General features: G+C 39.2%; 7 protein-coding genes across 10 annotated transcripts; 4 read left to right on the top strand and 3 right to left on the bottom strand.

Moving 5' to 3' along the window:
- Positions 1–19135: 19135 nt before the first annotated feature.
- LOC306764518 (L-serine dehydratase/L-threonine deaminase-like) lies at positions 19136–20663 on the top strand (the record flags this gene model as incomplete). The annotated part of the gene is made up of 7 exons (XM_079251693.1): positions 19136–19288; positions 19464–19503; positions 19591–19730; positions 20017–20108; positions 20195–20258; positions 20311–20374; positions 20470–20663. The coding sequence occupies 7 exons, from the start codon at positions 19136–19138 to the stop codon at positions 20661–20663; spliced, it is 747 nt and encodes a 248-aa protein (XP_079107819.1).
- A 2671-nt stretch (positions 20664–23334) lies between these two features.
- Positions 23335–59330, bottom strand: hectd4 (HECT domain E3 ubiquitin protein ligase 4). Of its 3 annotated transcripts, none has more exons than XM_079251906.1 (76): positions 58864–59330; positions 55508–56061; positions 53866–53955; positions 53653–53780; positions 52976–53084; positions 51781–51919; positions 51244–51414; positions 50954–51146; positions 50670–50831; positions 50111–50224; positions 49858–49998; positions 49534–49769; positions 49288–49430; positions 49083–49153; positions 48894–48999; positions 48658–48778; positions 48437–48565; positions 47951–48075; positions 47451–47604; positions 47244–47347; positions 46924–47122; positions 46694–46813; positions 46503–46607; positions 46227–46390; positions 45823–46068; positions 44527–44719; positions 44158–44262; positions 43958–44050; positions 43717–43885; positions 43383–43518; positions 43132–43276; positions 42841–43007; positions 42534–42680; positions 42255–42439; positions 41978–42131; positions 41578–41858; positions 41275–41461; positions 41104–41185; positions 40822–41024; positions 40490–40625; positions 40112–40294; positions 39787–39951; positions 39524–39693; positions 39256–39371; positions 39069–39172; positions 38563–38724; positions 38300–38448; positions 38080–38159; positions 37684–37847; positions 37256–37493; positions 37019–37155; positions 36809–36935; positions 36191–36328; positions 35856–35992; positions 35596–35756; positions 35333–35514; positions 35036–35241; positions 34815–34945; positions 34498–34703; positions 34185–34364; positions 32422–33818; positions 32117–32324; positions 31812–32035; positions 31427–31572; positions 31227–31330; positions 30783–30906; positions 30405–30595; positions 30145–30291; positions 29884–30003; positions 29612–29767; positions 28625–28728; positions 28165–28386; positions 27607–27773; positions 27283–27478; positions 25942–26164; positions 23335–25487 (listed from the first exon to the last, which is right to left on the bottom strand). In XM_079251906.1, exons 1-76 carry the CDS (start codon positions 59008–59010, stop codon positions 25351–25353), a joined length of 13356 nt encoding a protein of 4451 aa, XP_079108032.1. In that variant the 5' UTR covers positions 59011–59330; the 3' UTR covers positions 23335–25350. The 3 variants fall into 3 exon arrangements, with proteins under 3 accessions (XP_079108032.1, XP_079108031.1, XP_079108030.1); XM_079251905.1 differs by having other exon boundaries at positions 43717–43889; positions 43962–44050; positions 50948–51146; XM_079251904.1 differs by having other exon boundaries at positions 50948–51146.
- A 2876-nt stretch (positions 59331–62206) lies between these two features.
- On the bottom strand, positions 62207–68885 carry LOC306764519 (group 3 secretory phospholipase A2-like; the record flags this gene model as incomplete). Its single annotated transcript, XM_079251694.1, has 6 exons — positions 62207–62333; positions 63585–63714; positions 65708–65955; positions 66669–66803; positions 67477–67609; positions 68594–68885. The coding sequence occupies 6 exons, from the start codon at positions 68883–68885 to the stop codon at positions 62207–62209; spliced, it is 1065 nt and encodes a 354-aa protein (XP_079107820.1).
- A 3273-nt stretch (positions 68886–72158) lies between these two features.
- Positions 72159–80103, bottom strand: LOC306764049 (rabphilin-3A-like; the record flags this gene model as incomplete). The annotated part of the gene is made up of 17 exons (XM_079251068.1): positions 72159–72330; positions 72426–72522; positions 72681–72762; positions 72856–73010; positions 73128–73184; positions 73267–73393; positions 73500–73609; positions 73848–73922; positions 74060–74139; positions 76539–76709; positions 76838–77020; positions 78579–78747; positions 78833–78916; positions 79024–79153; positions 79237–79362; positions 79895–79906; positions 80030–80103. The coding sequence occupies 17 exons, from the start codon at positions 80101–80103 to the stop codon at positions 72200–72202; spliced, it is 1863 nt and encodes a 620-aa protein (XP_079107194.1). The 3' UTR covers positions 72159–72199.
- Positions 80104–92082: 11979 nt separating this feature from the next.
- On the top strand, positions 92083–97401 carry vps33a (VPS33A core subunit of CORVET and HOPS complexes; the record flags this gene model as incomplete). Its single annotated transcript, XM_079251066.1, has 13 exons — positions 92083–92184; positions 92436–92501; positions 92600–92727; positions 92848–93034; positions 93140–93256; positions 93363–93537; positions 93973–94166; positions 94750–94876; positions 95095–95162; positions 95284–95421; positions 95557–95694; positions 95800–95968; positions 97088–97401. 13 exons carry the CDS (start codon positions 92083–92085, stop codon positions 97279–97281), a joined length of 1803 nt encoding a protein of 600 aa, XP_079107192.1. The 3' UTR covers positions 97282–97401.
- A 4859-nt stretch (positions 97402–102260) lies between these two features.
- Positions 102261–113225, top strand: LOC306764050 (serine/threonine-protein phosphatase 2A 55 kDa regulatory subunit B alpha isoform-like). Its single transcript, XM_079251069.1, has 10 exons — positions 102261–102522; positions 102957–103034; positions 103883–103980; positions 104204–104369; positions 104579–104691; positions 104843–105020; positions 106884–107048; positions 108195–108364; positions 108481–108572; positions 108947–113225. Exons 1-10 carry the CDS (start codon positions 102351–102353, stop codon positions 109224–109226), a joined length of 1512 nt encoding a protein of 503 aa, XP_079107195.1. The 5' UTR covers positions 102261–102350; the 3' UTR covers positions 109227–113225.
- Positions 113226–113817: 592 nt separating this feature from the next.
- Positions 113818–117878, top strand: bnip3la (BCL2 interacting protein 3 like a). 2 transcript variants are annotated; one of them, XM_079251072.1, is made up of 6 exons: positions 113818–113893; positions 114882–115149; positions 115257–115344; positions 115421–115527; positions 115631–115780; positions 116069–117878. In XM_079251072.1, exons 1-6 carry the CDS (start codon positions 113842–113844, stop codon positions 116115–116117), a joined length of 714 nt encoding a protein of 237 aa, XP_079107198.1. In that variant the 5' UTR covers positions 113818–113841; the 3' UTR covers positions 116118–117878. The 2 variants fall into 2 exon arrangements, with proteins under 2 accessions (XP_079107198.1, XP_079107199.1); XM_079251073.1 differs by having other exon boundaries at positions 115257–115338.
- Positions 117879–118269: the final 391 nt, after the last annotated feature.

Raw genomic sequence — 118269 nt, forward strand, 5'->3', positions numbered from 1 at the left:
CTCATTCACGCCCCCCGGACAGTCCAGAGACAGACATCTGTGGGGTGAGAGGGAGGTCATCACCCACACATCAAATCGAATTACATCATCGTGAAAAGCTGCACTAAAAATCTGAAAGCCTATTCTTTAAGAACTTGCGGGGATTCAGCACATGAACCAAAAAGATATACTTAGGAGTCAATGGTATGTTGTAAAAAAGAAAAGATATGCTAATTTTCACTTTTTATGTACATTAGCCTGCTGTTTCTGGCGCCTGGGTGGCCGAGAAGAAACGCCACTTGACACTTCACAACAACGCAATAAAAGCAGGATTTGGAATGAGTCTTTGGAACTGAATAAAGCTGAAAAAAAGCTTCAAAGTTGTGGATTAAATTTCTATTAGTCAAACATAATTATTGTGAATAAAACAAATGATTTAAACTGGTGGGCAGGAATATTTGCACCTCAACATTTCTGGTTGATCAGCCTTGATTATCAGCTGAAAGGAATTTTAGCCCAACTCTCCGGATACTGCGCTATTAGCTCTGGATGTTGGTCTGTGTCCTTCCACATGTACGCTGCAATAATATCAGGACTCCACTTTGTCAATCCAAACTAAAATATTGACTTTATTATTGTTTAGACATTGTTTGGTGGAACAACTTGTGTATTCAAGTTTGCCATTGTCCCATTCTCACTTGAGATTCTGACATTTACCTTCAGGATTTCCCAAAAATATTTTGAACTTCCTGCCACCTGTACAAAAATCATAACACAGCTGTGTTTCAAATGTTTGACAGGCGAGATGGACTGCAGTGTTTTCTCTTGGCTAGAAACAATGCCTTCGACGTTAACTGAAATCAAAGGCTGTTTTTATAATATCTTTCTAAAAAGAAATATTTTTTCAACATCTTTCTAACATGTCCAAATACAATCCCTTTGAGAATTTGCAATGCTGCAATTACAACTATTAACGCAAATTCATACAAATAAATACTTCACATCCTTCCCATTTTGTACAGTCACTGCAACTTCCCATATACACTATTCACAAAAAGTTAGGGATATTCAGCTTTTGGGTGAAATTTCACAACAAGCCTAAAATGCATTCAAACCTGTACAGGTGAACTTAATGTGATCTTCTCTAAGCTTTTAAATGCACATGTCCAACTGTTAAATGTGTCAATAAATTTTGCACAAGTTGCTGTTCTCTAACAAGGAGCTTAACGGCAAAAATCACGGCAGGTGTGTGATCCTTGAATTGACCAATAAATGTCCTGGTTCAATTAGAGCTGGTGTTTAAACAGTTGTCCTCATCATGCTGTTCACATTTTGACATCATGAGACCAAGACGACACCTAACAATGGAACAACAGTCCCTTGCCATTGCGATGCTTCAAACAGGACGTTCTCAGACAGAAGTGGCCACTGAGCTTGGAGTGTCACAGAGTGTCATCAGCAGGTTGCAACAGAGATATCGAGAGACTGGAAGAGTCACAGAAAGGCCTAGAAGTGGACGTCCTTTGGCCACATCCCGTGCTGATGACCGCTAAATTGTGAACACTGCCCTGAGAAACCGGATGATGAATGCCACTCAACTCCAGGCACGTTTAAGAGAGGTGAGAGGCACCCAAGTGTCACGTCAGACCATTCGAAACCGTTTACATCAGCGTGGTCTGCGTGCTAGACGACCTGCACGGGTACCTGACCACACCACCAGGCACAGGCATCATCGTCTTGCATGGGCCAGGGAGCATTTACGCTGGACGAGGAACCAGTGGGCCTCAGTGCTGTTCTCTGATGAAAGTCGATTCACACTGAGCAGAAATGATGGCCGGCAACGATGTTGGAGAAGTCAGGGAGAGCGCTATGCATCAGCCACTGTTGTCACCAGGCGAGCTTTTGGTGGTGGCGGTGTTACAGTGTGGGCAGGGGTGTCCACTTGGTACAGAACTGCCCTACACTTTGTGAATGGTACAGTGACAAGCCCATACTACCTGAATAACATCATTAATCCAGTGATTGTGCCCCTACATGAACAGCACAGGCCTAATTTCATCTTCATGGACGACAATGCTCCTGCTCATCGAAGCCGCATCATCAGGGAACGGCTGTTGGAGACTGGTGTACCTCAAATGGGATGGCATGCACTCTCTCCAGACCTGAATCCCATTGAAAACCTGTGGGATCAGCTGAGCCGTCGTGTAGAGGCTCGAAACCCTGCACCCCAGAACCTCAATGACCTGAGGGCTGCCCTTCAAGAAGAGTGGGATGCCATGCCTCAGAAGGCAATAAGTTGCCTTGTGAACAGCATGAGACGTCGTTGTCAAGCTGTAATTGATGCTCAAGGGCACATGACGAGATATTGAGACGTTCAAATTTTTTGTTGTGGTGTAATTACCATTGTTGTTACCTTTTGTGTTGAATGAATTTTTTGAGATGAGGAAATCAGTAGTGCATCCTTCTACTTAAATGTCTTACTTTTATGATATTATATCACTGCAGCATGAACATATTGCATTTTCCATAAATTTCACCTGAAAGCCAAATATCCCTAACTTTTTGTGAGTAGTGTATGTCATGAGCCGTCACCTTATCGTGGTGGAAGAGTTTGTGCGTCCCGAAGATCCTAGCAGCTATGTTGTCGGGGGCTTTATGCCCCTGGTAGGGTCACCCATGGCAAACAGGTGTCTAGGGGAGGGACCAGACCAAGCACGGCTCATCGACCTCTACGATGACGACCAACCTGGGCATGAATGCTCCCTTGCCCGGACGCGGGTTACCGGGACCCCCCTCTGGAGCCAGGCCTGGAGGTGGGGTACGAGAGCGAGCGTCTGGTGGCCGGGCCTTCGCCCATGGGGCCCGGTCGGGCTCAGCCCGAAAGGGTTACATGGGCCCCACCTCCCGTGGGCTCACCATCTGCGGGAGGAGCCGTAGGGGTCGGGTGCAGTGTGAGCTGGGCGGCAGCAAGGGGCGGGGACCCTGGCGGTCCGATCCCCGGCTGCAGAAGCTGGCTCTAGGGACGTGGAATGTCACCTCTCTGGTGGGGAAGGAGCCTGAGCTTGTGCGCGAGGTTGAGCGGTTCCGGCTAGATATAGTTGGACTCACCTCGACGCATGGCTTGGGCTCTGGAACCAGTACCCTCGAAAGGGGCTGGACTTTCTTCCACTCTGGAGTTGCTCATGGTGGGAGGCGCCGAGCAGGTGTGGGCATTCTCATCAGCCCCCAGCTTGGTGCCTGCACGTTGGGGTTTACCCCGGTGGATGAAAGGGTAGTTTCCCTCCGCCTCCGGGTGGGGGGACGGGTCCTGACTGTTGTCTGTGCTTATGCACCGAACAGCAGTTCAGAGTACCCACCCTTTCTGGAGTCCTTGGAGGGAGTGCTGGAGGGTGCTCCTTCTGGGGACTCCATTGTTCTGCTGGGGGACTTCAATGCTCACGTGGGCAATGACAGTGAGACCTGGAGGGGAGTGATTGGGAGGCATGGTCCCCCTCCTCCGAACCCAAATGGTGTTTTGTAATTGGACTTCTGTGCTCGTCATGGATTGTCCATAACGAACACCATGTTCCAACATAAGAGTGTCCATATGTACACCTGGCATCAGGATTCCCTGGGCCGCAGTTCGATGATCGATTTTGTAGTCGTATCGTCGGACCTGCGGCCACATGCCTTGGACACTCGGGTGAAGAGGGGGGCGGAGCTGTCAACTGATCACCACCTGGTGGTGAGTTGGCTCAGGTGGTGGGGGAGGAGGCCGGTCAGATCTGACAGGCCCAAACGTGTTGTGAGGGTCTGCTGGGAACGCCTGGCTGAGTCCCCCGTCAGAGCGAGCTTCAACTCCCACCTTCAGCAGAGCTTCAACCATGTCCCGAGTGAGGCGGGGGACATTGAGTCCGAATGGGCTGTGTTCCGTGCCTCTATTGCTGAGGCGGCCGGCCGGAGCTGTGGCTGTAAGGTCGTTGGTGCCTGTCGTGGCGGTAATCCCAGGACTCATTGGTGGACACCAACAGTGAGGGATGCCGTCAAGCTGAAGAAGGAGTCCTATCGGGCCTTCTTGGCCTGTGGGACTCTGGAGGCAGCTGATGGGTACCGGCGGGCTAAGCGGCATGCGGCTTCGGCTGTTGCCGAGGCAAAAACTCGGGCATGGGAGAAGTTCGGCGAGGCCATGGAGAAAGACTTCCGGACGGCTTCGAGGAGATTCTGGTCCACCATCCGGCGGCTCAGGAGGGGGAAGCAGTGCTCCATCAATACTGTGTACAGTGGAGATGGGGAGCTGCTGACCTCAACTCGGGACGTAGTGGGTTGGTGGAAGGAATACTTCGAAGACCTCCTCAATCCTACCAACACGTCTTCCGATGAGGAAGCAGAGCTGGCGGACTCAGGGGTGGACTCTCCTATCTCTGGGGCTGAAGTCGCTGAGGTGGTCAAAAAGCTCCTTGGCGGCAAGGCCCCGGGGGTGGATGAGATCCGCCCGGAGTTCCTTAAGGCTCTGGATGCTGTGGGGCTGTCCTGGCTGACACGCCTCTGCAGCATTGCGTGGACATCAGGGGCAGTACCGCTGGATTGGCAGACTGGGGTGGTGGTCCCCCTTTTTAAGAAGGGGGACCGGAGGGTGTGTTCCAATTACAGGGGAATCACACTCCTCAGCCTCCCTGGTAAGGTCTATTCAGGGGTCCTGGAGAGGAGGGTCCGCCGGATAGTTGAATCCCGGATTGAGGAGGAGCAGTGTGGTTTTCGTCCTGGTCGCGGAACAGTGGACCAGCTCTATACCCTCTTTGGGGTCCTGGAGGGGGCATGGGAGTTTGCCCAACCAGTCTACATGTGTTTTGTGGACCTGGAGAAGGCATTCGACCGTGTCCCCCGGGGGTTCCTGTGGGGGGTACTCCGGGAGTATGGGGTACCAGACCCCCTTGTACAAGCTGTCCATCCCCTGTACGACAGGTGTCAAAGCTTGGCCCGCATTGCCGACAATAAGTCGGATTCGTGAGGGTTGGACTCCGCCAAGGCTGCCCTTTATCACCGATTCTGTTCATAACTTATATGGACAGAATTTCTAGGCGCAGCCGAGGTGTTGAGGTGATCCGACTTGGTGGCCTCAGGATTGGGTCCCTGCTTTTTGCGGATGACGTGGTCCTGTTGGCTTCATCTGGTCGTGATCTCCAGCTCTCACTTGAGCGATTCGCGGCCGAGTGTGAAGCGGCTGGGATGAGAATCAGCACCTCCAAATCTGAGACCATGGTCCTAAGCCGAAATAGGGTGGATTGCCCTCTCCGGGTCGGGAGTCAGGTCCTGCCTCAAGTGGAGGAGTTTAAATATCTCAGGGTCTTGTTCACGAGTGAGGGAAAGATGGAGCGCGAGATCGACAGACGGATCGGTGCGGCGTCTGCAGTAATGCGGGCTCTGCGCCGGTCTGTCGTGGTGAAGAAGGAGCTGAGCCAGAAGGCGAAGCTCTCGATTTACCAGTCGATCTACGTTCCTACCCTCACCTATGGTCATGAGCTGTGGGTCGTGACCGAAAGAACGAGATCTCGTATACAGGCGGCTGAAATGGGTTTCCTCCGCAGGGTGGCCGGGCTCACCCTTAGAGATAGGGTGAGGAGCTCGGTCATCCGGGAGGGGCTCAGAGTAGAGCCGCTGCTCCTCCGCATCGAGAGGAACCAGTTGAGGTGGCTCGGGCATCTGGTCAGGATGCCTCCTGGACGCCTCCCTGGTGAGGTGTTCCAGGCACGTCCCTCTGGGAGGAGACCCCGGGGAAGACCCAGGACACGCTGGAGGGATTATATCTCTCGGCTGGCCTGGGAACGCCTCGGGATCCCCCCCGCAGAGTTGGCAAATGTAGCTGGGGAGAGGGAAGTCTGGGCTTCCCTGCTTAGGCTGCTGCCCCCGCGACCCAACTCCGGATGAGCGGCAGAAGATGGATGGATGGATGGATGTATGTCATGAACTTCCATCTTTCTGACTCCATACATGCAAGAGAAATGTGTTAAAAATCACCGGAAAACAACCATGCATGACAATTTCCAGGTTCTCCATGAAAGTGAATGGAGGGAAACTGTTTTGTACTGTAATCCAACACTGCGTTGGATTACAAATTAAGAAGGTTACAAAACCCCACGAGTGAATATCTGACATGTGCAAACAAGCAAGACAAATCACCTTGACAGAGTCTATAAAACTTATATCTGTTGAGGTTTGTTGGTTTTTATTTTCCTTTCCTTTTTTCAGAAAGTTGTTTAAATAGTAATTTGTTGTTTCAAGAGCACTCTGCTGAATGGTTAAGGGATTTATCAGTGATAAGAAATATCCATCCATCTATTTCTTTTCTACACAACTTAGTCCATTTCAGGGTCATGGGGAAGCAGGAGTCTATAGCTGTAACAGCAGGCAAGGAGCAGGGTAAACCTGGACAGGTCACCAGTCTAATGCAGGGCCAACACAGAGAGAAATGCCAACCTTCACACTCACTTCTGGGGAGAATTTTGAGGGACCAGTTAACCTGACATATAAATATGAAATATAAATATAACATATAAATATTAGATAAAATGATAGGTAATATAAATATAAAATAGATAGGTACTATAAATATAAAATATATACTATAACTGGGCTGGAGGACCCAGATACTTGAATCTGGGTCCTACAGCCCACGGCTGCATTGGGAATGAATAAATTATTCAGCCCTGCAGTTCAGTACAGCAGTTCACACAATGACCGAAATACATGTGGAGGAATTCCCACTTCCTCGGGCATCTGTCACTCTGTCATTGGGCAAGACACTTGATCCTCCTTGCCTCTACTGTCAGCATCGGCAGCTGTAGCTACACTCACATAGCTTACTGTTATAACAATAAGAAGAAGAAGAAGAAAAATAATAATAATAATAATAATAATAATAATAATAATAATAATAATAATAATAATAATAATAATAATAATAATGATTATTATTGTTATTATTATTATTATTATTATTATATTATTAATAATAATAAATGGTTTCATTGGCGTAATGCACAATTCTGCACATATGAATTGGCACAGGTGTCAGACCTTGATAAATATCTTTTTTTACAAAAAGAAAACTGAAAACATCTGAGTGTAAGATGATATTCAAACTGCTTATCCTTGACATGAATATACTTTTACATCAAGTATGATAAAAAAAATAAAAAAAAAATTCTCTTCGATTAATGAATAACCTTGAAATGACTTTCTTGTAAAATGGTACTGTACATGTAAAGCTGACATAAACTGAACTGAATGCCTGTGTAAAGCCTTTTACTTAATTTACTCAATTAGGCTCGGATCTTTCATCTGCATGTAGCGACACAACAGTGTTCAGGCCAAATTTCTGGTGAAATATCTAAACAAAAGACATGCAATATTTTCAGAAGCAGATTCTTTTACAGGCTGTAAAAGAAAATGATGTGAGTGATGCGTTAAATGATGATCCTGAATTTTGAGTGATTTTAATGAAAATGGTTAAAGGTTCATAAGAATGTAATAACTCAAACTGTTCAATAAAATATGCAAATTCTTGGTATACAAAACAATAAAACAAGTCATTTCAGTAGAAATTGGAAGAACAAACACAAAACTCTGTTGTGGATATGAAAGAGCACAAGTTCAGGGTTAGTTCCATCTCATCTGTGTAAAGACTAATATAGCTGCCAAGGAAGTGGTGTTGAAATCAAAACAGAGGACCTGTGTGTGTGTGTGTGTGTGTGTGTGTGTGTGTGTGTGTGTGTGTGTGTGTGTGTGTGTGTGTGTGTGTGTGTGTGTGTGTGTGTGTGGTCATTTTTCCTCCATCATGGTCAGAGCATGTGTGCCTTACTGCTAAACCACAGAGGCCTTCGAAAGGAAAAAGTCAGAATTTAACTGCTCCCGCTCATTTCACAGATTTTCCAGACAAATAATTTCAGGTTTGTGCCCAATAGCGCCAACCCTCTGTCCATGCTGGTCTCACTGGCCTATAATTAAATGCCATTCATTTGATTTGTTCATTAGGTCAAGCCTCAGCTCGGTAGAAGTAAACGGAACCCTCTCATTAGTGGTTCATGACTCTACTCCTCCACGGTGAACACTGGAGCTGTGGTGGAAAATAACCGAGAGGCAGTGGGAGGGGTGAAACTGTCAGGAAGTGTTTTTCTATTATATACATACAGCATATGCATGAGATAGACAGACAAACAGACAGACAGACAGACAGACAGACAGACAGATAGATAGATAGATAGATAGATAGATAGATAGATAGATAGATAGATAGATAGATAGATAGATAGATAGATAGATAGATAGATAGATAGATAGATAGATAGATAACCAATAATTTGGTTTTATGTCACAAAGACAAATAAATTGTGGCAAAGAAAGATTTGAAAGGTCATTAAAAACATTTGTTGTCAATGTGGATATGTCTGGGTTTGAACATTGTTATCAGTGTGGGAGGAGCTTAATTTGTCATTACCTTCATATTTTCTGCACATAAAGGTAATTACTGTAAGTGTCTTTCATTCATACTAACCCTACTGACACAACTCTTTCATAGCAGCAGCACTACCCAGTTTCATATGCTGCAGCCTCCCTGAGAACTTCACTAACATCACTAATTACTTGTGACAATTACAATTGTTAAATGTTACCCAGTCAGCTTTGCAGGAACTTGGAACAGATGCTGGTGATGCTGCCTCTTTTTTGCCATAACTTAATCATCTTCACAAACTAGCAAAAGTCAATACACACCGTGTGAAAAGGCAACATGCTGAGAAGTCTTCTTTGCCTGCATCCTGATGAGTCCCTGCTCCCTTTTTAGTATTATCATAAGTAGCTGCAGGCATTTATATTTTATAGTTGTTCTACAGTCATTTGGCAGACGCTTTAATCCAAAGCGACTTACATGTGAGAAGTGATCATTCATAACTACGGGCATGTTTGCAGGTTGATGTCATCTGCACTCACTTCCTCCAAATCAAACCAGCTCAGCATAATCATAAATATGTAACATGGGATATCATAAATATTCACTGATACATACTGTGAGCTCAGCGTTCACTTCAGAGTTCAACATTTATGCTTCATTTTGATTGATAGATACTGCACATGGATGTTTTTCTTTCTTTAATTAATTTATGATTGCAATGTGGGCGTTTTATTATGTGTTAAATTAAACTAAAGTAAAATACATTAAGTTTATCATTTGATTCCTAAGATTGTATCTTTAAACTACAACTACACCAAAACCCTCACTGCTCCATATTCCTAACTAGCGTCCATTAAACTACTGCAGGCAGCGGGAGTGAAATACAACTAATATGAGCATTTCCACATCAGAGCAAACATCGCTCTCAAGTGTTTCCTTTAACAAGCTGCAAAGTCCTCTTAAAAAGTAGGAGGGGGTGGCGCAATTATGCACAGCGCTTTCAACCATGTAACAAGTTCAGTCACATACAACACTTCTTTATTTTGTTTTGTATTGGGTTTTTTTTGTTTTTGTACTTTGATTTCATCAAAACTACGCAGTAGTTTATTAAAGAAAAAAAACTCATGATAAGTACCCAAATACCTTCTAGGGCAGTCCCTAAGGCTAATATAGCTAATATGTGCTGTTCAGTAACAAAAACACAGTTGTACTGGATGTCCTTACTTTATATTACACATATTAAAAACACCATTACTTGTGACATTGGTGGTTCAATTTCAAGCACCTCTGTGTGCTAAAGTTTTCTTGGACATAAGGCTAAAGCCATTACAGCCCCTAACGTACTAGTAACAGTGGCCTACTGTGTATATAACTGACCATTGGATTGTGGTGCATGTGCACTTCAAGATTAGAATTTGAGCATACATTTGTGAGGGTCTTGTGATTATAGGGAACAAACCTCATGGCCAGCCATTCAGAATTCTCTGCAAACCATTTAGGCATGTGGTTGCAGCTTTAGCTTTTAGCTTTTACATTACTTTTCATCAATAAGCGTTTGAAGTGGAGGCAAATTCAAGGCCGCGTTATGCACATTGTAATAACATTTTCCCTGACCTGCTGCAGCTTCATGACTAAGCTTACATTTATTTTTCAATATTATAGCTCACCAAAAATTTGCTCACTCATCTAAAGACATGTGTCTACATTATCATAGTTGTGTAAATGTTCAGATAAATTATGCAGAAAATATTTCACATGATTTGAAGAAAGGAAACAAGTCATCAGAATTAATTAGCCATATAAAAATAATTCTCTCTTCTTTACACAAACTTAAAACAGATGAGAGCTGGTTTAACATAGCGAGCATCTCAAAATAGCAAATCTCTTCAAATCAAACAAAACATTGCTCTCCTATTTCTCATACAGCAGCAGCAGAAATCCAGTGTCATCACTGAGGGAAACAGAAGCTTTATGCCACATCAGGGTGTCAGCATTCACCCATTACACAATCACTGGATATGGTGCTGCAGTAATTAAAGTCCCATTTCAGCACACAGCATTTGTGACCTTTTCCAGCGCAAACACTCATTGTGTCGGTTAAACCCAGGGCCACTCCACTGGGATGTAAATGGATATTTTATGGTGGTGAAACAGTAAAACATTTCCAGATAATGGCTTAGCGCTGAAAAAAATGTGTTACATCGTCATCTAAAGATTGGAGGGGTTGATAATGCTTAACCATCATGATAAGTGGGTGTCATCTGAAACTTCTGCAATAAACATTTGAGGAGACAGAATACCCCTGATAAGCACCATCATAACCCATAATCAGAAGCTATGCAAATGATAGCACTGTTTCCCCTGACACTGCAGCGCCAGTTCTTGGTTCCCTGGAAACTCTCCTGTCAGTGCTCAAGCTGGAGAATGAGAGTGATAGCAGAAAGGGCTGTTTGTTTAACATGTCACTGGAACAGCAGCCTTGAGAGGGAGGGACCAGATGGAGGAGCAGAATAGACTGGAATTCAGTGCTGCCGTCTCAGTCACTCATGTGGACCTAAAAGGCACTTGAGGTACACCAAAGGATTACAAACTACTCAGTACAAATTGATGCTGCAATATTTCCCATCAAGGATAAAGGACACATACATCTCCCAGGAAGCTTAAGTACAAGAGATTGCAATAGTGCCATTATTCTTGTGCATCAAAATTAATGCAACACAGGGAGAGAATGTTGTCTATCCTCCCATTTTATCCCAGTTTGCACCCCGCACTGGGTCACAGAAAACTAAATGTGAACAGACTGAAATGCGTCCTTGTCCACAAAATGGCACTCTATTCTGTTCTCATTTAAGCTTTTTATATTCAGTAAGAGGGAGAGGCACAAAGGGCCTAAAGCTGTCTTGGGTCATTTAACCACACATTTTTTTGCTTGTTTCAGAGTGTGTTCTCTGGCAGTTAAAGCGGGGAAAACTGACAGATTAGACAGGGAGTTCCTTCGCAGGCTGGCTGTGGGCTCCAGGAGGGTGGGCTGCTCGCTGGTGCTTGGGGCAGCAACACCACGCCTGTCACTGGTTGATGGGCCAATGCAGAAGTGCAGTCATACGGAGGTATGATTGATGATATTATGTACTCACACAGGATCTGAATGCCAGCACACTCCTGTGATTTAATCCCTGTTCCTTCATCAAACATCCAGGCATGGCAGATGGACTGCGAAACACCAAGCCTCTCTTTCCCAGAGGCCAAAAAGCGAGACCACCATTACTAATTGATTCTGCAAGGAAGCTCTGACTGAATACAAGTTGTAATACACTTTGTTCTTATAAATCATATATAATGGATATGAAAACACAAAACTGCATATTGAGGAAAAATGAAAAGAGAAGTCAGATTTTTTTGTGAACTTAGACTCTTCTTCTGAAATAATGATACACATATAAGTACTTTTCGACCATAAAGATAAAAGCCAGTCACACCACTTATTTAGTTTCTTTTGGCTCCCCTAAATGTAGAGAAAAAGCATCTTGGAAATTAAATTGGTTGAATGCATTTCTCTCAGACACAAACCAAACCCTCCTGTTTGACCAGAGTGACCCCTAGTGGAGACTCTGGAAACTTAATCTGAAACATAAAAATCAGTGAAAATGTCAATACCGCAGACATTTTAATCCCTCTGCCTTATGTTGCAGAGTAAAACAGGGGGGGTTATGCTGTACATTGACACTAGGAATGATAACAACAAACTTGAGCATGAGAGTCAAAGAAGACAGGCAGTGCAACCAAGAATAAGCGGAGCTACACAGCCGAGATTAAGCCAACCATCCCCCAGTCAGACCACAAAGACTTCATTGTGCTTGGATAGCATATAAAGAAGAGAAGAATGATTTTGGCAGTGATTTCCAATTACAGTTTGGTCACACTGCCTCAGAGGGTTATGATATCACACACAAATGCAGTTCTGCATAGATGTAACCATACTGTAGAATATGTCACAGAGAAAAAACATAAACTTGAAGACATTTGTACATGTATAGCAACACGAATTTGAAGAAATAAAATGGAGAAAGGGAAAACAGAAGTATTAGATTTGTAGTGGACGATCATTCTATTTGTGAGGCAACATTATCATTGCAGGAAACTCAAAGTGACCGTAGCTCAGTTTCTGTTGTAATGACACATTTTCTCAGACGAGGAAACCTACCTGAGCATCTGTAGGTACATGACCCCAGATCAATGAAGAGGTGGCCTCTGATGCATCATTGGAAGCGACAAATTATCGTCAATAGCACTCTACCACATTATCATCAATCTCTCTCTTTAAAGACAAAAGTATCCCTCCATGCTAAATCATGAAATCAATGCATTTCTATCACTGAGAGGAATTGGTCTGCTAGTGGTCTCTGTGGCTGAGTAATGTGAAATCTATTACAGGTTAGTGCTTATGGCCTGGACAAGATCAAAGACAAGCCCCCTGAAAAGTTTGCATTGATCAGCAGCCATGAGAATGCAGCTGAGATGTGAAAATGTGACTGGAATTGGAAACGCTTTGAACGAAGATAAATGAACTCATTCTTAGGAAAAAACAAACACAAAGTCACATCTCATGCAACAAATCTAATACAACTCATATTATTTGATTATCAATTGTATTATTTGCGCATATATTGACTAAATTGTAGCTTTTAACAGCAATGCGTGCACCAAAAGCACACATGACACACCTTCAAATAAGCTCAGCCTCATTTTGATCTATCAAAATACGTTTCAATGACGTTCAGATTTTGCAGTGATATGGACATCAAAGCTTCCAAACTGGATTTAGGCCCAAAAATGATGATTCCCATCAGTAATACCTTATTAGTGAGTCAGTCACTAATTCATATTGTTTATCTTTTGCAGAACAATATTTACAAAATCAGCTCATTCAGAGTTTGAGTCTTTGAAGGCACACTTACCTTTGGCCATTTGGGATTAAGCTCGCAAGCTTTTTCAGCATCACCCAGAGCCGCCTGGTGTTGGCCCAGTTTGAGAAAAGCTGCTGAACGGTTACTAAACAGGATACAGTTCTGCGGGTCGGCTTGCAAGGCATCGCTGTACAAGCGGACAGCTGCCTGAAAGTCGCCTCGCTGGCACGCCTCGTTGCTCTGCTGCACCTTCTCCATGAACTCTGCTTTGCTGAGACCACACCTGACGCCGTCGTCCCCGGCAACACACCGGACAGGTCTGCCGGCTGCACGGGAGCCGAAGATTGAAAGCTGGAGAAACGGAGGAAGAGCTGTAAGCACTCTGAATGAATAAACTCGACAGTTTAAGGCATTCTGTAGGGCTTTCACACAGCTGCACAGGTGAAACTAATTTCATTAACAAGGGCTCTGTTCCATCAAGCTTCCATGACGGTGAGCCAACATGTGCACTGGGATGCCTGTAAAACCTGTGCTTGATAGACTTTTTTTTTTTTTTCTGTGTGTGTTTGGGTTGCTTTGACATGCCAAAATGTCTGCTGTCCATTGGCAGGACAACAGCAGTTGGAACACGCAGCGGAAGTGTGAGGGAATGTTAATGAAAGCAGGAGCAGAGTGTTTTTGGGGGAAAAAAAAAAAGCGTATGACAAAGCATGTTTGCCAAATTCACTCATCTCCCACAGACCAACCAAAAATATACAGGCATGTTATTCCTGAAATTCACTGAGAAAGCAAACTAGCTAAGTCAGTGTTTGTGCTGTTTGCTCCACCTGTGATCTTCCTTCATCACCAAATCAATGTTTTTATCTGCTGCAAAAGAAAAACAGGAAAGGGTTCGGTCCGTTGTTCTGTTTTCATGTTGCTGTACTACGAATATTTTAACATGACACAAACCCACTGACACATTTACCTTTTATTCACTTGGACATATACAAGCTCAGACAGCCTTACCACACTGATCAATGCAGTTCCTGGTTTAGACCAAGTCTTCTGCGTTGTGGCATTAAGTCTCAATGTCTCCCACTCCTTAATCAAGCAGTAAGAAGAACAGTTACATGGACTAGTCTACCAGTTCCTGCAAATAAACAGTAATTACTGACTTATGACAGTAGTTAGGTGTCCTTTGTGAACAGTAAATAGTGAAAGCTTTTTTTTGCTAAATGCTGAATTATGAAATCCATGTCAGGCTGTGTGCTTCTTAGACCAGCTTCCACCATGCCTCTTTCTCACCACACCTCCTCCAGCTGAATTCTGGGATAGGGCAGGCTTGGTAATTACTTCCAGAGGCCCACAGAGGAGAAGCAGCCAAAATGAGGGCTTTGGGTATCAAGTAGATTCAACATCAAGCTAAAATACAGTATCAACCATCAGTTTCTGTGTACTCTTTACCCTTAATCTTTACCACCTTGCCTTGCTCCTCTATCATTAACAGAAACTGAAACATATTTTCTGTTGGAAAGGGGTTACGTTTTACACGTCCAGAGGATTGGCAAAATGAAAATAATGCTGTAATCACCTGTGTTCTGTGTGTATGGAGAGGATTTAAAACAGTGCAACAGAGAAGCACCCCACCTCTTAGTAAGAGACAAACAAGGTAGCAAAGGATGACACCCACACCACAGCTGTCACCCATGCCAACAGGCAAAGGTTTGCACCCAAAGAAGTGTCAGGAGAAGCATCTATTATAGATTAGAGCTTTCAAGGCTCATGAGCATGCAGCTTTTCACCTTTTCCTTCAGGAATCTGGGGGTTGCCTCCTGTGTGTGGGTAGCACTCAGCAGGAAGGGTGGAGAGATAATGAGAGCCTGCACCAATGCACTCTTACCAACGTGATCATAAGGAGACAGAGACAGAGATTCACTCTGTTCTCCAAAGACAAATATAGCCTGGATTGTACATATTAGCAGTTTTGTTGAGGAGGGATTATGTGGATTTCCTCGTGGCAGTGCAGACCAACTTTCTGCTACATTATTAGCAGTGCAGGCTTCTTCATGCAAGACTAAATGAATGTGGCCTGGTCTGTATGATCTTCCACTGGCAAACAAAAAGAGTTGCATTTATGCTGGTTGTCGTGTGCTCCAGGAGAGCCCACATTTTCTCTTTGCAGCTCAAAATGCATGACTGGAAAATCGATAGAGGGGTTTTTTTTTGTTTTGTTTTTTTTACGAGGTTTTAGCAGGAATGGTCATTTGGTATTTCCTGCCCAGCACGCGGGGGTAAAAGAAAAAAAGAGAAACGCAGAGGAATAAAATGCCAGCAAGTACGCAAAAGGTGACAGGTCACGTCAGAAAATGTGTTCTGGAAAGCTGTTTACCTTTTCTTTCAGAGTGGCTTGTTTCTCCATCCTGTCTCACTGCGTTGGTTTGTGCGACGGTTATCGCTCTCATCCCATCACACTCTTTGCGGTCTTTGTGGCGACTTTTTGTGCATCGAGAAGTCGTCCAACTTAGCGCAAAAAAAGTTAACTTTCCAGCGCGAGAGCCGTTAAGACGCGACGAAGTCCAGAAAACTGCGCTGTGTGTCGTTCAGGAGAAACTTTCCTCAAGGAAAGTGCGCCATGTTGTCAAATCTTTTCCTTTTTTTTTCTTTTTTTTTTCTCTTCTCCTGTCTTTTTTTCCCTCTGTTGCCATAGCGGATTTTTTTTTTAGTGCTGCTGTGCACACAGAAGCAGGAAGGTCTGTGGGAGTTAAGAGTGAAGGGGGGGTAGTCATGAATAAACACTGTTCATAAATCTGACTATTGACCACGTATTAAAGCACGTTGAAAAACTGGTTAAATAAGCTTGGGATCATAAAAACAGAGGTCATCTTAATGTTTTTAGATGACATTTCTTAGCTGACCTTGTCAAGAGTCTGCATGTTTTCAAAGAGCCCCTCCATCTCCATGGATTGTGCTCTTGGTGGGCTCCTACCAGGGTCCATGGAGGGCTGATTGAAGAGTGTTTATGCATGTCTGTTTATGTCAGCCTCGTGTCAGCCTTTCATTCTGTACAAGGTGTAAACCTCCCCAACTTCTTGCACTATGGTAGAAGGAAGGCTCCAACCGCTGTTATCTTTAACAGTATAGAGCAGGAATGAAAATACACCATTTGACCCCCATATACAACTTTCTGGCAAAACAATGATTGGTACTTTCAGTAGTATGCCTCTAGTAACTTTATTTTGCAACATATGTGCCTCTGTCCCTCTTTGATTGGAACAAGGGACATTTACAATGTCGTAGCATAAACAAACCACAAAACACACTCAAAATAATTCAGAAACTGGTAATGTCACATGAATATATGCACAACTGGCTGCTCCAATATACCTAATATATACCCAAAATGAGATTATCCATACTCAGTTATGACTCATCATGTTAATCATTCTCACTTGACTGAAATACTAGTACAATGTTATTTATCCCCAATGCTCCTTGAGAAATCATTTGCATCCCTGTAGTAGCATTTTAACAACACCCTTATTGTCTTATACAAAAGAGATGCAAGTCTCAAGATTCTGGAAAAATTCTTTGCATTGTATCTTAAAGGACAAGTGGCTCCTTTGAGATCAATCTCACATTTTTTTTATTCATATAACAATAAACAAACATAATAAACTACTAATCTGTGATGATATGCTTACGTCCCAATTCAATTCGATTCTGATTTTTTGGATGCCAGTTCGATTTAAATTGCAGTTCTCACAATTGTTTGATAATGCTGATTTTTGTAGATTAAAGACAAAAAAAATGTACACAATTTTTTTTGCTGCCATTTTTCTTGATTTCAATGAGGAAAAAAACAATACAGTAGTCAGACCCTCATTCTGCTGCTGCTTTCCAAGAAGAAGTAGAAGTAAAAAAGATCAATAAAAACAATAAAAAATGACAAATATTTTACAATGGAGTGTTTTTGTTGACTGAAAAAAAATTTTTTTAACAAAAAATAAACTGATTTTAAAACTGTAAAGCAAAAAATTTTATTCAATTTTCCCACCCCTATAAACTACATACATATATCTGGCATAAGTCAACAACAATGATTTTTGTCAATGGCATTAGGAAATAAATTAAACCAATGTCAACAGTCAATGATGCTTTCAAATTCAAATTCAAATTTTTGAATATTTTCTGTGATCAGATCCTCACCAGCAGATGGTGTAATAATCCTACATAAAGCAACACTCAGCCCCCCCAAACACCTAACATAGAATTATTTGCTGACTTTGAAACAGAAAACCACCCATAACCTTATTCAAAAGAAACATTCAAGAATATTCCTGAAGGAAAAACCTAAATGAAAGCAATGTTATTATATCAGGCACCCACAATGATGCCGTTTCACCTGCAGCCAGTGGTGCAGTGTATACATGGGTACAAGAGGTATACCCACTTCTTTTTCAGTCAGCATTAAGTATCCCCCTTCTAAACCCCCTGTGATGCTGCTTTTACAATTACAAACGTCCCTACACATGTACCTACATTACCCAGCAGCTCAGCTAAGGTTAGCTATGCTACACTGGTGCAGTTCACCATCAGCTGTGTTAACTATAGCTTGAACATAGACATAATAAAGATATATGTATATATGTCCATGAGCTTGTCTCTCACTCTTTCTTTTTTACTAAGTGATATCACTTGCATCTGGACACATCGATGACAATTTACATATGATTTTTTTTTTAATTGGGCCTGAACTCTTAACACACACACACACACACACACACACACATATATATATATATATATATATATATATATATATATATATATATATATATATATATATATATATATATATATATATATATATATATATATATATATATATATATATATATGTGTGTGTGTGTGTGTGTGTGTATATATATATATTACACACGCATCCCGCCCAGTTGCCATTTTCCAGCCTTGTGTCTGGCTGCCCCTGAGCCTGAGCACCGGATCATTCAGGTTTGAGCCGTCCACTCTGAACCCGCTTTTGGAAGCTGGAGATTGGTGCTAAAATAGTCGCGACTCTTTTGGTCATGCAGCTGCGCACACAGTTCCTTTAGTGGTGGGACAACATGCAGATGAATGAGTAAAAATGTCATGGATTGTTTGAAATGACGCAATAGCAATAGAAAACTGTGATATCATAGTGCATAAAAAAAAAAGTGTTAAATGCTTTTCACTTTTAAAACCATTTTAAAATTCGCTCTTATCCGTGGAAACTGGAGTTTTTTGTGTCATTTAGTAACAATCCGTCCTGACTGTAAGTCACACCAGTAAAGGAACAAGCAACAAACTGCAAGTTTACATTAGCTCCTGACACATCCTCAAAAACAGCTCAAAGCTTGATGAAATGTGGTGAAATTAATTGAGTAATTACTCTGATCTTTGGTCTGTTCCATCCTCATGGTCACTGGGAGGGGTCTGATGTCAGAGTGGTGACAGCTGATTGGTCCGCAGTTGTGCCTCCTATGGCAAGCCCACACAAAAGCAGGTATAAATTACTTTGGCTAGCAAGAGGCTTAAGAATAAAATCACTGGGATCCAGTCAGGATTGTTTCCTTGTCTACTATCTGAGTCTGGTAAGTTAAAGCATGCTCCCAGTAATCACTGAGCAGGGAAAAAAAAAACAACATTCTGGGACATGCAATCTCTGAAGTTTTAATCATTCTTGCTGTGTATTCACATTTACAAATCTTTCTTGAATCAGTTTGTTGTTTTAAACTAAGTGACTTCAGGCTCCTAAAAAAAACAAAAACAAAACAACATATCTCATCCCTGTCCATCCAGCAAAAAGATGAAAACCCAACAACCTCTTCATGTGGCCACTCCAGTGAGACAGAGTGTTGCTCTGACCAAGGTGGCTGGGACATCTGTTTATATCAAGCTGGAGTCATCTCAGCCAACAGGATCATTTAAGATCAGAGGCATTGGTCACCTCTGTAAAACTGTAAGTAGTTGGATGTGATTTGTCTTTTCTGTGCTAGAGGATGTTACTGTTAAAAACATGACTGCAATGATGTAAAACCATTCTAAAAGTGGGTGTGCTTCGGTCTGAGCTCACCCACTTAAAACTCACTGTGAATTTGTGTTAACTGAGTTTGTGTGTCGGTGTGTGTTTTTAGTGGGCAGAGCGAGGTTGTAAGCAATTTGTCTGCTGTTCAGGTGAGAAGAAAATTAAATAGCTTCCACATTTTCTTGACGGTGTTGCTGTGTTCAGATGTGTCAGTTTGACAGCTTTGATTTCCACAGGAGGAAATGCTGGCATGGCAGCTGCTTATTCTGCTCGCCAGCTCGGGGTACCTGCGACCATTGTGGTTCCAAGTGTCACACCAAGCCCAATGGTCGAAAGACTGAAAGATGAGGGAGCTACTGTTGTCATCCATGGCAAGGTTGGAAATCTTTTGAGAGTTTTTTTTTAATTTATCATATATTAAACAACATCATTTTTACTACAAATGGATGTAAGCAAATGACAACTTATTTATATTTCAGCAAACTGATTAACCTCCTGTGTTTTCATTCACAAAAATAACAAAATGAAATCCCCAAAATTGAAAGATTAATGCTGATTGCAATAATCTAGTACTTTAAAAGATCCATGGACAAATTTAGAGATCCAACAAAAGTAAGGTGTAACTCTGCAGATTAAATGAAGCAGCATCTTGTTGTCTTCAGGCTCTAAATGAAAGCATTGAATATGGACAGCAGCTTGTGGCAAACAACCCTGGTTGGATATTCATCTCTCCCTTTGATGATCCCCTGATCTGGTGAGACAGGCTGACATTACTATGTACATGTCAGTGTGCAGAAATCTAAGTCGTCAGGAGATGACGAGTGTGTGTATGACTGATAGTAGTGCCTGTCTTATCATGGGCTGTCATCCATACAAAGAACAGTTGCAGAGGCTGAATGAGGTGGTATGTCAGATAGAAGGTACGTTATCTGAGCTTACCTTGAGGGGTTGTCAAGCACACGGTTTTCTCAGAAGTTGTCACGGACCAGGAGGCTGTAAAAGCAGTGGAGCGCTTTGTAGGTGAGTACTGCTCCTGAGCCACAGTTCTGAAGTAACAGCAGTCAGCCATGAAACTGATCTCTCCTGGTATTCCCTTTTTTTTTTTTTTTTTACAGATGATGAGAAGATCCTGGTGGAGCCTGCCTGTGGGGCTGCTCTGGCAGCTGTGTACAGTGACATTATCAAAAGGCTACAGAATGAGGGCAAGCTGGCATGGCATCTGGGCCCGGTGGTGGCTGTGGTGTGCGGTGGAAATAACATCAGCATGGAGCAGCTAAAGATGCTAAAAACACAGCTTAGCATTATCTAGTGTCTACCTCATGTCCCCCTGACCTTTTTTTTTCTCTTTCTTCATTAACTGGCCAAGTCCTTAAACCTTGTTACTGGTGTGCTCCACAGACTAAATCATTCCAGACAGAAACCTTAATGAGCTCCAAGACTGACGAGAATACGGGTGTGTGGGGAATCTTCTTTTTTAAAAAATGATTTCCAAAAGTGAAGGAGGAAAAAAAAGAAATATAGTAGAGGCCATTTTTGTATAAGCAACCCTCCATTTAAAGTGTTTTTTTTTTTTTTTTTTTAAAGTAAAAGGGAACATCAGCACACTGAGTTTGCACTTATAGTTGTGCTTAGTAAAAGGTTCTACATTGTTGTTCTGCTTTTCTATTTTCATGTTTTCAAAAGAAATAAATTATATTAGTTCTATTTCTCTGCCTTGTACTTATTTCTCTGACTTAGTATAAAAAGACACCACTTCTGCTCAACATAAACTTAAATCATCTCAGTAAAGTCTGTCTATGTGTGTGAGAGCGTCATATCTTTTAGTGTTGTCTTATATTTTGTTCAATAGCAACAGGCTGGACCATATTAATAAACATGAAGTCTTATTCAAATAATACCAGACTAATTTGTCGACACTGTAAAATACTCAGCTCAGGATGTGACCGTTTGATCTAAATAATCTTTTAAAAAAAGTTTTTAATTGGCGTAATACTGGTTATTACTGGTATGAATAAAACTCATCATTTAAACTATCATCTATGTTGTATCTGTATTAAACAAAAAAGGCTTAAATGGTACATTATAATTTAAGAATATGCTGCAGATATCACTTTGATTTCACTAGTAGCAGAAAATGGAAGGATGGAATCTGGCCTTGTGAAACACTTTGAGATTTCTTATAATAACAGGACATTTATAAAGATGAAATTCCACAATTAATTGTAAATTCTCCTAAATATTTGGTCATTCATCATTCAGAATGACAACTTTGACTTCCAAAGGCTTTAGCTGGCTCACAACCTTTATCAAAGCATAGAATAACAAAAAGCATCAGCACACCACCTGAGGTGACTGTATTTACACAACTGTCTTCTAGCCACGTTAAATTTAAGGTTGGTGAACATGTTGATGAGCTGGTCGCATGTCTTGTCACCAGAGAAGACGTCTCCACATCTTTAAAATTCTCTTCTTAATGTGTTAGTTGCGTGGGTTGTTATGGATGTGGTCCTTGTCTAAGCTGCCCATTGGACAGTCTCCAGAGAAGGGTGGGTGGAGGAGCGTTGCATCAGAAATAGAGGAGGCAGCTGTGTTTGAAGATCAGTCCATTCTTTCGAAACCAACAAGTCAACGTATCAGAGATCCTGGAGTTTGTTCTAATAATTTAGATTTTGTTTTGAAATGGATATATTACTTTAAAAGACAGGAAAATTCAGCTAAAAAAGGATCTGATATTTTAACACAATATTCTAACAATGCTGTTACTCAACAGCAGAGTGTCCAAGTGTAGTGTAGACTCTGTTCAGAGATATACAACAGCAACTTCAGACACTGAATTTAATGAGTTTCTTGTGTAATAAAGGACAAACTGCAAAGGATCTGAAGAAACTAAGTAACCTCTGAGAGGAACATGACAGCAGATCCAGCTAGAACTGGCCTGGCTCAGCACTAGCTGTTCTTTAACCCTTGTGCCCTCCTGATATTTTGTACCCTATGGTGACCTTCACGGCCAAAAGTGTCCATACATTAATATATTTTTTTGGCTTTTTTTTTTTTTTTTTTTTTACCCCCAAACAATTTAAACGTTTTTTTCTGCTCAAAAATGCCATAATATTTAGGATTTTAGTAACTAAAATGCCAGTTTGAATAATATAATTAAAAAAGGCTGCTTCATAACTAACAAAAAAAGGGAAATATTTTACAAATAATACATTTCAGAGGGATTGACATTTGACAGTGATCGCACAGTAATGATTTTATTACATTTGACTAAACTACCAAAAATTATACAATTTTAAGACCTCTAACCCTCTATATGCCGTTTTAATTCTTTAAATGTATATTTATTTATAAAACATATACTTTCTGTAAAATAAATATTAAGGGAATCAGGCTTTGGTGGTGATTAGAGTCTGCCATATGGCAAACAACAGCAAAAAACAAAAGAAAGAAAAAAAACCTAATTTCATATTAATTTTTATAGGTAGCATCTGATACATCATCTAATGACCTTGTTGGCCAAAACCACCACCACTGACTCCATTTAAACTGCATAATTTAAGCTCACTGTCATTACAGTTAATAAAGTATTCATTCTTTAGAGTCAGCGTTTAACTTTTTTTTTTTTTTAAATGGGGGATATTTAATGTTTTTGCGGATTCTGCCAGATACAAGTGGTTGCTTATTATAGGCAGATGCTCTTAGGTTTCTTACAGTTATTACAGTCGATGATGTAAACCCGCTCACTCATGGGTCCTTGCATAAAAAAATGTTCTAAGAAACAAAACATGCTTCATGGTGATCATCCACCAACCTAAACATACAGTAAGTCATCTGTACAGGCATGTGACATCTGCTCTGTTTGTGAGAACAGTAGTCTGAAAAACATCCATTACAAGTCTGGTTTTCTCAGAAGCACGAAACTAATCAGAAAAACATTGTTTTGGTCAAAATGAATAATGAGCCGCACCACTGAAACAGCGTTTGTACATGAAGACATTTCTTTATTATGACACAGATATCTCAAATGCCTTTGATTTTTTACATCTGTATAATCCATTTTAGATAGGTTACGTTTCTGATGTGCAGAGGTAAGACAGTAAAAGTTAAGTTAATGCAACCATAAATAATTATAATAAATATCAAGTAAATGTACAGCACACATTTTATCGCCACACCTCTTTTTATGGATATGTCCTTATATCCTTATGTACCCCTCCTGAATAGGAGGAGAAAGTTGGAGAGAGAGCATCCTTGTTAGCAGCGGTATCACCCTTCAAAACAACTGAATCCGAACTTGCAAGCAATTCAGCCATTTGATTTGCCAAATTTCAATTCTGTTGTTTTTTTCAGTTCTATCCAAGCAAAATGGCAATTTTACTCACACAAGAAAACATGTTTCACCATGAGTAGAAGAAATTGAATCCATCTGAGTACAAGACAATGGTGATAAGAGTATTGGTATTTCCAAAATTCATTTAAAAAAAAAAGAAAAAAAAAAGAAAAACAAACTGGACATCCAACAGACATCACCTATCTTGCTCATTTTAGAATCTTATCTTGGAAGAGTAGTGCAAACTAAAAACAAAATCATAAGGTGAAGTGAGAAGCAAGTAAAACCCGCAATCAAACATAACTTGTCTATTTACATGTTTTCTAATTCATTTTTACACAGCTAAACATTTGGTTATGGGAAATCTGTTCATCTTTCATTCAAGGAAAACTATGAAAAGGCAGAACTGAAGATTTTCCACCAACACTCCCCCAGTGTATGCATGTAGATTGTATGCGATGGGGAGATGGAGAGCCGGTGGGATGGATGCACACTCAGTAGCACACAATGCAGCAGAGCAGCTCATGAGATCTCCATCCCATTTTCACAAAGCCACACAGGTTTCACAATCCTGAAAAGCAAGTATATCTGAACTAGCAGGCCTCAGTTATCGTTCAGACCACCTATCCTACCATGCTGCCACAGCCACTCCGATATAAAAGAAAAAAAATTAAATTAATTCAGAAAACTAATAGTAATATGATTTTTACATGACTTAAATACCCTCTCTTCAGAGACTTTGATAAAATGTACTCTGTTTATATAGGCAATACGTTAGTTTGTCCATTAGCAGGTCTTTTTTTTTCCTTTTTAAACAGGCATTAAAACTACATGACATCCTGTACAGTACTCCTTTACATCTGCCTGCTTCTAGCTAATGTGGTCAAAAACCACATATTTCCTTTTTCATTTGAGTAATCGTATGTCCTACTCAAACATCGGTTTTCATATGAAAATCATTTGGGTTTTCTTATAACACACAACCAGCAAAGTCCTCTCAATAGAGGACCTTACAGCAAAGGTGTGGTTGAGAACATCACCCCTATAAAAGGGGGAAGAGAGGGAGGCAGCTGGATAAGCACTAGGAGTGGAAATGTTTGCCTCCATGGGCAAAGCCAATTCCAGGGACTTAAAAAGCAAGTTTAGCTGAAAATCACTCTCATAATACTAAAAAGTTCAGCAATTGAACATGCAACTGCAAAATGCTGATCTGAAGTGATCCCATTAAGCTGTTAAATTCATATTTATTACTGAACCTTATCAAACCCTTTATTAAAAGAAAATCAAGGGTAAAGGCAAAAAAAAAAATATCTCACAGTTGTTTAACTTAATGCCATCCTCACAACTCAGTGCAACTGGATCAGACTTGTTAGCAATGCCAGTCCTGATTCAGATTGTCCCTGAATTCCCTAAAAGTATATCTGTCAAGCATAAGCACACAGCAGGGTTTGTGTAAACTGGAAGAAAAATCGAAGGATGAACAAAACATTAATTGCCACCAGAAATTAAATTCTTCTTTAATAAATGTGGCTTATTGGTGCAGCAGAGCACATACTGGACTGTCTCTGAGGAAAGTCCAGAAGAATGGAGCGTAAAGGGAAGTACGGGTTTAACAGATGGGTAAGGTGTTGGGTACAGATTGGGAATGTTGGGTTGTCAAGTCTTCTTAGCCGCTGAGAGGGTCCTCGCGGTAGTGGATGGCATAGCGCAGTTTCTCCAGCATCACATCCAAAGAAGTGTACTGGGGAAGTTTTACCATAAACATACAAGTCTCCACTCGAATGTAGCGCAAGTCTGGCTGACCTGGAAAGGGAACAGGAAAGTGTAGAAAAATCAGTTTTGCCTTCATTGTCACAGTAAAAGAATTAGTGATGTATGTTTACATTTGGAAATATTTACAGACATGTAGTATAACACATGGAAGTCTGTTACAATTTCATCTGCACTAACTCACATCTATGTCTCATCAAGTTCAGACAGACTGAAGTTTTGTAAAACAAATCAAGTTTACATGTAGAAATGTGAATTATTTGAGGGAAAAAAAAGTGTCTTCTAAGATGGAACAATTCAGCGTCTCTCCACTTTATAAAAATCAATTTACAAAAACAACTTTAAATATGTTCGTAGTTTCCCTCAAGGTACAAGACAAGATGAGCTGTTTTTATAACTGAATGTCAGTAGTTTCTGCACCAAGTTACATTGAGATAGCTGTGCTCAAACATAATCCAAGCCCTGGTGAGAGCTTGTTAACCAATACCTGCAGCTCCATCAGGAGGGGCAATTTTCATGGGGTATGGGGGAACGTGGGCAGTGTCTGGCCCCCCATCCTTGCAGGGGCAAGTGAACGGGATGCGTTCCTGGTTGCATGCAAACTTTATAAACTTGCAGAGCTCTTCCTGAGTGAACATCTCCAGGGCAGTCCAAAAGAACTCAATGTGCTGGTCGGTCTCCATCAGGCCAACCTGATACATGGTGTGAGCCTACCAACAAAGAGAATGATAGGAATTCTGAAATCATATCTTACTGATACGAAAGAGTGTGAGGTCTAAGCATTTATCATCAAAATTATGTTAAAGTGGAATAATGTGCATTTCAGGCTAATTTACTTATATTTCTGAGCCCAGAAGGGCTGGGATTGATCGAGTTATTGTCACAAATCGCTTTATTTACTTCAGACCGGCCCTCTCCGTAGGCTGTTAGATCAGCCTTTGGGCACAATGAGTGGACTGAGACTCTTCCGCATTAAGCCCCGCCTCCCGCCACCGCGCTACATCGAGAGCGCACACCGCACCTGCTTTCGCCGTCATTGCAACATCTCATAAACAGAAGGATTAGGCTAATATGAACTCAATTAAAAAAAAAAAAAAAATACAATGTCAACACATAGCATACAGCCCTACATGTTGGAACCAGAATCAGACCCTGAAAACGAAGTGGAAAACCGCAACCCACAGCAACGAATGCAGCAGGATGTCTCTCTTTGGTAAACTCACCAGCCATCGTTCGAAATAACTTTATTCGACATTTTCCACCCGCCTGATGTATTTGTACATGCCCTTGTTAACCAGTAGAAGGTAACCAATCACCGAACCTTATCCCCCAGGACGTCACAAGGATTTCGACGTAGAAAAAAACTCTCTAAAACAACGCGTTTTTCGTCAACATGGAAACCGAACGGAGAGCGTGCTGGAACTCAAACTCAAATTCAAACATGTGTTTAGGTGATAAAAAACAGTGCTGTTCACATGTCTGATGAGGATTCAACACTGTAGAAAGCTCAGAAAACTCCAAATACCATAATAGGACCCCTTTAACTGAACGTAACACAATTAATATGATTTGTACTGATGTGAATTTATTTTAATTAGACAACATCTGACTGATGATGTGCATTGAGGGGAATTTCTTGTGGATTAGCGGAATACAAATAAAGCTTCACTGAACTGAACAGATAGAGGCATTTCATTAGAGCTTCCACTGGCAGAGCTGCTAAGAATTTGCACCAAACAGGTTTATGTGAGGGTAGGAGATATCTACAAGTTCTGCACTGTGGTTAAACAGATCTTGAGATGCAATTTTACACAAACCAGTGCTTCACCTTGAGGAATTCCAAGTTGATGTAGGGCAGACCACAGGTGCGCAGCTCAATCTCAAGAGGGCTGAGCATTGTTAGAAGCTGCAGGGGGATGATGGAACTGAGCCCTGCTCGCACTGCTGTCATACACTCCAAGTTCTGCAGCTCCCTCATACGAAGGCTCCGTACTGCCCGTGCATACACATCCTTGTTCTCCCAGCTTGACGCACGCATACAAGTTCACACATTGGAAACAAATTAGAATTGGGATGCGTTGTGGCTTTCATGTAACAGTTTTGGTAGCATCTCCAGAAAACAAAACAAACAAATCAGATTTGGTCCAAATACCTGACAGTTAAGCTTCGTCCTCCATCACAAAGCTCCACATCTTCTCCAGTCATAGTCACATAGGTAAAAGTACAGCAGGGCCTGCTGGGGGAGTCTGGGCTTTCACCTGAATGATGCTGGGAGGAAATTTCAGCACACAAGGCCTCCAGATCACTTTCATCTGTCACCTGCAGCATTGGATAGATCCTTTTAAGGTTAGTAGAACAACACTAACAATTGGGAAAGACATATGATGGACCTCAAATGGCATTCTTGCACTTGCTATTATGATTACAAATGTGTTGACACTGATTTGTATGGTAACGTAATGTGCTACAAATATCTACATGTTATGGTATGGTTGAAGTCACCAAGTATAAATATTTGTACTGTGTAAAAACCACTACTTGTACCGTGTACAAGTCATACAAATATTATTTCCACTGTACAAGCAGGAATAAAAGACAGCACTGATGGGTCAAAATAAAAATGATAGAAAATACCAACAGCACATTATATGAGGGTTATAAATATAAATGAGTTGACACAGTGATAGAATACATAACATTATTTTCTTACATTTTCGAATTTCTTGACAAAGTTGTAGGTCAGCATGTCAGCTTCCTGCAAATCCTGCTCTGGATCGAGAGGCTCACCCACCAGGCCCTTCCAGAAAGACCCAAGCAAGTCTAAAGGAAGAGGCACATCTGCACGGATGGCTATGCCTAACAGTTGACCAAAGAAGTGCAACAACTGCTCTTCTGCATAGCTGATAGGGCAGGGAGTTAGGATGTACTTCCCCTGCAAACAACAAAGGAAATAAGATAAACAGGGTTCTTGGAAAGACTCCACTACTGGTTTTTGTAATGTGTAATGGAAATTCATCTGGAAATAATTAACACAAACAATGGAAAGTTGGTTTTCAAAATTTGGGAGTGATGCTGACATCTTAGGCAATAAGAGACACGCTCAGATTATAATAAGTACGGCAAGCCTTGTTAGAAAGAACAAATGTAGCAAAGGAAAAAAAAAAAATTACCTTATTTCGATTGGCTGCTGCACTGGGACAGGGAAGCAGCAGGGAAAGCGCAGAGCTCTGCAGCTCCTTACACACCTGCCATAGGAAGTGTCTGAAAGAGCCACCTGGATAAACAACATATTCATCAAATCAAATCAAAATTTATTTGTATGGCACCTTTCATACATAAAGTAGTGTAAACAATATTAAAACAACAAGTAAAACAGTTAGACACATAATCATTCACACACACACACACATACTGAACACACCCCCAATCTCATGTTGCATGGCAAAACTCTATAAGTAATCTTCTGTCTCTTTAACCAATAATAATAATCATAATAATAAAATAATAAACATCTGACTCGGCAAACTGTGAGGGAACAATATCCCGGGGATCCTTTCACACCAGGGGCCAGCTCAGCCAAAACCAGAGAGCATGTCACCACTGGAACGGCCATGACTCAGGGCTGGCTTAGATCCGCACCACAACCAAATGGCTGCAATGCAAGGGCCAACCTGTAAATAGCCGTCCCTATGGCAACTACCTGGCAAAATGAGTCGGCATAGCCCGCAGCGTGAAGGATCCCCTTGAGGAAAACACTGAAATAACAAAACTTGAGCCTCTTTTTAAAAACATCACTAGTCTCTGCAGCCCTGAGGTTCTCCAGCAGGCTGTTCCACAGACAGGGACCATAATGATAGAAAGAGGCCTCTGCGTAGGTTTTGGTTCTTACTTTTGGAACATGTGATAGGCCGGTACCAGAGGACCTCAGAGTCCGTGAGGGCTCATATCTTAAAAGGATTTCAGATAAATAAGAAGGTCCAAGACCATTAAGACATTTAAAAATTACTAAAAGGATTTTAAAATCATTTCTCATCACAGCCACAGTTAGGTTTGAGGGTGAAGATAATCTTGGAATCAAGCAATAGATATTGAGACAGTACAGACTGGAAGCTAAATAAATAACTTAAAATATAAAGATGTGAAGGAGAAATTCTAACTTGTGCCATGGACTTCTTCTCCAGTGAAGCGAATGTTAAAGGCATAAGTTGGGTCTCCTCCACTTGCCAGTTTCACACAGAGCTGGGATGATGGTACACAAGACAGCTGACGTGCCGCCTGGCAGAAATATGTGTTCTCTGATGACCGGATCTCCCCTAAGGATTGAATGCCACATACATATTATGAAAACTTGCTGAGATGTTGTATAATTGTTGTGAAAGTGGGAAAAAAAACAAACAAAAAAAGAAATGAACAGGTGAAAAAAGCCTACCTCCAACAATCTCTAGAGGATCAAGTGTAATCTCAGGAGCAGCATGATCAGCTGTGCGCTGCACTGTGGCATTCAGCACTCTGTTCATTACAGTGACCTTTGTGTCATAGAAGATTAGACCTGTTTCCAGAGGTGACAGCAGAAATGGTGAGTCTTTTATAATAAAGATTGTTGTATAGCTGAACACACTTGCATTTAGTTACAAGTTAATGCACAAAGATAGTTTTGTCCATGCAAGGTATGTGCTGAGATCCTGCTTACCTTTGGCCTCACACAACAAGGCTGCAATACTGTTCTGATATGTGTGTGTCTGCCTCAGCTCCACCAATGGCAAGAAGAAACTCTCCAGGGTGTTGTTGAGGGACTGCAGCAAAGCAAAGCGCAAGCGCAAGCTCTCCACAGGCACATCTGTAAACATAAACACACAAACGTTTTACATGTTAACCACAACAAATACACTACATGTTACATTAGAAAGTCAGAAAAATCATGCTTTATGTGATTCCAATTACTTCACTCACTGAGCAGACAGGCCACACGTGGATCAGGAGCATCACTTGGGTCCAGGTACACTTCATGGGGATGCAGTCTGGTTGGTGTGATTGCCAGGTGACGACACAGCCTGTTGATGTACTGTACCAATGCTACATCCATTTCCAAGCTCCACTTCCTGCAGGCTTTCTGAGCATGGCGAGTATCTATACAGGTACACCTAGTACAGAGGGACAGACATTATAAGATGAAGAGCTGTGACATTTACTCAGAGTTTTATACAGTGAATGTACAGTCTTGTGATTTCCCATTAAGCATCCAAAAATATTTCTTATTGATTTTTATAGTTAGATGTAAAATGTGCACTGGCTAGTACTGCTTTTAGAGCATGACTCTCCAAGTCTCACCTTTCAAAGTGCAGGTCATAGCCACAAGCCAAAATGGCCCTCCACACGCTGCGGACATCCTGCTTAGCACGATCAACAGCAAATTTATGGAAGCCTTCGAGTGTCAGGTACTTCTCCTCTGGAACTGCGAAAAATGAGAAAATGAGTTACTTTTATTCTCATGTGGTATAAAACCATCATATCAAGCTGTGCCTGAAAAAATCCAAAAAACATCCTGGTTTTCTTAAAGTTCTTCAAAATTGAGAACTGTCTTGTAAAGTTCTGTGTTCCTGTGCAGTTTGAGTCTTGATTAATAAACTTTACCAGCATCCAACAATTTTCTATACCCTCTTATTTCATTGCAGGTTATGTGATGCTGAAGCCTATCCCAGCTGCTAGAAAATGTATTCAATGATGTGTGCCAAAGATTTTGGGATTTGCTTTTTTTTTTTTTTTTTTGCCAACCTTCAGTTTTTTTAGCAGGAGATTTCTCTACATCTTTTTCATCAGGTCGAGATTTCTCAGGAGATTTTGGCTTTAGGACTGTTTTCTTCTCACTCAGTGCAGTCCTGGCAGGAGCAGGAGATAAAAACAGAGATTCAGTAATCCTGTCAGTGTATTCATGCACTTGCCTGCTCCTGAAGTCATGTCCCAGAAATGCTCACCTTACACTGTTCAGCACAGACTTTTCCTTAGTGGGAGGTTTGGTTATTGGTCTCTTAGTACTCACTACCTTCCCTTGATGTTGCTCTTTTCCTGCCTTGGTATACTTGTTCTTGTTTGGTTTGGGAGTTCCATACTTTCTGAGAATCTGAAGGAAAATTAGCATTTACATGTTGGTATACAAACAGGTTATATAAGGTAAAACATTTGGAAAATGATTTGAAAATTGTCTGCAAAACAGGAAATAGGAGTTAGACTCCAAATTTACTAACTATAGTGTTAAAATTCCAATATTTCCACTAATGCATACAAAGCAACTTTTTAGAAGCAAATCAGATGGCAGATGTAAGAATGCTCAGCTTTCACAGTATATCACATCTCTCAAACCTGAGTAAGTTGGTCTTCAAGGACTTTCTTGGGAGGTCGAACATTAGTGAAGAAGGTGTGCAACAGGTTTCCAGGGGTCTGAGAGTTTATCTGCTCCTTGCTGAGGTAAATTTCGGACACTTTAACAGGTTTGGTCGGTGTGAGGCTGAGCATCTGCTCTGAGTGCACACAGCTCTTAAAAATATCCGTGAGGACATCTCGAGCTCCAGGTACGAGCTTGTCACCTTAAAATAAGAGATTATTTTAGACTTTGCTTTTGATGGAATAAGGACATTGTAAAAAAGTTGTAATTATCTCATAAGAACCTTTGATTGATTTTTCCATGAAGTAGTCTTCAAGTGCAGAACTTCCCTGTGTGTCAAACAAGCTTTGGTTCACACTTGAAGCAGTGAGAATCTCCTCATTGGTCAGCTCCATTAGCTCTTCTTCACCTCCCAGACTGGATAAGCCAATCAGGTCACTGCTGTTGAAAAGACTCGCACGAATCTTTTCTACCTTGGCGCGAGACCTAACCTGTTTAAGAGAGAACAAGTTTCAATGTTTTTTTGATTAACTTCCCTGAATCAATATCAAAGATTTGAAAGATTCACAGTTCTTTCAATCAACCTACCTCTATAACAGCATAGCCTTTGATGGGCCTGGCCACGATTGCATTGCTGTCCAATGAGGTGACTGTGTGAATGGAGGCTCCATCTGAAGCATATGGTGTTTCTGCACTGTCCAGAGGCTCTCCCAAGCTACCAAGGCTTCCCAAGCTTCCAGTGCTGCACAGAGAAGTATCTAGACTCTCCTGACTAGAAACCGTCTGAGGGTCTTGAGGACCCTGTTGAGGGTACATAACAGCAGATGCAGCAGCAGCAGGGGTGAGAGGTGGAACCGCTAAAAGCTCTTGATCAACAGAAAGTTCACTAGCAGTACGGGAGACCCCCTGTGAGGAACTGCAGATGGAGGTCTGGCTAGTGGAAGCTGAAGCACTCACGCTCATAGCTGGGGTAACACTGCTGGAGCTGTCAGGACTCTCAGGACCCCCAGTGTTGGGGAGGGTCCGCTCAGGTTCAGGGCCCACTTTGCCATCCTGAGGGCTTGAGACAGCAGCTCCTGTTTTCTTCTTAGGGTCCTCTTCCTGCAGTGGGATGAAGACTTCATCTTTGAAGAGCCCACCGTGCGCATTGCAAGCCCTGCGGATAGCATTTCGAACAACAGCCTCCTCCAGGTGCGTGGGAATGCCTGAGAGCACCAGCAGGCGACTATGGGCAGTGGGACCCACCAGTGCCTGGCAGGCATCTGTCACTGCATCACTGGTTACACTTAAACCCTGTGGGTCTTTATTAGCGAGATGTCGTAAGATCATGAGGAGAGTGAGGCAGCGGTGGAACCACAGCATGTCCTCGGGTTTACTACCTGCCATATTGAGCAGGGCACTGTCACTCTCTGACAGCCTTGCTCCTCCACTACCTCTTTTCCCAGAGACCACTGCTGCTACTGCTGCTGCTGCTCTCTCACGCTTCATCTTCACTTTCTTACGTTTGGATAGCAGACTTGGGCTCTGTGGGGTCTGGCCTGGGGAGGATGATGATGACGATGAAGAGTCACTAAGGTTAGGGGCACTGGTGGAGGACAGCGCTCCCACTGAAGAGCTGCCAACATTGAGAGGAAGCGTCACCTCTGCCACAGCCAGACATACCTCCATTAGGGCATGGAAGTAGGTGGAGAACCGGCTCTGCTCTGCCCCAAGTGCCAATGCAACACCCCCAGATGAAGACCCCCCTGCTCCAGTCCCTCCAGTAGTCCATCCCTGAGTTTCTCTGTCATACAACTTTCGGAGTTCTGTCTGGAGAGCCATGAGAACTGCGAGGCAGGGATTTAGTAGAAGAGCAATTGAGCTGGAAAGTCCAGCGGGGCTCTTGCGCTGCTCCAAATGATGGATCTTCCGCAAAAGTTCAGCTAACAAGTGAAAGATGAGTTCTTTGATGGAGGGGGCCAGATCTGTGGTCCAGAGCAAACCACCTAAAAACATGAAAGACATTTTAAATGAACTAGGAAAATATGGGATTATGAGAAAGTTTTCTTCGTGTATCATTCATCTTAGTAGCTATCGAATTGTTTTGACTTGTAAATCTTCTGGCTATAAACAAACATGTAGGTTCATCAAGCTCAGAAACCTTATTTTTGGTCAATAAAAAAGTTTTTATTTGTAATGCATACCAAAGTTATATAAAAAATGTTTTAGAATTTCCAGTTTAACAATAGGCACTATTGAATGTGCCAGTAAGCTTATTGTGTCATATTATACTATTTTTTAATTAAAAGTAAGGCAAACTAATGCCTAACTAGCACTTTAGAAATTGTGTAAATAAAAGAAGCACATCCTACCTAGTAGCTCAACCACCTGCAGCAGCACTGATGAGGGAACAGTGTCCAGTTCATCCTCTGATCGCTCACTGCTCTCTCCCAGTTTCCATGTCAACAACTGTTCAGCAAATGCCATGGCCAGAGGGAACTCTAGTGGCAAGGAGTGCAACACCAACACAGCACCAGGTGGAGGCGACACCCCTGCAATTAAAGACCAAGGGACACTAATAGATGTGGACTTAATGGGGTGAAAACTTTTATTTTTTTTCCCCTCTTGTAAAAATAATAAGACATAGTTGCTCCAACCAGGTTCCTTTGGGATATAGATACTCACCCAGTTTGATGTGTACTTTATCAGTGGGAATGATAACTGAGGGATACTGATTGGTGGTGGGAGGGGGAGTAAGGCCTGTGTTGGTAGGTGAGGCATCCAGAGGATAACACACAGCCTCCATCAGATTTAGCTGTCCATTTCTGCGCACTTTGTGACCGAGGCCATACACCATGACTCGAGCCCATGGAGCTTTGTACAGGCTTGAGCTAATGGAGGGTAGGACACATGATAATATTAAAATAAAATTTTAAAAAATAAATTGACATGAAAGATTTAGAATTTATAATTCCTGATCTACAACACGAGATGTAGCTTACTCTTTGCGGCAGCCTAACTGGCTTTCTTTGCAGGACACGATCACAAATGCAGCACCTGGAAAACTCACATCCATGCTGACCTTCGACTCTGTCACAGGGAACTCCTCAGATGTAAACTGTTCGGGTGCATTCTGATAAATTGACCAAAGTTTTAAGAGAAGTTTGCCAGCTTGCAACCAAAAACAAAAGTGTTATAGCAAGCTTGGATGAGCAGAACTAACCTGGAGGAAGCAGCAGATCTGCTTTGTGAGCTCCAGCAAACTCTCTTCTCCTTGATGCAAGGCACGGGTGATGGCCACTGTTAACCACTCACGGATGGGTTGAGCATTTCCCTGATAAAACAGGTCTGTGGGAGAGCAGCTTTGGCCCTCGAGGTTGTGAAGCACCGACTGAGCCAACAGAACAGAACTAGAACTAATAGTGCCATCTGCATTAAAAACAAAATGAGTAAATTTAGTACAGGACACAGAAGTTACACGACAATGAGATTTCCATTTAAAAGATTTATTTATACTCACCAGGCAAAGGTGGAGCCAGCAGCTGGTTGGAGAGAAGCTGCAGGTGTTCCAAGGTGATGTCGCGGATAGCAGGTATATGAAAGAGACGAGTGAATGTGTGGGGATTTTTGGGGGCAAAGATGTTGAGCAAGGCCATACGGCAGTACAAGCGGGCCAGCGCACTTTCACAGCGAAGAAGTTCCCTGATACAAAAGATACAAACTGATTTTGAAGCCAGGTTTAGGATTCAGATATAAAATGTTCATACCAAATGGATTCAGTACCTGTGGATCTGAATGTTGCTACTGTCCAATGAGACTAAGCCATTAGCAGCAGTGCGTCGAGATCCAGCAGGTGGCCGTTCCAGCATCTCGATAGGATACCAGTATCTGACCAGTACACCTTCACTGCGCAGGTATGTCTCCACTTGCACCAGCTCATTTACCTTAACAGATAAAAACAAACAAGTTAGTTCACAGAGAAATAAATTGTGATGTAAAAAACAAACAAAAAAAAAAAGTGAATCACAAGAGACTGTACTCACAGAGTCAACATCTAGGACCACCCCATGCAAACCAAAAGTCTTTAACATGCCTCGGATTGCAAATTTGGGCAATGCTGTACCCCCTGTGGTGCTGTTAGTATTATTGCTGTCAGGACAGCGGATGACCACAGTCAACCCTGTGTTGAAAAAGTAGGTTATAATGAAAATCAGTTAATTCACACATCACAATCATTTAGCAAATGTGATCTGCAATAATAACTAACTATCCATTTAGTAACAAGTGACAAATATTCTAAAGTACAGCATATTCTGTACAACAGAATAAATTCTTAAAAGGTTTGGTTTTTATCTTGTAACGAAATTTACTTTGGTACCTTTGCGAACTTTGTCAATGGTGAATTTATTGGCCTCATCTTTAATATCCTCAATAGTAGGGAGGTAGAGATCACGAGGAATGCCACCATTCTCTTCATACAGGAACTCCACTGTCTGCCTAGCAATGTCAACCATGCCTGTTTGCAGGGACACAAAGCATAGAAATATTGTTGCAGATAAACAGGTAACAAGCAAATCCCCTGAATGAACATGCTTGAGTTGATTTATTTAATTAACTCAGATATTAAAGAGTCATCAACATTAGCCGTTTTAATTCATTTTCACTACAATTTGAATGTTTCACAATTTTCTGGTGTTTGCCACGACAAATTGAAGGACTCAGAATTCCTTGTTAGATGAGCCTGAATGCAACTATATTATTACTGTTTCACCACATTTTATGTTGCATATATGACTTATGATTCACTGTTCCAATTAAAAAAAAAAAATTATACATATTCTGATTGATGTCACCTAAGTAGAGTCATTACTGAACCTTGTGATGCTATTTATTCCTTGGTTTAATTTAATAATGTTGAAAACATAAATGAAATGCTTTGTGATGGAAATTTGCTGTTATACCAAACCTCCTAATTATACTGCAGAGATATTTTTACCCAGCTGCAGAGCTCCCTTGATTTGGTCCAAGCCAGATTTCCTCTCTGCCTCATTACGGAAACGCCTACGAATTGTAGGGAACACTTTTGTCTCCCAGGCCTTCACCAGAAGAGCGTAGTGATCCTCCTTTGAAACCCAAAACAAAATTCATCACAAAATACAAAGAATCTTTTTTCTGGCCATACTGAAGAAGTGGTTCTTTTACTTACTCTTGGGACATCATCGTCATCCTCATCATCACTCTCATCGTCTGCAATAGGTGGGGGATGAGGGTCAGGACCAGAAGTGACAAGGTTCTCATAGCTCAGCTCCACTTTGTAGTAGCAGGATAGGTCACTGTTGTACTCTGTGTTTCAACCAGGAAGAGAAAATTAAGAATGTACTTAACTTGTAGAAGCAGCAAAAAAGGAAAAAGATTGAAATAGAGATTGATGTGAAAGACGTACGTTGCTGAGCAACTGCAACAGCGGCAATCCTACAAGGCGGTCCATGAGAACCGGAGTCTGAAGTAACACTTGCACCTGCATCATTATCGCTGTCTGAGGCCATGGCAAAGGGAAGTGCTTCAAAATTTGCACTTATTTCCTCTGCAAGGTCTACACACAAGTCAGCAGCATTCCTGTGTGCTTGGCCTTCTGCATACGCAAAAGGCCGGTTTCCAAAGTTGGCACGGATTTTTGAGTTCTACAAAGAAATGGTAATAAACAAAACAAATATGATGTACACTGCCAGTCAAAAGTTAGGACACACTTTCCTATTAGATTCAATGGAAAAGTGCATCCAATCTTTTAACTGGTTGTATAAATAACAGATGTTCCGAATGAACTTTTAGCTTCACAAGAGTTAGAAAAGTGCATTTTGAGTAGAAACTGACCTTCTTCTGAATGTGTATCAGGGGCCACATTCCACCTGCTACATCATCAAGAACAGGGCCAAGTCGCTGGCCACAGTATGTAAAGTAGACTCTGCCTTTAGGGGCCTGACCAGGTGGTGGAGGAGTACCCTCAAAACGTTCCCATCCAATTCCAGCAACGTCACCTGCATTTCCAGAATATGAATAGTTATAAATAAATCATGGCAATCATCACACAATGTAAACATTGGCTTATGGCAGTGGAACGCACCAGGAAAAGTAATTTATGAAAAAAACAACCAGCTATGTACGTATCTGGCTAAAGAGTTAAATGAAAATCCATTATAAATGTCTACTTTGTATAAATAGACCAATTTAACCATATCCACATAAACACACAAAATTCAAGTATCTCACCAGGGAGTAGAGCCACATCCAGCCTGACACTCTTCCACTGCAGCAAACTGGAGCCATTATAATGCACTGCTCTACCATTACTGACAGACAAGAAACAACCACACAATAAAAAAGATAAAAAGAAAAATATGGCCATCTACAATAGAGCCAGGAACCAACCATAAGAGGGAAAAAAAAGGAATTTTGAAGTTTCTCAGATTTCATATAGTAGTGAACATACTTGTGAAACAGACATGTGCCAACAGGGTTAGTCCATGCTCCATCTCTCTTCTCTGCCTCTGTTGCAAAACCAAATGACACAATTGGGCCACTGTCCTCCTCAGAGTCTCCATAGGAGACAATTTCAATCTCCCAGTAAAAGGATGGCGCCTAGGGGGTCAAAGAGGATCACACTGAGCAAGCTGGGTTTCTCCGAACATTTGTTAGAAAAAGCAGAAACTACCAGTATAAATGCAGGAGTTACATCCACCATAATGTGCACACCTGAATAGGTACAGGAGAGGTGGCATAGATGAAAGTTCCCCGGGGCAGTCCTCCTCCAGCGCTTGGATCAGCCAAGAAGGTGACAGAAGTGAGGTGGGATGAAAACATACAAGCACGGACTGGAGGGAAAACTCTGGATGGGCACCAGGTGATTTCTTTGGGCTGGCATGGCAGGCACATTGAAGGAACAAGAAAAAAAAAAGGAAAATTTGACTGTCGACTGTATTAAAGCATGGACTTGAAAAAGTAAAGCAAGTTCATACTGCGATTGTCTTCAGTCATCAGTGAAAACATTTAAAAACACATGTCAAGACTGTTTTCAAACATGTTTAAAATGAATATAGCTAGCTAAAATTCCTCTGGCTCTGCAACCAGACTGGCAAAATGTTTCCCCACTTTCTTCAATGATGTGGTAACTTCTCTGAATAAAAAAAACGGAGTTGGAAATACACAAGTGGGGATATTATGTGTTTGCAAGTTTGAAGTTCAAAGGTAGTCATTTTTACCTGCCGCCTGTCTGTCTGCAGTGGTGGAGGTGGTGGCCTAGCACAGTCCCTGTACAGCATCCTTACTCTTTCACACTGAGCCTCAACCATGCTGAGACGTTCTCCTGCAAAGGACAGAAAACTGTTTCATACAAACATTGAACTGTGCTGACAACTTCTGGCTGCTCATATGACCTGACATGCTCACCAGGGCTGCACTCCTGAGCAACTAGGTTGAGAACCTCCACAGCAGCTGGACATTGCTGTATGAACTCTTCACAGAAGGAGCTATCCTCCAGCAGTTGTGCCATCACCAAACAAGCCCTGAGAAAATAAAGGAACAGGACAAACCTTGTGGTTTGTAGCATAACATAACAGCATTCATAGCCACTAAGAGGATTAACTGGCTACATTTTCTAAGTTTGAAAGGGATTTCCCAAACTAAGGCAAGTTTATCTGCAGTGGTGTTTACAAACCTAGTTCTGATTTCAGCTAGCAGCCGCACTGCAGCCATGACTGGGCTGGAGCCATCTCCTGTTGCTGGCAGAGAAGTATGAATGGAGAGACTGCCCTCTTGTGGCAGAAGCATAGACTGCACTGCTTGTACCACCTTTTCTGTGATTGATAACTTGTAAAGGGGGAGAGCCTGTTGAGGGACGGGAGACAAAAGTGGGACAAATTTATTTGGGTTGCTATTTTCCAGAAAAATAAATAATTGTAATGTGGCTGTAATCCTTACCTCAGATCTTGGAGTGCAGAGACGTGATATTGGGACTGTGAGGGTGTCTGAGGCTTTGCAAGCCCTCCTATACTCACAGGAAGGAAACTTAACAGTAGCAATGCCCTCCTGCTCATTTATGGACATAACTATACCCACACTGCCCAACACTCCTTTACCTATAACCTAAAGTGTAGAGATGAAAAATCAGTAAATGTGTCAATTAACATGTTGATGATATTTTTGGAAAGTTTACTCCATTCTGATGCATTTTGATCAAAGATAAAAGTGTAGCAAAGAATGTTACTACACAAGTAAAGTATTTTCTTTGTGTTATTTTACTAACCTGGACCTCAGAACCAATTTTAATGGTTTCTTTGAAGCCTCCAAGTGCACAGAGTGCAGCAACAGCCTGTCTGCCAATAGCCTGCAGTTTAGCCAGTTTTCTGCCACTGCTGCTGCCATTCTCCAAGATACTCTCAGCGTACTTCCCTAGCTGAGGGATGAACATCAGGGCACGGGAAAGGACCTATCGTAAAGACAAATGAAGCATTAGGGACATGGCAAGCATTATGAATTGATAAATAAAATCTAACCTTATAAAAATTAATTTTGAATAATTTTTAATGATCTAAAATTATAGTATCTACAGAACGTTGTGGTGTCAATTTCCAATAAAAAGTAAGATGACTGCTGTGAAAGAAAAACTGTAATGGGACTTTACTTTTTCAACAGTGCTCGTCCAGATTTGTGCCGTGTTGGATTCTGGAGCAGTGAGAAGACTATGCAGCAATGCAATAACCTCTGCAGCCATGCTGTTGGCAACATGACCGCTGATAAATGGCCGGACTGGGTCTGATCTATTAAACACAGATTTTAGGAGGAGATTTTAGATTCACTATTAAGATCGCTGAACCCCGAATGCCACACATACATATTCACCCAAAAAAATGTATATTTTTGTTTATTGGATTAAAAAGGACTGAGGAGTGAGAACCACTTCAAACATTGAAATGTTAAGCCATGCTTCAAATCAATACATCAAACAAACAGTACCTGGCCAACTCAGCATTTCGGTCCCTACAAACAGCAGTCTGTGCAGTTTTCTTCTTGTCACCAGCAGTAATGCTCCCTGCAGTCTCTTGAGCCAGAGTTTCCACAGGTGGACCAACACTCACTATGAGCCCAGATTGAGCCCACTTGTTGGCCTTCCGTAGGGCAGCAGATGCCTCTTCTGTAATCACCTCACAGTTTCCATTCTGGTGAGAGTTTACGGTAGGACAGAGGTAAGAATGGGAGGAAAAAGAACACTAGTTTTTTATATTCAGAATACCTTACCTTTGTCATATCTCTGTCCATCTTCACCACCTTTTCCATGTTTGCTCCTGTGCCAAGTCGAAAGGGACGGCCCTCAGAGCTGCTACATTTTGAAGACAGTGTAAGAAAACTCAAGTCAAATTTAGAAAAAAAAAAATCACTTAAAATTAATACATCGGGGGGGAAATGTACCTGAGAAGTGGCTGCAGAACCTCATGAGATGATTGATCCTCCCTCTTGTGAATAAAAATTGACAGCTTGCCATCAACTGCCTCCGCCTCCTCTCCAACCTCATCTGACTTGAGAGCTCCTTTCGAACTGGCTCGAGACAGACTTGTATCTGGCTCAGAGGCACTGGGGGAGAGAAGGGTCTGACAGCCTGGAAAAGAAACAATCTTGTAAACATCAAAAGTCAACAAGAAATGCTAGCCTCAAGAGTATTCTGTTAAGCATGTTTTTGACAATTACATCTTTAGTATTGCAGGAGAAACAAACCTGGTACTACATAGTCTGCCAGCTTTGCTAGCAGCAATGCAGCAATGCGTGAGGCTGGGTCACTGGCATCTTGTTGCTCTGCTTCTAAGGTGTTAATAGAGTAGCTCCATGAAGGCAGAGCCACATTACCACAGTCCTCCACACTCATGAGAGGCAGGGCAGCTCGGCACAGCTGCAGGATGATGAGCACTAACTTTGGAGATGGTCGCTGATCAAGCAGCAGAGACAAGAGCTTAGAAACACAAGCAGGCTGGCTCAGAATTGCTTTCCCTATGTGGCTCCTAGGAAGAATGAAAAAGGGAAAATAAGTATTCAAATAGAATATAAATGTACATCCATATACCTGAAATGAATATAAAAATGACTTGAAAAAAAATAAATAAGTAAACAAAAGCTTTACCTGGAAAGATCATTAAGCAGACTGAGCACATCCTGTAAAGCATCATTACCAGCTGCCTGATTCCCACAGCACTCTGTTGCTCTAGCCAGGTGATTGGTCAGCAGACTGGACACCTGCCTTGCCAAGCCAGAATGAACTGCATCTGTAGAACCACCTTTAAAAAGAAGAATCAATGAATACTTATTATTATGACATAATGGTTGTCTAGATTAACACCGGTGCATTCCCATTTGAATGCCATTCACATATGTTCAGAGAGAGTACAAACACCTCATACCTTCCACTTTTTCCCACTCAATGCACCGATTGGCTAGCACCTGAAAGGCAGCCCAAGCCATGGTGGCCACCCTCTGCTTCTTGGTCTGCTTCTCATTTGAGCTACATTCTCTCTGGCCACTTAAACTACACAAGCTATCCAAAAGCTGAACAAGACCACTCCGAACAAGGCACTGTTCCTCACTCCTATGACAACATAGATTTAAAAGTTAGGCTAAACAAACAGTTTTAGCAGTACAGGAATATCACAGAGCAGATAACTAAAGATGGATGCACTTGCCTGGTGTAGGGGATTGTGCAAAGCAAGCCAATACTGTTGGCACAAGCAATGGGGTAGCGAGCACATAGTGACACTACAGACGTCATGGTCTCTCCAAAGGCGTCCTGAACCTGTTCTACCATTCCACCACAGGTCAGCTCCTCAATCCTGCACACAGGTATTGATAGAGAGGAACCACTATTTAAGAAGTTTACTGTACTTAAATATGACTAAATAAATTAATAAACCTCCTGAGTAACTCAGTAGAATGTGGACACATTCATAGGAAGTCTGGACTATTGCTTGGTATTGAGCCTTTTCTATTTACCTTGGACCACCTTGCAGCACCATAGTGACAGGCCCCACCAGATGTGTGACGCCACCCACTCTAACAGCAGCAGTGAGCAATTCCCTCATATGAACAAGTGCCTGCTTCCGCGTGCTGCCTCGTCTCCAACGCGTCTGTGCAGCAGAGAGAAAGCTGCTGCTCGACACCTGTTACAGATGTAAGATAGACCAAAGAAACTTAACCAACTTATTCTCATGCAGCTGTGGTACCAATTACTGCACAAGAAAAACCAAACAAATCAAAAGAGTGAGTGGTCCATTGACAACTCACAGCCTGATCAGGTGTAGTCCCAATAAAAGCAAAGAGCTGCCCCAACAGCACACTGTATGTTGGCTTGTCCCGGCTGTCCTCGATAGCCAGAGACTGCAGAAGGGTAAAGGAGCTGCTGCGATGACTGGTCGGATGGTGCCGCCTTCTAAAAATAAAGAGAAAGACAAGTAAGTAAACAACAACACAATTTTTCAACCTGTCATCTTCCCTTTTTAAACCATGCAGTTTATCAAATAAAAATAAAGAAGTACCTTTGTGAAGCATGTGTAAACTCCAAGTCTTGGTTAGCAATCATTTCCAAGTCAGAAGGTGCAGACATGCTACGCAGGAAGACTGGCTGTTTGACCAGGGGGATCACAGTTTTGGCATCTGATACAGACTTAGAAGCTGGGATAAAAATGAGGAAAATGAGTAAAAAATAAATTACTGGGTAATTAGAACCTGATAAAATATTCAATACTTAATAATTGACAAATGACATTTTGTTATGTCCATTGTAGTGACCACAGGTTTAGTCTTTTATCCTTGCCCAACTGAACAATAAGGTTTCTCGCATAACCACAACAACAAAAAAAAGGTATGTACCTGGACCTGATGTTCCAGAAGGTGTGTTTGTTAGGCTTCTGCAATGTGGAGCGATGGTAACATGGAGAAGCAACTCAGAGCGGTTCATCAGGCTTTTTACCAGTGTTTTAGTTTTGGCAAGTGGGGTGATGCTTCTGATGTGTGAGGTGTTCACTTCATGAAAGAACTTCTCCCTGTTAGTGCAGATGTATTATGTTAAGAGTACAGATGAACCTGAAATAATAAGATAACTTTCTGTTACTTGCCTCAGTGCAAGGACAACATTTTCCAAGTCACTGAAATCAAATGGGATTTCCTTCAAGGAGCAGAGTAACTCCAACTCTTTCATTTTGTTCTGGCAAAAGAAAGAAAAATAGTTCTATCAACAATCACAAATAAAACGGTATCTGAAATGGCACAGTCTCTTAAAAACCAGTTACTGGCATATATGGAGCAATGTACCTCAAAGAAGTGGTAGTCATGAAAAAAAGGTGTGTTGTTCTCCAGTTTTCCTTGCTGAGCCTCCTCCACCTCATTCTGCCACTTCTGCTCCAATTCTGCCACACTCTGAAAGAAAACCAGGTGAGTTAATCTACGGCTTGTTCTGTTTGGGTTGGTGGCCTCAACTTTTTTTTCTTCCTTGAAAAAAAATCAGGTCATCTGGTCAGCCATAACCTTATTTTATTTTAACATTTATTTTACCAAATATCTTTTAAAAAATGTACAAAAACCTATAATTACCCACAACATATATTGTGTTTTCAACAACTCAAGACAAACCCAGTTTAAGACACACTGTTTTTTCAAACATGTTGCATATAACAAGCTTACTTGCAGCTGACGCTCCATTGCATTTATCTTCTTGAATGTCTCAGCCATAATCTTACAGACCAAGTCATACTCCTCTGCATGATCTTCGCGGTACTGGTAGTTGACGAGTGACTGAAGAGAATCCAGCAGACTCAGATGTTTTATGACGCAGGATACAATAACCTCTTCCATGACATCTGGCCGTATGACCTCCCTGATAAAAACAGAGTTTAAAAGTTAAAAATGCCTTTGAAAAGAAAAACGTTTAAAAAAATGTAATATTAAGAACAACAAAGACGAATCCGTGATAGATGCTGTAAATAAAAAGGAAAGATATTCTATTTGTACTTTTATGCAGTATAAGCTGGCATCCCACATGGCTCGTGCTTGTGGCAGAACAAACATGTAGTATAAAAAAAAAAAAAAGAAAAAAAAAAGAAAGCTATTTTCACCAACTGTGTTGTAAAATTAGCTATAGCACCATAAGCTCAAATGGTTGACTATGACCAAATTCATTTGTACAAAAAAAGTCAAATAAAATATAAACCTATTGCAAAATTTACTTCTTTGTGTTATTAACAACATAGTTTTATAAACACTCAACTGTAAAAGATGGAAGCAGTGAAATGCAATTCCAGAGACATCAATTTTTTTTTATTTTTATTGCTTATCTAGATGTCCCAAATCAGAATATACTGAATAAGTTACTCTCCTTCTAAAGAATATACTAATGTGAAGTTTCATTCATAGAGATAAAAAACTTTAGTCAGTCCTTCTATTAGAATATAAAAATCAGTTCAGTTTGTTTAGTACAGACCATAGACTGTATATAAAAAGAGGTACAGACGGGAGAATTGAGTTTCTGAATAAACCAAAAATTTATAATATGAAGAAGGCCTCAAGGCATCATTCATCAGGGAGGAAATGGAACAAAAAAAACTGCATGGCAACACCTGTGTCCAACTGGACTTGCAACAGTCTGACCTGAGTCTTTTTGAAGACGTCCCCAACTGTTTGACTTCTTGTTTTGAGTTATTTTCCCTCTCAGACACAAGTTGTTTTAGAGAAAAGCATCTGATAAATGACTGTTGGATACAATAGCTCAGAACAGCAGAATCCTTTTTTTTGTTTGTAAGTATACAATGTCAACTTTATCAAAATGATCAAGACTTCAACATCATTAAGTGCATGTTATTTTAAGCTACATTTCCTCTTACAAAGTATCGGTAGTTGTGCTTAGAGTCCTTAATCAGTCCTTAACAACATGGTCATGATATATGCATAGCACCTTTTAATGTATCAGAATCAGCCTCTTACTTGATGCTAGGACGGAACTGTGGTCGAGCCCTTCCAGACACTTCTCTCAATCTACTCATGATCCCTGGTGGAAGGCGGATACGGGGCAAGTCAAAGTATGTACCAGGCATCAGACCTGGAGGTGGGATGAGCACATCTGCGGGATAGGTGAACTCCCGGTCTTCCTCAATGGTAAGCGGCAGGGGTGAAGGGCTAGGTGTGAGCGCAGGAGAAATTGCTCCATTCGCTTCCACTTGCCACTGACACCTAGAGAGAGAGAAAAACAAAATCAACTGATGTATCTTAGCAAACAAATTAAAACATTGTATTACATGTAAAACTGTATCATTTTTCAGTTTTTTTTATCACTTGAATTGTTAATATGATCGAAGAGCATTTGTGGAGCTTTTATTGAGCTACGTCACCTTTGCAGCAACTTTGAGCAGAGTAAATCCTGGCACGCTTCCTCTTCTCTTGTCACCTCTGGCCCATTATACAGGATGCGGAGCATTGAGCAAGCCAGCACTGACAGACCCAGTGCAAGGTCTGCAAGAAAGGGGAGGCCTCCAGAGACATCCTCGGAGGACTCCTGTCAACAAAAACAAATAGCGCGTGCAAAATTAGTATTCATACTGCCAGTAAGTTCTAAATTATTTGGGAATGCAGATATTAGAGACGTGAAAGGACATCAACTTTTTCACCTGTGCTCTGACAGTGCAAGAGAACCCCCACATGGCTTTGTCAGGGGTGTTGTGCTCACGTCCACTTCGCATCTCAAAAGAAAAAGTAACAGTGTCTCCTTCAACCTAAAAAACAGGACAACAGGTGTAAAAATGGCTCTGTTAAAACAGAAAAATTTGTTATACATATTTTTCAAAACAGCTTTAGCTACCTTAACAAGGTCTTTGGGCCATCCTGTGCCCAAAACACTACGACTGCCATACCCCAGAGTGTTACCTCCATACTCTGCAACTTTACGACTGTTGGTGTTTGGGCCAGCATAGATAACCAACTAAAATATCAAACAACAAATTCCACATCAGAGCTTTGTTATGCCAAAACACTTACTTATTAATTATCACTTACTGTATGGGGGGGTTGGTGCAAGAAGAGAGCCTTTACCTTATCATAGTCATACTGTGAGGAGCAGCGAGAGTCGAAGCGGAGGTATAGGCAGCGGGCTCCTGGGATGTGTACCGTCTCCTTGAACTTGTAGTTATCCCTCACAGGATGTACTGTCTCTACTGTTTTTCCAGCAGCCCACGGAGCTGGAATCTTTAGACCAGTTAGGAAACCTGGCTCCTCACGTTCATCAAGGATTCTTATTTTAAGCATACAAATGAACATGTTTTATAAAAGTGGTTTCACATTTTACTTGTACACGAGATGGATTAAAGGCCAAATATAAACTGTGAATTAATTTTTAACATTCCAAAACTCACTTGTCATCCAGAGTATACGCCTTCGCTCCTTGCCCTAAAGATCCACCCGCTGGTAGAGGCTCGTCAGTAAAAATTGGCGACTGAGTCTTTAGTAAAAGGGCGGTCTGGAATACAAACATTTAAAATAAAAACCCCAGTCTTTTTATAATCAAATATGTCTGACTTCTGTGATGCAAGAACTGTCTTTTATAATGACAAATGTCAGACCTGGCTAGTATACAGCACCAGCTGGACCAGCTGAGGCATGAGAGCATCAGCAAGAGTGAGGGTCTGCAGGTTGGGATGCATCAGAGAAGTGAGCAAGACAGGCAGCAGGTGCCCAAGCATAGTGGCCTTGGTAACCTGTTCCAGACCCTTTAACCTAGACAACAAGAGTATAAAAGGGAAAAAGGGAAATGTTTGCAATATGGTAAATAAAAAAAAATTTAAAAAAAGTCTAAAAAAGACCAAAAAAAAACAACCAACAATTAAGCAAAGGGAAACCTGATAAAGCGATTTAAAATATAGCACTAAGCATAATTCCTTGTGGAGCATTTTATTAATTAAAGCAAACAAAAAACAAATAAATAAAAAAATTGAGCTTCAACCAGGTTTAGAAAAGACAGACTGACAATGAAGTCGACACAGCAAACTGGCTTCTAAACTGCACATGCAACACTGTAATATATATGCAACTACTTGAAGAAAATTTTAAATGAAAGCCTCACCTGTTTTCCCTATCAAGTATTTCGCTGTTAATCAGAGCTGTGGTCACTTGCTGCAGGGTCTCCAGCACTTCATCACATCCCACCAGGATTTTAGTTGCTAAGGACAGGATGCTGCTTTGCAGTTCCTGAAACCAAAGCAACAAAATAGGCCCACACTTACGTAACACTGCCTCAGAGGTTTTCAGTCATTATAGTCATGCAATATGGAAAAATTATAAGTCAACACATGTTTAAAGGTTTAGCGGTTACTAAAAAGATGTGAAGGCATTATCTTCCATTAACCATAATTAGTTATATTAAGAAGCAGATTATACTTAAAATATAGAGCAATGCTAACTGCAGCACTCAACTGGTAAAGTGCACAAAATTAGTACACTTGCAGAACTTTCATTAACCAGTACTTATTTTGAATGGGTTTGTTTTTCATTGATAGAAACACAAACTGAACATGCACAAAGGTAAGGGGTAGTTAAAGGGGATGTTTACCTGTACCTTCATTGTTTCCCCTTGTAGGGAGCTGTCACTGTCCTCGTTATCATCTGGATGGATAAGAATGGTATTACTGAGGAGGTGATTTTGAACAGCCATGAGGTAGCGCAGGCTAGGTGAGACCACCTTAAAAGAGGGACAAACATTTAAATTGGAAAAGTGTGCAATCTATCAAAACTTGTGCAGCACAGGTGACGCTGCTGAACAGATAGCCATACTGGCACAGTGGAGAGCAGCTTCTGGAAGTCATCTCTGGCAACAGTCTGACATTTGGTGATGAGGAGGCAGGATTCCCGGACTACAGTCTTAAGGATACAGTGCAGCAGTTCATCATTTAGTCTGTAAAGGAGCAATAATCATATCACTTAAATAAGCTCACATCTCAAAGAAAAGGTTTTCTGTTGTTTTTGTTTTAACTAAGTTGTAATACTCATGGGGCAAGACTGTCACGTACATGTAGTGGTCATCTTCTTCACTCCCAAATCTATTCTTCTGCAGGTGATCTGCCAGGTTGGTAAGGATGACATCCCGAAGTTGAGACAAACCACTGTTTCTTTCACCTATTCAGCACAAAATTCAGCACATGAGGTATAAACAACAGAAGTGCCAGTCACATAAAATATCTAGTTTCTCCAATAGGCACCTTCAGTTAGAACCAGTTTCAGAAGTTTGTTGAGTTCAGCCTCCCCCTGATACAAAGTATTCAGGCCTGAGCTACAGAGACAGAAAAGCGGTAGAGGTTTATGAAACTGTGATTATAGACGAACACATCTCACCATTACCTGCTTCTTATACTGTGCATGATATACTGTAGTGTATGTGGATTTTATGTGGAAAATATGACATACCTAATGGCCAGGCACACTTCTTTCTGAATCTCTGTTCCTATCTGATCCACTGGAGCCATGAGTAACTGCCACAAGAGTAGGCCTGAACGACGTACACTCTCCCTATTCTGTTCCGACTGAGGATTGAAAAACCTGAAAACCACCTGGTTAGGGTAAAAATAAATAAATAAATGAATTACCTCAAAATTAGTGGAAATGATTGAGTTAATTTCCACACAACATAACCAAGCTAAAGTTAAGACTGACCTGAAACACAACCAAGATGCAGCGGATGATACACGTATCTCCATTCACCATGGCTTTCTCCATAATGTCACAGATGCTGCTGAAGTGACGAGCCTCAATGGGATGTTGTTTACCCAGCAGTGCTCCCAGGGGCAAGCTGTTGCTGCTAGCTGCTAGCAGGTTAAGCTGGTGGATACACATAGCACCTACATGATGAAGTAGCTGGTTGATCACCTCGCCAGTGGCCACTGTCTCCTCTATGAAAGGACAAGTTTTGCATATGATCAAACAACTGATTTCACTAAATAAAGAGAAACATGCCTTATAGGTACAGTTTGAGTTTACCTTTGGGTTCTTTGATGACATGGCTAACACCGAGCCTATGGCACACATGATGAAAGGCTTGATTCCCAGGATTGCACCACTGATCTATGTAATCACTGGAGCAGGTCCAGATCAAGTTGTTCAGTGCATCATAACATGCTCCTTTGAATTTAAAGATTACAGAAATGAATGTCAGTAAAGCACGTTGTTAACTTGAGACAACCTTCTGTGAATTTAAAATGCTGTAGCTAATTTAAGCCTAATTTAAGCTCACCAAGTCCAGCCACCTGGGCTCCCCTGCCAAGAGAACTGCCAGGAGCATCAATGAGGTCTGCACGGCTGCTGAACTGACCATCAGCCAAGTTAAAGACAAGGCTGGAGGCTAAAACTGGGGGAAAAAATTACCATTATACTTGGCAAACATAATCAAATCAAATCAAACTTTCTTCATAAAGAACTTTTTCTTCAGTAAAATGTGACACAAATTGCTGTACACATTATAAAAGCACAACAAATAAAAATCTATCAGCCCTACCCTTCCCACACACTTTAACGTTCAGATACACACACCCAACACCCAATTCCAACACTCATCTTTATCATCACGCATGCACCTACTTATATGTTGCTAAACACAGAGCAGCCCAAAGAGGTTAAAATAATAATATTAAGTGTTACAGATACCCCTGTTTTTTTGTTGTTGTTGTTATTGTTAAACTAAATTTTCACTGACTATTAAATGAAAAAGTCTTGCTTTATTTCCTAATCTTTAGAACAATCTAACACACATAAATAAATAAAAATAGACAAGGTTAAGAGATCTGTGTTCTTACTTTTTAGAGAAGACAAGCTGCTGGTACCTCCAAATAGGGACCGTGTGGCAGAGCTACCAGAAACACCAGGAGGTGAGACCAGCATAACAAGATATGTCCCACACACATACATTGGGGTCTTTCTCAGAGTCTTTAGAGGGAGTCCGCAACTGGTGTTGACAGCTACAAAAGAATTCAACACCACGCGTCATAAGGACATAATACATAAGCAATACTATTTAAGTATTTGAATATTTTAACATGCATGCTTTTGTATTTGACCAAAAAACGTTTTCTACCATTACCAGACTGCTCCTCTTTAACAGTGTTTGTGATTGCAGAGCCTGTGAGGGCAGCCAATGTGGCAGAATGGGAGGCCCGGAAGCGTGACATTCGACTCAGGAGAAGTTCATTCAAGCACTTGGAAGACTCGCCCTCTTTGCGAGTAAGGATAACCCTCTCCTGGAGCACGTCTGCAACACACAACCCTGTCTGAGTCTGTGTCATGGAGAAGAGAGAAAACAACAACAATTAAATACGGACAAACACAAAAACAGAACAGCTAAAGCAATCCTGCAGGATACATAGCACACACCGACAAGTGAAAGACATCCATGAAGACAGAGTGGCCTTTCTGTGTCTTCTCATTGAGACTGGCTGGGGACCAAACCCAGTACAGGTAAGTTCCATCTGAACAGAGGTGCAGTGTGGTCATGCTGCTACCCACAGGGAAGTGATGGGCTGGCATCGGCACAATCTGGCACACCTGAACATAAAACAGTGAACATATAAGATCTGACTATACTTGATAATTCCAAAGAATTTTTTAAAAGATTGGATTTTACAAGGCTACTGTTAAACTAAATATACTGCAAACATATACAGCAAATAAAAACCTCCAATATGTGAATATTACCTCTCTCTACCCTAAATTGTCAGCCACATCATTCATTTGATGAATTTGTTACGTTTTCAGTTCATAATCCTTTAAATTGCCAATTAAATTATATCAAATTGGTAAACTGTTACATTTTGTGAGCAATTTTTTTTTTAATTACACATCTCCATAATGTCAAATTTAAAGAATACTTCAAGAACCAATTCGTTAAAGTGGACAGAAAATAGACAATACCTGGAGGGTGAAAGGGTCAATGACCTGGCACAGCTGATGAGGCTTGGCATCAAAGGAGGAGGGACGGTGGAGGAGACGACCACTGCTGAACACCACCCAGCCAGGCTCCAACTCTTCATTTCGACAATACACAAAACCCCTACACAAACATGGAGCATTCATTTTACTGCTCTGTAATCTGGATCCTAATTTATCAAAATCTATCACATTTGATCATAATCTACATGACCAAATGTGATAGCATCATTGTTTTTCATAAACCAATATGCTTCTTCTTCATAAGTTTTTATGATTTAGGTCTTCTGTTTAAGCCCTCTTTTTTGTTATTACTAATAGCTGACTTGACCTTTGAGATTTACTTGCTTAAAGCTCTCTTGATCCTTTTTTAATTTGTTGGTGGTGATTAAACTAAAATATCCTGGCTCCAATATCTTCACCCGAGGCTCAGCAGTAGCTCTCTTTAAAACAGCTGTCGTTATTAACACTTAAAACAGTACAAAACTATCAGCATGGAGAATCTTTTGATGTCATGCTATAAAAACATAGTCTACAAAGGCATAGGCATTTAATACTTCTTGAATAAAATGTAAGCAAGCGAGTTGTAATGCTGAAAACACAATCAGAAAAACACAAGTGAAGTGATGAGCAAAGGTTGGTATGGTTAGTTCTGATTCAAGAGCACAGCAGTGCAGTTAGCTGCAGTTAACCACGACTGTGAGGAGAGGAATAATCCTTAATTGGGTCTAATTTCTCAACAGATTATATGTTTCAAAGGAAATATTTTGAATATGTGTAATCAACTTTATAAATGTTTTTTCAACATACAACTAGCTAGCTCATTTGCTAAGATTTGAAACTGTCTTTTCTTGCAAGCTTTTCTACAACTGACAAATAAATTTCAAATTAACATATCTCTTCTGAGCTCTAAAAACATTTAAGTAATTTGTTGCCATGACATTTAAAACACACACTGTAAGTCTGCCCCACTGAATTTATTCAAAACACTGCAGTGACTGTCTGCTGAATAGATTGGCTTAAAAATCTCCTGGAAACAAAATGACCCCATTGCTGACTTTGGATGGATAAGTGAAGAAGAGGTATTTTTAGTGTTTCCCTGCTCCTTTTATCTCCGTCTTCTGGTGTTCACTCAATGCTGCAAAAGAAGAAATGTATGTTGCAATGAGTATCACATTACCTCAGTGTCCCATGTAAACCAGAGCCAAGCTTGCTGAGCCCTCTCCCAGAGGAATTAGTGGTATATAGATACAGTCCATCTGTGGCTAGACAGCGACCTAGGTCTGTGTCTGAAAGAAGCATGCACAAAAAAAAAGAGAATCGTAGGGGGTAAATGAAAGGCACATCAAAAACAAATCAAGAGTCTAATCAATGAAATGTACAAATTAGTGATGAAAATGAATAAAGGAGATAACTAAGTGAGAAAGTCATGATCCTAAAGCCAGTGGACCATCTTTACCCTTTTGCTCCTTTTGAAAAGTAAGAATAAAATAATCTTTACAGATCTAATCAAAAGTACTGAAAAAAGGGGAAGCGTAAAGTGATATCAAAATGTAAATATGAATAAATATATGCACTGATCAGATTCCATCACACTACAAGGTCAATTGATTGATTGATGAAGAATGAAACATCACTGTTTCATTCTATGTGTCGTTTCCTGAGCCAGTCATAATCCTCTCTTTAGTTTCACCCAACATTGATAGCTTCTCATAATGTGGTAATGTGTAGTTAAAAGACACTAAAGAGGGAAAATGGCCTTCATGATGGCTTTAGTATTAGTTGAATGACAAACAAACGGGACTATAAACAAGCTGGAGGCTAAAAATCCTATAAATTGCTTTAAATGGTTTTCACCTTTACTCTCTGTTCCACCAGCAGAATTATCAGGTGTAGGCAGCATGTCCTCAAAACCCCAAGATACACTGTGCTTGCCCCCCAAGAGGCAGGATGGAGAACCTGGGCCTCCTTCGAGGAGCAAAAGTCTTAAACAGGAGAGATTCAAAGTGGTTACATGTTGTTAAAGTGATCAGCAGTTGTTAAACAGTTGAACCAAAGTTTATTCCTCACCTGTAAAGCACATCTGACACTGGGAGATGGCCTAAATCAGTTTGTTTCTGTAGCAGGTGAACTGTGTGGATGAGCGTCTTCAAGGAACCCCTGGAAAATAGTTAGGCAAAAAGTATGAATGCTCATTTTTAGGTACTTCTAAATCATGCAACAGGAATATCAATAACTTAGCCTGAATATAGGAAGGGGTTTGAAGTCTTCTTATGGGAATTGAAATGCTGATGAAAATATTTGTCTGGATTTTTTAATAGGATATAACAAATTTCCCATTAGATTGTGACACAAATCTTAAATTACAACAAGATTCCTTTAAGGCTGGAAAGAGCAACCCATTTTGAGCAGTGGAATGATCGAAAATGAAAAAACTTAACTTAAAAGATTCATGTAAATATGTATTTCATGTGAATATCTTTCCAAAGAAACTATTACTTTAGTGTTATTCTAACATCCACGGTTACTGCAGCTTTAAAAACAAAAAGGATTTGTAAAAGCATGGAAACAAATGTGGTGACATTAAGCCAATTACACTGAATATATATGAGAAAAAACCAAAAACTGCAGAATGTTTATTTCTGTGTAATATGTCAATGCTACTGGCAACGTCTACAGAGACCCTGTTATTTGCTAGACAACTACGTGTTTGTCTCAGTGTTTATATGTTCCACGCACAACACACATACATGCCTTGCTATGTAAAAGCTTGTCAACAAGAAAGAATCAAAGCACGTTGCAAACCAGCCTATTTGGTTACTTAACTCACTCACACAAAGACTAACAAGCCAGCTTTTTCTAAGGCCACTGGGAGTAAAGCTGATTGCCCTTTGATCAGCTCCCATTGTGGGTAAAAAAGGCACCATAGCTGGACAGTTCTGCACAACAAAAAGCTCTCAGCTTCAGCTGAGGATAAACAAAGAACGGAGAGTTCTGGCAATGACAAGTCAAGATCAGGTTTCACAAACAAAAGCCAACATTCAGGCACAAATATGAACATAAACAAGCACATTCTGCACTTCTCTGAAGAAGAGCAAAAATAATTCATAATTTTCAGCAACTATGTAAGTTTTGTAGAACATTTTCAAAGCACCAGAAAGGGGCAAAGTAGAGCAGCTGTCAAAGAGTGCTTGTAGCTAATGCTGACAGGACAAGGTTCATTCTACAGGAAGCTCTGGTTGTTAACACCAACAGGAGGTCAGAGTACTTTTCTGAAAAGGAGCATATCTTTTCTCTATCTACAGATTTAAGTGTACAGAATAACAGTCACCAAATGTTTTTCAAATCCATTATTGCAAACATAAAAAGTGAGATTGTTATTATGAGTTGAGATGCTTTGAAATTTGAATCAATAATAATCATATGTGTAGCATGTACACTGGAGAAAAAAACTGATTAGATAGTTTGTTTATTTTTGATGAGGCAGCCAAGAATAACGGACTTATCTCCCTAATCACATTATTTTCACTGCTTTTACCCCTTACTGATGTCTTGTAAGTTACTCAGTAACAATATGCCTCCAGGAAAGTATCACTTTACTATACTTTAGGGGGGCATTCATGGCATAATACACTGTGTACAAGAGACATCAGAAATATCAAACTGAAGAACTGTAGATTTGGGACAACAAAGACATGAGCTATGACCTCACCTGGCACATGCAAGAGCCACTAGTGCAGCAGCAGCATTTTCCCGCTGTCTCTGTGTGTGTAGAATTTGTGATTGAGCCTGCCCCTGGTGTTGGCCTGACTCCTGGGCACCATCTTCTAGCCAGGAGCACAAGAGTCCCTCAAGACCATTGAGGCAATCGGCGGGCTCTTTGCTGAGACTGAGCGGCTGGCAGTCCCTTAGGCAGGCTAGCAGTACTTCTGCAGTGACACCGCAGAGTGCTGGGTCACTGCGAGTTTGGGACTGCAAAAGGGGAAAGACCAGCAACAGACCAACACGAGAAGTGAAGGGCGCCTGTTCAGGTTGCTGGAGCAGACCTTGTCTTTTGAGCAAGGCCAAGGTCTCCTCATCAGCACCTCCAGTCCCCTCTCTGTCCTGCTGCTCCTCGAGGGCCAGCTGCCGTTGCGCCCCCCACAGGCCACGCAGAGCATTGAGGCGGTACTCCAACAGACGTGCATATGCATTGCTCTGATTCCCACAGACAGCACGCAGGCGTTCAGCAAGCTCTATAGGATTCTTCGTCTCAAATGTAAGAATCTGAAAGACAGCAATAAAAAGAAAGAAAGGAGAAGAAAGAAAATGTGTTTACAGTGGCAGCTGGGACAAATTTGCCCGTAAATTCTTGTTAAAAAAAAAAGACGAGTGAATTATCTAAATGACCGAACAGATCAAATGATCCTTATTTCATAGCAGAAACTGGCTAAATACACCTAAATCCTAACAGCAAGTGGGTATATTTGTAGCCAAGGAGCACAGAAGTAAAAACTTTAACTTCACTTGGAATTTTATGTTTTGCTGTTCAACAAATCTTTGTTCAACTCCTCCTGGGACCAAAGCTCTACCAAAAAATAATTTCAAACATCTGGTTATTTTGTGGATTAATAAGGAACTAATTCTTTTCAGTAAAAGTTAAAATATAAACAAAAAAAAACCCAACAAAAATCAAAAGGGAGATTCTATGAATCATTGTAACAGAATAAACTCATCTCAACAGAAGTGCGGACTAATAGTCAGAGAAAGCAATGCACATTAGGTATTGAATATCACAAGTAAAACAATGTGCCTCATGTGCACTTAGGAAGCATTTTCAGATATTGATTACACTCTGTAGCCCACAGATCAGGGAGTTGGGAAAAAAAATCCATTATACTATTTAGCAAGCACAATTTGTATTGATTCAATTTCAGATATGCTTCTTATGTTACAGTAACCCCCCCCCCCTTCTTTACTGCATGCTGGGCCTTCTCCACCTTGCTCTGCAAAACACTGCTAACTGTGGATAAAAATAGTCAGCATCACAACACCTACGAAAACAGCAATGAGTGACCCAGTCTGTCTCTTAAAGTTGGACAAGGATAGCCAGAAATATGGGGAATCTGAAAATAACCAGGATTAAAAGGACAAACTGAGGTTGCAGCTTTTGGGGTTTTTTTTTTGTTTTTTTTGAGGACTACGCAATGTGGCACCAAATACAAAAAGGCTTGAATTTATATTTTAGTCTAATGATTTTTACCCACATGCATTTTGTTACTCTTTCCGTTAAGGCTAAACTTTAGTATATCTAATGTGACCCTACTTTGTATTCAACAAATGTGTCTAAAGTCTCTTAATATCCAAGTCTAGAATATACTGTAGGACACGGAAAAACTACAAAACCTCTATACCTCCAACATATATTTAAAATAAATGTTTACTACATTGAAGAACATTGTGACTGATACAATAACAAAATTTGGCAAAGTGTTGTTACCAACTCTGAACAGACCAACATAAAAGCACAAAACAGTCCTCAATTCATCTCTACTGCTTAGCTGACATTACATCACTTGGAGCATTTTCCAAGTTAAAAAGATGATGCCTGAATATGAGTATTTGATCCTTCAGTTGTTGTGTTTTATTAAACAAATAAGAAATTAGCAAAAAACATAATAGAAAGGAGATTAGCAAGTGAGCTCAGATCTTTGTACAATGCTGAAACCAAAAGGAGAGAATTGGAAGAATGTCAATTAAAGTACAAGTGACGTACTTTGCTGGAGAAAATGTTATGTCATTGTATAGGCTGAATCTGAAAAGGTGTTTGTAAAGACCAAGCAGTCAGTCAATCAGTCATTTTGTGAACCACTTGGTCCAATTCAGGTTTGAGGGAAAGCTGGAGCCTCTCCCAGCAATCATAGGGCGAGAGGCAGGGTACACCCTGGACAGGTTGCCAGTCCATCGCAGGGCTGTTTGTAAAGACCAACTTAAACAAAATATTAAACTGAAAAGGGTTGTCTATTGATATGTACATATATTAGTCATCACTGTCCCTGAAATGAAAAAACACTGCTATACAACAGCAATTGGTTGTCAAGCTTGTGTGACTTTTGTTGTAGCAAAGAGTTTTAAACTGATCTTCATCTTATTTCAGATAGTTACATCCTCATGACATTAACTGATTGTATTCAGCAGATGCAAAACAATGGATGCCTACACAGGCCAGACATTATATAACAACATGTCAAGATGTGACAGGAATATGTCATTTGCAAGCGATAGATGCCACCAGTTGTAGCTCTATATAGCTAGATAGTGAGGCTGAAAATATCCATTGTTAGCTCGAATTTTCTGTCAGTGTATTGAAAAGTTTCCTCCTGAACCTTCACAATAAAAGGTTGTCTAGAGATAAACATGACCAAAAGTCAAAACATGGACCCTGAAATCCATGTTCAAAATTTTTTTTTTCATCAATATTAGTTTAGATTAGAAGAAATCTCAAATATGTCAACAGAAAATGACTGACCTTAATGTCCTGTAATGTATGCATTAAATACATATTATTCCATCCAAACCGAATCAGAATTGCTCCTAGAAGTTTACAAAAAAGATTATAGATAGATAGATAGATAGATAGATAGATAGATAGATAGATAGATAGATAGATAGTTTTCTCGACCTATTCAGAGAGTACTGCAACTGGAAATGCTTTTCAATTACATGCAACAAGAGCTATGTGACTTTGAAGGACGGAATCAAACGCACCTTTTAAACATGTCATTTAGATATAAAACAAGTACATCAGAAGATACATTTTGTACTATTTGTAATATCATTAAAGTCTAACGACTCGGAAAGCTCATATTTTGAAGTAAACTGGGCAGGAATTGGTTGGTAATAGCGGACTAATACTCAGTAAAGAGCGGACCAGAAAACTTGCAGTGTTTCTGTTATCACCGAGGTTGTGTTGGAAGGAATATGGAAAACATATTATTGCACAACAATAAACTAAGTGACACCCTGGTGGTATTTTTCAATAAAACTTCTAAGTATGGCTCCTTGTTGTGAGTTATGACTTTCACTCACCTCTTGTTCGGTGTCCCCCTGCTCTGACACTCCAATCTCACTGGGCAGCTCGGCCAGATCTGTGACCCGAATGAGTCCGTCGTGGAGAAATATTGTCTCCTCCTTTACTGAAAGCCATTGGGACGAATCCACCGACCCGGAGCCCATCGCTCTCTCCTCCGACAGTAATGCCAAAAGGGTCGAACATTAAAAATTCAGTGATAGGATGACAGAAACGCCCTAGTCAACCTGCTAGCCATTTAAGATAACAGTCTTGTCTCACGATGGGGTCTGACAGGGCAGACTGTAGTGCTAGTTTGGGAGCTAACAGACGACAGCCAGGCAGTGAAAGAGCAGCAGTGGCAGGTCCTCTTCATAATACATCACCGTCCTCTCCATAAGACATTACCGTCGGGCTAACAGCGGCGGCTAGCTGGGTTAGCCGGAGCTAACTCACCGTAAGGTATCGTTATAACGTTACCGAACAGGGTGGGCGTGACACCCGCACTAAATCCGTTATCGCGTCGCACCGTTTAAAAGCCGGTCCTCTCGGGGCGAAGAATACAACTCTAGCTGTTTTAATTATTTGTTAAAATATAAATGCGGACAGCACCAAAGCCGGCCAAGCCGCTGTGTCAATGCCTGAAGAAGAAAACGGCAGCCACCAGGCTGTCAGTGCGACGCCATGTTTCCAAGGCCAACTAACTGCTCCCAGCATGCACCGCGCGCCATGAGAATAGCTGTCAAAAATTCCGAAGTTTATTTTAGTATTAACAGTTTGGCTGTGACGATACGCTTCTGTCCCAATTTCATTCGATTTTTTTGGGTGCGATTCGATTTCAATTGTGATTCTCACAATTCTACAATATAATTTTTGTAGATTAAAAACAAAATAAATGTATAAAACTTTTTTTTTTTTGCACGTCATTTTTCTTGATTTCAATTAGGAAAAAACAACACAGGAGCCAGACCATCATTCTGCTGCCAACATGCACCAGAAGACAAGTAAAAAGATAAATAAAAACAATTAAAATGACAAAAAATATTTATAATGGATTATTTTTATTTATTTGAAAAAAAATCGATTTCTTTTAACAAAAAATCAACTTTAAATGTGTGAAGCAAAAAATACAGACTTTTTTATTTGATTTTCCCACCCCTAATTAACACTGTGACTTATTCATTCATTTTCTGAAGTGCTTATTCCAATTCAGGGTTGTGGGGAAGCTGGAGCCTATCCCAGCTGGCTTTGGGTGACAGGCAGGGTACACCCTGGACAGCTTGCCAGTCCATTGCAGGGCCACACACAGAGAGATGAACAACCACACTCACACTCATTCCTAGGGGCAATTTAGAGTGACCAATTAACCTATCATGCATGTCTTTGGATGGTGGGAGGAAGCTGGAGTACCTGGAGAGAACCCATGCATACATGGGGAGAACATGCAAACTCCACACAGAAAGGCCACTGACCAAACCAGCCAAGGATTGAACCAGCAACCTTCTTGCTGTGAGGCCACAGTGCTAACCACTGCGCCACCGTGCAGCCCCACTGTGACTTATTTAGGTAAAAATAAAACTTATTATGTGATTTAGAGCTTACATAGTACTTTTTCATGATAACAAGCATGAATTTAATTTTAAGAGACCAACTTTGCTCAAACATGCCTTCTTTTACTTGATTTATTGTACCATTGCAATGTTGACTTGCACAAACTTGCATTGCTGTGAAGTGAAATTATGTGTTAAAGACTATTAGAATGATGGTCAGGTCAAGACGGATGCTTTTTCAATGAAAAGCATAAAAACATGATATGAGTTTATCTTTTTCAGAGTCAATGGAAAAAGCTAGTTTTCACACTCTTAGATTGCTGACCTCCCACATAACTTCAACCTAAGATTGTCAGCGAGACAAATGAAAACAGTAGTCTTCTCTGTTAAAAACATTCTTGAGTTGGGTTCTATTATAGGATATGTATGAATTGGCTCAAAATGATGTGTATGTTGATTCAAGTATGTAAAGTGCCCTGTGACAACATTGTTGTGAAGTGGCGCTGTACAAATAAAGTTGAATTGAATTGAATTGAAAAGACTTTGCAGTGATATTATATTGTGCATCCACACAAACAAGACCATTTCTTCAGTCCCAAGAAGCTAAAGTGGGTATTGAAAAGGAAAGCCGTAGACATTCATTTCAGGTTAGTGATCGGTGAAGAACATAGTAAGACAACCTATCTTCACAAATACAACAAAGTAAAAAAAAAAAAAAAAAAAAAAGTCACTACCACAAAATCATTGTTTTGGTTAGTAAACACATAGAAAGACCAAAATATTTCATCAAAAAGTTTTTAATCAATGTAAAACAAAAAAAAAAACTGTGAAAGAGTGGTTCAGGTAGACATTAATTTCACACATCGATGCCTATTGAATGTCTTTGGCATGTGCTGGCAAAGATTTTATATAGACTTTACATAATTCCAAATCTGGAGAAATTAGTAAATAGAAATTAAATTAATCAAATAATACCACGGTGAATGTCTTTAGCATAACAAGCTGATGTAAGTTTAGAACAAGAATAAATACTCTGGTAGTAGGTTTGTTTAGGGCTTGGTTTCAGGATATTTTAACTACCAGAGAGCTAGGTGTTTTGGTGTATCATGTTTTATTTAGTGCTAATAAAATTGGACTTTTTAATCATCTGTGAAAATTACTGTTGCAGATAACTTTAAATCAGATGTAATCATAACTAACAGACAAAAAGGAGAAGAGATTATATTACGTTTCTTTTCATTACGTAATCAGATTTTGTTTGCAGCTTTTTCTTATAGATCTTCATTAGTTATGTATATGCTACAACACTATAAAGACATATACACAAATATCTTTTAATATTGTAAGATTTGAGTAATAAAATATAATTTTCCATTTTACAAGATATAAGAGAAAGTGACAAATTTTGCATGGAATTTGTTACTTTCAAACATTTCTAGCTGCTGCCGTACATAGCAGCTCAATCTTCCATCATTTGTGCTTTGCCATAATATCAGCTTTCTTCTCTAGCCTCAAGCATCGCTTATAAAGACGAACAGGAATCCGTCTTTTATTGTCACTTGGTGAAATTTCCATCCCAGCAGCATTTTTTTCTTCTATCTTCTTAAGTGCTCTATGTAGGTCAACGGCTTTTCTGAAGCCATGAAAACATCTAAAAAAAAAAAAAGACATAAAAATATTGTTAAGATGGCCGAACCTTATAAACTCTTGTACAGGTAAAGCATGTTGATACATCAGACAAGGAATCGGCTGTGATGCCACTAAAAGGAAAAAAAAGAAACTTGAGATTTGGTATGAATAAGCACTTCACAGATTAACACCTCTTCTTGCGGCTGCAGTTTTTCCCACTTGGCAGAGTGAAGCACTGTTGAGAGACAAACTCCACCAACAGAGAGGGGAGGATGCTGGGTTGCTTGAAGCTTTCAATCTCAACAGCCAAGCTGTAAAATAGACAAAAGAAGAAGTGATGCTATTATCACTGCATAAAAGATTACAGCTTCACAAGCATCAAACATGTGGGACATGAGTAAATATTAAACATGGCTTTGAAATGTATTCTGAATTAAATAAATCAATTAAAAATAAATAAGTGAATCATCTTCAATAAATGAATAAGTTTTTATTTGTAAACAGTTTCTAATTCCAAGAAAAATTTATTTAATAATGTCACTTTTTTTTTCAATTACAGGTTTTCTTTTGTTTTTAATATTTTTTCAATTAATCTGTTACGATTTTGATATCTACTTTTTCCTTTTCTATTTTTCAGCTATAGAAACTTCACTTATTAAATAACTTTTTTTTTTTCACTTTTTAGGAATAAGATAGTACAGACCCTGAAGGCTGCAATTTGCCAAATAGAAGACTAAGACATTAGGGGGTTGACAGTTACGCATTTACTGTCAATTAAACTAAAAATGATCTTACTGAGTCTTTGAATTTGCAAACCTACATGCAACATGTCTGTAATTAACATTAACTGCTAATTTCAATTAGGACATGTTGGATCATTAACATTAACTGCTAATGTTAATGTTATTGATGTAATTTGTCCATCCTTAACACTAGCAGATGCGCCTTCAGGACTATCACTTGAAAACATTAAGAATCCCAAAATTGCTCTTCTGATAAAAAAAAACTAAAAACAATGTCCTGTGCCTCTTCTTTTTTTAATGCCAGAATTACTCTGGATATTTAATCTACATGCCATCGGTTGCTGAAACAGAGACAGCTCAGAAATGCACAGCAGTCATTCAACATTAGTGATGTAAATGTTTGTTTTTTAAAAAAAGTTCAAAAGTTGCCTAATTGCTGCATGCAATTCCTCAGCCTGATACAATTTTATTTGAATCTGTTTCTAGGGAGTAACATTAATGCAAAATTATTGATATGGTTATGAAATACATAAGTAAAGACACAAGAAAAGACAAAGTTCTTAGTCATGAAGCAGAAAAGTAATTTTAATATTCTACCAAGAAGCATCATCTTTATTGTTTTTTATCTTTTCCTGATCTTGAAATGAACCTTAGGATTAAGTTATTGTTCTCTTTGTTTTGTTTTTTTTTTTCCTCACTTTTTTTGTAAAATAAGATTCTGATTTATTTTATTTATTTATTTTGTCATCAGTAAGACCAGTGAGTATTTATGCAACATGGAGAAAACCAAATAGATGGTAGATGATGTTGTCATGTTACCGGCTAGTGCAATCACAGTGGTAGGTGGCCTTTGACTCCGCGTTCTGTAGGTTATATTTCTTCTCTAGAGGAGGAATTTGGAATTTACAGTCATCCAGATGTTTGAGACTTTGACACTGTAACTGAATATCTGCAGAAACAAAAGTAAACATGTCATTCACAAAATATCTCAATGTACTCCCTTGGCATGACAGCAGTTTGCGTATTGATACTTTTTACTGAGAAAAGTTTAATTCTCCTTCTTTACTTCAACATACTTAGAAACTTTAACTGGTGGTGATTAGCATCCTGTTCCACCTGTAGGAATGAAAAACCTGTTAACATGACCTCAAAAAGGAAAAATGCCCACGGCTAACTTTTTAGAGGCAATATTCTGTGGAATTTTTGTGGCATTTTAAGCTGCTACTAAGCTTCCTTCATTTTTCCATGTGTCTCATCTGGGAGAACTAATAATTGTAAAAAGTAGTTTCCTTATTGTTGTTTATGTTGTCTTTTACTAAAAAAACTCACATGAGATGCAAATGGGAAACTATGTCTAATTAAGTTTATTCAATTGACAAAACTGTGTTTATGGAATATTTTTTTTAATGTTAGCACAAAATCTAAGTAGCTATGGTGACAGGTGATTAACTGCTTTTCCTACCAGTGCAGACAGGGCATGTTTTACACTCAGGAGTGAGTAGTCAGTATGCCAGGTAATAGAAATTAGCACAGCTGTGGTGTGTGGCCCTATTTTCTTCTGCAGTGCTGTGCTGAGACCCCCAGACACACCATGCTGTGAGAAGATCCTGCCTTGAAGCTGTCTGTGGTTACTTAAAAAACTTCAAAGCTGTGCTCATAAAGTTGTGTTGTGCAAATTTGTAAGAGTAACATTTGGAAATGTAAAATGTGCTTTTCTAACACTTAATACTAAATGAATGTCAGAGTTAAACTGACACAGGATTGGTCATCTTATCCAAAGCTGACACCCCAGACATACATATATATATATATATATATATATATATATATATATATATATATATATATATATATATATATATATATATATATATATATAAGTTCATTTTTTTCTTTGCTCAAAGAGACTAAACTTCAGCTCCTGTAATCCTCCTTCTAATTTATAAATTCTCTCTCAAAATAAGCATTTTAATAGCAGCTACTTCAGTATTAGCAAAAGATTACTTATCACACCAGTTTGAACACCTTTTCACAAGTCATTCTTCACACAGTGTGCCTTATTACAACCTTATTTAGTTATCCTTAATATGACAGTGTTCTGTTTTTTGGTTGTTTTTTTTTTTTTGGTTTTTTTTTTTCCTCAGCCTCTAAATATTACAGTTCAAGGTCTGGTGGCAGCGGCTGTATTCACTTACCTGTCACATTACGCAGTGCACTATTTTGTGTTGGGCTTTTCTCTGTAGGGGTGCTTTTTGCTATGGTACTACCCAACGGCTCCTGGCTTGTACTGTTCCACAGGGGATAGAAATCTACCCACTCCTGTGACTTTCCATATTTTTGATGAGAAATTGTAGTCCTCAGCTTTGTTGCGACTGGTGTAGCAGGAGTAACTGTTCTCGGGAACGTTAGTGAAGTGTCCTGTCTTGACCTTTCTGTCGCCTTTTTGAGAAGTGATGACTGTTTATTCTTTTTGATTGTTTTGGCCAGAGTAACAGTTGTTCTGTTTGGTGCCTTTTCTGGTTTCACGCCACTTTTACAGTGTGAATGAGAAGTGTCATTCCTTACTGGCAGGATGGAGCCACAGTAGTCACTATGATTTGTGGCTTCTTGGTGGCTTATGAAGGCTTCATTCCCTCCTACAACTGCGGACGTTGACTTCAGTGGAAGTTTCAGTCTCGGTGTTAATGTTGTTATGCTTGAGGATGCTGCAGATGGCATTTGTTGGTCAGTGGGTGTGAGCACTTTTGTAGGGACAAGGCCTCTCTGTTCATAGCTCGATGAGGTCTTTCTGAAACTTGTCTTTTTTTTTGCTCTTTTTTTATTTGTGATAAGTGAACTACTTTTAGAAGGACCCGTTTTCATGGGCTGTGTGGTAGTGTGTGCCCTTGATACTGTAGGTTCTTGTGAAGGTGCTACTCCGGACAATTTTTGGTGCCTTTTACATCCTTTCTCCTTTGTTCTTCTGCGATAGAAAGTGTCTCCTCTGGGGGTATCTCTCAGTCCACATTTACGTTTGGGTTTAGATGACTTCTTAAAAAGCTTGATCATGGGTTTATCTCCTGAATTCTGCTTTTCATTACTTGCAAAATTGTTACTTCCAGTGTGTACATATTGGCTTGTGTCATTGGAGTTGCTGTAAGGCAGGGGCTTTCTGAACACAGCATATGGGGCCACTTTGGCTCTTTTGCACCTACAGAGAGCAAAAGTGTTTAGTTAAACCACAGAACTGAGTAGAAAACAGCATCTGATTGGTTTTAGTCATACCACATTTCTTACAGATTAACCCATCTAAAAAGAGATTTTTTTGTTTCCATTTTGGATACGATTAGTCGTATCAAGCTGTTTTAATTGGTGGTAAAGTAACATGGCTGTCTGTAAACCACAATGTTCCTGTCTATTATTAATCTTCTCTTTTTTATGCCTCAGGTTTTATTAAATTCCCCCAAGTGCAGAGAAATAAAAAGTTCTGAAATTTGACTCACTTACTAAGGTAAGTGTCCCCGCATTTTTTACCCAGTTTACTGCTTTTGCCTAATGTGTGTTCTTATGTTTATGTACACAGTTTTAAAACCATATAAAATTAAGTTCCATTCAATAATTTTGATTAAACTGGTCTGAACACTCTACGGGGGTGAATGCAAATTTGGATTTCTAAACTTAAAAAATATCCCAGATAATTTTGAAACCAAATCTTAAAAAAGCTGAATTTTCTTCAAGGGCCTGTCATGTTAATACAAACTACATAATTACATTTGCAATTATAGCCGCACGTGTACCTAATTAAAAAAAAAAAAAAGAAAGAAAAAGAAACTTTTTTTAATGGCTTACAGCAACTTTAACAAAAACCGAACAATGTGAAAATACAGCTTCATGTGACAATGTCAGCATGTTTCTGTCACTTACATTCCCCACCAGTACAGCTCTGTGCATCGCTTCATATGTTTCAACTCAAAACAAGGAACCTGTAGGATGTTGAAGAAGCTGTAACCCACCAAATGAGAAATACTATCATTCATGTTCAGAAGGCACTGTCGAAACCTGGTAAAGGGTAAAGAGAGAGCGTGTTAAGTGCAAAAACACAGACTGTGTCACATAAATGCTGGGTAAATATTCTTGAATGCTGCCTTGATTTGTTAAGAACATTTTTTAAACTTTGTTTGTCCAAAGTTTACAACCATTAGCATTGTTTGAGTTTGTAAGTGAACTTAAATTTGTGTCAATGTGTGTTACTTGTAGATGAGCAAAAACTGGAGGGCAAATGCAATAAACATGTACCTGTTAAGCTGTAGAATAGAGGGAAATAGACATCTGAGTTAGAGTAAATAATAGTTTGTTTTGATGGAATGGGTGCCAAACAAAATAAAAAATAGCATATGACATGTTCACACTTGAAAGCAAAAGTTTTTGTAGGGCTTATTGTAGTGAAATGTTGTTTATCAGTTGTTGATTAAGAGTTTCATATCACTTTCAAACAATGATAAAAAAAAAAAAAAGAATATCGAACCAAAAGAAACTTTCTAGAGATTACAAGAGTTTACTGGAGAGACAAACAGTAACACTGTTTTGAAGCAAATATGTTCCTATTTGAGTGCCCTTGCCAGCCTGGAAAATTTGAGGAGATGTGAATTTACTGCTCACAAGAGTTTCCCTGGAGGCAATGAATACGTAGAATCCCAAATATGCATTCCATGAGGTGCATTTTGAGGCTCACCTTTTGTCACAGTCACAGAGTGAAACAGTGAAAAAGTTCGGATTGAAGACTCCATATTTCACATTGAAAGCTGGGATGTTGTGGAGACAGAAGTCGTGCTCACGGCAGCATTTATCTGCATTTTCGAACATGCCTGTGCACATTAACAAAATACAGACTCAATCAAATATTGAATTTACATCGAACCAAATTGTCTTTAAGATAAGGTAACATGTTTTTAAGTAACATAAATTAATACATTTAAATAGTCCTTTACACATATTTTGTCTTGGTCTGTGGGCTTTGCTTGATCTTTTTTGAGTAGTGTTATTTGGGGTTCCCTTTCCTGTTTTATTTTGTAGTTCCTCTCGCTTGTGTTTTCCATTCTGCTTTATTTCCTGTTTGTCTACGCACCTGGTTGTTTGCACACTCATTCCACCTGTTCCTCGTATATTCCCATCCTTCCTATACACCCCTTGGTTCCAGTGGGTGCTTGTCAAAGCATCTTATTGTGTTTCCCTGGTTTTCTTTTGTGTAACTTTAGTTGTTTTGTTTTTTTTGGGGTTTTTTTTTTTGTTATGCTGTTGATCTTATTATCATATTGTCTCAATATAATGATGTTACAACTGTAAATGAATGTTTAAAAACAACTTCAGTGAGAGAGAGAGAGAGAGAGAGAGAGAGAGAGAGAGAGAGAGAGAGAGAGAGAGAGAGAGAGAGAGAGAGAGAGAGAGAGAGAAATCGAAGTGCTTTTCCATATATGTTTATGTGAAACTTCTGCGCAAAACTAAAGTTGCAGATGCGGATTTGTGGCCCCAATGGCAAATCAAACTGTCCAATCAGAGAGCAGATTATTTTAGTTCAAATTTGGATTTGGAACAAAATCTTTTCAATATTGCACGTATGTTACTGTATTTCGTAAATGTGAAAGAATGGGACTGTGAAAGTGCAGCCGTGACAAAAGTGGTAGATTTTAACGAGAAGAAACTGGAGCATCCACAATCCCCTCAGGTCGGTAGCGGTTGTCTTCTTATCATTAAAGTGCTTTATCTCTTACTCATCGCCTATTTCTCATTACACATCACAATCTTCTTATCCCACGAACATGCCACATATCAATCAAATTCATCATCCTCACCTAACTGCTGATATCCAACCGCTTTGCTTCCACGGCCGCACCACAATGTTCCTGGCAATATCAAAGAGCGTTTCCTCCGAACTTCTCTCTCCGTCCCATCTTCATGTGTGCGCCTGGTAAACTCCGGCGCGCCAGAAGGCACAAGCGCGCACGGAGCATCCACAGTCAGCACCCTGCTGACATTAAACGTCTCGCTAACTTCCTCATCCCAGGTTTGGTTTTTATTGCACAGAGCGCGATATTCTTCCGTAGCATGTGTACTGGAAAATATGTGGCATGCTACCAGTCTCATATCGGACCACATAGTGAGGTACAAGGAGCGCTCACCAGCTGTGTCTTGGTGCAGGAAGGTAATGCGAGTCTGTCCGTCAGCAGGACTCGATCTAAAACAAGAAAGACTCGATCCGGTCACATCTGAAGATAGAAAGACCGACACTAAGACGAGAACAGCTTGAAGAAGACATCCGCTTTCCATCTCAATTTATAAGCGTGGAAACAGTCCAGTTTCAGACTATCAATGGATCTCTGAAGTGACCAAAATTTCCACATTTGTTAGCACATGTTTCTGCACCGGCCGGTTTACATGTGTCTGCCTCAGGTTGAGTCTTTGATGAAAATATGGGATTGAGAAGTGTTTTCATTGGTCTGCCTATATGCAGAAATCTGACACTCAGTTTTGCACACGTGTCTTTGTGTGCACCTATGTGAGTCTTAAGTTATTTCACTATTTTTATGAGGTCCCAATACTGGTTGTTGTGTCCACATTCCTATGGTAAGATAAAAAATAAAAAAAAATCTAGTTTATTGTGGCTATTGTATGAGGATTAAAACACCACTGGCCTGCTACAGATAAGATTTCAACGTTATAATAGAATTTACTAACATGCAGTGATGCCTTCTGTTCACTGACAATAACTATTCATCTGGAAAATAAGATTGAAATTTAGATGTTACTTAACAGTGTTCAGGGAATAAAGTAAAATTTTCTGTTTTGTCATTTGAACTGAACACATGAAATATATTATTAGTGCCTACAACTGAACTACAAATTTATATAGTTTTCTATTCAGGGACACCTTGAAAACAAAAGGTGCATAAGGTGAATAATGGAACTTATATAAGAAAATCTGTGCACATGCATACACACACACACACACATATATAAATATATATAAATACACACACACACACACACACACACACACACACACATATATATATATATATAGATATATAAATATACACTCACTTATTTATCCAACTGAACAGCTCAGTGGAATCTAAAGCAGGACTCATAAGCTTTTTATAAGATATCAGAGGCCAAACAGGTTGGAAAACTGTATTTTAGTCTAAGTTCCCATACTGTAAAAGCAAAGAGGGAGAACTGACCCATTTTAATTAACAGTATTTAGTGAGAATATTTCATTATTTTCCACCTCTGCGGATGAAGCTTCACCTTTTTTCTCATACGCCAACTTCCAATGTTTCACATTCATGCTTAGTTAGCACAATCATCAGTCACATCTGACTAAGTGGTCATAAAATTATAATGGGTGTTTTCCCATTTCTTTTTATTATTATTCTCAATAATCAATCTTGATATCAGTTTGATATCAGTTTCTAACATATTCACAAGACATGTTGCTTTTCATTCGATTTTATTGGTCTGTGTAAACTCTCTGCAAAATCTTTACATGCAAAGTTATTTGCAAACATACATATTTTAACTGCATGCACTATCTATGTACAAATACAGAGATTAAGGAACATTCCACTGTACCGGTAGAATCAAGTAGACAACAGTGAGTTTAGCTCAGAAAAGCCTATTTTTTTTCTTCTTTTTTCAAACATCAATGGATAATCATCAGGCGATGATCACAGTTGCTGATGTAGTGCAGTGTAATTCTGGTGTGTGCGTGATCTAACTGCCACAAGAGGGCACAGTGGCTTCACAGAGAAAACAAGACATTTGTAAAGATTTGAATGTGTATGTGTGTGCACAGGACCTCACAATCAAATACTGAGACTGATCTCGGTCTGCTACTGACAGAGTTGTACAAGCTCTTATGCCTAGCTGATTATAAGTAAACCCTGTGGATGCTATCAAACCAGTTTATTCAATTTACACCACAGTTATCATAGTCATGCAGAGTATGGCCGCTTGTACTGTGTATTCAGTATCAGTAGGAATGTAAACAAGTGTAAACATTAATGAAATTACGATAGATTGATTTCTTACAAAGTATATATATCTTGAACCACAAGACATTTCATGCATAGGATGTTTTGTTTTTGTCTTTCTTCTGTCAATGGAATAACTTGCAGAAAGCTGTATAAATTGAGGTCATTCCACTTTGTAAGGTGTGCTTTCCTTGGTTTGCTGTGATTAGTGAACAAACACGCACTAAAGCACTGAATGATTAGGGTGTGGCAGAGGGAAAAGCACCCTGCTTTATGAAAAGGGCATGTTGGGGTTAAAGCGGGCCATGATTGCCCCAGGCACATGAGAGTCACAAGCACAGTGCATGCAGGTAAAGCTGCACATACTTTTGACATAACCTGTTCACCCTTCTCTCATCATTGAGCGGGCCAGCCAGATTTATTCTGGGTATCTGTAAGAAAAATAACTGCTTGCAATCGGTGTAAACACTGCAGTAGAAAACCTCAGAGGTGTCAGAGTAAACCGCAAGCTTCAAAGGAGCAAAGATGGCAGAATAGGATAATTTTTTTTCCTGCCATGTAGCAACACAACAAAGAAACTAATGGAAAATCACAAGGATTAGTTCCTGTTTCTGAAAATGCACTATTTCAATAAAACTACATAAAACCTCTTGCTAAGCTAAATAGATGTGCCCTCATATTTATAAATCACAACTTAACAGCAACTGATTAAATATCCAGCTAGCTCATGGTCCACTCACTTATGAATCATCTGTCATATTAGATGTCTATCCTAACCTGAGCAATGTATCAGTATGTAAACATTTCTTTATGTAAATATACAATATGTTCATACAGCTGAAGTATTATAAAGTGCAGCTGTGTTTCGTTCCGTGTGTGTAGCTTGGCATGCTTAAACAGTTCTACATGTTGCACGAAGCATTTTGGAATCTCATGAGAAAGTTCAAATAATATCCTAACAGTCTAATTAATTTCATGACATGAGCTTCATCAAGTCTTTTGTGAGCTTGAACAATGAATCTCACCTCAGATGCCATAACATATTGCTTTACTTCTTTTGTGCTGCTGCGATTCAAACTTAATTTCCTTTAGTGAAGAATATGTCGAGTTCTGAGAAATTTGTACCATCACTGACAGGCATGAGAGCCTTTGTGCAGCTGTTCAGTGACATGTGTCTTAGTCATTTTAATGAAACTTCAAATTAATTTCCACTGTGATTTGTGCCAGAGGCAGGTCCAGTGTCAGTACAGGCAGAGAAATTGCTCATATGAAAACAGGGAGGAAATTGTTCTAAATGAAGGGAAGGGACAAACTTAAGCTTGGGCTGTGTGATGGCAAGAAATTATAAATAAAATCTACAACATGGCTAAAAGTGATATGAATAAAAACTGATTGGGAAAATATGTGTAAACCCATGCTGTAAGGTTAATCACTAGCAACGTGATTCTCATTAAACAAGGTGTGCCAGCGCTCAATCTTCTTGTCCTTGTTCTTCAAGCACTCATACCAGTGCTTCAGCCTCTCGCCTTTGGCGGTGATACCCAGTTGACAACCACCTGTCATGGAGGAAGGTAGGTTAAAGAGACATTGAGCCAACAGCTGACATTTGGATCTTACTGCATAAAAGCAGCGATGCTGATTAAATATTTACCTATGTAATCATTGGACTTCCCGATATCATAATCCCACACAGATATGTCTAACATCTTCTTGGCCAGTTCACTGTGTTTGATGTCATAGCTGAATTCCTAAAAATGTATCCAGATATACAGAATTTTAATAAAACACTTTTGGTATGGTGACAGTTGTTTGATAATTATTAAGTAATTTCATTCCTATAAGTTTAGCCATCCTTAATTTTTAAAAGTATTTAATAAAGTTATATATCTTGAGCTGTCTTGCAAACCTCATTAAACTCAGGATTTAAAGTCCTCTTCTTGATTTGTGTTTTGCACTTGCCCTTCTTCCCCATGTCAGGTTTCAGACATCTGCAAATTACACATGAATAGAATCGAATTAATACGATCCCTGGAGTCATTAAATAACAGTTTAAGAAGCTCTTTTTGATCTGCTCTACCTACATTTTGACATACGGATCAGAGTAGCCATTAGCATCCATGGCAGCCAAATGAACACAGCGCACGACACCCACAATGAGACGATTCTGCTGGGTGCTGTACATGAGGGAGATCAGAATCCGACCACGCTCTTCTACCTCGGTGCCATCTTTCCCTGGCTAAAGCAGTGCAAAAGGGGAGAAAAGTATTTCAGCAGGATTAATGACAACATTTCTGAAGATGAACTTCTGGAGGAATTTGTCACGTTTGGACATGTTTAGGAACAAAATCATTGCCTCATCTTCATAGAGTGCGATCCCTCTGGCGGCTCCAGCTGTCGCAGTTCTCTTTGTCTGCAAGCAGGAAAATGGGAGTCAATAAGTCAGCCACTCAAAGAGAATGAAACATTGTTTGGTTTCTGACTGTCTCACTCACAGGCACAACTCTCTCTAAACAGACATTGAAATTTTTTTTCTGATTCATCTTCAGTTTCTTCAGTGCCACCCTGGTTTCCCCAATAAACTCATTGTGCCCGAATTTGTCCTCATCGCAGACAGAGAGCCTGAAGAAATCAAAGAAATTAGTTCACTATGCCTTTAAATAAGTCAACAAGTTTAACACAGAAAAATAAGGCTGTTCCTGCTAAGTCTGACTGATATATTACCCACCTGAGGGTCTTGCGCTGCATGTCTTCATCTGTGAGGCCATGGTAGGTGAGCGTCTCATTCCACACAGGGTTACGGGTGTTTCTCAGAGTCTTTGTGCGTAACTTGTTAGACTGTTGGATCCCAGACAGATTAGGACATGAAAAAAATTCCCCTTTTTTCCCCCCCTTTTTTTTTTTTTAGACAATCTTCATCCAAATGTTTTTTGTTTTGTTTTTTATAAATCAATTACAAGCCACCACAAGATGTCAGGCTTCAGCTTTTACAGAGATTTCTCATCAAATCAAAGGGGTATAAAAGAACCAAAATGGGTTTCTTTCTATTAAATTACTCTTTAGGTGTGAATTTTACCTTGCTAGCTCCTGGCAGCAGATGAAGCTTCACATAGGGATCTGCCAGACCATTTGAGTCCATTGGCTTTAGTCCCTGAAGAGGAAAAAAAAGAGCATCATATCACTAACAGCACAGAGCAATTAGGCCATGGGCCATTTAAGAGCTTTTAACATAAACCACTTGGTTGAAATTGTCCCTTTGTGTGACAGAATGAGGTGGAACCGCGATACCTTTGCTTTGATGATGCTACAGTGGAGGCTGTTGCTTTCCTGCTCGTAGAAAAGACTGAACTCAAGAGAACCGAGTGTGGCTGAAAGAGACCCGACACAGTCATTTCATTAGAATACATGGAGACAGCAAGCCTGCTAAAAAATAATTACAAGTCTGGATAGATGAAAATATCTTCTTGTAATTAAGCAACTCTCATCTATTGAATTAAGGTGTGACTAAGACAAGGGTGGACAGAAAGTTTTGACTTTCGCTTATCAGTAAACAGTAAGAAAACAAAAGGGGAATCTATGAAATCTACGAGTGCATAGCATGAAAGAAATTCAATAAACATTCAAGACTCTAAGGAGTAAATTCAGAACAGAAAAAAAATAAAAATGAGATGCTGCCCACACACATTTTCTTCAGAGGAGCTTTTATTGCCTTGCATAGCTAGCTGCTTAGGGACGAAAAATCAAATGTCATCTGTTAATTTTCTAATATGGCAATACATCTCTCCATGTTTAAATCCACCCTGATTCCAAAGACACAATGTTTTTTAGAAGTTTAAAGCCATACTAGCTGACCTGCAATACTTCGCTTAACAAAATTGGTGCCTTCAGCTCAATATTAACCCTTTCATGCACAGTGGTCACTATGGTGGACACCTATTTTTAAGCTTTTTTATTGCATATTCATGAATGAGGATTCTATATTTGTAAATGCATCACTTTGGGAGAGATTAATGAGTCATCCAATACATTATTATTCACTGAAGAATAAATAAATATATGATATAACTGAACATAAATACATTCATTGTATTTATGCAAGTTTGCTTTCATGATAATAAAAGAAAATTATATAGAATTATTTAAAAAAATATTTACATTGTATAGTTCTTTTTACCACTAATAAACAAAAAGGTATCACTGCATACGTGGCACTGAATTTTATTAATCTATGCATAAAAGGATGAACATCTGAACAAGTGCTAACATGTAGCTAACATACAAAAAAAAAAAAAAAAAAAAAAAAAAAAAAATTTGGGGCAGCTGTAGCTCAGGAGGAAGGGCAGTTGTCCTTCAACTGGAAAATTGGGGGATCAATTCCAGGCTTCCCCTAACAGGCCAAAGTGTCCTAGGACACTTGAACCCCAAGTTGCCCCCTGATTTGCCTATCACAGGATGAGTGAATGGGTGAATGTGACAAGTAGTGTAAAGCACTTTGAGTGGTCTGCATGACTAGAAAAGCACTATAGAAGTACAAGTCCATTTAGCATGTAGCCTTTTCATTGTTTACCATTAAAAATAAAACCTGATTTGGAACTAAGTAAAGGAAAAATAACAAGCCTAGTTTTGTTGGTTTCAGATTGTGGTACAAATATATGCACATACATTTTCTGCTGAAAAGACCAAGAACAGCAAGTCTCTCTGTGGTGGAATTTACATATGTATCCTTCTTCTTATCATTATAGTCCTGTAATAGATGGGGACTAAAAATTCAAATAAAACTGATAAACTGTGTTTGAACACTACTAGATTACTATTAGTATTGGCACTGAAAAATGAAGTTGATTGACTTACAAACAAACAAATATTGTTGTAACAAAAAAAAACCACACACACAAGCTCACCCTGTGAGCATATACATATACATATATATATATATATATATATATATATATATATATATATATATATATATATATATATATATATATAAAGGAGGGTACTGCTACCAGTCTGATACCTGAGGACATAATTAAGATTACGTCTCCTCAGAGAACTGGCACATAAAACTATTACTATTTCTGCTATGTTCCCCTTACACCAGGGAATAGATCCAACACTACGAGAATCTATAACTTGTTAGCTCGGTTGAATATCAAATTATTTGAACAGCTCCAAAGTCCCAGACCTCAATAAAAATAAATTAAATCCAACTCCGCTGAGAAAGAATAAAGTCCATTCGGTGCTCCGGGTGAAAGAGATAGAAGGCTTGATACTACTTTCATTGTTAAAATGGGATTTATTTAAAAAAAAATGATAAAAATAAATAAATAAATAAATAAAAGTCTATCTTTATATATAATAAATTATTATTTATCACTCATGTTATTCTTATGTTCAACATTTGGTTCTATGGTTTGGATTTTCATGTTGCGATAACATATTAGGCTTTGCTTTGCTCCTTTGTTAGCCAGGAGGACCACTGGTCAATTTATAGGAGAATTGCAGAGGAATTCTTACAAGCATATCAAAATGTAAATATCGAGCATGATTTTGTATCCCTGGGGAGAACAGCAATGATGCTAGATTAAAGACAGTCACACCAAATAAGTCATGCTGCAACAAAAGATGGTACAATAAAAGAAAAAAAATCAATTTTCTCTCTTCCTTTTATAAGTGAAAAAAAAGACACAAATGTCAAACTGCTCACAAAATTAAACGAAACTGAACTTTACAAAAATGATAAAGTGAAAGCAGATGGTGAACTCACTTGCTTCATCCGAGTCATAGTCATTGGCCTCTTCCTCATCCTCAGCTGGGGCAAGCTGCTGTCGGGGAGGAGGGGCATTATAGGCAGCAGGCCTCCTGTCTTCTCTTACAGCAGGAGGTGCTTTCTGCTCTGGAGGAGCTGCACCAGAAGAATGACCACCTCCATCTCCTGCTGTAGGACCCGAAACCATGTTTAGTCATATAACACTGCACAAAATGACATCACTGTTGATGTAATATTTGGTAAAAAAAAAAAAAATCAGACTTTTTATAAGGATGTGAGCAAATGTATGCCCTCACCCTGCTGGGCAATGGCGGATGAAGCAGCAGACTGTGGTCTAGAGCTCTGCACAGGGACCATCTTCTTCATCACCACTGGACTGCCCTGACCCACCTCTTCAGGCCCAGCCCCTCCTGTGGCCATTTTTATAACTGGTTTCGGGGCTACAGGTGGGTAACTAGTTCGGCCCTTTTGCTCTGCACCTAAAATTAAGCATGAATTAGTTAAACACAGAGACTTACACTGTGTGAATGGGAAAAATGCATAATCAGCCCACTTATGGCCTTTACTGCATTGGAATCTGCAACGCTGCCGAGTTTCAGGATGCTTTTGATGTTGCAGTTTTTTCATCGCAAAGGCATTGACCTACATACACTACAGCAAGCTGTGGCAGCCGATGCCTGTACACACAGCAGCCATATAGTCGGAGTTCTAACGCAACCCCCCTCTTTTGTGAGGAAATCACAGTGCACAGGTAATCACGCTGAAAGTGTGAAATGAAGCTGTGCGACCCGTCATGCCAGCACCACCTGGAGGCTCATTCCATGTCACAGCATGCATCTTCCGACTGTTTAATAGGGGCCTCATCCCCCTCCACTGCAACAGTGAGCGGAACTGCCAAATTTGGGAGGCAGATGAAAGGTTTGATAGTTGGAAACAGAGAAATGAAAGGTGTGGTTACATGAAAGGAAAAGCTGATTCAAAGAGGCCAAAAAGGTTGTGCTTTAGAAGAATTAGAGGGGATTTTTTTCACAGAAATAGAAAAAAACATCATATTACTGTATATAAAATGTAAAACTCAGAATTACAAAAAAGAGATCATACTTCTTATATGAATGACTTGCAGGTGTCCGGCCACTTACTCGGAAGCTTACATTGTTTTATGTATTTAAAATTAAGTTTAAATTTAGCCTGTGAAATCTGTAACTGCAACAAAAGGTTAAAAAAAGGTTTGCTTTTGGTGAAGCCAATGGTACACTACATGTCTGTCAGCCAGGTCCTCAGCTCTGGCAATTTTAGCATAAATACCTTGAAAGGAAAATATGCCCATTTTCTTTGTCATAGTTTGTACCCTAACTCAAAAATAGAGGAGAACTCATATACTTTAGCATAAAAAAGGTCTGCAGAGTTACTGCTTTATTAAAATTCATTGCAAGCTCCTTGTTTTGGTAAACAGAAGCAGTGTCACTATTTCTGGCAACTGACCAGAATAAATGGGAAGCTCCTTAAGATGCTCAGATCAGCAAAAGCAAGACAAGTAAAATTCAAACTTTTTTGCACATTTTTAACAGTATATATAGCTGCTTTCCAGACCACAGTGCAAAATCAACCAACTGATAAGAAGGGACAAACTAGGTCCTAAAGAGACCAGAGCTAAAGTGAAACACTTCAGACACAAGATTATTAAAGGTGTCGCAGTAATTTAAGAATGCAATCTGTTTCTTTCTTTTTTAATCAAGTAAGTAAAACTGTTCAAGTATATAGAGATCGAAAGTTGCTTATGATTATAATAAAGATTGTTTAAATAACAGAGGTAACATTACAGACAAGCAGGTCTCGCTTTAGAGATATAAATCTGAAAACTTGCCTGAAACTTGCTGATCAGAGGTAGGAGCCTGACTCCGACTCAGACCTAAGAAAGACAGTAAAACTAGATGTAAAAAAACAAAGCAAAAACAAACAGCGGCACCTCCAAGCTGTCCAGTATAGAAATCAATAATGAACAGTCAAGATAGTATAATTTTAGGCAAAACTTTTTACCTCCTTGTTGTGTTTGGGTTACTGCCCCCTGAGGCTGAGAGGCCGCTGGCCTCTGAGGTTCTGCTGCCTCCTGGGAACCCATCTCCTTTGCTTTAGACAACGGCATAGGTGATGGTAGAAAATGCTTGGGAAAACCTTTAAAGAACCAGGCACCAGACCTCTTCCACACCTGTGCATCAGAAAATACTCAATGAGTTCCAGGCTTACCAAGTCGATCTTATTTTTTAATTTTCCCTTTAGTGTGCTGCACTTACCTCTCGCTGTTCTCTGCAGATCTTGCAAAGCCACACAGCACGTGGCCGACTGCCACACTGTGTGCCACATTTAGTACACATGCTCTACACAATAAATACAGAATTATTCTAAATTACCAATGTTTTTCCAACCTTTAGCAAGAGCGGCAGTGGAAACATGGGCAATGTGCCCTTGTGTTACATTTCCTTACTTTTTTGCAGTCCTCACACACCACTGAGCTGACCCCAGGTGAGCCCAGCTGCTCTCCACACACCAAACAGCGGGATACTCCATCTCCACATACAGTCTTCTTCATGTCATCTAGGCGGTTTATTAGGCGCCTGCATTAACACAAAATAGAAAATACAGATCCAAATAAATGCCGACAGAATAACCATCATGTACACGTTTTACAAACTCTCACCCAATTCTCTCCTGTTCCATGGCTTCCATTTTCTCAGCACGGGCAATCACACCATTTATAATCTCCTTCTCTTCATCTGTCAGGTCTGGGCCAGAACCAGTGCCTTGCTGTATGGTCCAGTTGCCCCTATCAGTCAAACACAGTCTTAAGTTGAGGATAGGCTATATAATTTCACTGCTGTACTCATACATTTGTGCACAGACATGTCATTTTCAGTGTTTCAACAAAAAGAGCAACAAAATGAATGTTTGAACATGCCTTCACAGCAGAGCCATCCCAAGTTTTATGGGAGCCTAACTCGAATTTAATTAGGGGGCCCGACTACCACAGCACCTCGGTGCTTAAATAGTGTTGCTTGATCATTCTGTACCTTGTTTTTGTAACACATGCCACTAATTTGCATTATTTGTCTGTCATCCAGTAAATTTTCATGGTTGACACACAAGCATAATGACAATACCAGATATATATCTATATAAAACAAGGAAAATAGAAAAATCAGTCTTAAATCTTGACACTGTAAGTGTATTTAGTGTTATGGGGGGGGCTTATGCCTTGGGCCAGCTCTGATTCACAGCATCAAAATAGTATGCTGCCTTCAGGAATGTCGCATTATGTAAATAGATAATACAGATACAAGTGGAGTTTATCTACTTACTGCTCTTTATCACTGTGTCATCGATCAGATTTCAGAGTTAGATGTAGATTGAAAAAAAGGGATGGCAAAGTTAATTGTTGGCATTCCTGTTAGAAAGGGATGCCAAGACAAAAATAACCTGAAAAGCACACTTACCTTGCGTGTGTGCTCCTCTGCCTGTCGTTGGACACCCAGCGACCTGAGCCACTGCTCATCACTGTATCAGTCATGCTGCACTATTGCAGCTGGCAGGTGGATGGGTACAAAAGTACTGTAAAACAGATATGAGTTCTGCAATCAGCAGAGGTTTTTGTGCAAGTTTAACTGATAAAAAAGAAAGTAAATTCTGCACTTAGAGCTGCTGGAATGTATTGCTTTGCACTGTGGCTGTCCTTAAACTTTTTTTTCATATCAATGCAGCACTGCCTTAATTATCATCTCAAAATGGTTTTGCAGCAGAATACTCCCTTGTTAATCTCAGCATCATAACACAACCCCATATGTCAGTGATTTGGTTAACTAAGATAGTTGATGGTGACTGTGATGGCCAGACCAATGGCCACACATATAAAGGCGGTAAAAGCACCACATTGTTAGTTTTCTTTATATTTAAACTTAGTTTAAATGCTTTGGTTTCTTTTTGTTAGCGCGCACATTAAGGAGCCACTGTATTTTCAATTGTTTGCGTTTTGGTTAATCTTGTTTCTTTTTACTGGTGCTGAAGGGATTAGCTTGGGCATTGGGGGGCAGGAGTGTGCACAGGTGGGAAGCCAGTGAGCAGGAAGTGCCGCGGGCCTTTGGGAAGACCTCATCTTCAGAGGGGGAGATTAAAAGTTTAGTTTAGTTTCTTCAAATGTTTGTTCATTTTCTTTCCCATTTTTGAGTAGTTTGGGTTTACCTTTTGTTAGTAGTTTTGTTAAGAATAATTAAGCTAACAGTTAGGTTCTGTTTCTTTGTCTAGTTTGTTAGTATGTTTAATGTGTTACCCCATATGTTTTGTAACTGGTCTGATCAGCCAGTATTTAAGTTCTCCTTTGTTTGTTGTTTGTCAGGTCAGTATATTTTTGTGTTATGTTGATTATGTTCCCTAATCTGTTAGTTTAGTTATTTTCAGACTTTGATTTAGGTTTTGCTTAGTTGACCTCTTTTAAATTCATTTATATTGTTTGGGCAAATAAAACCCCTTTCTTTTGAAGCCACCTGTGTTCCTCTTCCTTCGCCAGCTTGGTCCCTCACAGTGACCATGATTAACCCGATTTCTAGACTTCCCCAAAACCAAATAATCTTGCATAAAATATAACCACCCCCCTCCTTCCTCCCCCATCTGTCAATCTGTCATCTTGTTGTCCTTTAATTTGCATTTCAAGCTGAAAGATATCACAACTTTCAGTGGGAGCATAAGCACAAATTCCAGTGCCAACTTTATAGCTTAATTAGTACCTTGTTATCTTGCCAAACCTGCTAGAACAAATTCATTCTACATCGGAAAGACCAAATTCATTTGTGAGTCATAAATGTACACAGAAAACATTGCAAAGGCATTACTTAACTAGATCTGTAAATAACAAGCCCAAACTATATAATTGCTCCAGTAAGAGGGGGCACAGCTGAACAATGTGCCTACAGAAAACAAAACAATGCTTTTGACATTGTGTGTTTGTCTATGCATTAGTACCTGGAGAGGAAAAATGCTGAAGAGGATGGTCTGGGTCATTTAAATTTATATGTGCCTTCAGTGAGGGCTGTGGAGATAAAGCTGAGCAAATTGCGGTGGCATGGTCACTTAATTGGGCAGCTGTAATGAAAACCATGAGAAATACCTCCAGGTTGTGAGTATGAAAGATCCCGATACAACAGGAGCGTCTCAGTTATGGTATAATTCAGGAATGCTACAGTGTCTCCCAGCATTTCCGATAGGTCATGGTGTGATGGTTTCATGTTTCTGTATGTTAGTTATCATCTACTTTGGCTCATTTTCCAGGGAGGCTGATAAAAGTGGGTGTGAGGTTTGGTGGTAGCGGAGGAGGGTGATATTAATAGGATTGTTTTAAAGTTTTTTGCTGCTCCATGCGTTTGAAACAGAACTGAACGGTACCAAGGCAAAGAGAAAGTGTGCCTCTCATGCTGAAAAGTTGTCTAATGACAGTTCTGTCATGGGTATTTAAAGTAAATGATAAAAGATAAGATGCTAAAATTGTTTGAGTGCACAGTGTGAGAACAGGCTGAGGAGAGTGGAAATGATTACAGTGGAAAATAGTGTGTTCCTTTGTGATCTGATACACTAACAGTGTAGTTCAGTCTCAGAGTGATGCAGTGAAAATGATATAAAAACACACCATTCTGTGTTTATGTGTGTATCCCTGTTCAACCGTCTTCAGGCTGCTTCATGTCTCTGCCAGAATTTAAAAGAAGGAATGCTGCAGCCACCATATGTCCTGAGGGGAAGTACCCGTAAGACCAATACATTCAAAATGGGAGCAGCATGATAAACTAAAAGCCTCTCTTGAGCATAGAAGATCAGGAATTGTGATGGTGCAGAATGACGAGAACGTTTCAACAACAAGGTTACGAGAAGGAAAGGGATGTCTAATGACACAGAAAAGAAAAGAAATCAGTAGGAAACAGCAGGAAACTCCTGCACTATAAAACCTTGGAGGAACTGAAGAATGGAGCAAAAGGCAGGGGTATGTCCTTCCTCAAGTTCTCCATATTATGCAGTCTAATGTCAAGCAACACTCTGTTAACTGTCTAACATTTCTTCTGTTTGTCTATGAGATCAAAGGATTAAGGAAAAAGGACATGTTAAAAATATCTCTGGGTGGGGTTTCTTCCTCTGATGCTGGTTCTGCCTAAAGACAACAGTAGCAACACAGTTATCAGAGAACTAATTTTTTCCCTACTTTTTTGTCAGTGATCTGACAGATCTCACATTTCTCTGATTTTATAGTACTGTAGTGAAATGTAGCCCTCCATTTCTTGGCAAAAGTAATTATTCCACTTTTGTCCTGTAGGGAGATATGGGGAGAAACAGATGGGTGGCAGCATGCAGATTTGTACAGAAACAAACCTGAGCTCTCTGCTGGGAAAACATACTTCTGCAGCAGAAAGATGACTTTTCACTTATAGGCAAATTAGCATTCAGGAGATTATCTAAACTTTGATGCACACACCTCGTACACATATAGCTGTCAGTTTGAAGTGTAACGAGTACATCTTAGATTAATCTAAATTACTCGGAAAGGACAATTATAATGGACTGTCTTGCTCAAAATGTCATTCATGGCCTTGTTATTCTGCTGGTATGACATCACTGTGACCCTCAGACTGTACTCCTGGTATTATAAATTAAACTAAATCTGCGTCATCTGTGACTGTGACTCAATGTACCAGTCATCTTGTATGTGTTTTCCTCCTTTAAAAGATGACTCACTCAGCTGGTAGATTCTTCTCTGGGGAGCAACAGATTCTCCTGGGCTTTTTTCAAAATGTCACAAAGCTACTGTAATGACGTTTTCAGACGTGGAGGTCTGGAAAGTAATACCCAGAATCTGCACAAGTGACCCACAACCCACACTGGCATCTGCAGAGAAACAGATTATGTGTGAGATGAGGAAAGAGAACGGGAAAGACCGGAAGGACAGCATCAACACAAGACAGTCTTCTGCCTGATCATCGTAAGTCATCCACGCAGCAGGATCTCTGTGTACAGAATTTCATATGGGGGTGGAGCGGACCAATTTAGAAGCCTGTGTCTCCTCCTCTGAGTCAAAAGGGAATAGTCAATACAAATCTGAATCTGTACATCTTCAGGTTTGCATGTAGACACAATTCCCAGAGCACAATCAAAACAAATTCCATGAATTAATAGAAATACATCCATCAGAACTTCTTGGATTCATAAAATGACGGCAATTTCCAAGTCTTATCAAATAATTGTACAATGGACTTCTTAAAACTCTTTCAAAAACACATGTATAATTCATTATTATAGAATATTTAACAAGTAGAGAATAGACATGAATGAAAAAAAGCCTTCACATTTATCTAGAACTGTGGTGTTTGTGGAAATGAGAACTAAATGAAGCAGACAGAGTGACAACTAAACAGAAAGACACAGATGGATTTATCCAGCATGGATCATTATGGATAAAGTGCAAAGAGCCTAAAGGGAGAGGGAAGTCATTTCACTTGTATCTGCCAAAAACAAGAGCAAGGATTTATTCCACTGTTTCTACGTTATTATCCAACTATTTGTGCTCTCACAAATGGTCAATTAGTCAACTGAGATTTGAAGAAAAATGCCAAACTGTAGCTGTTTCCATCTTCTTCCTAAAAGGCAGACAGATCGATAATATAAAATGGGAAGGCCAGAGTGAGAGTGCTTATTTTGCCAGAACCAACGTCCTTTTTTATATCTTAAAGAATGTTCTGGAGCAACACCAAATGGTCCACCTCTTCGCTAAGTTTAACTAAATTTGGCTAAGTACTTTTTGCATAATCTTCTGAACAAATTCTAACCTTTACAAAGGGAAAAATGTTCTACACTCTGAAAACTACCTCTAAGCCTCTTCTTGATTCTAAAAGTGCATCACATAGTTACATGCAGTCTGCTTACGTGCCATGGGTAGCTATACTGGGACTAAGCATCAAAGAATGTATTGGTCTAGAGATGAGTCCTAGTGCCAACCTGACAACCCTCCCACACACACGCACACACAAACATACACACACACACACACACACATACACACTGCCGTATTCAAGAATAAATAAGGACAAACACTTAATGATAAAAATGTTTGTCAACTATATTTGTACTTGAAAAACAAATTCAACTAGCAACTGTGTCATTTGTCTTATTATTTTTACCATAATGATATGTGTCCTACTTGGTAACTGTATTGAATATAATGATACTAGATTCCAGGGCAACAATACCCTTGCTATCCCTCGGAGCGATGTTCCTTAAAGAGGTTAATGAGAATTGAGGATCAATGCATCAGTGCAATGGATATCAAATCCTGCAATTGGGTTTACTGAAATTTATCTTTCATCAGGTCCCCACTGGTGTCTTGATGCCTTTATATAAACTTTATGTAAACTTTCTGATTCATCTTCCAATGCTAGTAAATAGTAAAGTTAATATTCATGTTTGCAGTGTTTTCACCTTTCATGTGACTTAATAATCTATGCGCTGCCATACGTTTCTGCCACCATACAGCTCATTTTCCATTTGTTAAAACTCAAATAACCACACAAAGTTTTCACAATGTTTCAGGAGAATCACCCACCACAACATTTATTGTGAACTTAGATTTTACTTGGGTGACACTGTTTTGTATTCCTTTATATTTGATTATGCTACGAAACCACAACCAACTTGCATGAAGAAAAAGTATCCATTTATCAAAAAGATATTATCTATGCAATGAATGATTGTTGGCTTTAGGAATAAATTAACAACATTCTGAGCTCTATTGTTTCTATTCAAGTGTTAAGAGTGAAATAGAGCATGCGGTGATGAATACAACATTACTGAAAGCTGTAAATTACAGTCCATATTTTTAACACAAACATCAGTACTGGAATAATAATAATGATAAATATAATTATAGAACAGGATTTTAAAAGTAAATGACATCATATATTTAATTTCATCCTAAAATTGGGAGCAACTCAGTTTTTCATTTATTATTAAAAAAACAGAGCCTGAGATCCTCAAGCAAATGACTTTGGCTTAAGACTTGGCTCATCTGGAGTGTATTGTCTTTTTTTGTTTTGGAATTTTTTTCTCGTTCACTCCTATAAACACAACCTTTGCTCAAGAACCAATTCAAAACATAGATAGATAGATAGATAGATAGATAGATAGATAGATAGATAGATAGATAGATAGATAGATAGATAGATAGATAGATAGATAGATAGATAGATAGATAGATAGATAGATAGATAGATAGATAGATAGATAGATAGATAGATAGATAGATACCAGTATTTTACTACACACCGTTTAGATTTAATAAATCCAGTTGAATCTCATCCAAAGCAAAAACTACACAATCTGTTACTATGCACTGGTTCTTATAAAAGATTCAAGGCCTGTGCAGATATTGTTTTATACACAGTAAAATCTTCTGACTTCTAAGTGGTACCATCACCAAGCTGACCAGACTATAAACATACGTAATATACTGCATGACTGCAGTATAGTCCTTTGAGAGGGTTATGAGTGGTAATCAGGTTTCCATCTTTAGCTGTAATAAATTACAAACAGGAAAACTGATGTGTACAAATAGATCCGCAGAAGCAAGTCTAGAAGAGGAGATTGTGTACTTGAATCATTCCAATATAAAATCGTAGTGCTGTAGATTATAATTTGGAAGCAGCAGAGCTAAGCCAATTTAGGGGGCATGATTACCTTAATGACAATGTCTGTTTGACAATCAGGTGGTCGTCTATAACTTTTGCTTAAACTAACATATATCAAAAGCCATTAGATAAATGGCCATCAAAAAACACTTTCAATGGATTTCTACATGTTTTGTTTCAATGACTCAACCTGACTTTCCTCTGTGATGCCATGAGTTTCATTTTTGTATTTTTAGTGAAATGCCTGGACAGTTGCTGGAAGCCTTGCTACATGTTATACATTCAGCTTTGTTCCTGATAAGGCTGATGCTTCAACCTGGCTAAATAAGATAACTTGCTAAACACAGTTTGCAACATCACTGTGAGCTTACCATAAAAACTGAATTTCTATCATTATAATGTAAAAACAAATATCAGATATAGGAGTATTAGCTAAATTAAAATGTGGTGTTAATTTATGACATTAGATCAAAATAAACAAATCTTGATCAATTATTCAGTTTTAACCCATAAAGACCCAAACCCACGAAAAAATTATCAGATATGTCCAGTTCTTTTTTTGATATGAGGTCTGTGTTTGTCCTTTTACAAAAATGTGAAAGCAAAAAAAACCCCAAAAAACCCAGCATTTTTTAGGGATATTTACCATTTATCACCATATATGTCTTTCTGGTGTCCATTAAGGGGCATAAGACCAACATCAGATTGTGTTCCACAACATTTTCAGCAAAGTTTGTACCATAAAGGGATGCCAAATGTCAGTATATATCAACTATGTCAAGTGAGGTTCTTATGCATTAAATAAGTAAAGATCCTGTGCTCTCATCTAAAATTTTATTATGATTGGGGCTTATGACTAACTTCTCAGATTTACCTTCTAATGCATAACATAGTAACTCAAAGCTGGTGAGGAGAAAGAGTAGGAAGTACCAAAAAACACAAGGAAGCCACCCACTCTTATATATGGCACAATTACATCCAACTTCCAAGAGAGTGAGATGCCAACATGGTGACACACTGAGGCCTGGACCTGGGCAAACTTGTAAAACACTGCACCACACAAGCCCTCTACCGCAGGAAGAAAATACATCACTCAGCATTTTTTAATTATTTACAACTCAAGGCTACATCGCCTTTTACTCTAAGATCTCTCTTTAAGGCTTTACTGCATGCCTTATGCACCAAACAGTGGGCTTAGGGAGGTGAGAAAAAGTCACAGTGAGACAAACTGAGGAATTCTGTTTTAAGTAAAAGTATTGATTTTAGTCTTTCACGTCTGTGGCAGTGACAAATTATTGATGTTTCCTTTTAGACAATGGCATTGACGAGGACCATCTGCGAAACCATCTGTGAGGACTCTTCACCTCTCAAATGTGAGAGTGTTGTAATGGCTTGAAAACACACAACTACACCCTCTAGGCAGGCATGGCTCCAGGTCCTGCATCGCTGGAAAACAAACAGGAAAGACCATCCAGTGACCAAAAAGCTAACATGCTGTTCGGCTGCTATAAATGTTGGCTGTGCTCAGCAGGCTCATGTTGGGTGGGTGCTGTGTTTTTCATTCTTAAATCTGCACACTGTACATTGAATTACCTATCCCTATGAAGCAGGTAGAAGATAAATTCCTGATTCCCATTTTTTTTTTACATTGTCTTTTGTTCGTGCTTTCCTTCAGAACTATTATGTGTTTGTAAAACACCATAGGACACCAAAAACTTAATTAACTGTCCTGCATTAGGAGCCTGCAGCGAGTCCTAAATTTGCTTTACTGATTGTGATGCATCCCTTTATGCCCTAGAGGTTAGAGGAGGGACCTCGAGAACTGGCTTGGTCGGTCATGCTCCTTCAATTTCTTTCCATCTAATCTTGAGGAAACAAGTACCAACAGACAAAGGCATTCATTTATTGCAGTAAAGGCTGGTTGTAAAGATACTCTTCATCTGCTCCTTTCTAACCCTTAAGAAACCTGCAGCTGGTGGTCTGTGAAGATATATACTATATGGTTTATAACATGAATGAGTTATAACTCAATTTTGCATGGCCATGATTCTGTCTCTGTTCTTTTCTGGCACATTTCAGCTGCAGGATATCTGACTCTCCTTCTTGTCCCACCAATAAACTAGCAGGTACAATACCCCTGAGTGTTTTTAACACATCTCAGCTGGCAAACTGCTGTCATCCAGAAACAGTAGAAGACTTGCAACAAGCTTTGGGGGAACTTTTAGCATTAAAAGCTTGACTAGAAAGTTCAATAAAATGACTCAAAAATGCAAAGAATGGTTGTTTTGTATAATAATCAACAATAAGGGATAGATTTTAAAATTTAGTAGAAAGGCGGAAAATGTTGCTTATTGAAATGTTTGTGTTCATAGATTCAGTCCAGTTCTGTTTTGGATATTTAACTTTTGACTCTCTTGGGGGGCTTTGTTTAAAGGCCAGATTAATTACCTCTGTCTTTTCCAATATGCCACACTGCTTAGGCAGATCTAATCACCAGTTATAGAGAGGCTGGTGAATCGATTCTCATCCACCACTCTGATGAGAATTTGAAGATAAAGCCACTCCCTTCTGAAACTCAGCCATGAATGCCAGAATACTGTATCTCCAGTTTACCAACTGATAAACAAAAATCTGCAGATGTTTAGAATATAACCCATGGTTGAGGCTCGATGCACCATACATGGATGGTGGAAAGCACACAAGAACATGGAGTCATGCACCTTCACTAACTGTGGCCATGGTAACAGGCAAAATCAGAGAATGGGAAGTGATTAAGCGCTTTGTACATGTGTTTATGTGTGTGAACGTGTCCATCACTGAGCATATTCATAGTACCTGAACTGGAGCTCAAATCCCATGCAGAACATGTCCCTGTTGCAGCTGAGATAGTAGAAAAGACTGCATGGCAAGGGAGGAAGACGCTGAAGACATGGGATTATGGGCACAGTCGCCTAGCATCCTCCAGCATTAAATAATGCAGTTAGTGTGCAAACACTTACTTCACTCTTGCGTCTTTTTTTTCTATTTTACCTCAATATCCATGCTTTTCTAGTGTTCTCCATCGATCATATTCACTTGTGTTATGTGGCTAAACCTGTCTCCCTCATTTTCCTATACATAAAAAACAGCGATGGACTAGCAAAAACACAAAACAAGCAAGAGAGAGGGTTAACAGCATAAGGGTGTCGTCCAATCACTACGGTTGCTCATATAAAAGGAGGCAGCTGCAGATATCTCTTAGACTGTTCATTCAGTCTTTCCTCCCCTCCCCCATTTAATCCTTATGCTTCAGGTCTATAGGAGGAGGTTGTAAACTGGAAGGAAGATTCCCAGTTTCTCTTTTCTGTCCATCCTTTTTAGCCTTTTGTTTTTAGAATAATATGAGAGACAATTCAATTATTTGGTTTAGTCTGATCCTCCAAGTGCAACTCCATAGGTGTGGGCACTTGATATCAAAACAAGTAGGCAGGTGAATCACCTGTCTAGGGGCACAGTTGGAGTTGAAAGCTGCCCTGCCCACATCAGTATTTGCAGGCATCACTAATGCTTCTCCCCCAAGTCTACAGGCACATTAAGCTCCAACATGCACTTAAAAGAAAAAAAAAACAAAAAAACAGAAAAATCCAGCAGCAACGCCCAAAGACTGCAACCACACAATTCCCCAAATACATGACCAGGTCTGCTTTCAGATGTGCAACAAGAAAGCTCTGGTTTGGCAGTGCAGCTAGTCTCTAGTCTCTGGTCTTGTTGCAATTATCTAGAATGGAAAGAGCATGTAACTTACTACACAAGCAGTTACAATCATCAGCTACATATGATTAAACTCAGCCCTTAATCATAACACCACGGCATACAGTAATAGATTCATGCAACAATCCCAAAGAGGGAGAAGTAGGCTATCAATCATCAGCTCTGCATTACTGACAATGTTCTCAGAGATACACATTTGCCTTTAAATAGTAGGATCAATCAAATGTCCATTTACATTGTTGGTATGTCAGCAGCAGCTTCATGCATACTAAGTGCATTGTACACATTCACCAATGTTTTACTTGTTTCTTCTTTCAGTCAAATAAATCAGAAACTGTCTCATAAAGACAATGAAATGTATACCATCAAATTAATACGTGATATTAAACGTTCCATCCAAAGAGATAATTCACAATCCCTCTCTCTTCTGAATGAAGTGCTGCATTCATTCAACTTGGGATATGATACAATTATTATGCATTGAGTCACCAGTAAAACGCGCTCACCTCAAAGCAATTCAAAGGCTCAGATGCAGTTTACAAAGAAAAATAAATGAAAGAATAAATCCCTTTGAATGATATCGTAAACCCTACCTGAGAATCCAGCCCTGCCTCTCCTCTCCTAGGATGCTGTCAAGGAATGATGCAGACTGGATTTCTGTGCAGCGCTTGCATCCAACCAGTTAGTCATTGCGCATGGTGCAAGTCACCAAAACCCGTTTTCTCTCTCCACCCCCACCCCCTTTCTTTCTTTTTGCATGTAGTCTACTAGTTGTTTGTTGCTAAAGGCACAGATTAACAGCACAATGTGTGGGAACTGGTCTTCTTTCCTGCGTGGAGGATAGAAAGCCCTTGGTACCGTGGGAAGGAAACCCCTGGATCTGAAGTGATAATACTGATGCTCAAGTGGGCAGTCATCATCTGATCCAGTCTTCCCTATAAGTGTCTAAATTTATCTCACCATTCAAGCCTCCCTTTTGAGAAATCACGTTTGTTTTTACACGATTACGACGACAATTTTGGGGGGTGATTTTTTATTTTCTTGATCTCCTTTTTTGGCTAAATATCACATGGTTTTCCAAAGTTTAACTGTCATTGAACTTTTTATGGTTTTAACTAAAATGAATTTCCTGATCGTTTCATTTAAAGCGTCCCTGAATTTTAACTGTAATTGTTTTGAGTTAATTTTGATTACTGATAGCTAAGGACGCTGCCCAACCAATCGTTTCAGCGCACAAATATTCGGAGGTGTTTTGTGTGTGTGTGTGTGTCCTATTTGATTATATTTGCTGTAAGTGTGCTTCTTCTTTCCAGGATTTTTTAATGTCACTTAAGTTAAAAGATGAATACATAAAAGCTAGTCACAGAAATTCTCACATGCATATTTGGGTTATAGATCTGCTGCAACAGCGTATCATGAGCTGGCTCAAACAGTTGGGGCATTGCGCCATCTAACGGCTAAACTAGTCATTGCACAAGACGTTTTACGTCTGCTTACATCATGTTTCATTGCATTGTTGCTTTAAAACCCCAGAATTGAAGCAAAAGTAGCAGCAATTATTCTTACAATGATTGTCTAGACAACATTAGAGGCCTAATTTCCACCGGTTATGGTTTACATTTGCCACACCCTCAAGGAGTGCGGCGGGAGTCAGGCACAGCGACAGTTTATACACCGTACTTCCTTGTTTGTATGCCCACGAGGCTATAGTTCGGGGAAAATAGAAAGAAAACTATACACCTAAATGTAATAAACAAATCCGCCTATCTGGTTTTCTACATGACAACCGGGTAACGTTTCAATTGAACACTTTTAGCAACCACCTGCGCATGCGTCAAACAATTAACATGGATTGCAGATACCGTGTTTTTTTTTTGGTTTTTTTTTTTTATAACTTGTGAGATATTTTGGAAAATAGGAATTAATCTTGCACAATACTGTGGTAATCAGTTCTATGTATAAATCTCAGATATGTATCTATCTTTAGGAAGAAGCTATTATTTTGTGTGCACACTAGTGTGACTGGTGAATCACGTGAATGAGACTTCCGCTCAAGTCACCTGATCTGATGTGACTAATAAGGAAAAATGGCTGCTCATCTATCGTACGGAAGAGTGAATTTAAACGTATTAAGAGAAGCAGCTCGAAAAGAGCTTCGAGAGTTTTTGGACAAGTGTGCAGGAAGCAAGGTAATAAACACACATATATGTAATTCACGACTGAATAAACGACAGCTGAATATTATACGGTATAGTTCATCTATCTTAGATTTCCATGAGGATGTCAGCTATCTGAGTAAGATTAATAAAAATAACTAAGTAAATAAAAAAGCATACACATTTACGCAGTGCGTAATAATAACATAGCTCGTTTCTCACACAATATATAGAGTTTATTACCTAAAAGCGTCATCATTAAATCTGTGCACGTTTCTCTTTAGGCCATAGTTTGGGATGAATACCTGACAGGACCCTTTGGACTGATAGCTCAATACTCTCTGCTGAAGGTAAGTTAAATGTAAAGATAAATGTAATGTAACTTATTTTCTTTCATCAAACTGTTGTATTTGTTCCTCATCATATGGTTGTTAATCTTTTCCCCCAGGAACATGAAGTGGAAAAGATGTTTACCCTCAAGAGTGGCAGGCTCCCATCAGCAGACGTCAAAAACATCATCTTCTTTGTCCGTCCCAGGCTGGAGCTCATGGACATCATTGCTGAGAATGTATTCAGGTGCTTAAGTCTGGTGTTCATGTCCACATCATAAGTAGTATTCAAAATATTTATTTCCTTCACTTAATGTATATTTTTACATGGTATCAAACTTTTATGCTGTGGGTATTAACCTTCCAGTGAAGATAAGATGCATTCGTCTCGAGATTTCCACATTTTGTTTGTGCCTCGGCGGAGCAAGCTGTGTGAAGAACGGCTAAAGGATCAAGGTGTGCAGGGCTCTTTTAGCAACATCGATGAGTATATCCTGGACCTGATTCCTTATGACGGCGACCTGCTCTCCATGGAGTATGAAAGTGCTTTCAGAGTGAGTTGAAGCAGTACCTCTCATGTATAAACTCGGCATTTACACTTTGCCCCCATAATCATTCTGAATTCATGTAAGCTTATTTGAACTCATTTTCGTGTAAAGGAATGCTATTTGGAAAATGACCAAACCAGCCTATACCACACAGCCAAAGGCCTCATGACCTTGCAGGCACTTTATGGTACCATTCCACAAATATATGGGAAAGGAGACAGTGCACGGGTGAGAACTTTGAATTTGAACTATATTATTGAAAATGGTTGCATATGTTTTGAATGTCAGTAGAAGTTCGCTAATACAGCTTTTCTAATAATCTGCTGCTCTTCAGCATGTTGCCAACATGATGTTACGAATGAAGAGGGAGTTTGCTGGCACCCAGAATCAGATTCTGCCTGTGTTTGATACACTTCTCCTCCTGGACCGTAATGTTGATCTCCTCACCCCTCTGGCCACACAGCTCACCTACGAAGGTCTCATCGACGAGATCTATGGAATAAACAATGGTCAGATATACTAAATAATTTTTCTTTGTCTTTGTTCCTGTTCTTCCAACTTTATTTTCTATCAAAAGGGGCCTTTGCAAAGTATTCACAGATATAATCAGCACACAATGTTTTGCTTGTTTTCATTAGTGTGATGTATCTGCTGTTATGTCGTTTTAAGGTGACGGCTGATTTCTCCATGATTTATAGTGGTGATATTTGCAGTATACTTGTCTTTCTTGAATTGTTTGGCTGCTGCATTTTAATTTTATCTTTTAATATTTTTCTATGTGGCATTTTAAATAGATATTCACACTCAACCGGGGTCCATCAATGATTTTAACTTTGTAAAAAGTTGGGAAAAAACATTTTACAAGTTTATGCTGTTATTGTTTTATTAGTATTTATGTTATTTTCTTTAAATCCTCATATTAGTTTATTTTTACTTCATTGCAGGATATGTCAAACTACCTCCTGAGAAGTTTGCGCAGAAGAAGCAAGGTGAAGCAAGTAAAGATTTACCCACCGAGCCCAAGAAGTTGCAGCTCAACTCAGCAGAAGAACTGTATGCAGAAATTCGGGACAAAAATTTCAATGCTGTTGGTGCAGCACTCAGCAAAAAGGCCAAAATAATATCTGCTGCCTTTGAGGTCAGTCTTTTCCTATTTTATTGTACATTCCTACTAGCATATGATTACAGCATCATGTTACCTTGGTTTCACAAATCTTTAAAAATGCAGTTTCAGGGCTTTTTAGGTGAGGGACATTTGATTTCCTCTAGACATCCCTGATGGGATCTAATCTGTAGTCTCTTTGGCATTTTACAGCAGATGTGATCACAGGAATCCACAAAGTGAAAAGCTAAATTGATAAAATAAAGCGCTAATTATTCAAGTAGTAGACTTAACAAGGTTAATTGTTTTTTCTTTTCTCTTGTCAGATAAAACCTCTAGTATGTTTAAACTAATCATGAAAATTTATATTTCAGTCTATTATTCAGTCTTTTATGATAGAATACAGTTGGATAAAACTGAAGATGGGTTAATCTGTGTTTACTAGGTAAAGGAGTATTCAGCTCTCTATATTTTTGCATTGTACATGTTTGTAAATGATGTTCTTGTATTTTTCATATGTTTTTAAGGGGTTGCAATTTATTATTTAAATTTTGTTTTACTAAGTCAGTAAGTAAAACCACTTGACAATTAAAGTGACCCTTTTTTTTTTTTTTTTTAGGAACGCCATAACGCTAAAACAGTGGGAGAAATAAAGCAGTTTGTGTCTCAGTTGCCTCACATGCAGGCTGCACGAAGCTCACTGGCTAACCACACTTCTATCGCCGAGCTCATTAAGGACATAACCAGTATGTAAATAACTCCATGACGTCCCCTCAACTGTTTTTATGTTTTGTTTTAACTCTGCACACATGTCTCATTACATTTTGGTAAATGCAACTATTATTTTTGTTGAGCCAAACATAGTTATCGAGCAACTCAAAATGATGTCTGTAGTTGTAATTAATATTTTTTTCTTCATTGTTGAACATTTCAATATAATAAACTCCAACAACTATTGCTTCAGCATCTGAGGCCTTCTTTGATAACCTAACTGTGGAGCAGGAGTTTATGACCGGTGTGGACACTGACAAGGTATTTATAGACTTGTTTACCTATGGTTTCTCCAACTCTCGGCTGATGAATATTTTTCTTAAATTCACAAGTCTAAATTAGAGTAAATTTTACTAAAATCTTAAATAACTTTGCTCGGCAGGTGAATACATACATAGAAGACTGCATTGCCCAGAAGGACCCCTTGATCAAGATTCTGCGTTTAGTGTGTATGCAGTCAGTCTGCAACAATGGGCTCAAGCAGAAGGTTTTGGACTACTACAAGAGGGAAATACTTCAGGTGGGATAACGTAGTTGAAGCTTACTTTGTACTGTTAGCTTTTTGAGTATTTTCACTTGTGCAGAAAAAGACAAACACTGCCAATGTCTTTTTTTCTCTTCCTGTTTTAAACATTGCCTCTCTTTCTTTGTGAAGACTTATGGCTATGAACACTTACTAACGCTGAACAATCTAGAGAAGGCTGGTCTTTTAAAGCCGCAGACAAACTCAAGGAATAACTACCCCACCATTAGAAAAACCCTTAAACTGTGGATGGAGGATGCAAATGAGCAGGTGTGACATTTAACTTGCGGATTTTACACATGCCATTTTGAGGGGAGGCCTTGAATCATGCTGTTTCTTGGGGGTGTCCTCCCCTCTCTCTCTCAATTCCTACAGAACCCCAACGACATCTCGTATGTCTACAGCGGGTACGCTCCACTAAGCATCCGCTTGACTCAGGTTTTGGCGAGGCCTGGTTGGCGTAGCATTGAAGAGGTGCTGAAGATGCTTCCAGGCCCTCATTTTGAAGAGAGACAGCAGCTTCCATCTGGACTTCATAAGAAACGTAAGCATCAGTGCAAACTAAGGCCCTGTCAAATATATCTAGTCAAATCAAATCCCCAAAAAATGTAAATTCATACATCCTAAAACATGGTCATGGTGCTGATAGATTCCAATTCTGAATGTGTATGTATTCATGTATTTTCTGACCACTAGAACAGCTTATAATCTGTGACTGTATGAAGGTGTTAGATATATAAACTGAAAGAAGCAGAGTTGTTTCACTCAACCAGGAAGGAAATCTGGAAAACAAAATGAATACAAATAATCTTATAAGATAAGTTATGGAATAGCTAATCTAAAACTACCGGACAAGCATTTTTTTTAAGCTGAGATCTTTTCTGAACTTGATAGAAAAATACAAAGATTTAAACTGTCTGATTCTTGCGAGAGATGATAGAAAAGGAAAGCCACATATTCCTCGAATTGATTGATTAGGAGGCTGTGATATACTTGACTGAACTAGTGCTGATCATAGACAGGCCATGTATTTCCTGCGTAAGTTTATGTGGCAAGCTAGCTTCAGGACGCCAACAACCCAGAATTGAACCGCTCTGAGACGCCAATGCTGCCTTGTAGTTTAGGTCCAAGAATTGCTGTTTATCTTGCTGTTCGCTGCAGAATAAAAACACCCGCCTGCCTGCTGTGTGGAGATAAAACAGAGGCTTTGTTTCAGTGAGGTCAAATGTTGAACAGCGGCAGATTGATGGCCGATGACAGACAATGCCACAGAACCTCAATCAGTGTTTGCTTTTTTTCTGTGTGCCTGTGTTAAAAGAATAAAAACATGCTCTGTATGATTTGGGAGTGACACCCAGCATTTTCCACCATCAATTTATTTTGGCAGTTGTGAAGAATACCTTTAATTAAACACTTCATTTGAAATGGCTAATTAAAACTGCACGTTTTGACTTGTTGCTACATGTCTGCCTCAGATTGGTTTTGTGTGGGTGATAATGGGGAAAAACGTACAGCTAAATTGGGATTTTCACAGAAAGACTGGGAATCTTTTTACAGTCTGATGTATTTTGCTAACCTGGCTAATAGGAATTTAAAAGACCACGACACAATTTTTCATTCTCACTTCAACAGTTTGAACATGTCTACATGTATGATCTTCTAGGCCAGCAGGGGGAAAATCGGACAACGCTGGTGTTCTTCCTTGGTGGAGTGACGTATGCAGAAATAGCCGCTCTCCGTTTCCTCTCTCAAATGGAAGACAGTGGGATGGAGTATATCATTGCCACCACAAAACTCATCAACGGCACAACTTGGATCAAATCCCTCATGGACCGGCCTGAATCTCAGATGCCCTGAGACATCTGTGTACAAATGGCCTCATTAAAAACACCCATTCCTTGCAAGTCTCTCCTGCTATTGTGTTTTTTGTTTGTTTATTTTAGGTCCAGAACAGTCTACTGTAAGTGTTTCATTGATGCCTGTGCTGGTTAAGCATCAATCGGCTGTTTAAAGTTGCCACATGGAGTTATACTTCAAATATATATTAAAGGCAGCCCTTTTGACCAAGACCAGTTGTTAATCTCTTTGGACTCTTTCACATTCTCCAAGCTGTTACTCATGGCCGAGCACCTTTAATTACAATATAACATTTTAGATTAATGTTACATTATGTTTGGTTTTTTATTTGTCTTTTTTTAAAGAATCACTATTTTGTTATTATATACGACAGTTTCACTATTGGGATACTGTACATATGTAAGTATGACGAAAATCTTTGGGGTTTTTTTCTTTGAAAGCTTTAATATTCTTTTTTGTTTGTTTGTTTGTTTTCCGTATGGCATCTTTTGGGGTCAAAATGAGTAAATAAAAAACGTAAATTATTCAATTTTTTGTTTTGTTTTTCTTTTTGGGCAGTGCATCCATCAGCAGTGGTCCAGCTCTCTGAAGAAGCAATTAGCACAGTAACAGGCCTCCCGATCAGCCGATAATGGCCCTGTGTTGTCTGGAGAGCTCAGCCCACAGCAGCCTATGATTTGACAGCACAAGACACTGATTTAATTAGGAAGCCATTTGCTCCATGTTCCGGTAGAGGCTAACTGTGCTGTAGGAGGGTGTTTGATCTCTGTATCAGTCAATACTTTCTTCATCCCTGACTGTATGTACAAGGAGACCTGCTGACAGACATTTTTGGTAAACCTTACTTGGGTCAATATTTATTTCTCCCATGTTGACAGTCTGGAAATGTTTTACAGTGCTTCTTTTGGATTCCCATTTTTTATTATTATTATTATTATTATTATTATTATTATTATTATGTTCTTTGTAAATCTTGCACTTAGGTTTCTTTGAGGAGCAGGTGTGCTGGAGACTTAAATTGCCATTAGATCAATCCCAGGGGATTTAAGTCCTGGGGATCAGTTTTTGCTTTTGGCTCCTCCTCCACAATAAGGACTTGAAACGCCCAGAACTGCACAGACCAACTTGGACTTCACGGCTGGAAGCACAGGAGTCCACCCTCTAATCAGCGTCTGTCCTGCTCCAACAACATCAAGGTTTGAGTTGCTACACACTCTTTGCGCAGATATATATTTTGAACTTGTTCAGATGTTATGTATATTTGAAAGTGTTTCTTTCTCCTAAACCTATAACCCTGCAGGCGGTTATGGATTATTACAGCTGTCATTTTGAAACAAAAATGCATATGATATGTTTGCAACAGACAATAAATGAGCTTGGATGTGACTTTCGATGCACAAAAGTCTCAAGTAAATAATTACTTCAAATAAAACATTGAAGTGGTCCGTGTTATTGTAAACCCAGTCTGACAGTTATTGCATGTTTCATTTGTAATATCACAAAGGATAAAAGTACAACTGTTCACCATTTTCCTTGTTGCAGGTAACAAAGCAAATCAATACGGAACCCACTTAGTGCCGTTTCCAGATAAATTATTAACAGCAGTCTTGTGACAGTACAACTCCCTGATCTTTCTGCCGGGAGGAAGCTAAATTATTTTCCAACTCTGATGCAAACAAACTATTTTACATGAACCTCTTGCCTTTTAGTATTTGCTGCTTAAATAGGAATGGACAATTTATCCCAGTGTGCTATTTTTCTCTCTATCTTTGTATTTTCTAATTAATTCCTTGCATTTCTCTTTTGTTTTCTTTCTGAACTCCCACATTGCCCTTGTATCTTGAACTTGAAAGTAATTTTTCTGATCTCTTGTGGTGAAATCTGACAGACGTACGTTTGTACAATGGGCCGAGGCGAGAACATGGGACACCCAATTCATCTTGATCGAAGGCAGAAGACACAGCAGGTGCCTCTAGATGTGGAGCCTTTGTTTATCCGTTTTCTCCGGACATTCAAGGAAATCCTGAAATTTGTTCTCTTCAGCTACACAGTGCTGTTTGGTGCTTTGCTCCTTGCCAGGTGGACCACTTATTTTATGGTGGGAAAGTGAAATGGAAAAGACATTTGAAGAATGAGACTGAACTTGGACTTAAAACTCAAGTTGATTAAACAGACCTTGGGATTTAAGTTTATGCAGCTAATATCGAACGTCAGTAGAGGCTACAATCTCTTATCATAGATCGAGCTGAATGCTTTTGTGTGCTGTTTTTTGTCTTTTATGAGGACATTTTAAAGGAATTTTCCAAGCTCATTTTAAAAAAGCCAGTTTGCAGCTCATGAATTTGAAAGTGTAATTAAATATGCAATTAGAATCTGTACATCAACATGACCACTAAGAAGCTAATATGTTTGTGGTTCAACATAATCAAGGACTTGATGTTCCTCATAGATAAAAACATTAGATGTCTATTAAAGACTGGATATGTTGGTGAAAAACTGTTTCTCAAGCTGATATAATCTTGTGTGTCTAAGAGACCTAAATCACAAGGCATTAACTGCCACAAGGTCTCGTGTTTAGTAGAAAACCTAAATATCACTTGTCAGAGTACTGCACACATTTTTTAAGTATCTGATGAAGTGATGCACTTGATTCGACTGTCATTTGTATGCCACCATCTTAAATAGAAATTTAGGCCATTTTAACTAATTATGCAGTCCTTAAAGACCTTTTCCCAAAACACTTATTATATAATCAGCACATTTTTCATATAAATTTATTACTATTTACATTTCTGTGTCCGTTTGGTTTTAAAGTTACAATATGCTGTTGTGCTGTTGCATTGCGTGGCTCTGTTGCTTCACTTCCACATATAATAAGAGAGTGAAATAGCTATAACTTGCTTTTTTTAAATGAGAGAAATTCTGATAGCTTTCATTGAACCAGAGTATAATTTACTATTTATTTGTGTATTTATTCCTAAGAGTAGCCATTTTAGTTTAGTCATAACTCAAATAATACAAGAATAATCTTAATCTGGATTTAAAGGTGGAGTATGTAAGATTTTCAATATTTTCCGAATAAATTAACTAATAAAATAACGACAACCATAATTAGAAAGTTTTGTGAACATGTAGGTTCCAGTCTGTTAATATTTGATGCATTATTAAATTACAAGTTTAATTAATGACAAATGACAAAAAGCACATTTTTTACTGGTAGGAAAACATTTAAGAAGGGTCTTTGTCATTAATTAAACTTGTAATTTAATAACACATCAAATATGGACAGACTGGAACCTACATGTTAAAAAAAAAAAACTGTCTAATTATGATTGTAGTTATTTTTTTGTTAATTTTTTTTTTTAAATATTGAAAATCTTACATACTCCACCTTTAAAGTTTATAGGTCTAACACAAAGGGGAAAAAAAGAGCTATCCAGACATCAGTTTCAGCTTCAAATTTCCTGAGAATTCAAAATGTCTACGTGCAGAAGGCTTGTTGTGTCATGTATCTTAATGATTTACAGAAGTGTGATCATATTTTTCTCAACACCCGTGATTTGGATAAACAATGAGAAAGAAAGTCTGTATTGGCCATTTATTAACTTTTGGGCGGGGGGTGCTGGATAATCATGTGATTTTTTTGTGGCTATTTGACACAAAGTCACAGGTTGAATTTATGCATTAATGAAGCTTCAGGGGGTCAGTAAAAAACAAAACAAAAAACAGGAAAAAAAAGAAAAACGGAAACAGCTAATGTCCGTCTGGTGGTTGATATATGCAGTTGAACTTTCCTGCACTGCAACGAACACATGTTACTCTTGGCTTGTTAACAACCACCATGGCATAAATGCCTTCAAATAAATTAAAATGTCAATTCAGTTTCATCATGGTCTCTAAAGCTGCAACATTTAACTGAGATTACATGTTTATATTTACAGACAATTAACTATAATCAACTAATGCTCTACAGAAAACTGTCATTTTCATTTTGGTTCATGTCAAAGATTGTATATTTTCTATATTTTCTATATTTTACCTTTAAATGAACAGAATGTGTACAAGGTTTTAAGTACTTTATTTTGGCTGGTTTTCAATGCTGTTTATGCACAGCTGTATAGTAAAGTTTTTTTTTTTCAAGACAATTGTGACTTTTTAGTTTTACTTACTATTAGCTACGACCTTAAGAGTTTTATAGAGTTCTTTTTCTATTTATTGTGCCCTGACAAATGACCTAATTTCACCTAATTGGTCTAAGAAGCAGCTCTGTGCTAATACAAACAGGCACCAGTGAAAGATAATAAAATTCCATCTTCTTGTGTTTATCTGATTTCTATTCAAGAGGCTTTGACAAGATGTACTTTATAATAATAATAATAATAATAATGATATGGACTTTAAAAAAAAAAACAAAACAAAAAAAAAAAAAAACCATTTTGGATTGTGGTGTGCCTTGTGATTTTTCAGTGAGAAAAAGTGTGCCTTGGCTCAAAAAAAGTTTGAAAACCACTGACTTAGAGTGATCAATTAACTTAACATGCATGCCTTTGCAGGGCTAGAAGAAGTCAGGGGTACCCAGAGAGTAATAAAAAATAATAACAGCGTGACAATCAACGTTGCTAAACTTTTCTATCATGTGTAAGAGAAATCTAAATGTCAGGATTAAAGTTCAGGGTTTTCTGGTTTTATTTTTTTAATTCACGCTGAACGCGTGGGTAAGTTTGATTTCTCTCACTAAAGCATTTCACATGGGCGGGCAGAATACGCTCAGAGGATTTTATATCTAAAGTCTCAATTTATTTTCCATTTAAGCTGAAAGCACAATTAATTACTTAAATGTACGTTGTCTACAGTAAGATAATGGGATTTGTTCTGGCTCACAGTCCGGCTAAAGTTGCAAGGATCATGGTCTCTGCTCTTTGATTCCTACCGCACGCCGCCCGCGCTGCGCCATTTTGAAAGTGTAATGTTGGAAGGGGCTGAAGCGAGGGAAATCTCAAAGTAGAGTGCAAAGTCTGCAAACCAGCTGTGAAGGTTGTAGGTTGTTTCATTTTATTGTAAACTTATCCATGCGTTCTTTAACAACCGAGTTGAGGACTTGTGGAGTTACTAAACGCATATCCAGTTTCTTCATTCCTCCGGTGCTCTTCGGTCCGAACCTCCCAGCCGACTCGGATCAGCACCGCTTCCAGGGCCTGAATCAGCCACAAAGACCCCAATCTGAGTCCTCCATCATGGCAGGTAAAACCGTAGAATAAAGAATTTTTAAAGGTTTGGACTGAAAACACGTCTCCCTTTAACCTCTTTTGTACAAACAGTAGGTTTGTCTTCTTCTGTTATGGTTAACCTAATCAAGCTAGCTAGCAAGCTAAGATACTACTGATGCCAGTGTATGTATGTATGTATGTATGTATGTATGTGTATGTGTGTCCAACAAAGTGAAAGTAAGGTTATTCCTAACAAAAAATATTGTGTATAAGTTTATTTGGGCTAGTTTAAACTATCAGTTTGTATGCAGTCGTAGACTGCCTTGCTCTCGTTTACATGCTTCATGCTAAGTTAGCACATGGCTAACGCGTGAGAAGTTGTGTTGGGGCTCTTTCTGTCAAAACTTGGACTTGTGTTTTGTGTGTTTGGGTTCTTTCTGTCAATACGTGGACTTGTGTTTTGTACAGGGCCCGGTGGTGGGAGCAGCGATGTCCAGTGGTGCTTTTCCCAGGTCAAAGGAGCGATGGATGATGATGTTGCTGAAGGCAAGTCCTCAGGGCGACCACTCTCTGATTGCACTTATCCTGTGCAATGTGTGAGCGACAGTGGTGGTGCACGATTTCACAGTGACTTTAAAGCAATGGTGGTTTCAGTGTTTAAAATAATCTTTCACTTCATCATACTTTTTGATAAGAACAAGAACCATTAAATGTGTTCACACCTTATTTAGCAAGCATGTCTAAACAAGTATGTATCGACATGCTTGCTATGTAGTGTTACTTGTTATGTCACATAAGTGACATTCTGCAGGGTTTGGCTCTGAGAACAAGTAAAGGATGAAAAACTTTAATTAAATCAATACATTAGCTGTATTTACACATATATGTTGGCAATAAATGATAAAGTAATAGTTTTATATGCATTTTATGAAGATATTCTCTTTCAGCTGACCACTGTTTTCTTGATACAATAGTTTGTATGGAGTCAGGTTGTATCAGGCGCTTTGTGTACAGTGTGGGATTGGTACAGATCCACTGACCACATTAAGGATTGCTCCAGTTCTGAATGGTACAAGTCTGTAAATGGGGATTGACTGCTGAAGGATTTGTTCAGAATTATTGTCTTTGAAAAGTGCTAAGTAGTAACAGATGGTAGGTCATTGTTTCTGTTCAGTGTGCATTTAATTTCACTGCATTACAATGGAGCGATAGTGCATGTGCATCATTGCTCCATTGTGTTTGCACCATGCTTGGTGCCTCAAAGAGGCAAACTATGTCTTTAATTCTGTGTAGTTTTAAAACATCTTTTAATTTAAATTCTGCCACTGTAAAATCCATTATAATAAAGTAGCAAATAACTTATTTCTCTCCAAATTCCTCTGCATTATTGACAGCTGATATCATATCTACTGTTGAATTCAATCATACTGGGGAGCTCCTTGCCACTGGGGACAAAGGGGGTCGTGTTGTCATCTTTCAGCAGGAACCAGAGGTATGTTTAAGTAAAGCACCAAAAGAAGCATTTCAGTCTCAAACAATAAATATTTTCTTCTTTTAATAAATTTATAACTGAAGCAGGTTTAACATTTTGCCCAGTTAAGTGAGCGATGTTCAATCATTTTGCACCAAAACTGTCGTTTAATATGAGAAACAAGTATTTTATGGCAATAATGTTCCTTTATCTTAAGTCTGACTTGAGGTTTATTATTGTTCAGAGTAAGAATCAGCCACAGTGCCGAGGAGAGTACAATGTTTACAGCACCTTCCAGAGCCACGAACCTGAGTTTGACTATCTAAAAAGTCTTGAGATTGAGGAGAAGATCAACAAGATTAGATGGTTGCCTCAGAAGAATGCAGCACAGTTCCTATTGTCAACAAATGGTTAGTAAACCAGCACACTTCTCTTGATTTCTTTTTGCTTTCTTTTAAATTTGAATTAGTTTTTAACACTGTAATAGGACTGTTTTTCTAATATTTAATTTTTTAAATGTACACTTTTTAATCTGACCTTTAAAGACTCTTCAGCAATGAAATGTTAAGTTAAAGATGTGATTGAAAATGACTGACTTCTGTTTTGCTTTATCTGGTAGACAAAACCATTAAGTTGTGGAAAATTAGTGAGCGTGACAAGAGACCAGAGGGTTACAATTTGAAGGAAGAAGATGGGCGATATATAGATCCAAATACTGTCACAGCATTACGGGTGTGTGTCAGTTTCTCTGTAATTTACACTCTAAATCACTCCTTTCTTTTATGTGATTTTTTTTCCCTTGGTGTACAAAAACATGACAAGTTGAGAACCCTGTGTGGTTCTCAGTCTACCTGCTTCCTGACAGTGTCCCTGTTGTCTTTAGGTACCAGTGTTCAAGCCGATGGATTTGATGGTGGAAGCCAGTCCCAGGCGAGTGTTTGCAAATGCTCACACCTACCATATCAATTCCATCTCAGTCAACAGTGATTGTGAGACCTATCTGTCTGCGGATGACTTGCGCATTAACCTCTGGCATCAGGAAATCACTGACCACAGCTTTAGTATCCTTTTGGTGTGGAATTCCGCAAACGGACTTTTTAATAAAAAAAAAAAAATAAATAAATAAAAGCTTTATTCTTCCTACAGTTTTATTATGCCTGCTGTTAAATGTTTGATACAGCAAGAATACTAACATTCTTTGAGTGCACTGTTAAAAACTGCTTGTTTCACACTAGTCTAATTGTATCATTCAGTCTCTCTCTCAAATCCTCATGCAAAGCTCTTTCTTTTCCAAAATAATCCAGTTAGGGGGGAGTGTTTGCTTCGATGTAAACTTGTGGTTAGGGTTGGGCTGAAATCTGGAGGACTCAGGTTCAAGTCCCCTGTGTGACAACAGACATAAACCAGCAACGTCGCGAACCTCCACCTGCCTCCCAGGCAGTCTCTTTAGTGTCCACTAGAGCTCGAAGAAATAGTTTAATTTTCAAATTAGGATTAACAAAGTTGATATTGTTATTTTTTTATTATTATTATTATTATTGTTATTGTTATCATTATGATTTATAATAATAATAATAATGTTGTTATTTTTGTTGTCGTTAACCATCCATTTTCTTAAGCTCTAGTCCAATTTAGGGTTGCAGGAAGGTGGAGCCTATCCCAGCAATCATTAGGCGAGAGGCAGGATTATTATCATCGTTATTATTATTAAGAATAATAAGAAATAATGTCACCAACACAAATAATATGAACCTCCAAGATACAGTATTGCATAGTAAAACAAAAGTACAGATACATCCTAAACACGTAATAGGCAAATGTTAAGAGGTAAAAAGTAAAAGTGCAGCATATTAAATCATCTTATTTGGATTTTAAGTTTTGCTGAGTTAAAAATGTTGGTAGCATTTGGAATAAAATTCACTTTGAAGGAACCTTTAGCCAGAGGAACTCTAAATCACCTTCTTTAAATGTGAGTCTTTAGTAGTGACTAAACCAAGCAGGGAGATGAACGATGAAACCACTCTGAATATATGAAGCATACACAAGTTTTTAATTCTTGCCCTTCATCTGCACTGTAAAGTCTCGCCAGCCAGTAAAAGATAGTCCTATCTTGACGTTTTAGCTCTTGCTCTGTCTCGTCATTCAAAACGACTAGTGTCTTTATATAAACTTGCCTGCATGCGGCACGATTCATCAACCAAAACTCAGATGCAATGTCACATGGTGTCCTTAAAAAAAAAAAAAAAAAAAGAAAAGTAGTGAAATGCGGTTTTTCAACCTTGAGATGCATCAGTTCCAGAAATGGGCGTAATTTATGTCACTGTATCGTTAAACGTTTCAGGAAGGCAGAGTTTTATTATCTGAAAGTTGCATAGTGCATCATTAAGATTCTATTTGTGTGCTTTGCAATTTCTTTTACATTCCTGTCTGTGACCTGAAAATGGATCTTGGCTCAATCTTGCAGGATGTCTTAATATGTTTCATGCATTTGGAGGACAGATTAACCTTCCTGGAGGCACTATGAGTGAGCAGGTGTTTGTTTAGCTGAAATCTCTTAGGCACCACTGCCGAGATGTGGCACATTTTGCCACATCCAGTATTACTTTATTTACGTTGTACATCGATTGGGGCCTACTTCTAGGATAGCATTTTCTTTCATCACAGGTGGAAACACAAAATAAAAGTTGATGTAGACCTGTTTATTTTCGCCAGGGAGAACATTCTGGTTGTTTACTTAATTTTTTTATGTCGTATTCCTGATTAATTTGATGCCAGCAAATGCACATTTTGTTTTGAGGCTGTGCAAATACTTTTCGCTAATATGAAGTTTTTTTGTTTTGTTTTACTGTAAAGTTTCTGAAAGATTTCTCATGAAGTTGTGGAAATACCTCTGTTGGTCTTTCGCCTTAACCTCAGTTCCTTAGACATTGTTGACATAAAGCCGGCTAATATGGAGGAGTTGACCGAAGTAATCACAGCTGCTGAGTTCCACCCAAACCAGTGCAACACTCTTGTCTACAGCAGCAGCAAGGGAACTATCCGCATGTGTGACATGAGGGCATCAGCACTGTGCGATAAACATGCCAAAAGTAAGTCAACTTCACTAGTGCCACATGTGTGCAGCTGCTGGATTCTGAGTGTCCATAGCCTAGACAGACACGGAAACCAGAACAAGTTATTCTACTAGTCTAAAGATTTGATTGTGTCTCTCTTTAGTAGAGAAATTTCGGTCGTATCTGCTTGTCTTTGATACATTATGTAGTAATGATGCTGTCAATCACAAGACTATAGTGTGTCATTAAGAGGTTCATTGACATTGATCAACAATTTTAATAGGAGAGTAAGATTGTCATGACTAAATTTAACGTGAAAGAAAAAAATTTGCCACAATGTTTACCACATCCACAGTTTAATGCTTTGTCTGAAATCAGGAAATTTGCTCACTGCTTTATTACTAATGAAAAACATTGTGGATAAAAGTTCAGTTTTCACATGACAGGTTTGTCTCTGAAAGAGAGCACAACACTTCGGTGTTATTCTTTATTCACAACACCAGGTTTTAATTTTTTCTCTCCAAATGTCTAAAGAAAAGAAAGAAGAACCATCAGTTCCTCCCCAATTATGCTCCATACACGTTAGGGATGGGAAAATCAAATTGAATTGGAATATTGTGTATTTTTTTATTTTTTTGTGTATGTAGTTTTACAATTTTAAAATGGAATTTATTTTGTTAAAAAAATTTGATTATTTTTATTTGAAAAAAATACATTTTACATTTTTTGTCATGTAACTGTTTTTATTGATCTTTTTACTTGTCTTCCTGGGCATTATAGCAGCAGAATGATGGTCTGGCTACTGTGTTGTTTTTTCCTAATTGAAATCAAGAAAAATGACGAGCAAAAAAAGTTTTGTATTGATATTTTTTTGTTTTTAGTCTACAGAAATCAGCAATATCGAGTAATCATGAGAATCGCAATTTAAATCAAATCGGCACCCACAAATCTGGAATCGAATCGAATTGGGACTAAAACATATCATCACAGCCCTAATACACATTATTTTTTGTAATTGAAGCACTTCTATCTTTAGGTCTTTTACTACCACACTGATGAAAATCTACAAAATACTCCCCTCCCCAAGTTCTATTGTTCTTGTGCAGCAATTATAGTTTTCCATTTCAATTTTCTGTAAAGGATTAACTAATGAGATTTATCATTTTATTCTATTTTCTGAAGTGTTTGAGGAGCCAGAAGATCCAAACAACCGCTCATTCTTTTCTGAAATCATTTCATCCATCTCTGATGTGAAGTTCAGTCACAGTGGACGCTACATGATGACACGCGACTATCTGTCTGTCAAAATTTGGGATCTCAACATGGAAAGCCGACCAGTAGAGACATATCAGGTGACCGATGTTTTACAGATGTCATGATTGATCTTCCCACCTGTTAGCTGCATGAAAACTTTGTACTGCTGTTGATTGTACCTTTTTTTACCTTTTGCATTTTTCTCTTTCTACAGATGCATGAATATCTCAGGAGTAAGTTGTGTTCACTCTATGAGAACGACTGCATCTTTGACAAGTTTGAGTGCTGTTGGAATGGCAATGACAGGTGAGAAATTATTTATTTGCTTTTTATTAATTTGTGTATTCTTATAAAAATCTCATCTCTTAGGACTGTGGTGAAAAATTTATTGCAATCTAACGTTTATGAAAATCATCACCCCTGTGCTAATTGCATGCATGCGTAACACACAGACACATTGTAAGCAGACCCACCAGTGAATGCAGAAAACACCACCCTTATCGACTGCTGTGCTTATCAGCCCAGTGCAGGCTAGAAGGCACCACATGATTTCTTGTTGATGGGGCTGTCAGAGGGGTTTTCTCTACATGTTTCAGGATGTGTTTTCCAAGATAATGTTTGAGATCAATATCAAGACAAAGGCCTAAACTGCTGATTCTGCACTTGTATCTTCTCTACAGTGTTGTGATGACGGGTTCCTACAACAACTTCTTCAGGATGTTTGACAGAGGTTACCGGCAGGACGTAACCCTTGAGGCGTCGCGGGAGAACTGCAAGCCACGATCAGTCTTGAAGCCTCGCAAAATCAGCACAGGTGGGAAGCGCAAAAAGGATGAGATCAGTGTGGACAGTCTGGACTTTAACAAGAAGATTCTCCACACTGCCTGGCATCCTCTGGACAACATCATTGCTGTGGCCACCACCAACAACTTGTACATATTCCAGGATAAACTGAACTAGTGTTTGGCGAACCACTCAGATCCCAATTTCTGCTTGAGCCCCCATTTCTCAGATTAACAAATATAAACAATACTTGTCTTTTTTAAATGTTTTTTTGGCTGAATCATTCAAAAGAGCCATCCTAGGAATTCTTGACAAGGGTATCCGTCAACAACATACAGCGGCGTTAACACAATACATCCAGTCAGGACATCACAAGCACATCACACAGTATATTAGTAAACATGCAGGTTTTTTTTTTTTTTTTTTATACCTAAGTTTGAAGATTTCTGTCATTGGTTTCTTTCATTAGAAACACTCCATTCACCAAGCTTCCGTTTGCATCTCCTCTAAATCCCAAACCAAAAGGAAAATGTTTTTCTATATTTTGTCGTGCCATATTGTCATGATTTGTTGATCTGTTATAGCTACTCATTATCAAGTTTTTGTAGTGACCATGTTTTAGTAAGTTGAGTAGGATATTTCTTATAGTGTTTTAATATCTTTCTGTCACCAAATTCCTTTCAGTATGGGCCTGAAACCACTAATACAACACTCCATTCATGCCTAGTAACAATTAAGTTGCCAAGTTTTCTCACCTTTGCTTTCCTATTGTTGTGTGATTGTTAAAAAAAAAAAAACATTTTCAGTGTTTCAGCACATTCTCTAGAAATGATGTATAACAGACACTACTGCTAGTAATTACCCAAAATGAACAAAATCAATAATTTCACTTAAAGCAGCCACTGTTTTACGTAAATCTTTCTTAAGTATGAAAGTTGGACTGTTGAAGTTGATATGTTTTCCATCAAAGTGAATTTTTATAAAAGTAATTTGTCTGCAGATGCACAGCAGAAAACTCTGTGTTTCAGGCATATTGGCCCCTTTCAGACTTGGAATAACAGTAATGGCGTAATCAGTCTAAGAAACAGCTATTTTCCATTTACACACTGGTCATTTCTACATTAATTGTTCCTCACAATGTTTTCAGATACCCTTCTGACAGTAATACAGGTAACTATTCACTCAGGACTGAGCAGTGCGTTAATACTGCTTATAAAAAGTAAACTCACTACAGTGTCAGTATCTCCAAGACTACCGTAATAATGTGCACAGTTGCTAATTGTGCTGATGTGTAAAATTGTGCTGGTGGTTAATGGGAGCAGGGGAATATTACCTTTCTACGTGTTTCACTTTGCTGAACTGGCCTCTTACTGGCAGGGTTTCTGTTGCAATACTACTACTAGCAACTCTTTTGTAGTACAGTACAACATCCAGGATTTGTTTAACATTTATCTCAAATGCTGTCAGAAACACATAAATAAGAACTATTTTCAGGAAGGTTTGGACAAACTGTATTGTTTAATTATGCTGTCTCACTGAAATGGATAATGTGCCAAATATAAGCATGTGTGCGCCTGTGTGTTGTTTGGCAAAGTCCGAATATGTTATGAAACTACAATGGAGATCACTGAGGTGAAAAGCTGTCACGTTTAGCTGACTCTGTCTGATTAATGAAAAGCCATGCATGTCTGAAAGGGGACATAAAAGCATCTGATACCAGAGATGATTTGTCAAAATGAGCTTTTTTTAAGGAAAACTAAAGAAATTCATCATGTTCTGTTAACATCTACTTTTCTGTACCTTTGTCTCTGGGATTGGCATTTAGATGTAGATATTTTTCAGATCTTGGCTGCACCAGAATCTGATTAAATGATCACTGAAACTCCTTATCAGAAGAAAATGTACTGCGATGTATACATAGAGGGAAATGGTCACCAGTTTTGAGTAGAAATGTTCTACTTCATGGGCATGAGCTTAAAAAGGTACTAGTGTTGACTTTTAAAATGGGTACAAGACTGATGAGGAAACACGTGCCAGATGTTGTGGTGTTTGGATTTAAATGGTGGCATAGTATGCCAAAGTAACCAGTCCTGCACACTCTAAAGTTAGGAAACTTACAAACAAGATGCTTCTGGTCACCTCTACTCTTTTGAACAACCATAAAAAGCTCAGGACAAATGCTTACATATGTGACGGGGGGCATAATGATGTGAAGCGGCCAAGCTATACTCTTTGTAGTATGTGGCACAAAATGTAATGCTGCTAGCTGTCTCCCCCTACAAAAGCCTGTTATGTTATTGTAGACTCACTGATTACTTTATTCTCTGATTCTAGTTTCTGCTCCAAGACTTCTTTTTTAAATACATCTATGATGTTTTGTATTGTACCTGATGATAAAGGACGAATAATCCCAATAGCTGATTTATTTTTGTATGAATTAAGGCAATACGATTACAGTCTAATCACTGTATTTTCTTTAGCTGTCTGTCTTTGACTGACTGGAGTTTGAAGGTTGTTTGAAAGTCGGGTATACTTTTTGTAATATGTGACATTTTGTCGATCCTGGCAGGTATTTCTGTGGCATCAAGGATGTGTATTTTTTATGTGGGATGTCCAAAGAAGATTATTTTCAGTTGTCTGTACCTCCTGTAATGAAAAAGCACTGCAATGTCTTTTTTTGTTTTAACCAATGTACTTTAAGGCTTCAGGGTTTGGATCTTAACGTTCTGTTTATGTGTCAGGGTTTTGCCTAATGAACAATTCTTGCTGTGAAAGATGGCTGCTGAGGGTCTGCAAAGGAAAAAAACATTTTAAGCATGTATTGTTAATAGTCTTTCAAAGCTTGTCAGGTGGGTTGACTAGGTAGAGTTATAGTTATTCAACCATGAAATGTTTTCTTTGTCTCCCATGATGTGCAGCTCTCCTTTTTAATGATGAGCCTGCAAATGATGTGGTCTACAGAGGATTGTTGAATGAAGATTATCTCTACTGGAGGAAATGGTGGAATTACAGAAAAGTGGTCCATTTGATTAATGTTACATTCAAGCCTTTAAAATCAGGCTATGGAGCCTTTTCGTCCACCAGGTTGTGCAAGTATACCAGATTGTGCACTTGAAATATAACCACCAGTCCTAATATGTTGGTGGTAAACTACTGTCAAGTGTCATTCTCTCTGGGCTCAGGGTTTGGTTGTCATTTAGTACACTTTTGTAAAATGTGTTTTCTTTTTCAGCCTTTTTTTTAATTGCGAGATTGTGGCTCAGCCATGTTATTTGCCTCAGATATACAAAGCTTTATATTGCTTTGACCCTTTCATTGGTCTAAGCTCTGACATGTTATTCCCCTATCAAGGGGATATATGAATTGGTGATACATTAAAATTGACTTCATTTTTCGTACAAAAAAAAGTTTATTTAAAAAATTAAATAAAGAACTCTTACATTTTCCCTTCATATTATTGTCATACACAGGCTGTTGATCTAGACCAGTGTCCTCGGGAACCCCTGCCCTGCGTGTTTTTGACATGTTCCTCCTCCAAAGCACCTGGGTCAGGTTATTAAACTTCCTTATCAAGTTCCTTGCAGCTTGTTAACAAGCCCTTTATTTAATTCAGGTGTGTTAAGGTAAGGTTGCCTATAAAAAACCTCCAGAGCAGGGGGGGGCCTGAGGACAGGAATTGAGTAACACTACTCTAGACTGTTGTGTAAACCACAAAAATCTTCACAAGAGCTCTGTTGCCTTCTGTATAACAAAGAAAAAATAAGTTTATCAAGTACATTTCTTAACGTTTCTGGTGCATCAGATAAGAAACTGCTCGGGGTATAGTACAAATGCTCTTTGAGCAAACCCTTAGATCTTTAATAAAGTAGTTTTTCAGGGCTCAAAAAATTGCCTACTTGCTAGATTTTTATTTTTTTATAAATATAGTTTTGCCATAGTGGTTTAATGGCATCAGTATACAGCTCTGTCAACTAAAGCTGTCCTATTTAGAAGATAATACACCACAATATTTCAAAGAACATGGTTCAGATGCAGAAACATATACATGCCCAAGAGCTGAAAACAAAATGCACTTTTACTATTATGAATTTCTTATTTGTTCAATGGGGCACTTGACTAAAGAGTTTTGGTGATCTGTTTGGTGTAAAACTAATGGTTCATTGTACAGAAATGGAATGGAAGAAAGTACAGTTTAGATAAAAGGTAATAAAGGATTTTGAAATCAATCTCTGAATTTTACTTGTCTGTTTAGTCGTTAATGTATAAAATCTTTAAGAAGATGTTGTTGCCAGTTAATCCGGCTTGAAATGAGTAACCACTATATTACATACTTGGAAGGCTGTACAATCTTGTAAAAAACAAGACATTATTACACAAAGTATAGTTAAGACTCACACTACTAAGGGAAATGGATAAGTTTAGCTGACCACACTTAATACTTCATTTTAGCCTTGTAACTGTAAAATGATTTATGGAAACTCAACGTTGACTATTACTTTAAGGACCAACCATGCATGCACTTGGATGTTTTGTAACTTATTGAACTGTCACTGAGCCACTCAATGGCAACATATCTAATTTCACTAGATGTGGCCTTGCAAATCCATTTATAACACTGTGTGTGCGTGCTGGGGACAAACGCATACTATTCTGACTAATTCATACGTATAATAAAAAAAAAAAAAAATAGAAGCAGTTCACTAACCTACAACCCATCTTTGGTGTCTGGGCTGTGCGCCTGCGCACATCACAGTGTGTGCGTGTCATGTTCAACGTTAGAGCTGTAGTCAACATGTCCACTGCCGCAGCTCCCCAAAACAATAACGAAGAGCCTGGCCTACAAGGTACGTCACTTCGGCATCTACGCCACACTTTTTCTCACAAATATTACTCTACGTCTTCTACATGGATTGGTGCATTGTTAAGGTTACTGTAGTACGGAAGGTTTTAGTGAAAAGTTAGATTGGGGATGGAATTTCCTCTTCTTCTAGGAGGGAAGGAGGATGATATTGTTTTACGTCACCGAAAGTTGTCCAATTGCCTTGCGCTAATTTTTTGATTGACGCTTCAACAGCCAATTGTGTTTTAAATTTTGGTTGGGTGGGCTTTAGCTGAAAAATAAAAACAAGTTTCGAACAAAAGGCGAGTGAATTTAGCCATTGTATTTCATTCGCTCCATTTCACATCTCAGGGTGTACAATAATGGCGCATATGACCCGAATAAATATGTTAAAGAGTTGTCTCTTGATATAAAACGCCATCGTCATCCTAAAAAGTCAATTCTAAACGAAGTTGATCGTCGGATGTTGTCAGAAGTACCTGATTATAAACGTAAATGCAAGACTACATGAGGTGGTTAAACTTAATCAATTAGCAACGGGTCACGGTGGAAATTGGGTAAATTGGGCTTTTATGTGACAACATCACAGCTGGAACAGCGACATGTCTGGGCAAATTGTGTTTGGTGCGCGTCACAGTTATGCAAGACCCTGCGAGAGCAGTGATGTCAAACTGGTCGGAAAATGTCGATCAAGTTTATGTATTATGTTGCTCGCACTGCATTGGTTATGTTCTATTGTCAGCTTACCCAAAAGAGGAATATGAATATGTCTCATGCTATCACAACGTTTAGATTCTGTGCTCACAAGCCCCGCAGGCTTTACGTGATTACATAACTCTGTTTGTGGGGCAGTGGCACACAGAAATGCATGCATATGTGGATGTGCTGCACAGGGTTAGTGTTTGAGGGGAACAAATAAAGATTTATTTATTAAGTTAATATGTTTTGAATTTAAACACATTAACCCATTTCTATTACTTTTTAAAATCAAGGCTCCTGGGTAGAGCTTGAGCTGAATGGAAATACAGGGGCACAGGATAGCCAGACCAGTCTGCTACCAACACCTGCTGCAGACCAAATGAATGCAAATGCAAGCATGAGTCAAACTCTCCAGACCTTGGAAGTAGCTGAAAGTGATGAAAACCTGATTGGAGGACTAGAGCATGTGCCATCATCATCTTCTATCCATAACGGAGACATGGAACGGATCCTCCTGGATGCACAGCATGAGTCCAGCCCAAGTAACTCCTCATGCGATAGGTGGGGATGAAGGCAGTTGAAGCTCATTATTATTTGCTTTAAACATGTTTTAAAAGCAAACAAAGAAATAAATCTATATTTTATTTAATCTCAAAATTCTAACTTAGTCCCCACAGACCACCAAGTCCAGAGCAGGACGAGGGACAAATAACATTTGATGTGGAGATGTCCAGCCCAGCAGGTAGTCAGGTAAAGGTACATATTTTTATATTTAAAATTAAAACCTTGAAACTGATGTCTTTTATCTAAGTTTTGGGTTTCACATTTCCAGTCAGAAGAAGATGGTACAGACAAGGACCGAGAGGACGATATCTTGATGAACAAAGACAGTGATTGGGTTGCTGACTGGTCCAGCAGACCTGAAAACATTCCTCCAAAGTAAGCACTTTCTTCAGTGTCATTTAATAGCACATCACAATATTCCCTTCTACTGTCCTCAGAGTAGTTTTCATTTGATCAGCTGAGTGATTGTTCTTTTCAGGGAGTTCCACTTCAGGCATCCTCGACGCTCAGTGTCTTTGAGCATGAGAAAAAGTGGAGCGATGAAGAAAGGTGGTATCTTCTCTGCTGAATTTCTGAAAGTTTTCATCCCTTCGTTGCTCATTTCACACATGCTGGCTCTTGGCCTTGGGTAAGTTCTGACTCATGTGGTTATGTCTTTGACAACCTTGCATCATATGTTTGCAAGACTTTTCTAAGTGGGCAAATTTAGAAAAAGCTGAATGTGATAGATCCGTCCACTGCACACTAAGGGGTTAGGGAGGAACTAACAGCAGAACACATAGCTGCACTCACCTGCACCATAGATGACTAATTTGTGACCAGTTTGATTGAATGATTTTTTACATTTTATTGTTTTTACAGCTGATTGTACTTCATGCATTTTCTCTTTTTTTCTCCACATTCATTTGTCTCTCAGGGTGTACATTGGGAAGAGAATTGTCACAGCCTCCGCCAGCAATTACTGAACAGAACATGAAGCAGTGCCTGGATGTTTTCCTGTCTCTCAATGCTCTCAAACATTCTTCTGTAGTCAAGCTCTCTTTGCCTCTGTCGTACACCCACTTTGCCACTCCAGTCCGCATAATTTGGCGTCACACTGTAGATGTGGTCATACTCACTGTGTAGATGCACTGTTCGAGAATTTGAAATTGGGCCATACCTCTCTGTACATGGAGTCAGTGACTTGAATTCAACTCATAAATGTTCGACAGGTAATTGATGTCAGTTGGCTTCAGGTAGAAGTTTTAGTGATTTTTTTTGTCTTAATGTTAAAATATCAGACATTGGGCCTTTTTCCTCATGTGCATCTTTCCTTTGGTGTCTTAAATGGCGGAACATATGAACCAATTTTTTTTTGCTATATCTGCATTGAAAACTATTCAAGTAAAATTAGACTCTGGGAGCAGAAGGGACTTTTTTTCCACTCCACATATTGAGCTTGATATTCAAGGTGCATTGAATGAGAGGTTAGGGCTGAATGATGCTGCGCATTGGAATCAGTTTTCTAATTCTGCATATTTTTGAGGATAGAAGTTGTATTTTGTAAACCCCAGAAGGTTTCTTCGAAAAGCTTTTTTTTTTTTTTTTTTTTTTTTTTTTAAGGTTGGAAAGCTTAAACATTATTCTGGTGTGTAGCTCCAGAATTTCCGTACGAGAATGTTGAAGTGTCTTATGATAGTGGAACAGAAGGCAATTTACCAGGCCATATGCTATTTGTATGCATTTTTGCCTACATATCTTCTTCTCTAACATATAACAGCAGTAGCAAAGTGCCAAAATTTGATCTTTCACCTCTGCACATTGGTGATATAGCTTAGGTCTTTTTTTTTTTTTTTTTTTGGTATTTAAAAATGTAGATGTGAAAAATTATTTAAGCTGTGATCTGCCCCACGTGATAGACACCTGTCAACATTGTACAAATTGTTTATATGTTGATATAAAGGCATATTATATCTGATGCGTTGTGGCAGTGTAAGTAATGTGTTTATACTGTGGCTCAGTAACTGATACTGCAGTGATGGAAACCAGCACCACAGAGGGGGTTTTTGGGGATTCTTTAGGAGTGTTATCTGACTTAAATATAGATTTCACTGTACAATAATTACACACAATGCGATACAATAAATAATGTACAGTATCAGTGGAACATGCAGTAAGAAGATAGAATTAACTTCCTGATTAAAATGCATGCATTTCCTGTATATCAATGCTGCTTGCATGACATCTCTAAAAGTGTTTGTAAATGGATGATATAATCATCGGAAGAGCATCAGTTATAATGTATATTATCAGCAGTATTAGTTTAAAATAAATCATCCAGGCTTTCATGCATGATGTAACATACTAACTCATAAACTGTACATGTAGTTCCAACAGGCTTATGTACAGTTATCCAGTGTGCAATACAGAGAGTTTTGGAATTTGGACTGAGTTTGGACTGTATACAGAAGCTGATATAAAAATATGGGAGAATGAAACAGAATTCCATTTTTATTCTAATTTCAGTTGAAGGCATATTTTATGGGCTTCTGTATTGCTTGCAACAGTAAACTTTGTCAACAGCCTGATTATGAATCTGTTAAAATACTTATACATGTTTAACAAAGAAAGAGCACAACGTAAGTACGAAGGTGACATTGCTGTATGTCTGCAGGTTTTCACATTTGATATATTACAGTAAAGTTCAACACTCCTGTGGTAACCAGCTTGTTAACACGATTAAAAAGAAATGAAAAAGAAATTGTTTTGCTTGCTTGTTTGTGAAACATTTAGATATCTTAATGCATCTATAAACTTAAACTACACAGAAAAATAACTTAAGGTCTAGGTTTTTTTTGTTTCAATTTTGTTTCAAATAATTTCTTAAATTTCAATTGTGGATGCTGCCTATTGCAGCCTGAACGGACCACTAAACTACTTTGCAGTTTTAGGGCACTTGTTCATGAGGTAGTGTTAATAAGATTTAAGAAACACACATTGCTAAAGATGGAGAGCAGAAAAAAAAATTGAGGGGTTACATTTAATGTCTGATGCAAGTCTTAATACAGCGATCCATTGTATTTATATATTTATCACATATATCAGATAAACTGATTACAAAGTCAACGCTGAGGTTGG

Source organism: Telmatherina bonti, assembly GCF_933228915.1.
Source record: "Telmatherina bonti genome assembly, chromosome: 13".
NCBI classification, from domain to species: Eukaryota; Metazoa; Chordata; class Actinopteri; order Atheriniformes; family Telmatherinidae; genus Telmatherina; species Telmatherina bonti.

What these genes read in the sequence shown, in the direction of transcription:
- hectd4 (XM_079251905.1), bottom strand. Translation starts at nt 59,010, where the DNA reads ATGGGCTCCGGGTCGGTGGATTCGTCCCAATGGCTTTCAGTAAAGGAG. An exon ending in AGAGGAGCAGTCTGGTAATG is followed by an intron (nt 50,832 to 50,947) that starts GTAGAAAACGTT and finishes ATTCTTTTGTAG; the next exon opens with CTGTCAACACCAGTTGCGGA. An exon ending in TCCTGCTAAAAAAACTGAAG is followed by an intron (nt 30,907 to 31,226) that starts GTTGGCAAAAAA and finishes CATTTTTCGCAG; the next exon opens with TTCCAGAGGAGAAGTACCTG.
- LOC306764050 (XM_079251069.1), top strand. Translation starts at nt 102,351, where the DNA reads ATGCGTTCTTTAACAACCGAGTTGAGGACTTGTGGAGTTACTAAACGC. An exon ending in TGAGTCCTCCATCATGGCAG is followed by an intron (nt 102,523 to 102,956) that starts GTAAAACCGTAG and finishes TGTTTTGTACAG; the next exon opens with GGCCCGGTGGTGGGAGCAGC. An exon ending in GTTCCTATTGTCAACAAATG is followed by an intron (nt 104,370 to 104,578) that starts GTTAGTAAACCA and finishes TTTATCTGGTAG; the next exon opens with ACAAAACCATTAAGTTGTGG.
- bnip3la (XM_079251072.1), top strand. Translation starts at nt 113,842, where the DNA reads ATGTCCACTGCCGCAGCTCCCCAAAACAATAACGAAGAGCCTGGCCTA. An exon ending in CGAAGAGCCTGGCCTACAAG is followed by an intron (nt 113,894 to 114,881) that starts GTACGTCACTTC and finishes TTTAAAATCAAG; the next exon opens with GCTCCTGGGTAGAGCTTGAG. An exon ending in CCTGAAAACATTCCTCCAAA is followed by an intron (nt 115,528 to 115,630) that starts GTAAGCACTTTC and finishes TGTTCTTTTCAG; the next exon opens with GGAGTTCCACTTCAGGCATC.